Source organism: Takifugu flavidus, chromosome 5 (assembly GCF_003711565.1).
Source record: "Takifugu flavidus isolate HTHZ2018 chromosome 5, ASM371156v2, whole genome shotgun sequence".
NCBI lineage: Eukaryota > Metazoa > Chordata > Actinopteri > Tetraodontiformes > Tetraodontidae > Takifugu > Takifugu flavidus.
In genome coordinates, this window is record NC_079524.1 from 4555621 (window position 1) to 4677516 (window position 121896).

At 43.2% G+C, this 121896-nt stretch overlaps 5 protein-coding genes and 1 long non-coding RNA gene across 10 annotated transcripts; 4 read left to right on the top strand and 2 right to left on the bottom strand.

The window, feature by feature from the left end:
* Window positions 1-62275: 62275 nt before the first annotated feature.
* On the bottom strand, window positions 62276-66599 carry hscb (HscB mitochondrial iron-sulfur cluster cochaperone). The gene is made up of 6 exons (XM_057032266.1): window positions 66226-66599; window positions 66033-66129; window positions 63580-63669; window positions 63261-63405; window positions 62697-62744; window positions 62276-62537 (listed from the first exon to the last, which is right to left on the bottom strand). The coding sequence occupies exons 1-6, from the start codon at window positions 66597-66599 to the stop codon at window positions 62443-62445; spliced, it is 849 nt and encodes a 282-aa protein (XP_056888246.1). The 3' UTR covers window positions 62276-62442.
* Window positions 65211-66466, top strand: LOC130525461 (uncharacterized). The gene is made up of 2 exons (XR_008950494.1): window positions 65211-65465; window positions 65973-66466. It is a non-coding gene; the product is annotated as an uncharacterized LOC130525461 (long non-coding RNA).
* A 142-nt stretch (window positions 66600-66741) lies between the features above and the next one.
* lrrc8ab (leucine rich repeat containing 8 VRAC subunit Ab) lies at window positions 66742-74083 on the top strand. 2 transcript variants are annotated; one of them, XM_057032265.1, is made up of 5 exons: window positions 66742-66874; window positions 67389-67514; window positions 68065-68145; window positions 68846-70961; window positions 71066-74083. In XM_057032265.1, exons 4-5 carry the CDS (start codon window positions 68853-68855, stop codon window positions 71339-71341), a joined length of 2385 nt encoding a protein of 794 aa, XP_056888245.1. In that variant the 5' UTR covers window positions 66742-66874; window positions 67389-67514; window positions 68065-68145; window positions 68846-68852; the 3' UTR covers window positions 71342-74083. The 2 variants fall into 2 exon arrangements, with proteins under 2 accessions (XP_056888245.1, XP_056888244.1); XM_057032264.1 differs by lacking the exon at window positions 68065-68145.
* A 449-nt stretch (window positions 74084-74532) lies between these two features.
* Window positions 74533-75865, top strand: ppil3 (peptidylprolyl isomerase (cyclophilin)-like 3). The gene is made up of 6 exons (XM_057032268.1): window positions 74533-74615; window positions 74836-74910; window positions 75063-75156; window positions 75261-75328; window positions 75402-75520; window positions 75599-75865. The coding sequence occupies exons 1-6, from the start codon at window positions 74613-74615 to the stop codon at window positions 75723-75725; spliced, it is 486 nt and encodes a 161-aa protein (XP_056888248.1). The 5' UTR covers window positions 74533-74612; the 3' UTR covers window positions 75726-75865.
* Window positions 75866-76069: 204 nt separating this feature from the next.
* On the top strand, window positions 76070-78380 carry zgc:101858 (uncharacterized protein LOC449555 homolog). The gene is made up of 8 exons (XM_057032267.1): window positions 76070-76228; window positions 76298-76468; window positions 76829-77007; window positions 77496-77589; window positions 77684-77753; window positions 77843-77879; window positions 77973-78036; window positions 78187-78380. The coding sequence occupies exons 1-8, from the start codon at window positions 76193-76195 to the stop codon at window positions 78343-78345; spliced, it is 810 nt and encodes a 269-aa protein (XP_056888247.1). The 5' UTR covers window positions 76070-76192; the 3' UTR covers window positions 78346-78380.
* A 38-nt stretch (window positions 78381-78418) lies between these two features.
* Window positions 78419-121515, bottom strand: col27a1b (collagen, type XXVII, alpha 1b). 4 transcript variants are annotated; one of them, XM_057032261.1, is made up of 61 exons: window positions 120796-121515; window positions 119393-119472; window positions 115540-116803; window positions 112306-112357; window positions 109037-109090; window positions 107897-107950; window positions 107763-107816; window positions 103399-103443; window positions 101748-101801; window positions 101036-101080; window positions 100339-100392; window positions 99188-99232; window positions 97720-97773; window positions 96979-97023; window positions 96748-96801; window positions 96557-96601; window positions 96282-96374; window positions 96058-96111; window positions 95888-95941; window positions 95708-95761; window positions 95575-95628; window positions 95076-95120; window positions 94025-94078; window positions 93765-93809; window positions 93613-93666; window positions 93117-93170; window positions 92918-92971; window positions 92578-92631; window positions 91041-91094; window positions 90682-90726; window positions 90145-90189; window positions 89949-90002; window positions 89228-89281; window positions 89088-89141; window positions 88600-88653; window positions 88433-88486; window positions 86440-86547; window positions 86301-86354; window positions 86012-86119; window positions 85884-85937; window positions 85494-85547; window positions 84494-84550; window positions 84360-84413; window positions 84230-84283; window positions 84090-84143; window positions 83814-83867; window positions 83627-83734; window positions 83432-83539; window positions 82927-83034; window positions 82789-82842; window positions 81986-82048; window positions 81828-81881; window positions 81697-81732; window positions 81263-81280; window positions 81106-81141; window positions 80962-80988; window positions 80804-80869; window positions 80546-80705; window positions 80348-80457; window positions 80014-80232; window positions 78419-79778 (listed from the first exon to the last, which is right to left on the bottom strand). In XM_057032261.1, the coding sequence occupies exons 1-61, from the start codon at window positions 120846-120848 to the stop codon at window positions 79632-79634; spliced, it is 5100 nt and encodes a 1699-aa protein (XP_056888241.1). In that variant the 5' UTR covers window positions 120849-121515; the 3' UTR covers window positions 78419-79631. The 4 variants fall into 4 exon arrangements, with proteins under 4 accessions (XP_056888241.1, XP_056888239.1, XP_056888242.1 ...); XM_057032259.1 differs by having other exon boundaries at window positions 112306-112359; window positions 115533-116803; XM_057032262.1 differs by having other exon boundaries at window positions 96321-96374; window positions 112306-112359; window positions 115533-116803; window positions 120796-121514.
* Between the last annotated feature and the right edge of the window lie 381 nt (window positions 121516-121896).

Here is a 121896-nt window from a genome sequence, read left to right on the forward strand (position 1 = left end):
TTGAATTAATGTAACGCCCCGTTGATTAAATGCTAAAACAGTTTTGCTTCATGGAAAGTCTCCTAAAGTTTTTGAACTCTGAGGCCGCTGTGATGGAAATCTTGTCTTGTTTAATCAAACTGTTTCAGGAAGCGAGGTTCTGACCACACGGCTGCAGAGTGGATTCTATGGCGTCTCACTTCTACCGTCAGGATTTAGCAGCGTCAGATCTGACTTGGAGTCGAGATTAGCATTGGGTGATGTGATATCAAGACTAATTTCCATTGAAACAGGTATAAACCTTCCACCATCTGGCTGAAGCAAGCATTTAACCAGACTGAACCTAAAAGAAATGCAGGCAGAACTTTCTTTCCTCCATTAAACGGACAGTTATTTCCTGATCATTACACCATCGATGGGCTCCATTTGGGAGAGATTCACCCCAAAACGAAATGCCAAAATTACAGCTGCCTATTTGGATGATGAGCGCAAACATTTGCGAGGTCCATAGCATTTTCATTTCCACATATGGTCAAAAAATGACCATAAGGCGCTCTCTTGGAGAGGCCGGAAGATTCCTCTTGGGTTTCTGATAAAGCGTTTTTGAAAAGATTGACTCCTTCTTATTCTTGAAGCACAAAAGAAGTGACAAAAAGAGCAAAGCGGGACATAAAACCCCTAAGTCCCATCTATAATTCAGAGCAGATATTATAAAATAAGTATTCCCTATAGTCATTCGGTGAAACTGTGATGAAACCCAGCTCAAATTAAGGCAGCGCAATAATAAAGACATATTTTCCCTCATTAGGAGAAAAAGACTGGCTTCTTGATTAAATATTGACTCGCGAGTGTCTGTGTTCTTGTCTACACCTGATCAATAATTCATACAAGGTTAAAAAAAAGGAAAAAAGTTCCAATCGGCTCAGATTCTGGAGTTCAGCAAACACCTGCTGTATTGCACAAAATTAAATAGAACAGCCACCCACTTAATATCGTCTCTGTAAGCTGCAGAGGCAAAAGTTTTAACATCATTTGGCCAGTGTCAGGTGATTTATTTATACTTTTATACTTGACAACCACACTCAGCTCAGCCTCGGCGCTCCCCTACCGGCACTGGCGCTGACGCGCGGCTTCATTAAATTAACATGACAAAGTAATGTGCCTAACTTGCAGTCATCCGCTATTAAACTCAAAATTAACAGGTTTTCACCGCTGACGCTAACATAATAAATGATAAATCGCCCGGCTGAAGTTACAGGGGGGAATTTTATTTTGCGTCCACTGGTGGATGGACGCTGGTTGATAACTCGCCCTTGACCGTTGTAGACCCCTATAAATTGGGCTGTCCTGCATCTATGGCGATCTTAATTCAGCCCGTTTTATTTCCATAATTCAGACTTGCGCGTGTCTCCCCCGCTCACCTGCAGCTGGCTCCTGGAGCACCGCCACAGCGAAACATGGAGCGCCATGAATCTTTTATGAGGGTGTGGAAAGGTTGATGATGAGTACATTTCCTGAAGTCTGTATATCACAATGTGGTCTCTGTAGACTAAGAATAACCTCCGCTGCATGGCAATGGGCCCAGTGAAGGGGATTTATGGTGGATCCACTCATAAACTTTGGATAATATGATGTAACTTCAATTATGACGGCTCTACAAAGTGAACAAGAATGATACAGCGACTCTTAATGCAGAATGCAACCTCTCACTTCCTCCACGGGAGGCTTGGCTCCCTGCTGCCTTCATTATAGACTTCAGTATTAAGGCAGTCTGCTGCCTCATCGCACTCTAGGAGCAGTTTTCAGTCACACTCGAGCTTCAGCACTGAAACTTCGGGCTGAAGCTGCATTTCCACTCAGCACGGGGTGAGGGGCAGCATGTTGGTACGGTGGGTTACCGCAAAGCAGCATGCTTTATTCACTGGAGATCGGGCCTTTTTTTCAGTGATGCTCAGGTCCCTGGACCTGGTGTGCATGGACCCTGTGTTGGAGAGGACAGTAGGGACCGGACAGAGACCATCGCCGTGGACGGCTTTAGTCACATTTTGTGTCACCTTATGACTGAAACAGCTTGGATGTCTAGACCCAGTCCTCCAGGGCCACAGTCCAGCCAGTTTCAGCAGGGAAATTGGGATCCCAGCTGAGAGTCTTGTTTACCTGGTAGGACATTAGAACTCATGACCATGACCATAGGTGAGGGTAGGAACGAAGATTGACTGGTAAATCGAGAGCTTCACCTTTCGGCTCAGCTCTCTCTTCACCACTACGGACCGGTGCAGAGTCCGCATTACCTCTATTACCTACCATTACCTCTTCCCTCACTCGTGAACAAGACCCCGAGGTACTTGAACTCCTCCACTTGGGGCATCATCTCCTCCTTGACCCAGAGAGGGCACTCCACCTTTTTCCGGTTGAGAACCATGGCCTCGGATTTGGAGGTGCTGATTTTCATCCCAGCCGCTTCACATGCGGCGGCGAACCGATCTGGTGATCGTTGGAGGTCACGGGCCGATGACGCCAACAGGACCACATCATCTGCAAAAAGCAGAGACCCGATCCTGAGGTCACCAAACCGGACCCCCTCAACACCATGACTGCACCTATGGTCATGAGCTTTGGGTCATGACCGAAAGAACAAGATCACGGTACAAGCGGCCGAAATGAGCTTCCTCCGTAGGGTGGCTGGGCTCTCCCTTAGAGATAGGGTGAGAAGCTCTGCCATCCGGGAGGAGCTCGGAGTAGAGTCGCTGCTCCTCCGCGTTGAGAGGAGCCAGATGAGGTGGCCTGGGCACCTAGTTAGGATGCCCCCTGGGTGCCTCCCTGGTGAGGTGTTCAGGGCATGTCCCTCCGGTAGGAGACCCCCGGGAAGACCCAGGACACATTGGAGAGACTTTATCTCTCGACTGGCCTGGGAACGCCTGGGGATCCCTCCGGAGGAGCTGGAAGAAGTAGCTGGGGAGAGGGAAGTCTGGGCTTCTCTTCTTAGGCTGCTGCCCCCGCGACCCGACCCCGAATAAGCGGTAGAGGATGGATGGATGGATGGATGGATGGATGGATGGATGGATGGATGGATGGATGGATGGATGGAGGGACATTAGAACTGGAATGTTGGACTTTTAGATTGATTTCTGGCGGACTGGGTACAGATACAGGTTTTATTTGCACACGTTTCCAATTCAGACAGCTGAAATTGGCGGGGAATTATATTTTCTAAGATCCTGTCATAAAACTAAACAAATTGTAACCAGATAATTTATGTCTGTTTACTGCTTCTTTACCCCTCAAGCATCAAAGTTTTTCTATTATTCAGATACCGTAAAAACAAATTTGAATCAACAGGAATGCTCACAACACAACATGTCAAAATCTTTCTTGTCTTTCCAATTTAGAGGCGCATAAATTATAGAATCACTTGCCTGGTGGGGCGGCGGCCGCGTGGCAGCTTCATGAGTCGCGTTCCTCTGTCATGTGTGTTTAATCTACAGTTCGGGGCTGCTATATTTAGCATCGGCTCCCTTTACCTTTCCAGATGAACAGCAAAATCTACACTGAAACATTTATGAACAGTTTCAAATATGGGAAAGAAATTACATTGAAATAATGCCGTTGCATGATTGTGTAAGAAGCTCACCTATTACAGTTGAAATATATACATATGTTTATATATATACACACACGCACACACACACACACACGAGATCCAGGTCTGCTGTGGTGTGTGAAACCCCAACTGAGTTCAAGTTCCATTCTTTCATCCAAGACTGAGGCAAATTAACTTGTTTCATAAAAACTAAATAAATGAATTGACCAATAAAGAGATGGAATCTCACCAAGAGCTGCTCTTTCTTGCATTTCTAACAATCACCCACAAGGAAACATGAATCTTTAATTTTGCGAAGCTGCGTGAGGAATTCTTCGGACTCCACTTCCTGTTCATTTCCCTGCTGCTATAGCAACAATTTTAAAAAGAGCTATTGCTCCAATATCCCAGCCTCTGTGAGAACAATCAGGCTTTTGCTGCCTGCAGTATATTACTTGTAGCACCACAAAGGACACAAGGAAATGTACTATCAGTGTGGTTTCAAAAGGAAAACACTTATGGCCAAATGCAATCAAATAGCTAAGTCAAGTTATAAAAATCCTATTCAAATCCAAGGAAAAGTGAGCTTGGAGGCAGAACAAAAGCTTAGTATTATGCAAAAAGAAGCAGTTGTAACTTTTGAGTTGGCGTTCTTGAGGATTACTCCAATATGAAGCTTTTCTCAATCCTGAAAATGAAGCTTTGATACGATACTTTGCTTTTACAGGCTGCTGAATTTCCACGTGAACAGTCGAGGACAGTGGAAGATGTGGTATGTACAGAAGCTTGGTGTCTCTGTGACAAACTCCAACAATGGCTCACACTTATCACACCAAGCAAGATGTCCTCAGTGGCTGCAACCCATCTAGCTTCATTCTTGCCTGCCTCTTCTTATTTGGTTTAATTTGACAAGCCTCAGCGACACACTGGGCCTTTCATATCCTCCTTTTGAGCCTCTTTGATTCATCTCCAGCCCATACTCATGGCTGCATACTGGGTTGTTTTTTTTTTACTGCGGCTTTAATCAAATTTTCGACTTTCACAGCATATAATTACAACTATTAGAGAATAAAGGCATAATAAAAGCTATAAAGCAAAATAAATTTGACGAGCAGCCTGATCATATTATTTCAACATCAGTAATGACAACTTCAAAGCCGGAATGCGGCAGTTTACCATAATGACTTTTTAGCAACGGTTTGCGGGACAGAAGCAAGAATGGACGTGTGGTTTCCCAGGAGCATCAAAGCGGTGGGCTAACAAGCGAGTGGGGCTCAGTGTGGGGTGCGCTGGTCTGGTACTGTTGCCTGCTGAGTTTCAGCCATCTCCTGCTGATCTACAAATATAACCTTTACCTGAAGGAGGAGGAGCGCGAACAGGCTGCTGTCAGTAGGGAAACCATAAAATATTCTATAATTTCTATTTTTAAAAAAGCTTTTTTCCAGTTTCGGAAACTTGTGATGATGCAAGGAATTCTTTTCATTTTACCTTCATCACCGCCTGATCCATCCCAATCATGCTCTTGTTTGAGGAAGCAGCAATGCCAGTGATTGAAGCCTCTCCTCTGAATTGTGTTAGAACTTTGCCAGATGAATAAGTGCATTTTCTAGTCAGCGAAGCAGCAAATGTACTGGTAGCTAAGTCATCCAGAAAATACACAGATGTCAAATTCTTTCTGTTTCCACACATTTAGGGTACAATGAAACAGTATTGTCCTGCTGCTCAAAGGTTCAACCAGGACGGAGGTGCACTGCCAGGTCACGATAAAGGTAGACAAGTTAGATTTTGTCAGCTCAAGCTAATTAGCTGAGGATAGCAAACATGTAAGGTGGAGGCTAACATTGCTGCTCTGTCATCCTTAAATGTTCTGCTGATTAAAACAGCTGAAGACGACCCAGTTGGCCCCAATAAAGAGTGACGATGTTAGTATGGATGAGCAAACCTGACATATAGACCGTGAAAAATGTGGATTAATAGAATAAAGTTTCAGTCAGTGGATCTACTGATACCCCAAACAGCTGTATTAGCACATTCTTTGTCTACCACAGTTTGCTTTATTTCCGTCCTTTAAAAAAAACTATAATGGGGTTGCTGGAGTTTGAGTTTTAAAAAGTCAAAGTAAATTAGTGGATGGGGGGGGGCAAAACTGCAGGGCAAATGGGAGGAGGAACAGCTTTCTTACACAGATCCTCAGTTCTCTGAGGCATATTAAAAGCTACTCAAGGAAAGGGTCCATCTGTCAAACTCTGCCTTCATTTCCCTCAAATGACTTTTGAGAATATGAAGTGAAGGATCATTGCAGCTGGTCATTAACCACTTGATCCAGGCTCGGCTAATGTCAGCTGCACCGTGGGTGTTTAAAAACCAAACCGGATGTGCAAGAGTTAGCACACACTCGGATATTTTACTACATTTATTACAGAGGACACACTTCTGCACATAAAAGTGCTGGTTGGCATGAAATAGTGATTCTATAGCATAAGTAGTACTAGAACAGGAAACAATCTTCCTGTACAGAACCCTGTACCTTTGGTCCCTTTGGAACCAGCTGGTCCGAAACGGTTCTGTGGCAGATTGTAGGATCATTACCAGTTTCAGGTGGTTAAATAAATACACCTGCCATGTTCAAACCTTGCATGTACTTAAACTGTGTCACTGCCTAAAGAAGAGGATTTCAGGGGAAGATTCATTCATGCGGCTCATTTTACTGGTCTGACTGGTTCATATTTTCCACTCTTCCTGGCTTCCCTCTTTTGTAGACACACCGCAGGAGCGTGCACCTGAAGCCTCACTAATAACTGCGGGTTTCTGCGTCACATCCTACCAGTTGCATTCAGCCCCGCTGGATCTGTCTGTTCAGCTGTGCTGTGAGACTTAACACCGACTCTTGTCCTCACATCTGGCCCCTTTCACCGTCATCTCGCTCGTGCCTTTTTTCTCACCGGGCGCTCCTTTGTCACCTCAGCCAGCCTGGGGTGCTGTGTTCAGTGCAGTAGAACACAATTCCCGTGCTTTTAAGGTTGAGGGGGGGAAAAAATGTTTTAGACATCAAGTAGTTCAAGGTTAAGTGGAAAATCAATGCCGCGTCAAATAATCTTGTTACAACATGTAGCACCTTAATGCTCACGGGTGCTTGTCAACACCATCCAGCATGTTCGTAGGAATGTGGGCAGGCCAACCCCAGCAGAGCACCATGTACATCCCAGGCAAAGCCGTGTAATCCTGTGCACTGCAGCATATTGCCAAGATCCCCTAAGAGGCCGACGCTGCGCACTCTTTGCCAACGTTGTCCAGCTCAATATTAACACCACATTCCGTCAGCGTGGCCCGAGCTCAATCTGTTCCCATAGGAGCAGAACTGTCTGCTTGGTTTCTTTCCAACGTGTCTTATGGACCGTCTGCACACATGGAATATGAGACAGAGTGATGATTAGATTTTAGCTCCGGTATTACGAAAGCAAAGACAATGTCTCCAGCAACAAGCTGCTCAGAAATGTCGTCCATCCAAGGTTAACTAGTATCCCTCCAAATGTGGTCATTATGCACCCCCCCAGCTGCTGGTTTTATTGAAAAGCTACGCCAGTTGCCCGTATGAGGTGGATGTTCACGTGGAAAATGCTAATAAGTGAAGAAAAAGTCTCTTAAAAGATAAGAATGAACGATTGCGTATGTTCCTCGGATATTTGATGCACTGCAGCCGTGAGGAGGTTAACAGGTGGTGCTGTTACTCACCGCTGCCTTCCTGCTCATTTTGGAATTACTGTCGGAGCCCTGTTAATCACTTACAAGGCCCCTCAGTGGAAATCTGACATCAGTGACCTTCCTCCCTGGCGCTCAGCTGCAAGGTCCTTTACATCAAAATGCAGCTCCCCCGGCTGTAGGTCCATGTTCACGACAACGGCAGAAAAGTGACAGAGGAGTTGACATTAGAGGCTCCATCCTCCATCCACGTTCTCTCAGACGTTTATTACTTATCAGGGTCTCGGGGGTGCTGGAGTCTATGTGGGTCACTGGGGCAGAGGCTGGAACACCAGTCCAACACAGGAAACCCACCTCATGTTCTGGACAGTGGGAGGAACCTGGAGTAATGGGAGAACATGTGAATCCATACAGACAGCAGAAGTTGGACCTGGAACCTTCTCACTCTGAGGCCAGTGAGGTTAAAAATAAAATAAATGTAGGTTAAAACTACATATTTCACTGACTGCTAATGAACACGGTTGTGATTGTGCTCACACACAACATATGGTTGCATATGTACTGTAGTCCACATATTCTAATCATAAAGTTACCCCCTCGTGGGCTCATTATTTAGCAGCGGTGCACATGTGTCACATCTTTGGTGTTGCGACTTGACACACGTTTGTGTCCGCCATGAAATCTGGGTGACTTAGTGTACACGCCTGGATCACGCAACAGGCGCGACGCAGGATCCTGCATGGAACCACAGTCCACGTGTCCAGTCCGCAGCTCTTTTCTTAATCCCAATGAGATGTTTGGATCAAACTTGGGAGCACACGAACATCAGTTGCAGCAAGACTCTTCTCTGCTCTGAGTCCAGTTTGCTTGACCATTGCTGGGAGGGCCGCATACGGCCAACGTGAAGAGGCTGTAAGATAAGGCATATATCATTCTGTGAGAATCCAGCCGAGAACTGTCACTTAGGGATGCATTATGAAGCGAGCGCCATAAATAATTGGTGAGAGAAGCATTCCACGCGAGGCTCGGCGCGAACCCCGGCGCTAACATTGTGGTCTTTTCAAAAATGAACAAACCCAACAGGGTTTGTTTTACTGCTGCATCTATACGGGGACCACATAAACGAGTAATGGACAACATATATCTATACTATAGCAGTAGCTTTAGGTTATTCAGAGGAGTCTCTAACCATTTTTATTGGGTATTTTGTAAGCTGAGTAACCTCAGAAGTCAGAAACTTCTGCAACAAGGAAATTTTCATACGTACAGTGAACTACATGCATGTAAATATCGTCCCCCATAGAATATACAGCATTGAACAGTGATGTAGAACGGCCTTGACACACAATGCACTTTAATGAGAGCGGGGGTTTTTTGTTTGCTTTGGTTTTTAGTGTCCAGAGAAACGAGGGGCACAGGACGTCTGCAAACATCCTCTTCTGTCACAGTAATCCTTTTAGAGACAACTGAAAGACGTTTCTATATTTCAAAGGCCAGGCATTGAGATAAAGTGACACTATAAGGCATCGCTTGGCCAATACTGCCTGACATTGCAATCCCCCCCCCCCCAAATTCACACAGCAAAGTATTTCCAAATCAAAAAGTGGAGCGTTTCTCTATTAGACAGCATGTCTGCACTTTGATCCTGGAAACTTAGAAGGTTCAAAAGCTGCATAAAAAAAAAAAGGGGGGGGGGGTGCATTCTTTGAAGTGGCGTGTATTTTTTATGTCACATTTGACACGTCACATTTCAAACTGTGCTGTCTGGCTGCAGCGTTCCAGGCGTTCTTGCAGTTTTTGATGATCGGGTTTAATGCCCGTAAGCGGAGCGCCTTCTCTGAATTAAGATCCTCGTTAAGAGAACGGATCCTCCCGATCCCACTGGGGGGGCTTGAGGAAAACACAAGATGCTCATCAGGTTGTGACTTTGTTAAGTAAGCAAAATGGACTGATATAACGGAAATCTCAGGGGATGAGATATGAAAATGGTTCCAAGGTCCTTTCCCTCATCATTTTAAACATTTTAATGTAATGAATTATTCAACACTTTCCATACACTCCCAGCTCTTGACATAGCACGTTCACTCACCGGCCACTTTAATAGGCACGCCTCGCTACAAAAAGGTTGGACCCCACTTCTGTCTTGAGGACGGCCCTAATTCTTCGTGGCAAGATTTTGTTCCATATTGACACGATGGCATCACGCGGCTGCTGCAGATTTGTCAGCTGCCCGTCTTTGATGTGAATCTCCCGTTCCACCACGTCCCAAAGGTGCTTCATTGGATTGAGATCTGGTGACCGTGGAGGCCACTGGAGGAACAATCGTGACTCGTCAGGCTACAATGTTTTTCTTCTATTGTCTAATTGAGAATGTGCCAAGTGTAGCCTGACTTTCCTGTTCGTAGCTGACAGGAGTGGCCCCCCAGTGCGCTCTTCTGCTGCTGTAGCCCATCTTCTTCAAAGTCGGACGGATTGTTGTACGTCCAGAGATGGTTTTCTGCAGTCCTTGGCTGTAACAAGTCGTTTTTGGAGTGACTGTTGCCTGTCTCATCATCATCTAATCTACCCCATTCTCCTATGATTTCTCACATCAACATGGCATTGTCCACGCAAGTGCTGCTCACTAGATGTTTTCTCTGTTTAGCTCCATTCTCTATAATCCCTAGAGATGGTTGTGTGTAAATAATCCCAGTAGATCAGCAGTTTTTGAAAAACAACATCACTTAAATCCTCTCTCCTTTCTCATTCTGATGCTGGCTTCAGCGAGTCTTGAACACATTTGAACAGGTCTACCCAATAGAATGGCCAGTGAGTGTTCGGTATTTCCCCAGTCACTTTATGACTCAATGTCGTCTCAGTATAGGTAAATTTAAGGGTACTTCATTTTGGCTTGTGAAACTAGTACTTTCTTACTTCTGCATAAAATGTTTAACCTGAACTTAATACAGATGGCCATGAAGGTCTTTCTGCTCTACTAAAATGCCCTATTTCATAACCCATATTTAAATGAAGAGGTAAATTTAATGTTACAGAGTCTTCGCGCGGATACAGATGCTACTTTGGCATCCCATAGCGACCTGTGCATACACAATTACATCCTGTACCTTCATGGCAAGACCTCTCCAGACAGTTGGACCTGCCCTGAAGCAAAAAAGCTTCACCATACCAAACCTCATGTAATTTAGGAGTGGTCGGGGGGGCAAACGTCTTAGTCCTCAATCTACCTGAGCACTCAGAACGTCAGTAGAGATCTGGTCCTTTGATACAGCTATTTGCGGAATATGCAAACTAATAAATGAGTTTTAATAAATTAAAATTATAACATTGCCAATACCATAAATTAGATTAAAATGAAACAGAAGACAGCTGTTCCCTTGAGGATCAAATGTGATCCCTTTGTCAGTTTGAAGAGGGATTCCTTTTATTCAGCGGGGAGCATGTCCTTCACTGAGCACAAAGACTGTAATGATCTCTGAGAACAGCCCACAGTCACACTTCTCATTATGGAACGGTGGCGTCTATTCTCATGTACTTTACTTCCATGCATTAAAGGCAGGCCGCTGTGAACGCCACGCTTGGGTTTCCTGTTTATGAGCCATGCGTGCAAAACAAAAACATGCCTTCCTGAAGGGTGCACGCTGAAGAGGATGGAGTCAATTACAGCATTTCACTGCAGTAACAGTGTGTAATGACCTGTAATTGAATGATATCCTGAATAAAAAAAACCTGTAATCAGTGCGGTCGTAAAATTGATACGTCGGTAACTCCTAATTTCATTCCGCCTATTGTTTCGCTGCCAATAAAATTCAATTAAGAGACACTGCACCATATTAAGATTGTGGCACAGAAAAAAATATATATAACAAAATAATATATAACTAACAACTATATACAGTATATATATGTTAAGAAAACAACAAATTCGTGGCTGTAGCAGAAGACTCAGATCAGGGATCAAGTACTTTAACACCAAGTCCAAACGCTTTGGCTTTCGCCTGTTCCTGAAAAATATGCATGATGAAAGTAAATGTGTGCAGCTGAATGCACGCTCTTCGCGGCATTCATGGCGATGGCCTCACCTTGACATGCAGCTGAAACACCATGAAAGAGAGCGGAGCTGGAGGTTGGATGTGACACGCCATCCCCGAGCAAAACAGCATAACAGCCTATTTAAGAGCTGAGCTGTGACTTCTGTGTTTTCTGTTTCCTCAGAGGCTCTAAAATACATCACAAATTGCCCCTAAAAGCCAGAGTTGTTGCTTTTCCATTAAACATGGAGATGCTGGTTTTGTGTTGTGCACTGGCCTTTCTACAAACCGGTGCAAGGGTCCAGTGTGTTTCTCCAGCAGGTCATGAAATCGACATAAAACATATGTGTGGCTTCTTCTTAGAACCGCATTCACAACCACATGTTAAAAAGCTAAAGCTTGACTGGCTTACATTAAAAAAAAACACTCTCCACCTTTGTATATTTTACCAAAAGCATTTAAGTCACTCATCTGTCTGAGAGAAATGGCAGAATATTATCCTTGAACAGAATATTCAATTGTGTCAATGCGAAAAATAATGAATAAAACAAGCAATCACACCTTTATCCTGAGTGTTTTTGTCCTTGGATCCCTTTTTATTTTATTTTAACACTGAATCACGCAACAATAAACTATTTATCTATAGATTATTGTTCCCAGACGGTTATCGCCACACATAAAGTGTGATATATGTTACCCGCAATGCTGCTTCTGCTGTCAGCGCTAACCTAAAGAAGGGGAGAGTCAGAAGTTTTCAGGAACACGTTTGTCACAATAACAATGCAAACTTTTCAAACAAATGACTCGTCTGCAGTCCCCTCCCAAAATCTGGGCTGAAAATAGGCTGCCTGTCATAGCGGAAGACGTAATAATCAGTAACACAGCAGAAAGAACCCTTATCATAGTGAAGGACCGCTGAAGCTTCTGCAGCTTCTCGCTCCTACTCTCTCTCTCTCTCTCTGTCTCTCTCTCTCTGTCTCTCTGTGTCTATCACTCTCTCACTCACTTTCTTTCCTTTTTTGCCAGTCATAATAATACACCATAACAGCCTGTGAGTTAGCAGAACTTTACTGGACTCTCGGACTTGTCTCCCACTAACGTTCCAAGACACTGCTCAGCCATTAGGAACTCTGGGTCAATATCCCCGTGCCTCCCTCTTTTGTCTGGTTCACTGGGAGGAAGGAAAAAGAGGACAACATCTTGATCTCAAGGAGGATTAATAGGCTATAAAACCTGCACAAATCAGGCTCTGTTTCAGTAAGTAAGATATGGTCAACGGGTTTTAATTCAGTTAACCGCTGTTATCTGATTATTTTCTAATGAATTACTTTAGCACTGACCTGCTCATGAGGGAACACACCTCAATCATTAGCACCAATTTAGCAAATTACAGCTTTGACTCTTTGCACTGACATATTAAATTGAGTCCCAAGACCCTGACAGAGCATTTGAAAACATAAAAAAAGGACAGAAAAACATTCGGCCAACAAATTCCCCAAGACCCATGCCACCAGACGAAAGTCATTAGCGTTCCTCTACCTCAGACTGAGCTAAATTGCTAACTAGCTGCTGCATTTCAGGTTCCATCATGTCACCTCACAGCGGAAAAAATGCTGCTGTATTAAATTCTACCTCCAAGTGCAGTAAACCAATTACAGCAGTCCAATTAAAACCCAATTCCAGCTGAGAGCAGCATGCCTTGTCTCTAATGGTAACATTGTAATTACCAGCAGAAAGAGGCCAGAGAGGCCTTGAGGATACGCTTCGATAGACTGCATACACATACAAAAATGCATACATTCCATTTATTCCATTTCATTGTTTTGACTGTTGTCATAGAGCTATAGAAAACAACCCTTTCTTTTCTGTATAAAACCATTATTGAAACATCTGTTTTTGAGACCCAGAGGGTGCAATTTGGTGCTTTTCAGGTGAGCTGGCAGCAGTTCAACAGTATTTTAAATGGTGCCCCCTCACCTGGTTTGCCATTTCCATTGCAGTCTGCTGGGTGAGACTGGCTTTAGCCATGTAAGTAAAGCCACAACACACAGCAGCCACATGAAGAACACAATGAATTCTCTTCCCCTGTTAAATTCTCCGTGGGCACAAGAGAGGGCATTTTGTCTCTTTTGAGTCATGTCAGGTGTCGGCTCGCAATGCCAATGCCAGTGTAGACTGGAGCACTGGCACAATGTACAAGATGTGGTTGAGAAAGCTGTTTCCAAAGGGAACGCAGGTCTTCCAAAGGGAACGCGGGGCTGTTCTGCTGTCAGCTGCATCAGTGCCAGGTGATTAATAAACATGGCGAGGACCTATCATAGGTCATAACCTGGAGGAATATGAATTTTCACAGGGAAAAAAAATGTTTTCCAGCATGGATAATCCCTCTTGCTCCCCTTGTAACACTTTACAGAGGAGCTCATTCTGAAGGGGCACCGGTGTCGTATGGAAGCATACAAAAACTCATTCCTGCTTCGTGTTATTAAAACTGTACATCTGCTCACTGTTGTGTGGCTGGTAAACACACCATGTTATTACACATCTGCTCTATGTGCTGTTTATTGTAAGCCAAATGATCTCAGCACACGCCACATAAAAGGCACTGAGCTGCATGTGTCAGTGGAGCCAATTTGATTTTAAAAGCCACAATTTCACTGCCAAATGCCATGCGGAATCATGGTAATCAAAAATACTGTTGCATGGCCCTTTAGTGCCATGAGCCAAAACGCCAATGAGGAACAATGCCAACCAAACCCATGATGAATAAACTCTGCAACGGGAGTACTAAAGGGATACGATGACGTGCAAATACACAGTAGCATGATAGCGGGGAGAAGATCTTTTACGCTTGTTTTATTTAGTCGTGCATGGTGGTTATTTCTGAATATATTGGGATGACGAGGGTAATCTAAGAACTTCATATACCTGCAGAAAATACTGAAATTTAGACTGGTTTCCACACGCCTTGGCTCAGTTCCGATGAAAAATGAAGATGGATAAAAGGAAAGCTTTATATTAACACCATTCTCAAAGGGCCGTGACTTTCTATGAGGATGGATGACTTTAATGGTGTCTAGGTAAATGTACTGGCTGCAATCAAGGCAGCAGAGACCAAATGGAGGTGAAAATGACCTTCCTGCCTTTCACATATGTGTTCCACTAAATGATGAGTATTGATTTGATGGTTTTGTAGCACTGTCTGCACAATGTGGGTGATAATAAATACCCTTCAGGCCACAACCATAATATCACGCTCATATTTGCCCGTGGTCCGACATATGAGTCAGATCTAAATAAGACTGGGTCGTTACCGAGGTAATTACAAGCAAACACAGGCAAAAAAGGTGCTACTTATGTGAACTGTAATTGCAAAGATTCATTGCGCTGCAGCGCGTGCACTATCAGTTATGATTTATTGATTGTCCCCCTCATAACGCGTAATGCATTTGCTTCTTTATTGCTTTACATAGACGGGGGCTAATAAAACATCCTGACACTTGGCACAACGCAACACCCGGAAGGGCTTCGTGATAAGGAAGTGAAAATGAGTTTGTGGGAGCCAGACAGAGCACCAGCGTTTTTGTTTCCTTGTATTGATTAATGATTCAGATTCATGTTGAATAGGACATTTGGTCCCTAGATTCAGCATTATATTTTCCTATGTCAGGTGTTGAGCAGGTACAGAGATAAAAACGGAAACGCTGCGAGTTTCAATAAAAGGCTTTTTTTTTTTGCAGTCATTATTGGACTAGGTCAAATTGTTTTGTTGAAAGGCTAAAGAACGGCGGATGTTACACAGGCTAAATGATGATGATGATGATGATGATGATGAAAGTCATCTGACAGTATTGTATTAGTTCCACTTGTTGAGTGGGCACAAGCAGAGAGTCGAGCAGCACCACTCTTCACAAACTTGACATTAGTGAACCAGGAATTGGGAGGATGACGCAGCTGATTAGAGTGTGCTAGCAAAAGTGATGATGGGATACCAATGGTGCATTCAGTGGTTGAATGTGGAGGGGCAGCAGAGCCCCTGATCTGCTGTATCGCAGGGCAAAAAGGGTTCATTAGGGAGACTCTACGTATTGGGGACAGAATTATAATGATCAAGCTTGGATACAACCTCAAACGGGTCAGGTAAATAAGGAGAGCCTGTCAGAGGCACAGGAGTGTTGAATTCATGGCTTGTTGAGCCTGGTGTGGACTGGAGCATCGGTTGCACCAGTACTGGCAGCTTCAGAAGAAGAACCACCACTAGGAGGAAAGAACACCGGGATGATTGGATGCGTGTCGGCCACGCTGGCTGACTGAGGTAGGACGGGAAAGGAGAAGAGATAAGGGAAATGAAAAGTCAGGCGCAGGAGAAACGGAGATATGACTGACAACTGACTGTGGGCTGAAGCATTATCTGCTCCGCTGTGATGAGCTGCTTTGTGTAGGAATCTTTTCTATTGTTGATCTATATGGACCATAAATGATTAGAACCATAATCACGCAGGTTGGGAAAGGGGGGGGGGCAGTTTTATCGTGGCTGAACGGGCTAAAAATAAACAGATTGAATTTGAATGAATTTCCAGACGCGTTTGAAAGCGCTGTGGGACAAAGACAACAAAAAGAGATGCTTGTTGATTCGTGCCTCGCTGATCCCTCCGGTTTTCCTTGATGTTAGTGAACAAAATGTAAATGCATCTGTCTGGCTTTATGGAATATTAAGAAAACAATGAGGACGAGGAGGCTGTGGAGCAGAGGAGGAAAAGTATCCTTCGGCTATTTTCAATTCCCAGTCAGACGATCCAAGCGACACAGAGCCATCAGGCCTGGGACGATGAGCTTTGGAAATGCTTGACAAGAGCTGAGTGTGTCCTCTGCCACGGAGAACCGAGAAGAGAGGCACAAAAAGAGATAGCCAAGATGTCGGTAGGGGTTAAAATGAATAGCTCTTTTTTGTAGTAAGGGGCAGAAGGGAGAACCATAGATGGGGAACGGGAGGGTTTTTTCCTCTGGATTATGTTCTGTAGCCATCTACCCCACTCAGTGATCCAGAACATCAACACTGGCAGCTGAAGATAAGCAGAGGAAAGGGAGCGGACGAGTCCTCAGTTCTCTGTTTAAACAGAGGATTCCTCGTGTTTATGCCGTGCACGAGCCATCGCCTAAAGATATGCGAGTACATCCAGAGAAGTGACCCCCCTCACTCGCACTCAGAAAATAAAATATGTATGAAGGCGTGATGCCTCCAACCTATAGTTTTTGTGTGAATTTGAGTTAGATTTCTGTGCTGGACTGTGGGGAGACTGAATTATATATTGCAACCAGTGGATAAATGCATAGGTGCACGTGACGACAGCGCAAACAGGAGCGGCCGGAGCCACATTTGGCAACACGTGTGAAGGAGTTTAGAGGGATGAACCTGGGTCTGTGATAGAAAATGTTGAGTAGTAAGTTTGAAAGACTTTTCCTGTATTTTTGTGCTTTCTTTCATCACCCAACAACTTCACAAGTTTTAGAAGCTTTGAAACAGATCTGGACATTTTCAGAAACTTTAATGTGCTCTTTTATTCATTAATTGGCTTTTCTGTCTTTTAATTTCAAGACAGGCAGCGTGACTAACATCCCATAACCTCGCCTCTGTGTGATTTTTTTAACTCGTGGCCGTGGTTCCGGGGGCATTCTCATTAACAGGCTGTGGTTCTGCAAAAGATACCAATAACAAAAGATACCCGTCAACTCTTCTTTAGGTTTCTCCGGTCTTTCTTTTTTTCATTGTTGTTGCTGTAAAGCTCTTGAGGCTCCGCAGAAAGAGAATCTTAAAAATGTGGATTTAAAGTCTAGTAACTGTGAGTTAAAGTCAAAGGAGCCAATCTGCATGAAGATTTTTATTTTAGACATTAAAAAGATTCAGTCTCGCATGCGTGGGAGTCAACACTAATTAAACGTATCCATAATTTAGGGATGATTAAACTCCAGACAACCTGAGCGCTGCTGCGTTAATGTCAGTGAACGATGTGCGACCCACTCTGCTCCTCCGACCGGACCCACGCTGCTCCTCTGACCTTTCAGCTCTGGCGCCGTGCTGTACGACGGCGCTCTGCTTCCCCTTTCATTTCTCTCTCCTCTGCTCATGTGGGATCGGCCTGTCTTTGTGCTCGCGGGCTGGCAGCTCCCAGCCATGTTCACCACCCCTGAAGGAGAAACAAGCCTGTCCCGAAATCACTGAGGCGGATTAGCCCGTCCTGTCTCTCTTGTGGCTTGTGTTTTGGGCTCGGGTAGCACCGCGGAATGACAACAAGGTTAAAGGGTTGCCAAAAGTTTATTCAATAGCTGAGGTAACAGCTGCAGGAATCTTTTGTGGTACAATAGTATCGATACTGTAACTGAATGAAGCGCTCAGTATTAGGAGTGATGAAATCTTTACACAAATAAAGTTTCCAAAGATTCTTTGATACTATTCCTGACTGTGAAACCAACTAAAAAGAATTGCCTCTGATGATTAGCAATGCTCGCTAATTTATTCCAACAGTCAGATGACTAATTAGCAGCCTGGTCCCAGTGGCAGCATTGTGTGACACAACATAACACAATATGAGCATCCAGGAGATGCATGTCTTTCTCTCACACACACACACAGACACACTCGTGCGCGCACAGACAGGCTGAAGACGTGAATTATTAGCTTATCATGCCGCTAGGCTCTAGACTATGGTGTTTATTAAGATGTTTCCCGCCAACCAGTCATCAATACTCAGCAGTGTTGGTTGGGAGGGAAGTCTTGGGAGGACGTTACACGGGCAGGATTCTGAAAAGGGAGACACTATTTTGAGGCGTAGAACAAGAGAAACCCAGGATGTCGTTGCAGTGTGTTATAACCACCACCAGTGAGACGTTCAGAACCGGTCCAAAAGAAAAGTTTTGCTCCTTTCAGACCCTGCTGCCACAGTCAATCCCTAGTTTGAAGACAAATGTAGAAAGTGATTTTTATGAAACTGAAATGTCACCAGCATCCCCCAGGAGAGGAAGTACCATTTTAAAAAATATATAAATAAATAAATGTTGTTTTGTGCCTGACACAGCTCTTTCAGGCCACATCACACATATTAAGGCAAGTGCCTCAGGCTTTTTCAAACAGCTAAACTGAACAGAACTTAGAAATGGAAAAAAATGAATGAATAAAACGTTCCGGGTCAGCTTAAAAGTGGCATACAGAAGGTTAGCTGGTTGTCCATGATGTTTTGTTGCTGTGTCTAATATTATTTCCTCTTTAAATTGAGAATTTACAGAATGTTAACATTCAGTCTTTTTCTATATAATTTAAACAGAATAATATCTTAATAAAATGAGGACATGGATCAAAGAGGTCCAGCTTTTTATATATTTTCTATCCTTTGCAATGGCTGCCGGAGGAGCTTCTGGTTCGAGTCCCGGTGGCTCGGAACCCTTGTCGTGGGCAGGTTACTCACACAATAACTGCACGTGCATGTGTTCTTTGAGTGTACAGTCTCTTGGACTGAGAAAAGATTCTTCTCATTCTCCTACCACCACTTCACATCTCATCAGCTCGGTTGTCTGTCATATCGTCAACAATCGTTTGAGACGTTTTATAGGAAAGTTTTGATAAAAAATGATCACACTGACTCACACAGTTCTGGGGTCTAAGCACAGCGCGCTGCTGAAAGGTCTCGGTCCCGATTTCCTTACTTTTAGTCAATTAAAATCTGTTTTCCTGTTACAAAGACAATCACAAGTGGAACATAGCGGCGCTGCTGAGTTTACTGGATAAATATTGCAATGCCCCACAAATGTTGGTTAATCAAATGTTGGTTTAGACTCATTCCTGGGAGCCTGGCCTCAAGTACAGAGTGAGCAGAATACAAATACAGGCAGGTAAGGCTTGATTGTCTGACCTTGCTTGTCATCATCATCGACGCTCTGGTCATCCGGAGCTGCTGCAGCCTCACCAGTTAAATGTACGGTACCCATAATTGATTTAAGTGCTGCGAGAGCACACCGCCCCAATCTGCAGTGTTTTTCAGACGGCCCATCTAATGAAGCTACTAAGCGGAGCTGTCTGTGTACATGCCTGCTAACGTGTTAGCCGGTTATTCCTTTGCATGGCCTCATTTTGATTTAATTTACAAGCCTCATTTGAAGAGATAAGTGGCGTCCAGAGGCAATCTCTCCTTAGACAAATGAGCCGCTTTGCCACCAAACACGAGAATTAGTCAGCGCAAAGATCCATTTTTTCCTTCTGAAGTTAATCAAACCGTTGCTACCACCACAAACCAGGAAGCATGGCCATTTATTCTCTCCAGGGAGGGTTTGTTTGCTTCATCTGACCATAGCAAATGGGCAAAATTCCACATTAGTTGTTTATTCCCTGGTCACCTCCAGTTTTGCTGGGGGCTAAAGGCAGGAGTAATTTGAGAAGGAGGTGGTTCACTGGTGGTGCCACTGAGCTTTGGGACAAAAGTGCGGGTGTCAGGGGGCGACAGGTGGTGCCTGAATGTCAGTGCTGGAAGTGCAACCTGGATGGTAAATCCTCAGACTTGAGTTAGTCCCAAAGCAAACCTGGCAGCACCAACCGAACCAACTAATTTGATTAGTTGGGCTCCAACGCAGGATGGGACAGACTCACTGGACCACTCTCAGCGACATATTGGCCCTGTTGACGGTACGTGCAATTCCAAAAAAAAAAACAGTCAGAACAATCGACCAGCATAAAGTCATTTGCACTCTCTTCAGAGGGGAGTTATCGTTTGACTAAAGCAGTTCCTTCTTAAAGTACCAAATCAGGATAAGACCAACACTAGTCATGGAGCCCAGCTGGTGCCAAACCGCCCTCACCAAATGATGGGGGGGGGGGGGGGGGGGGGCTCGGTTAAACCAACTCCAGTTAAGAGTTCACTGTGTTTCATTTTGTCTTGACAAATCAGGAAATGGGATTTCTTCGTGAATAATCTAAATGAATCCATAGCTGCCCTGTGATTAGTCTGATTTTAAATTGTCTTAAGCAGTCTAAGCCGAAACATAATGGACTTTTACAGCTGAGGGCAACTAGAGCACGTCTGAGTCCTCATCAGCTGCCGTGCGGTAATGCTTTGGCTCCTCTCCCTAATTAAACTCTATTGTTTTTGCCTGTGTAAATTCTCCAGTGATGTTTGTTGCTCCCCTCATGTCATCGTCCAGCCTTTTTTATTTTTTTTAATTTAAAAACTTTTCCATTCCAGGGCTCCAGGCCAGCACGCTGGGCACGGGCAGCAGAGCGAGCTGTGAAGGTCTGAAGAGTTTTCACCATCCAATCTTTACTCACCACATGAGGCGCCTCCTTCGGTCAGCGGACTGTCTGAACCGTGATGGATCAACAGTTGGTGTTGTTGTCGTTCCAGCTGAAACCTCTGAGATTGGTCATTCTGATAACACCAAACCCTTTGAATCTGTTTCACTGCTCCGGGGTCCAATCCAACAACCTGGCAGGACCATAGTAAACGGCTGCTTTTTTTCTTTGCTTGCGTCACACAGAAGTCAAAGTAACCCTAAAGAAACGGTGACTCGCAACAGCTAACCGCATGAGATGGGGAGGGGGGCACTGATGTGGATGGTGCTGTGGAGTTATGTGTCCAGCGTCAGAACATTTTAGGTTTCTACAGAAAATACCTGGGGAACAAACTTTCCTTCAACCCTAACCTCCTGAGAATAGCACCCAGGAGGGGTTAGGTCTTCACAGATTCCCCAGGGGTGGGGCTGTCTGCCGAAGATGGCTGATCAATGGAACGTGAACGCTATGTGCATTTTCATTCACCCACTGTGTCACAGTCAGACTTCAATCATTCCTACAAGCCAGGAACGATTTTAATTAATAAAAGTGCCTGGAAATGATGCTGGAAAAGGGCTTCACTTTTTAACCTTTTTATAGTTTATAGAGAGAACACAAGTTTGTTTTTTCTGAGCTTGATGTTGGTCTTTTTCTATAAAATGAAAGGTTTTACAGAGTTTCTATTTTTAAGACTCCCTGGTTTGAGATGCACATTGCATCATTTTTGGTTTCTTTTAGCAATAACGGAAAGGAAAATTCTGATGCACCGTTGCAGACTTTGATGTTGACCTCTCTGTCCTTCAGCTCTTCCTCTCCACCGTCTACCTGAGCCGATTGCTCTGTGACAACAGCACTGATGTGGGTGGACACTTTTCTCTTCCCCAGAAGAGCAGTAAACACAGCAAGCTTTGATTCACTGGCCTTTAAAATGGCAACACTGTGACACAGAATTTTGTGCACATAAAGTCTCAAAAGAAAAATGTTTAAGCCGTGAGTCTGGGTGCAGAATAAACAGCCTTTAACATTTTAAGAAATCGTAGATGTAAATATAGTTCAGCTGGTTTTGACCATTTATTCTGTGGCTCATTACTGAGCTATCGTTATAAATAAGCAGCTAACTTAAAACTGCCGAGAGCCTTAACACACAGCATGTACACACACAAAAATTAAACAAATTTGCTCTTTGCATGTGTAAAATCAGCATTCTATAGGGTGCTGCAGGTGCTGCAGCCCAAAGGCCCCACCATCTGAATAAGTGATGTCATTTCGGGCTATGATGCGGAAAACCATATTTCCGAATGACGAATCGGGCGATATTACACCGTTAGCATGACGCGGCGACAGAGGGGTCAAACACAGGCCGCCCCGATGGGCCGTTTGTCACCCTGTGACCTGCGTTTAACCCGACGTTTGAGGGATTATCCATGAGACGGAGCACTTTTTACCTTTGTTCCCAGCGGGGAATCAATGACAGGTGAAAGCTTCTAACGCCGTACCGCTGCAGAGGAGGGGTGAAATAAACTTCTTTCTGCTTGGTGGAAGAAGAAATTGGTAACAGCCGGAGCGTTTTTACCCTCCTGTTTAAATGCTAAAAGGGAAGGGCTGAGGGCCCATTTAATGTTACTAACAACTTAACAGTAATGAGGGGATTGCTTTTCTCAGCAAAGTGTGGCAAATCAAGTGATCAGGGGTCAGTCTCTTTATTCGGCAGCCGTGCCTGGAATGGACAAAGGCTGCCACACGCCACATTCCAATGATTCGGAGGCCAATTAATCATCCTTCAAGCTCAAACGCTTCTACTTTATGCTGTGCTGCTCTTCAGAGTTTGTGGGTGGGGGGGAACGCTGTTTTAATCTACGGCGTCAACTGAGTGTGATACATTCAATTTTGTGCACTTTGTTCCTCAGATGCAATTAGATCCAATCAGCAATACAGATAAAACAGCAATTCAACAACATCTTAACAGCTTTTTAAGGAGCGAAGGGAGACATACCTGCGAACTTTCTCTGTCTTCTGGCAGGCTGGCTGTCTGCAGGGGGGGCGAGGCTGTTAATCACCCTGATCTTACTTTGGGGTCTGTGAGAGGAAAAAGAAACTCATAAGGATTTTTTTAAAAAAAGGCTGGAATGGTGCAGCAGAGTGGAAAGAGGCTGCTGGCAGTTCTCTGGAGGACTGTCGATATGGGTGACCCTGTTTGCAATATGAACTGCACTCACTTTAGCTGTCTTGACTGGGATTATTATTGTCTCAATGTTGAGCTAAAATAGGTTTTAAATAAAGAAAAATCAACAAATCAACCAAAACAGACCATAAAATAGGAAGGTTGTGCTGTAGGTTTCCCGCTAACACACGGAAAAACGAGCACACTCAGCGAGCTGCCATTTTCCTTCTCAGCCCTGTGTAGCTAGTAACATTTGAGTTTAATAATAATGAGCTCATTATCAACTGTCGTAGATTACCTTGTTTTATGTGCCTTTGCATTTATCCCCCAGTAGAATGATACAGTAAAACTGTCAGTCAGCTTGGGGTAGATTCATAGTTTCAATTACCAACGGTTCTCATATTTTTAAAGAACATGGCTTCATAGATTATTATTGAGGAAAAAAGCTCTTTAAAAAGGCCTGCAATGGTGGTTAATTTACATTTATATTGAAACAACAAGGCTACTCCACAGCTCCACTGTGAAGGCAGACAAAAGCCCCAAATCCTGACGAGAACTGGTATGAGCCAGTAATGAGAAACGCTTGAATGAATGTCTCTGGAAAGCCACTAATTCAAAGAGAGGTCAAGATATTGTCCTTAAGACTGTTGTAACCCGACTCTGCTCTGTTAAACTGGATCACGGGAGGTGCTGGGGTCTGTCCCAGCAGTCGCTGGGTGAGAGGCAGCCATATGAGTGGGCGAAACCGTTGCAGCCCTGGAATGGTTAAAAATGACTTTAGCAATGCAATATTCAGACTGATTCAGGAGGCACCTCGGTGAGGGCAGGTCATTTTTACTGCACAGTGTTTTGACAGTGTGGAACTGACTTAAGAACGGTAAAAGTTTGGCACAAAAGTGCTGGGTGATGTCACTTGGCCCCCTCCATTCAGTGAGATTAAAGTGCGTTGTGCTGTGAAAGCATCCAGCCCTGAATGGCGGATATGTCCCGAAGTTGGTGTAAGGCAGGATTCTCAGTAATAAGTCACGGCGCTCCTGAACCAACATGTCTTTGTGCTCCTCTGTTGCGTGTTACCCGCAGAGTCACTGCGAAAGACCTCCTCACATTCCCCACAGTTGCTGAATTAATGGGCTCTGATTCAAAAGTCTGAGCGGCGGAGAACACGGGTCAGGCCTCACAGTTTACTTGCTTCCTCCACCGTACGCTCCTTCCGGAGTTCGCCGGCATGACCCGTCAATTATTCACTGGTCAATTCCTTCACAAAAACTGATGCAAAGTCTCTTGTCTCCAAGTGCTGGATGAAATAGACCGAGACGAGCTCTGTGGCTTCAGCCGCAGCAGGACGGCAGCATGACAAGTTTTACATACATTTAAACATTTAGGCAATATACATTTTTAAAGATGTGGCCTCCATACACAACCCCAGTGGGTTTAAAATCTAGTTCTCTTGCCCAGAAAGTGTGTTAGCGATGTTTTTTATTCTAATACCATGCTTGGGATGTAGGAATTGCAGCTGATGTGTAATGAGTATGTCCATTTTCACCAACTGTATTTGGTCCATCAATGAAGTGTGATTAAACACCTGAATTATTAATATCAGATGCTGTAACAAAGCCGTTGGACCATTTAGCACAAGTTATATTGCGGGGCAGTTTGCCCACAGACGCACACAGCAATTACTTTAATTTATTTGATTTTGCTGTTGAGCAATATAGCCTGGAGGAAGATAATGCAGAAATGGGTAAGAATGAGGATGAAATATGTTCAGCAGGTAGGAATAAGACGTGAAAGACGCCCTCTGAATCTGACTGGCTTACGTGTTAAAAGAGTATCACAAATCTTTCTGTTTGTGAAAACAGCATCTGGCATAAAACTAAACACAATCACAGTGTTGGCACATTAAATGAGTGAAGCAATGTATTTATAAATGTCCTTGCTCCTGAAATAGACCCTCCTGCTGAAAAACTGACCCAAACCATTGTTTCTCATCGTGCCTGTTTATTGATATTTCACTCTGTTTGATTTGGGCGACACCATATTATTAATTTCACTGTCCATTCATGACTTAAATGGTTTGAGTGCTTTCTGTGAGTGGAGATAAAGCAAATACACCACAGAACAAGTGTTGAATAGTCACCACGTCGATGTTAGCATCAGCAGCAAAACCCTGCCATTTTTCATTCAAAAAGCTCATTTGTAGCTTCTCTCGTGATTAATTTAGGCAATAAGTCACAAAATTAGAAATTGCAGCTCAGTGTTCCGTATTAGTCTATTTACAGCTTGAGCTGATTGTAGAATAATACAGGAGGAAACGGCAAGTTCAGAAACAAAGAAGTGTAGCTAGCATGAGGATGCTAACAGCAGAATAGCATCAACACAGCAGGTTTAAGCTGCTGTTTGAGACCTGTGCCACAGAGAAGAGAACTGATTCATGCGCAAGGAGGTGATGAAGTGAAGTGATTACAGTTTTAAGCACCTTAGTTTGGTTTTTTTTTTTAAATGGCATCAACTGAGTGGGAAAGATGATTTACTGTGTGTTCAGGGTGAACCAGAGTGGACGGGTGATTCATGCTTGGTGCACTTGCTGCGACAAAACCTTTTCACCTTCTTCCCAATATTATCATCATTGCTGATCATCATTCAGACCCGATGATCTGTAGCTGGGAACATCTCCGGCTAGTTGAGGTTGAGGGTAGTTCTTGTGTGTCTTGGTTCTGTAACTTCTCCTGAAAATAAAAAGAGACGACAGAAGAAAGAAATGAAGTGGAAAGTAAAGAGGACACTTAATGAGGGGACGCGGGGAGAAATAAACGATGCATTTAATTTCCAATGACATTTTTTTTTTAAAAAGCCGTGCCCCCTTGCGTTCACCTCATCCGTCCTACTCAAACTGTGTTTACCCGCACTTCATACACGCGCGTTCAAACGGTCTGATTAACGGGGGTGACCTCTGGCCATCTGAAGTGAATTGCCGACTGATAAAAAAGAAACCGACTCATCACGCCTCCATCCATTCCTGACTCTGACTGGGCTTTGATTCCATGTGACTCATCCTGGTGGAGCTGGAAACAGCGGGGTGGCAACAAGAAGTCGATGTTTCCGCGCCGTCGCCGCACAGATTCGTGAGCGGATTAGCCACAAACTCCGTCTCCGTCGATGGAGGAGGACGGCTTGTTTTTTAGTGTTTGAGAAAAGTCAGTTAAAAGAGCCCTGAGGCAAAGTTTTGGACACCAAAGTGCTCCTTGATTTGTCCCTTGCTAAAGTGGCCTTCCACTGGAAACAATTACAAAACTGTCTAACGAGATAAACGCACAATCAATGAAAAGACAACAAATTATGATTGTAAGTGATTACCCTGCCTGCATAAATCATTTTAATTCTTCACATTTCACAGCTATTAATTCCTCATTTTCCCTTTTTCTCCTTTTGTATGTTGTTTCTCAGTTATTTTGCAACAATTAATTATTCCAGTATTGTGAATACTGAAAAAAAAGAAAAAGCCTGGAATATCAAACAGCTAAGCAACTATTTTTGTTAATTCCAGTGTAAATTTTAGAAGCTATACAGTCCTTTTACAGTCCTTTTCTGTACAAGACTGCAAAATGTAGTTTATGTGTACATGAGTTCACTCCTAGAAAGATAATTCTCTCCTAACAATTGTTGTGACTTTGTTCACTTTTATTCTCTCCAGTGAAATCATGCATGCAGCTGAACTGATTCCCCCAATTTCTACTGATTCTGAAGTTGAAGTTAGATAAAAGATGGCTCAATACGCGACTCCTCGGTGGGGGGTAGAGACTTCTCAGCTCTAGCGGCTGACATTTTCAACAGGTCCTTGCTTCTTTTCTTTTTTTTTCTTCTCCATGAAACACCGGTGGTGTCAAACACACACAGAACCTTTTTGTTCTCCAAACGCATCCCAAAACTTTCATTCTGACTGTTTTTCCTCATGTGACATGCTAACGTTTCTGCCCATGACACAACCAAAACACTCAGGTAAACTGAAATCTAAGAAAAAGTGTGAAAACTGGATGTGCTGGTTGTGATGGGAAGACAGGCTGATACAGCTTAGCAGGAGAATGTGATCAATAAAACTTTATTAAATACCAAGAGACGCCTCATTCACACACACACACACACACACACACACACACTACAGTAGCTTTCAGGGCCTATTTACAGCTCAGGGTGTAACAACAAAGTTCATTTGCAAAGCAGTCGTCTTAAATCTGGGCCGACAACACTCTTCTATAGAATTTGAAAGAAAACCTTGATCATATATTTCAAATATAGAATCGATCGGATGGTTGAGGGCCGTGTGTTTGTTTCAGGCCTGTTGTCATGAATGCGACGCCTTCTGGAAAGTTCTTGAGCGGTTCGCTTGCTGAATCGATGGTATTGATCATGGCTGGCGGTTTGTCGCCTCAACAAGAACTTTGATTCCTGTCTTTGTGAGCTTTCTACTCACTGTGAAGTCATAATTTCATGAACAATTTCTTGTGGTTTTCTCCTTTTAAAAAAGGACAAACGTGTTGAATGTGAGTCATCACAAGACGTTAGCTCGGTTGCTCAGTTCAACACAGTTGTGCTGTGGAGCAAACGCTGTCAGTTCCTTAATAATGAGAATAAGAACATAATTTATCAGGGTTTCTGCATAAACTACAGAGGCTGGTGATCTGACAGAAACAAACCAACATGAAAAAACAAGAGAAATGCTCTCGACAGTCTTTCCAACATGTTCAATGAATAAATAATGAAATACAACTCAAAGAACAAATAAATTCCCAATAATCACACTGATGAAACTGTCATGGGACTACATACCATAATAGGTGGCTTTATGATCAAAGGCCAAAAGTCCCTCCAGAATCAGGACCATCACCAAAATCGCTTCTTTCTTCAGCCGTTGTCAACATTTCATGAAAAATTCCTTAAAATCCATTAAAAAAAATTGAGTTGTTTTACTAACTAACAACGCTTGTCACAGAATTCCAGAATTCCCTCCCTAGTAGGTTATGGGACTACTGCACTGTAAATGCAAATAAAGAAAATAGTGTTAAAGAAGGGTGTCTGGTGTTTGGTCTGGAAAGGATCAGATGGTTCTCCTAAATGTGTTAATGAAAGAAGCTGAAGCTGAAGCCATCACACTGGTGTTTTTATCCACACACAGATTCCAGCAGTCTGAACAAGGAATATTAGTTCTTGGAAAATGTTTCCAGTGGTCACAGATAAGGTTTGGATGTCACATATGACTTATTTTGGCTGCTTATGTATTAAAGAACTTTCTTTTTACTTCCATTCTTCCGACCATCCGTATCCCAGAAAATGCATGAGAAACCAATAATGGTAATACAAATCAGAACAAAAAAGAGATAAATATGCAGCAAGAACCCAGAATTCATTGAAACGTAACCCTCCCCAAAAGAAAATTGTGTTAAACTGAACTCGCTAAACATTTTCAGAACCGCTTTCCATAGTTTGGAATAATTATTCAGCTCTAAACATCCAACCGTTCAAAAAAGGGGATAAAACCTACGTTGAATTCTAGAATTTTCATCGAGAATAATCAGTCCATTTGTTATCTATTGAAATAACTCAATGTTCCATTGACTCCTCAGTGGGTTTGTGGCTGTATGGAGGCTGATCTCCTGCCACAGACAATAATCTCAGGTCAATTGAGCTGACAGGTCATTGACTGAGGGCAGAGCTCTGCTCCAAAACCCCATGAGGGTCGCAGCACGTCCATCTTATGTATGTGACGAGGCACCTGCAGGGGGGGCTGGAGGAGCTGTGAGAAGTCCGCCGTGTTCTACGTCTCCCGTCTCCTGCCAGGGTCCGTGGGGTCACGGTGGAAAAACACCCGTCGATATGATGCGTTCATATGCGAACGCCATACCGAGCGACAAGTCTCCCTTTTGTAGTTTCCAACACAGCCTATTATTTCCCCTCATATATTCTGAGCGTGTATTAGCAGCTTATTGATCTTTGCCCACGAGCGACCCCCCCACTCTCCTGTGTCGCCTTTGCGGCAGGATTGTCTGTATATGATTGCGCCCGCCAATAGCGCCCCTCTTTGGAAGCATGGCGTGCAGACGCTGGTATCTCCATAGCCAAGAGGAAAGGTAGGAAGCTCTTGTGCTCTGTCGGAGGGGGTGTGTCAATTAAAAACAAGATTATTTTTCATGGCGTGGGAACGAGAGCGTCAATTCTTGGCTGTTTCATCGCATTTGTAAAATCTGAGCATTTTGAGTGACTCCTTCCACAGGAATACAAACAACCTCGTGGGGGGGGGATCAAACTAGGAGAAGGGATCAATCACCCTTCCTCCTCTTTGCCATCCCATATCATTTCAACCCACCCACCGCTGAAGTGGGAGGCAGTGTTGTAACAAAATATGACAAGGATAGTGATCCTCAAAGGAGCAGAGCCTCACATCCCATCTCTGACGGCGAGCTGAGGAGGCGGGCGTCCGAGGAGGGGGCTTTGTGAATACCTGATGAGAGGATCAATCGGGCCCAGGAGGCAAGGAGAGGTGGCAGTGGCGGTGCGTGGGGTAGGAGGCCATCGCTTTCTGAAAGGTTTACACCCTCGCTTCTGTTTTTTTTCCCATTTGTTTACCGTCTTTGCATCCCTGCTCGCTCCGCCCGCTCGTCGCTCCTTTGTCTTCCAGGTCCCCGGAGAAGCGCTTTGGCTAAGTGGGGATTGTCGAGTTGAAAAACGCAGGAGGATCCATTCTTGTGATGCAACCCAACAATAAACTGACCCCAAAGTTGTTGTGTTGATAAGCCATAAGTACCTGTGATAATAACCTGTAAATTACATGTACTAACCTTTTTACATTATCCGTAAAGTTCTGATTTTCTCAGAAAGCTGGTAAAGCTGCCATGTAGCAGAGGTTCAGACTGATTTAGCTTCGGGTGAGGCTGACAATAATGTCCTTTAATGAGCTGTGTCATTAAAGAATTACTTTGTTGATTTACAACAACAAAAAAGGCAGCAGTGTTTGATTCTTGTAAACTTAAACTGATTAAATGGAGCTGTGGGACAGTCATTAATATTATTGACCGCTGGGTCACCAAGGCATGTTGACTAAACAAAATCCTCAATGCGTAAGAAGCCGACCTTGCTTTACAAAGGCCTTAGTTCTTCTTTTGTAATAATTCACCCCCCCCCCCCCCCCCCCCCCCAATCCACTGAGGTGAGAGTACAGTGGGCAACCATCAGATGCTGGTGTTAATTGGACACATCTTTGTCGGGTTTTTTTCCACATGGGTGCTGAGGGGAAAGGAGGCTGTGGCAGACGGAGCGGCGGCAGCGTAGCCAACAGAGCAACATTGATTCAGTCCTGTCCTGCACGGGAGGGGGGCTGGGGCAGTGGAGGCCGTGTTTCAGGGCAGCCCATCTTCTTATCAGAGGCAAATGCACAAACCTACAACTGTCCTAAAATATTTATGGATATCCCTCAAAATCTGGAAAACTCCTTTCTGCATCCTCAGCATGGTCTCAGCCTACAGCTACTTGATTTGATCTGTTACCTGCACGAATCTCTATTCACTCCGGAAAACACGGAGCTGCACCCAGTAATGATCAAGAACAGCCAGAGAATCTCTGCTGCTGCAATTGTTATTCGGATGCAACAGCAGTGCGCTCTTCCAAGGCAGTCCTGGTATCATCTGCCATGTAAGTGAAAATAACCAAAGACCAAAATGACTGTAGGGGGGCTGTGTATCGTTTTTAATGGTTAGCATGCGATTGATGTGAGATTCAAACATGTCGTTTTCAGGTATACAGCTGGATTCTTTGCAGCCGGCAAGGCAAAAAGTAAAAACCTATTATTGGCTCCAGAGGCCACGTGTCATTGTTCAGGCAGCAGAAAATGGATGTGCTTCATTTTGCCACCCATAACATCTACAGGGGCATCCCCAGAGAGCCCATAGCACTGTATTAAACCTGTCCATCGTTGTGTTTTCCACCATCTCTACGAGAGGCCCGAGAGCAGCACGCGCCCCAGAGACGTTGGGGCGCGTGCTGCGGAGCCTTCATTCAACCCGAATGTTGCTCATCTGCACAGAAACTCTGGCAGGTCGACTCAGATGCCCAGCAGATAAAATGACAGGAAGCTGCGATACGACGATGATAAAGAAGATTGAGGGGAAAATGATGTCAGGAGAAGACACAGGAATTTGACCCTTTTTTTTTAATTCTTAAAGAGAAATGCTGCCGGGTTCTTTCCACTCCCACTGGATTTTGAATGCAGCACTTTATTAAAGTTTGTGTTTGAGCTTGAATATTACACCCGTACAGTCGCGCTGCCTCAATCCAGCGACGACAGATTTCCTGGAAGCAAGCGAGAACGTAACAGTTTGAGGAGCCAGGGATATCAAATATTCATTTCTGGAACTCACTCATATGCAACATTTTTTCAAGGAACTTTGTTTTTGTTCCCATTTTGTCCAGGAGCAGGTCACTCTTTCGCACCGATGCACATTCGTATGTGAAAGCGGGACTTAGATGCTGGCATTAGAAAATAGTAACACGCGTGGAAGCACATTAGTTGTTTACATGTTGCAGGGAGGCAAAACAGCAGAGGATGTTACGCACTGAAGAGTTCTGGGGGTGAAAGACCACGCGGCACACAAACATGACAGACTTTCTGGCTCTGCATTCGTTTAAAAAATTCAGTGTGATGAAAATGGTTGCCCGCTCACCTCTGTTCTTTATTAATGCGAGGGGGCATCCCTCGCAATCATTTAGGCCAGCAGGAAAACATGACAGAGAAAGGAAGGGAAACATGGCTCCGCGCCTTAATACGAAGTGAAATATTCAACGAGGGCCTAATTTTACTAACAAATGTATTTTAATTGCGAGCATATTTGCTAATAAGTCTCAAACCCCCACTAAAAGGCACGCCACAAGCAACTTTCACTCACTTCTGCAATCATTCTGCATTAAGATTACACGTTTTGATTTTCTCTTCTTCTATCTACATTTTCTTTTGTTGTTTCCCCTCTATTTTATCAACCTTTCCCTGGGTACAATGGATAACATCTGATACTCATCTATAACTCTCACAGCTGCCCTAAAAATGTCATTGCAGCACCAGCACATCTCCCTGAGGGCTGGTATTCTTCCCTCCACTGCACCAGCCAGAGCCTCATCTTTGCATCTCTCCCCTGCCTTCCTCACCCTTTTCAACTAGAGCTGAGAGCCGAAGCCCCCAACTCATTTATTTTGCGATAACGAGAAAAGCATGTGATCAAACTGTTTTTTTTTACCACTCTTTTCTTTAAAGGAGATGTTTAAAAACTGATGCAACTTAATGATCAGGATTTAATGGTAGATGAGGAATTTGGGGGCGCGATTTAGGGTCATCAAGATTGAAAGCAGCTTCTCTGTAGACCTGACATCTTTTTTATTAAAGGTCCGTCCATGGGGTCACTGTCTCTCAAAATGACCTGATGGTATCAGCCAGGCCTGAACTTTATTGTCAGGAATGTTTTCCATCCGATTGTTCCCTCGCAGCGCTCCCGTTTTTCTCTCCGGAACGCAGCGCCAGCATGTTTATCCATCCAATTCCTCGTGGAGTAATTCAGTCCAGATCTACTGCTGCGTCTTTCATCATCTTCAATCCTCAGACATATTTACACCATATTTAGATGCCACAAACACAATTCCCCGAAGTGATCATTTATAGTTTTAACTGAGCGCAGCCGTTGTTCCCGGAATAGTCCTCTGATGGACATACCATATAAGACCCTGATTCAGTCGCACTGTTGTGTGTTTTTCCAACAGTGTGTGAGCTGGTCTCCAGCAAGGACCCAGTAGGATTCCAATTTATCCAGCACAGCTGGATGTCATTGTTCGCTCGGCTCCAGGAGAAACCCACCAAGGCTTGCCTTTGTCAAGACATGCAGAAATACAGCTGCAGTGGCCTCCAGTGCTGAATATTAATTCTGTAAACTCCCATCCTGATGGGCGGTTGATTGGCATCTCCTGCACTAATTGGTAAGTGCAGCACAGTTTAGTGGAGGCCACCATAGGCGTGGGAGGGTGGAAGACCATCCCCGAGGTCCTGCTAGCACAAGCTGAAATCACTCCCCCGCCTTGTTGTTTCTCTTCTGTGAATTGTGTTTTTAGAGCTTTACCATTTATTGCACACAAACTGATTTATTTACAATTATAAAATGATCCATTAACCCTCTGATCTGCTCTTAATGCGTTCTAATAGCAGCATAAGCATAAACACATTTTCTTAGCACAATTACGAGTGCATAAAGGGTTCCAGCGCTTTCCATCTTATGGCTGCTTTATATTCCCTTCCTTGAGGACTAAAAACAGATAGAGCTTATTAAATTGACCCTGATAGAAGAAAGAGAAAAGTGTTCCAGAGGTTGGTCCTGTCTGATTTCTCTGAAACACTAATGTTAAAGAAAAATACATCAAAAAGAGAAAGCTGAGTCCCAGGGGACGGATAACTCGCAGAGAGGTGAGGAGAATCCTGGAAAAATCCCATCAAATTTCAGTTTCACCGAGCCTTGAGGAACGTGCTGCTCCAAAGTAAGAAACACCAGCCTCGACAACCTTTAAGGGTACGTGATCCGGTTGCAGTATAATGGCTTTCAATCTTAGGAGGATACAAAATAGTTTGACTGTGATGCTAACCTGTCTCAATAGATGTAGCTGTGAGGAAACCCATTCAAGCATGCCGCTGAGATGACTAGAGTTTAGTGCTGACTTTGCTCACGGGTAGTACTGCCATAGTAGTCCAACACTGCGCTGCTTTGTGTGTTTCCTGCTACATGAAGCGAGGAGAATGTTCTTTTGGGGGAAGAGCACATTTGAGTGTCTCAAGCAAATAACCCCTGACATTAATGTTGTTATTACAGAAACAACACGGAAGGAATGACGAGAGCACAGACTCCTCTAGGCTACCGGATTACAAGTTTGGCTTACACGATATGAACTGGCAACTAAATCCTGGAGAAAATTTAGGATACCAGCTGCAACTATCGCTGACAAACTCGAGTCTTAAACTATTTTGTAACACCAGGAATTCATGTTAACGTGAGCCGATTTACCTATTCTGCTTTCCACCACTAGGGGAGGATTAGATAGGGGAGAAGTAGGGCTTGCAAGATGCAAGGTTAAGAATAATATAACCCACAGACCTCCAGCTTCTCAGAGCATGAATATCCTAAAGACCCCATCAGGGGAGGGGACAGACAATGTGACATATCTGATTAAGTTAAACCAAACTCTACAGGAGGCAGTTAATTTTCAGCAGAGCTGCAGCCTGATCTCCGTATTCTGCACATTGATTTGAATAAGCCGGCGCCGCTGAGCAGCACACAGCACTCCCTCGTAAACAGCAGCAATGGAGGGGAGATAATGAAAGGAAAACAGTGGCGGATTATTGCAGTAAATTGTGCCTGATATGGTCCTATACCAAAGCTCCCCGCTAACTTCCTTCTGAAGGCCAGAGTAATGAACCCAAATGGGATGAACGCACAACCTGAGCTGCTCTTGATAGCAGGAGGCTGGAGAAACGGGAAGAAATGGTGGCAACTCAATGCAACATGATAGAGAGACGGTGTTTCTGCTGCAGTCTCAGTTACACTTTTCATTGTATATTGTGGTGGTTACATTCAAGATTGTGCCAATCAGATACAAAAAAGCCCAAACCCTAAAGAAGTCTATGGTAACAGCGGAAACCACGAGCGGGACCAGCCAAACTTTACTGTACATATGCGTCCAAATGTTCTTTGAATTATAGTTTGGCTTCATGTGTCAGTCAAGTAGCTTTTTAAGTAGGACTGTGTAAACCAATTAGCTTTCATAATATTTGTTACAATTTAGTTATGAAGCAAAGAAAAAGCTGTCCAGAAGCTTCTGAGAGCATAGTAGATGATTATAGGGAATTTAAGGAATTTAACCAAGATCTATATCCAAGAGGTAAACGTGCCTCAGTGTAAAAACTGCCAATCAGCCTCTTATCAACAGCAGGCGGCGGTGAAGGCAAAAATGACCCCAAAGAGTTCCAAAACTGAACAGAAGGGAAAAAACTTTGCATAGATGCAGGACTGCCCAAAGGTTTGCGCAGCTGGACAAATCATCCACCCTAAAATAAAGTTGAACTTGCATAAAGATGGAGACGGCATAATGAAAAAGTCATCCATAGAGGCAGTAAACACACGACTGGGAAGTGACCCTCCCAGGCATTCTAATTACTCTCGCCACGCTTTTACCAAATTGATGCTGGAATTGGATCCAGCCCCCTGTGACCTGCCTGAGTGGAGACTGAACATAAATGGATAGAAAAGTTTTCTTCTTTCAAATCTCATTTGTTTTTTTGGGTTTTTGTTTTTTTTTCCTGACAGCGGCAATGCAGGGGTCGTAATTTCTCTTTGTTTTGAATTTCATTGCTTCGTAAAAAAAAAAAGAAAAAAGGTGATAAATATGTTTTTAAAGACCACTATTTTGGGGGGAGAAATATGTTTTGGTCTGTTGACACGGGCTGATATTGTTTTATACTACTGTATAAGTCAAAGTAAGGCCCGCATTAGCTTTTAGCCTTAGCTCTTGTCCTTCACTGACCATTAGCAGGAAGGTTCACCCTCATCGCTCCGGTCCTGCTCAGGGTTTCTTTCTGATAAAAGGGAATCGTTTCTGCCACTGCTGCTTTAAAGGGGCCATCTTTGGGCTCAGGCTGGGTTTATGTAAAACTCCTTCGCAACCTTTCCGTTATGCACACTTAATCAAATTCAAACAGAATTAAAAATCAACTAAGAAAAAGAGGACTTGAAAGAGGAATAACTGGATGGCGTGATGGGAGTTTGCCAGAGCACAGCTCTGAAATGCATTTTTGAGCTTGGAGTTTGTGTGCGGAGTCTGGCTGATGAAGGATTTATCAGTTGCTGTTTCTTTCAAAATAAAGTGCTTCAAATTTTACAAAAGAGACAGGCGGATAAGCACTTGAATGAGCAAGCAGAAAAAGAGAAATCACAGATTTGGATGCACAGGATGTAAGGGATCTGTCTCATAATGGGCTGAAAATGACAACTAAACACACACGTCTAGCATGGCTCACTGCCGATATATGGAGCCTTGAGAGGAAGTAATTAAAGTGGCAATCAGCTTAATTACTAGGCATTTTACAGAATAGATATTTGGTCTGGGGCAGAAAATTCTGTAACAACTTTACTTCCGGGCCTCATATTGAAGGCGGTCCGCCTATTTTCAAACACAGACTTAGAAATTGCCAACAGCATGCACATAGTGAGAAGTCAACATGCAGTCAACAACATACTCTTGTTTCAATCATGGTTGCTTAAGCTGAAGTGTTTCACAAGCACGCACACACACAAAAAAACAGCCTTTAGCCCAAAACAACCTGCAATAAAACTACCAACACCCAGAGAAATCTTTCCTGCATTAGCAGCTGTAGAGTAGGAGCCAAAGTCTTCGTTGTTGGTTCGTTTCTGTTTCAAATTTGCTACTTTTTCACAAGTCTTTTTGGAAAGTCTTGAGCAGAAAAAGAAGAGTGATCCTCCACTTGTTAGAGGTGGTAATATTTGTGTCTGTTGCTTTAATTGCTTCACCTAAAATAGCCAGTCAACAATAGTTTAATTCGCCAGATACACATACAACAAATACACGATGTAATCCAGAATATTCATCAAGGCTCGAACATTCAGAAACAGCAGATCGTGCGTCAAGTGTCCCTGTAATTAAATTATCCAGTTTGATGGAATGTGACCAGAGGGACCGTTGCGTGATTACCAGACATGTCATAAAAATGAGCAGTCCACAGTCCTGTCCGTGTCTCTGCTCGACACAAATATAAGCTGCCTCTGCCCGCGGAGACTTTGCGTCGAATCCACAGCCAGTCAAGGACACGTTCACACCTGTCCATATCTTAATGTCACATTCTCAGAGAGCTCTTCCCCCTAATGAGTGGTGAAAGCTCCTCCAAGCTGGGAATGAGACTTCCTTGAGAAAGACTCCTCTTCAGGAACAGAAGTTAACGCAGGATCTTTTTTCCCTACTGCTAGAGCCCCACATTAAGGGAAGAACGTGTCCTACAGAGGGAACCTTCAGTGGACGCGATGAATGTGTCACATTGACCTTTTCTTTGAACAGAATGTGTACATAAAACACTTCTGTAAACATCTTTCAGGGAAAAGAATATTGATTCGATGGTGTGCCTCTTTGTGTTCGGCACCTTGAATGTATTTTGTTGTTGCCACTTATGGAAGCGCAGCAAAGTCACAAGCTGGACTTGGAGTAGTTTTCTTTTATTGGAGAAAACTGTAAAAGTACAACAAAAGATTCTTAGAATGGGCTCCATTCTCCTTGTGACCATGTGTAGGGATGGGTACTGTAAGAGGAGGTTGAGCGATGCTGTAGTTGTTTTGGGGGGTAAATGTCTTACATCTCAAATGTTTCTGGGCCTGCAAATAGAAATGGCAGCAGCGGCGATTGAGCAACAAACACCTTGCTGCTTTTAAACTTGAAATCCAACAGAACATAATTTTAACCCATGGACCTCAAAGCATGCATATGTGCTGCTGCAAACGCTCATAAACAAGCTGTGAAGCTCTCATTTCAGACCCTGTAGTTTTGGTTCTGAGTAGTGGTTCCAGAAGTAACCCTCGATTCTTTGGACAGCTTGTTTACTCCCTTTTTTTTTGTCGGTGGCTTCGGATTAGCATCAGCACCAGCCAGCCCCGTCTCCTCTCAGCATGAAGTAATTTTCACAAAAAAAAAAAAACAGCTTCTCGGCATCTGAACGCCTCCGCAGACGCATACATGAATGTTCAAACGCCTCCCCCAAAAGTGCCGGGAGTCGGCTCCGTTTCCTTGCACACCGGGGAAGGTCGAGGCGTCGCCTCGTGAGAGGGAATACATCTGAACTGGCTTTAAAGAAAAATTACAAGCCTATCAAGAAGTTTCTGAATTATTTATCAGCAGTGTTTTGCAGGCGATTTGCTTCTAGTCTCTGTTTTTGTGGTAAATGAACCCACTGATGCGATTCAGACAACTTTTTGGGATGAAGCCTTTCATCTGTTTGACTGAGATCTTTGCAACAAAGACAGGATTCTCAGCAAATACAGTTGTCTTAATTTGATCATAAATTATGTTGGCTTTACAAATTTAATCAGGCATAATTGTATGGGTTTCACGCTGGTCCCAGCATTCAGCCTGAGTTTTATTCTTCTCCGCACATTTAGATATTCTTTTTCATTCTTTTGATGATGATACAAAGAATGACAGACGAAAGGAGCTGGCACTTATATAAGAGGCTGCGGTTACTGTACCAAGGCAGTCCAAGCATGGCGAACGCACTGTTGATGCTGCTGTGTTTGATCACTCTCTGCCCTCGCTGATTCTGTATGATGCAACCACAAAGAAAGCACATGATGTTCCAGCCTGTGGCTGAAAGAGTGACATGCCGCCAACAAACAAAATGTCACAGCATCTGCCCTCTAGACTGTTATCTGCAAACCTGTCTCACAGCCTCTGCTTTCTGCATCCTCTGAGCCTGCCTGCAAATGATGTCCCCTCAGACCAAGCCCCATCCTGACCACAGGATTAGTTCCACCTCCTCTCACCCCCTGAAGTGTTCCCATAAAGGGCTCGAACTGCCTCGTCTCCCCCGAGTATAAACCAGCATCATATTTTTGATAATTGGCGGCCTGAGGAGCCATCAGCACTTTGCTTTAAATCCTTCAGGTTTGCAAGAATTTCCACACATCTCTAAACACCTGTGTGGTTTGTTTGGTAGGACTCTCATCTTAATTATTAATTCATAATTAAGTTAATTATTAAGTAGTTATTATTAAATAGTACCTGAACGAGTGTTCTGTATTTACCAAATAGCATTATTTACAGTGTAGTAATCATCACCGCAGTCTAAGAATCATGCAGATTCACACGCTGTTAATTGCAGAGCTGCATTATAGCGCACAGATGTTCATCACCACGGTGATTTGCAGGTGGTTGAATGTACAAACATGAGGTTTTTGGTACAGATGGTGCGTTTGAGCCACACTGTTGAAGCGTGGATGTAGTGTCAGAGCAATTTTGTTGGCAGCAAAAGCACCTGGACTACTTTCAGTTAAAGAAGACCATCAGAATGGCTCCAACAGCACCAATGTCGCTCGTTTACGTTGCATTTAATCTGCCATGCAATGATGCCATTTGGCCTCATTGTCCAGCACATTTAGTGAGCGTCGTCCACTCAGCCGTGCTGCCCATATAGAGGTACCTACACAACTACTAGAGGATGCTGTGTTCTAAACCATATCTAGGTCATCATAAGCTGCTTCTGCAAAGATCCTGTGGAGTATTTTGAGGTCATCAGACTCTGTGTAAGCATATGGAAATGAAGTTTACTTCTCCAGTTATTATTGTGTATCTTCTCCCATAATGCATGATAGGAGCACTAAAGGTCATGTGTAGATGTTAATACTCTTTTTTTATTGGTTGGACTGCATTATTCGACTCTATCTATGCTGTCACACACATTTATAAAAAATATCCTATATTTCCTCTATTTGCAAAGACAGCTGAGCATCAGAAGACAACGCACGTCCATCACTGTTATATAGGAGAAAATGACAGCGAGCATCATTTTTGGAAAGGTTACCTCTATATGTCACCCCATACCTTGCTTAGTGATTATTTTCCAAAGATTTATAGAAGTGTAAAGGGGGTCGGCAATAACAAACGCACTGACAAGTAACCAGGCAGCGTGCCATTTGGAATTCATTCAGCCAGCCAGGGTGGAGATAAGGTGCCACCCTGACTGGCTGTACGCAACACTTAGTAAATCAGGTAAACAGCATGGATGAATTACGGTGGTGAGAGGTTCTCTCTTCTGGAGGACAACAGCAGCGTGTCTATTTACTGAAGAGGTCACTCCTTACTACTCCCCTCTGAGTCCTTCATCAAATGATACACAGGCCCAGATGCAGAGCACCTAGACATTGATACAGTGCCATTAATGGTGCACCTCCCTTAATTTTAATACACTAATGGGAGAAAGTAAAGAAGTAATCACATTTAGCAAATAAAGTATAAAGGGGGGAAATAAACAGCTTGCTTTCTGCTGGCCAAATAAATAAAGTGATTATAAAAGTCTTTTATGAAATTCTTTGCTGTGAATAACACCAGCTACTTTATGCAAATTGAAATGTACCAACATGCATTCCAAATCTCATCTATTGAAGTGTATTGCATATGATTAGAGCGAGGCCTCAGACGCCTCCGAGTAATTTGGATTGGGACTGAAGGGAAATGCACAACGAGGCTTGCATTCCCCATGTTCTCTGCTTTGGACAGATGTGTCGGGACTCTGTCCTGAACGGCTGGTTTATTTTGACTAAAAGCGAAGTCTAATGCCTGAATTTGACCAAACATTTTCTTAATAATGTCCCAGTAAACTGCTTCACACAGCAGAAATCATGCCTGCCTCGTTCTGTATTTATATCATTAGCTCACACGCTAACCGCTAATACCAGACCAGTTAGCCATCTCTGGTACTGTTCTGGCCTGCATTGGACCACAATGACCTCCTTGTCCATTCAGACACCACCTCTGATCTGTGAACTATCCATGAACAACCAGGGGCCAAAGTCCGGCTGGTGTTGTGGATCATGCCACCATATGTCTAAAAGTTTTGGGTCGCCTTTCCTGATCAATCCTTGTGAGGAAGATGGGGGACCGGCCCAGGTGGCTGCTGGGAATGGAGGTGATTGTCTCACAAAAGCCTTTACATGGTTACATGTTGTCACAGGAACGGCACCACACGCCCGACTGTAGATTATTGGAAGGCCCGATCCCAGAGTCAAGTTGTTCTCTTAATTGTTCTCAGCAGCTGAAATGGGAAGTTGGGTCAGTGACTGGAGGGAGCAGGGCAGCCTGCCACGAGGGTGCGTTCAGGAGCCCTCTCCTACTGCACAGCTCAGGAAATCTTGTTGTTGCGCTGGCTGTGTGGAGATTATTCCAGGATGAGAGGACCATCTGATTAAGCTCCATTGAGGATAAATATGACAGCTTGCATGCAGCACACAAGAAAATATCAATAACTACAAAATTGTGTATCATCCGATCCGTCGCACCGTCATTTTAATAAAAACGGACGCTTTGAAGGTCACAGCGTGCTTCCTGTAGGGCAGAGTTGGTGCCCGGCTTTATTTCCTGAGGTGAGTGGTAGACACAGCACAATGCTTCATTGAGCTCAGAGCACTTTACTGGGGGCCTAAACATGTGGCCTTGATTTAGGTGAATGAGCACATGCTATTTAGATTCCAGCAATCTGCAACTGCTCGCAGACAAGTGCATGCACAACTGCACCCACTCCCCCCCACGCTACCTCGCTCCCCCTCCTCTGCTCTCGCAGCCAACGGTGCTCATTATGTCACTGAGACCAGCCAGCCAAGGTAAAGCAGCCAGGGAGTCGTCAGGCACGGGGGGATCTACTCCCACAACAAGCATGCTCACTACAAGACAGTCGCAGAGCCGCTGATCCTGGTTCTGGCTCCGTGATTGGCGGGGGGGGGGGGATTTGGGAGAGGTGGGGAGTGGGAGATCCAGGCAGAGGAGGCTACAGAGCTCCACAACACCTCATGCAGGAAATCTAAAGAAGCCAGCAACAGATCCTGTAACACACTGGCAGAGTTCGGTGTGGAGGGAGGGAGATGGAGTACAATGATACACAAACTGCTCTGGGCTTATTTACCATTTTTCTTTCTTTCTCTAATTCACAAATGCAACTCTTTTTTGCAGGGAGGGTGGTATAAACCCATCTTTCACTTAATGCCAAGCAGTATTTTAATCATGGATATCTCAATTAAGATGCTCACACAACAGTGGTTAATTAGTTTGATCAGATCGAGATCAGATTCAGTACCTGGATCCTTGTCTGCGAAAAGGATTCTCGATCGTCCAGCAGGAGATGCACAACAGGTTAAAACTAAAGTAAACTGACTCTCTCTCTCTCTCTCTCTCTCTCTCTCTCTCTCTCTCTCTCTCTCTCTCTCTCTCTCTCTCTCTCTCATTTTTATCTTTGTGTAAAGATCCTGGTTTGTTTGCGGCCTCCATGGTGGGAAGTTTGATGTATTTGCCTTCCATTCCCGCTTCATTACACAACTGCTTCATTTGTGGCATTCAAGGTCATTAAATGAAAAAAATACTTTATACTATACTTTAAAATACACTTTTCCTGAGGAATGTAATTCCGTTTATCACCAAATGTAGCAGCTTTGATGCAGCCAGATTAGACTGTTAAACAGGAATCGGTAGAGATCCCATATCTGTACGTTTAGTTGTCCATTACATGCCGGCGTCTCTGTTCCAGAAGCAGAAAGGCAGCAGCTCAACATGCCTCAGACTTAATGTTCAAGTCCAAATAAAGTCTAACTAACACTGATCAATGCAGTTCTATGTGGTATGTGGTTTGCTGTTCTGCCCTACACCTGCAGCTGGAGCTTACTTACTCTTGTGGAAGTTCTAAACTCCCCAGCTAAGTTTTGGAGTAATACCATCCACCTTCTACTGCTTTTTTTTAGGCATTTATACAGAAATCTTACAGCCAGACAGGCATCTCCCAGATTAAACAGGAATAAGTCAGTTATGCAGGCCTGTGTGCCAACTGTTGCATCAGATTTCAAAGTATCACTCAAGTTTTTGGTGATGTTCATTTCCATGCACACGAGTGGCCGAGACTGGCTTCTCTGGGATTCTACCCAATCGCTCTTTGGCTGTTTGACCTCAGATTTTGGAGAGTTGCAGAACATACAAATGCTCCCCCGTGATGCTAAATGCTTTCGCTCATGTTTTGCTCGTGTTTTTCTACTTGAGAAAATGCCAAATGGATGTTAACAAGTTTTTGTTTGGGTTTTTTTTTTTAAAAAAAGAGGGAAATTCTAATGGCCGGGGATTTAAAGATAGAGCTTCAAAGAGGTTTGCCTGTTAGAAGAAGTGCAAATTTCCAGGCTGGGCTGGGACTCTGAATTCATCCTGTAGCTCTGGGACCTCATCCTGCTGTTGAACTCCAGTCCTCTCAGACTCACCTCCATCAGCCTCTGTTGTGATTCAAAAAAGCTTGATTCACTTCCTCCCCTCACTGAAGCACTCCTGGGAATTTTTGCTTTCTTTGATTTAAATCTTTTTAAATATTTGTACCCTAAAATAGTTACCTTTAATTTCCATCCCCCCTCTGAACAAATTCAATTCGACATAGTTTCTCTGGCCATTCAGCTGTGCTTCCACTGGTAACGGAGCTGTTATCTGTGCGAGGTTTGTGGATCAATTAATAGAGTGAGAGACTGACGCTGCTGATCAAATGTAGGTGTCAGCAGGATTCGTTCATTACCAACACATCAAATAATAAAACTTGGCCAGGGGATTACTGAGGCCTCAGCCAGTGATGTAATAATGGATGGATGGATGGATGGATGGATGGATGGATGGATGGATGGATGGATGGATGGATGGATGGATGGATGGATGGATGGATGGATGGATGGATGGATGGATGGAGGGATGGATGGATGGATGGATGGAGGGATGGAGGGATGGAGGGAAGGAGAAGGTTAGTCAGTCATGAAAGAGGGGCAGTTGGAACAATGAGGTAAAGAATGAGACAGGAAGCAGAGCTGGAGGCTGCAGAGATGAAGATGTCCAGGTTCTCGTTGGGAGTGAGACAGTTGGAATCAGGAAGGTGAACGTCGGAGCCAGACTGAGACGCTTCGAACACGTCCAAAGGATTGATGATGAACACATCTGGAGAAGGATGCTGAGGTTCGACCTGCCAGGCAGGAGGTTTCAAGGAAGACAAAAGAGGTGAAGTTTGTTGGTGCATGCCCTATTATCTCAGCTACAAACTAGTTTTTACATGAGTCTGTGGGCTATTCAGTCCAAAATAAGCCATATATAGCACAAATAACAGATAACTATGCACTATTTACAGTTTATTTATGCCTCTTTCACAGCCAAAGATCATAGAGAATCACACACTCTCCTTGGAATGCCGCAGTAAAGAGCACTAATGTTCATCACCAAGGTGATTTGCATGTGGCTGCATGTAAAAGTTGCGAGTAATTTTTGGTTTTGTTCTTTGGGGAGGATGGAATTTCAGCGATATTAGTCCCAATGATTTAAATGTCTCTTTCTCCAAAACTCTCGAATTCCCACAGCTGTTTCTTAAAATATGCCTTTCCCTCACACACGCGGGATTATCACAAGGAGCGGTTGACATGGGGGATTATCGCTGTAATTAATTAGACGTTGCTTCACTCGCACGAGTGACAATAATACTCATTATTGTGAATACGTCACGTTAGCCAGTAATCGGTTCAGCCATCTATTGTTAAACTGAAGGCTCGGCGCTCCTTCCTGCAACAAACGCTGCAAGTGGCACCACATCTGATTTATTTATGGCGTCCAATCACTTGAATTTGCCACGATATCCCAGTAACGATGACAGATGATTGATAGCCAGGCGGGGACCTCAAAGCGGGCCCAGCTGACAAGCCCATCACTGAGGTTTGCATCCAAAGGCGCCCGGTTGCCTCGGGGATTTATCAAGCCCTAAATCTATAAATCCATGCTTCCCCGCACTGATCATTGCTAAAACCACAACGGCACAATATCTCGCAAACATTGTCGACATATTAAATGAGCCATAGTTCAGTTTTATGAGGTTTTTTTCCGTCTCTCCAAACAACACATTTGTTGTTGCTTGCAGTGGCAATTGTGTTGCCTGCACTTATGTGGCCGATAAAACATCAGGCTGTCCTAATGTGTCTCCGGGAGACGAGCGGAGGATGACAGCCGCTAACGCCGAGATTCACCCGTTTCATCGGAGCGCTCTGACTGGAAATGGGAAACTTATTTGTGGTAAGGAAGATTGAATTCACCCACACAAAACAGAAATCTTTTTCAATTACCTGACCTGATTACACTTTGTAGATTAACCAATTATAGTCAGATATTGCCTGAGGCCGAGCAACAAAATTAGGAAGGACTGGAAAAGCTTTTGTTCCAGGAATCGCTCAAAATTCCATTTTCCACTCAAGTCCTAAAAACCCCACCAGACGGGGAAAGATTTGATCACTTTAGCTGTTATTTTGCTACTTTAACTGTATATTGTCCCAAATGAACTGTTGTTTTTTCATCTTTATCTGACATTTTGCCACTTAAACTGTAGATTTTCCCAATATTTTACATTTAAACAGTATATTCTGCCCCTGCAACTTTTCATTAGCCATTCCTGTTGTATTTGTTTAATGTAACTTTCCACCCTGCACAATAATTTCCTCCAGGAATAATAAAGTTTATTCTATTCTATTCGATCGCCTAAAAAGATATAAAAGAGCATATTTCTTCCGCACTTCATAGTCTCCGAAGCCATCCTGCCGAGCCGTGCATAAAGCTGTGCGGACCCCCACGTGGAAGATAGCTGGGAACAAATGTAATTTTCCATTAACACAACGACGCTCATCCTTCTGTAGGGACAAGGTGTCAACACACGATTCTCCAGTTTCACGCTAGAAACTGTGAGCTACTGTCGAGGGGTCCCTCCCTCACGCTGCACGCCTTAACAACCAGCAGCACGGCTGCTATGCACACCCAGATAGCAAAACTAGAAAGCGAGTTTTCCTCCCCACCACCACGCGGGGGGCTTCTTAAATGGAAATAAGACTCATTCGGAGACTCATTCTTTTGGTCCTGGGAAGTTCATGTGGGGTTTCGGAAAAACATTCCACCCAGGCTTCAGAACCGGAGTGCTGAATCTGTAATCAGCCCAGAGCTGCTCCATTAACTATGATAACAGCCAGGCTGCAACTTAACTGGTGGCTAATATGAGTGAACCCTCCAAAGGCGACCAGATGACAAACCTCTGTAAAGTTCTCCCCTTTGTTTTCAGTCACATCTGAAGATTTTTACATTCAGTGTTGAAGTTTCTTTGTTTTTGTTGAAGCCGAAGACCGAATCTCCGGCAGGGAGTCTCTGCAGCCCAACACCTGCGCATTCATTTGAAATTTCCCTCTCGGTGGGTCCCCGGGAGAGAGCGAACGCAGGAGCTCTACCTCCGTTCTCTCCCCATTTATTCTATTTACTCTCATTCTACGGACCGGAGCCACTAGTGCTTCAACCTTTGCCACGACACGAGGAATCTTTGTGACTTTTCCCACTGCACCGTGTCCGAAACAATAAGCACCTGCATGAGTTTTCCAGCAGGAAGGAGCCTAAAAAAACTAAAAACAGACTTAGGACGGCTGAAGTACGATTCAAGTTTAAGTAAAAAAAACTGAATGCACGTGGCCGTTTCAGAACCTCGGCTCTTCCTCTTTCCTCCAAATCTTTGTCTCCCAGCTGGTGCCCCTCCTCTGAGTCCCTTTCTTCCCTCTTCTGCCTCCGTCTCCTCCTCTTTTCCTGTGATTTTGCCTCTTCAGTCGGTCTCTCGACTCACGCCTCCCTTCAGATTTCAGCAACTTTCTCACCTGCAGCCTTATCTCCAGCTTCCATGTAGTGACACCAACCAGAGGGAAGGAAACTGGGGGGACAGGCATTTCCATGGCTGGCTGCCATGTTCTGGCTGGTTACCATCCAGCAAGCTCAGAGTCACAGGAGAAATATGGAGAAAGAAACAGGCATAGATTCAGGTTTACATTGCCTCAAGTCTGCAGATTGCTGGCTTCATTTCAACACATTATCGCTCCATAAGTCGATGCAAAGGACTCATGACGTGTTGTGAGTGACATCAAAGTGCTTAAAAAGTTTTTACAAAATATTCCAAATTCATAGAAAGAACAGATTTCCAGGCTCTCCTTCATTTGGATCAATGTCACACCCCAAAGGTGAAGGTAAAGCCTCTCAGTTGCTCTCTGGTCTCTCGTCCTCCCCCTCCGTTAATAGGGTTGGGCTCAAATGTGCTGTTTATTTAGAAAGTAAGGATCTTCAAATCAGAGGAGCGTGCCTAATAATTAGTCGTGCAATGTGAATTACCAGCAGAACAAAAGCTTTCAGCCAGTTGCCACGGTGACCAGCAGGAGGCTGAGTCTGCAGCAGTGCCTTATGGTGCTTTATTTGATTTCATGAACCATTTTTCACAGTTCCACATTTGTTAGCCCGTTAGCATAAACATGCACACGCTGGCTTAGCATTGAGATGGTGCTACGGGGAAATGAAGACTCCTTCCTCCAGTGTGAGCAGGACACTACTTTCAAGTTCTCTTTATTTTTCTTATATTGAACCAATATGTGGACCTACAGGTTCTTCTGCTTGTTTGTTTTTGGCATGGTTTTCTTCCCTACATGACAAAGTGGTTTTGTGTCTGATAGCATTTCAAGGCTATATTGCTAATAGCTTCCTGGCTCTTCTGAGTCTCACAGGTTGCAGCTTTCTGAGCCAGACTGGAAAGAGTTGGACGTTTCCCTTTTCATTCAGTCTATGACATCCTAATTGACACACACACCCGTATAGCATAGAAAAGATTGCAGTATTAATGAGGACATTTGAGTTCCCAGGTTACCTCTTGGTTTTGGTGAACTGTTGCAGGACGCAGACACATTAAAACTGTTTTGTAGCTTAAATAAATAATGAAGTGTGTTTATCCAAATTCTAAGTAATTTGATTTTGTTAATGATTACCATTAATAGGTTTCATCGGCCTTCCTGTGGTCTAGGATAGATCCCCCCCCCCCCAGCACCCTCCCCATCATCACCTCCGCTATAGATGGCCTTGTTGCTAAGCAACACAATATTCTCACCTGTCTGTATGTGTCAGTCTTGTTCCCCATGAAGTCTCAAATCTTCTTTTGCTTTAAACCCTTCCCGCTGTCCACTGTGACCGGTCCTGTCAGCCTCTGTCCAACTCCGCTTCTCAAAGATTCAGACGAGTCTCCGCAGTCGCCATTTTGACAAAAATAGTCCGAAATGGCAGAAAGACCTCGCGCGCGGCTGGGAAACGTAAAAACACCAACACGAAAATACAACACGTTGCACCAATGAAGGAGGAAGATGCCGTTCGTGCTGGCGCAACTTATTACAGCTTTAAAAGTTGTTTTCAAAAATATATGAGAAATATGAGAAATATGAGCCATGATGAGCGATGTCATGTGACTGTTGCTATTATTCCTGGATCAGGATTTATTAATGCTGACTCGGTTTGACCAATACTACTACTACTACAAATGATATAATAATAGTAATAATAATAGTAATAGTAATCCTCATATGCATTAAAGAGGGTTGGATCACAGTGGAAACATTTATGTTGACAAATTCACAATGTATTTAATGTAAAAACCATGTAAAACCAAACACTAGTCACATCAGCATCACGTAGCGCTACTGTACAGAAGTATCTCTTTCTTTAACTTTTGGCCACTTGAGAAATTAGATAATTACCTTCAGAGCCAAAAAGTACCCGACTTAACATTAGAGCCAGCTTCATTTCTTCCCGCCAGACGTGAAAGTAAGAGCCTTGAAGAGTTCACCCTTAAAGTAAGACTAAATCCTTGCAAGAGTGAATGCTAACACAAAGCCTCTTACCGCCGTCGATGGTTGCTATGGTGAAAAAAAAAAAAGGGTGGTGAATATTCCGAAGCGTTTCTGAAGTTAATGGCTATTGAAGCCCTCACTCAGACACTGAACAGACACTCAGAGCAAAGTAGTCCGCATTTTCCGACTGCGAGGGAGTTTGCTTTGTCACTGTTCTAATCCCGTCTCATCACGAACGCTTAATTTCCCCGATGCTGCAAGACAACTAATGTGTCTTAATGGAACCGGGTGCTACAGCCGGGTTCACCAGCGGGACACGGTTGCGTTTGCTGCTCTTTATGGAGCCTTTTCCCCTGTTGTTGACAGCTGTGATCACAACATTTGAAATATTTAATCAAGCTAAATATTAGACCAAGATCGGGAAGCCCGACCGGCACAAAGCCAACCGTGTTCACCGGATGGGTTCATGTGGGTGTTTATTAGCGTCTGGTGGAGAGAGACGGAGCAAAACAAGGCCCAAAACTCTCCTGGGCGTCGAGTGGCGACGTGCCCGAGGACCCGGGTCGGGCTGAGATGATTGATCAACTTATTTACTCGGGTTTGCCGAGTGACTCATGAATTTAACATGGAGGGACCTTGGGGCCCAAATCCCCCCTCCCTTCCCAAAAAATGGGAAGAAAGCACGCTGGGAGGAGGAGCGGGAACCCACCGGATGGTTTTTCCGGCACGCGCTGCCGGCGTTCCAGGACCAGAGTTAGATATGGTGTTTTTTATTGTGCCTGTCATTTATTGGAGGAATAATTCAGTCTATCAGTTTGACGGTGTCGCGCCACACATGGCAAATACCTCCCTTCCTGTGTCGGAACATAATTATGACACCCACGCAGTGACATGATTGCCACAAGCTTTGTGTTCTACCCAAACACCGCCAGCCGCAGCATAATAAATAATAAACAAAGCTAGAAACTGGTGGGGAAATTTAAAAAAAACAAAAACCCAGAAACAAGGAGAAGCCAAACTATATTTGCACTGGAAATGATGAATAATTAAATCTGGGAGGCAAACACTGAGGCAGACAAGCACACACACACAGTTTTACACACACAGAAGAGTCCGCTGTGATCCAGTGTCTGGAGCGGGTCTGCAGCCATGTGAATACAGCTTTTTCTCTCTGTCTTTTTTTGCCGGGACGTTATTGGAGGTTATTATATAGTTATATTTAAATCTTTTTTAAAAGAATAGTTATGAAATTGGTGTGATGTTCTTTCTGTGTCAAACACTGTTAAAACTTCAGTTTCAGGTCTTTTTGTTTCTGGAATTAGATTTAGATGCTTTACTTTACTTTAGTCCACAGCTGTAATGGTAAATCATGTCTGGTAACCAGTGACCCTAACATGTATGCTACCGCTAATGCTAACATTGGCCCCTCAGGCCAAACCAAGCATCTAGTACAATAAGGTGTTACTTTTTAATCCACCACTAGATACTTAATAAACCAGCATGTTTCCATTAATGAGAGAATAGAAAAGCTCCAACAGCTCTTTTTCCATGACCTGAGACTGTAATTAATCAAGTTATTCAACCAGTGTTGCCTTGTGTCCACTGAATCACTGAGTAGATCATGAATTTTCCATGCATTGTTAGATCTTTATGTATTGTGAAAAGCACACGTTGCAGCGGTTCCTCGTGCACGTTTTTACACTCTCTCCCGGCGCTCTTCAGGCGGTTATGGATGCAAAACAGTCGTCGAGATGCGAGAGCAGGCGCAAGCGCATTCGGAGCGACTCATGGCATCTGACAGCCCCCCCCCCCCCCCCCCCCCACCCCCCCACCTCACCTTCGAGCGCTGGCACAGATAGACACAATATAAGCAGCTGTTGTTGTTTCCGGGGCTGCAGACGCCGATGTCGAGCTTCCCTTTGGCAGCACTTCAGATGCCACCGGCAGAACCTTCGCTCTGAACGCGGCACCGCTCCAGAGGGTTCCCACCCCTGGGCGTTCAGCATCGCCGCACAGGTTTCCAGAGCGGCTCGCCTTCAAACCTATACTGGGTGACATTTAAAGGGAAAAAGAAAACAGTCATTGGCCGTCCCTACCTTGTGTTCTTTCATTTCCTGTCCCGCTGAAAAGCAGCCAATGCTGAGAAGTGGGGAGGGGGGCCAACGTTCAATCGGTCGCACGGACCACAGCTGCGTTCCGTTGCTGTACCCAACTTCCGCGTGTTAGCGGTGGCGAGCGGAGAGGCAGCATCTGGAACTAACCCTTGGCGTAAACACCGGCGCCATGATCTGCCGAGGGCCGCTGCCCTTCCCGAGCCGTCCAGTTGGCTGGAAAGAGCAGAGTCACTGAATTTGGAACTTTGGCGCCTTTGTGAACGGGACAGGCGACCAGAAACGTGGGCCGGGTTCGATAGTAACGAGAGCAGAGAGGTGGGGGCAGCCTCGGGAAGCAAGCCAGGATCTAACCTTTGTCTTAATTCATTGATCATTTCTCATTTATAATTGATTTGCCTCCTCATGCCTGGTTCTGGAGGTCCACTGCAGCTCACTTAATCAGAGGATTTATGTCAGTGTCCCCCCCCACCAGACTCTGAATTGCAGCTGAACGGTCCCAGAAATCCGAACAATGGGCTCATGAATACTGAAGCAGTGTTTTATTTTTCTCTGCCTGCCTCCATTCTACTCACTGTCATAAAGGAAATGAAATCCACTCAAAAAGGGCACCGTTTTGGATCCCTTTCATGCAGGCTCGGCTGGGTAATGGAATGAAATATGACACACCAATTTAATTACCGCCTCACAATTGTCTCGCCTCTGTATAAATATTGATTCCAGTTTCTCTCCACTCAGATTTCTTCCCAGCATTTGTTCGCATCCTCTTCCTCGCCTGCCGCCGCAGGAGACGCACCTGTGTCGGCCGACGACGCACCTGTGTCGGCCGACGACGCACCTGTCCGAGCTCTGGTTGTTTAGCCTACGAAGGGCTCCGGCCATCGGGTTCATGTTTATTAGCAAGTGAATCATTGTTGGTGTCATTTATTATTGATTCAGAAGGTTTGGAGCTGTGGGAATTGCACTAAAAGGAGTTTTACGGCTATTTACTACAACATTTAGATTTATTGCCAATGCAATATGTGTTTTTAATGTCCTTATTAAGATAAAGCATCGCTAAGTGCTCATGCTGCTGCTAATAACTAGAGCAGTGCTACTGAACATTCTTTTACTTTTCCGGTCAGCATTTAGCATCTAACAGAATGTTAATAGAACTTTATCATAATGATAAAATGTTAACTAAACAGTGTGATTTGGCACGCAGGGCAGCAGCTAGCAAGTTAGCATGGAAGATAAAGACCATGATGCACACATTTCCTGCTGGGAATGGGTCCATCGCTTTGATTTTATGAGGAGGAAGGATGCAGGAACGCCGTTGTCGTGTTTTAAATTATTTATGGGCACCGAGGCACTTTTAACAGCAAAAGGAAAACCCACAGATGCTCCTGTAAAAGCTGCTAAAACAACATAGCAGCACTGCGCTGGCTGACGCACCACAGCAGCAAGACGTCTGCGCCAAAGAGGACAAATGCAGCAGAACTAAATTGAGAAAGTCGGATTCTCATCATCCGCTGATGATGAGCTGAGAATGAACGAAGCTCCGGGCTGAATATGTAACGATAAAATGGTTTGCCATCTTTTAGATGGATAATGTAATCAATTTATACTCGGCAACAGACATTACCAGGTATGCTAATGGATACTATAGCCAAGACTGCTACAGAAGGATGATATCAAGACGTTTAATGGAAAAAAAGGAGCAAAAATGTTCCACTTTATTTCAGTAAAGTTCAGCAGTGAGAACAGCTACAGGCCAAGGGTTTCTACATTTCATCTCTTTTTTTAACGGGCCACCCGATCCCTCGACTGTCCATCCCACATTCTGCAGGTGATGCATGTCATGTTGGAGGCACAACGACAGGAGAAGGAACAAGAATATGAGATTCCGCCCTGGGCATTCCTCTGCTCCACAGTGATGATAGCGCTGCTCTATATGCATGCCTGCACTCTCACCGTTAACCAGCCCTGAAATTACACACAATCTCTATAGCTGGGGCTTTTATAAATGGTAAACGGGTCCCTGAGGGGTCCCCGACCACACCTTTACAGAGCGTGTACATTGGAGGAGCAGGAGGGGTGATTTCCCTGCAGGCATCTCCCATGTGGACTTCTATAAAGTCTTCAGCTCCTCCATTGTGTGATGGGTCGGCCTCTTGGCAGACCTCGGTGGGGGGTGGGGGTGGGGGGGTGTCATGGCGCAGAGATGTGGACCTGACTGTAAATTTGTCTGCTTTGTTGTGGCTGCTTTGTGATACTCCAGTAGGCAAAACATTGGCAAATTTACACATAATGGGTGGCCCTTGACGAATGTAAGGGGACAGAGACATCTTTAATGCTTAAAAAGGGTCTCTGTCCCCACCAGGCTTTACAGTGAAAAGGAAGAAAAACACGTCACATCCTCAAAAGCAAAGCCATCTTTGTGACCATTGCTCTCTTCCTCTTAAGGATTAAGTTTTCCTCGCGTTTCCACGGGGGCTCTTAACCGCGTTTGAGAGCGAGAGACGGAGGCGCCTCGTTGGAAGGTTTATCCGAGCCCGCGTTTGTCGTCTGAAATTAAATGGATGCCTTAACTGTTCACACAGACGAAGTTTTAACAGCAAATTAAGACGCTGGAGCTTTGTTAGAGCTGAGGATGCGGCGAGGGTGTGTGTGTGTGGGGGGGGGGGCACGGGCAATTAGAGCTTCCAGAGAGCTTGTATTTTCCGGCCCACTCTCGTCTCCTACGGGGTCAAGAAAACATCCATTTCCTAATGGTTCCGTCATGTGAGTCACCACTGAAGAAGGTGTGACAGAGCCGTCTAAAAGGATGCATTGGTAATGAGGAGCAGGGGGAAGGCAGGGACGTGACCTGTCGGGAGATTAAACCAACAAACGCTGGAATTAGGGCCACACACACACACACACGCGCACGCACACTCCCTGACACCAGCGCCGCGCAGCCACATAGCAGATGCCGACAGGCAAAGAAAAATAACTTCATCAAACTTTTCCCGAGACAGAAAGCAGCATCGAGCGGAGAGGAAACGAGGGTGGGGGGGGGAGGCGGTGGGGGAGGCAGATGTTTGGCGCCTGTGATTAAACACTCTGATTCCTGCCTCCATTTCAGCTTCAGTCACGCTTTCGTTTAATATTTCAATTAGTCTCCTCTGATCTGATTGTTTCATGCTTTGCACGAAAGGCGTGAAATGAATCGAGGGATTGTTTAAGGATCCAAATATTAATCTCCATTAATGCTGGAAGGAGGGCGGATTTTTGGGGTGGATGGCGAGAAAAAGAAATTCATTAAACAACTGTTTAAGGTGACAAAGGAATGTTTGTTACATGTATTTCCACTATATCTTAGGCTCTAACGCGGTTGACAACGCAGCACTGCTCCTGTGGCGTCTGTAGATTCATTACACCTCCTGCATCTTTCACAGGAAGAGACGAGGCGGGGGAGGTCCCCGCAGTGTTGTGAAGTCTTCAAACGCTCCTTCAAGGTTTTGACGGAGCATCGTACAATCGGCCACGGCGACGGCAGTTTAGCGCATGAAAGCACGGGCGCTACCATCAGCCTGCGTGCGTTGGTGCGTGGAAACGTCCGGGAAAATGGAGGCAGGAAGAGGTTTGTCCAGAGGCCATTAGAGATGTTTAGGTGTCTTATCACGCTCTGCACGTTTCATGTCGCAGAAATGTAAATGAATCAGAGAAGCATCTGAGTTGAGTGTGTAACTGCTGCACCTGTTGCAGGAATTGCAAATTCCTGTGCCTTCCCTGCGTCTTGGGGATGGGGGGGGATTATGATATGAGCAATGATTTAAATTTTAATAGAGCGAAGGTGTGGAGGGCGCCTGGTTTTGTTCGCAGTCCCAGAAGAGCCGTGAGAGGAGGGAGCAAACGTTTTCACTCCATAAACTGTTATAAATTCCTCCCGAGTTCTTTTGCGGGGCCCATTACGTTGATGAATATTTCATTTCCTTCCCTCTCAATAATCCAGCGTTTGCTCACACGTGCTTACAGAATTCCAAAAACACCTCGACATCTTGAATGACCAATTTGTCCGTTTCTGTTGCGCACGGAATATCGCAATTTATTCCTCATCTAATTGGCGTATATTACAAACCCGATCCTCTCGGGCCTGCCAGGAAATTCAGAACCAGACACGCCGAAACCCCATCCTGGGTGACGGCACATGCCAGTCACGCCCGATGGTGAGCATTAAATAGTTCATTAAATGATCCGGTGTTGACATTGTAGCTTTCCCTTGGGAAGCATGTAAGTATTTCCTTCCCAAAGTTCCATGAAGCATCCTAACATGCAGTGTTTGACATTTGGAGGGGGGCAAAGGTCAAACCAGGAGGTCGCTTCTGCGACGCCACGGCTGCGTCCTTCGGTCTCACCGTCAGTGGAGCACAGCAGAATGGATTCTCTGAGCAGCATGTTCACACGCAGAGATGGAGACCCAGCTGGCAGCCCTGCAGCCATTCAAGAGTTCATTATAGATTATAATTATTATTACTATTATTAGGGAAAAACCCTTCTGTAAATCCTGTTCTTGTTTCAGCGCCATAATGCACTGCAGGTCGCAATCAGTGACATGATTGACTGTCTCGCCAAGATTGTGCAAATTATATGCTCAATAGCACTTGTATTAGCTGCACCAGGGGAATAACCCACGCTGGAAAGTGTATCAGCGAGTGGAACAACAGAGATTTCAGGGAGGGCTGGAAAGATAAGTGTAATGGCTGCCGTGCTGGATTAATCCAATTACAGCTATTCTATTATGCTAAATTACAAAAATTCACTTTAATGAGAAATTATCCTGGGAGGGGTCACAGTGCTGCTAGGTTTCCATGGCTACTGTCAGATCCCTACATTTAAATTAAATATAGAGTGGAACTCAACGCCCCCGCACACAACCAAGCTTCAAAATGTTTCTCTTATCAACTGGCAGCATTTGTTGGCCAAAGAAAACAGATGGTGCCGCACAAGTTGAAGCCCAGAGAGTTCACGTAATCGATGGGTGTTTGTAAGGGCTGGTGCTGAATGAAAATGGAGGATAAAAGAGAGGAGCGCATGTTTTCCTGAGTGTCAGGAGAGCTGCAGGGTGAAGACGAGCCTGGGGAAGATGGTATGCAGCACATGTGGGTGTCTAACACTCTGGGACCCATGATGCCAGGCAGCTCGTTTATTCCTTCTGACATGTGTGCTTCAGAGTTAAAGATTCATATTTTTTTATACATTTTCCAAGCCAGGGCGGCATCACGAAACACCAACACCGACTATTTTTATGGTTATTTTTCATCTTGGAACATGTTCGAATCAGAAAAAACAGCGTCAAATGTTTTCAGCCATGCGGAAGACAAGGGTCATTCATTTTCATTTAGCATGGGCCAAACGTACATTCTACAAGAGACAGAGGGATGGAATGATGGTGTCTAAGGTAGGTTCTCCAAGTAACCAGCAAGGAAACCAGAGGAGGAAGTGTGCGACACCTGTGGAAGGAGCAAAACCAGCATGAAACTGGCATTATAAGATTATGTTGATGCCTCAGACGACAGATGTGATCCCAAACTCTTATTTATTTGTTTCATTTAACAACCCACCATTATCAATGTAGGCTTTCCTTGCACAGGCCTAATCACTGCAAGCATCAGGGGCCACGGAATTACAGGATACGAGCCCCATCAATCCCTCACTGTCTGCGAAGCGCTGCTCTCCTGGCGGAGACGCAGACAGTGAATTAATCAAAGGAGCCATTATTGCCAAATTACTGACATGGGTTCAAAGATAAACGTTTCCTGCCTGTCACCGGCTGACAGCGGTGAGAGCGATTCATTTCGCTCCACTTCGGTGATTGGCAGGAGACCCAAACTGAGGGTGTCGCCATCGCGCCACGCGTCGACACGCACGGTAGTTTTTTTTATTCCTGCTGGAGTCAAATGACTTTATTTTAAATGAGTTCAATTACAAAGCTGGAGCAGCCCCTCCTATAGGTAACGCTGGCTTCATTAATGATGACAACCCTTTATTCCCCCCCCCCCCCCCCCCTTTTTTTTAGAGAATTTCATCAAATATAAAAGTTTTTGGAAAATTTGATTTCCAAAACCTTTCCAAAGCATTATCACCTTTTGATCTGGGCCTGTTTCCCTAAACGCCACGCTCAGCCTTCAGGTGGGTCCTGTGGGGAGATCCAAGATCAATCAAATCCATTTTCTGTCTTTTGTGTTTATCATGCTTTAAAGTTGCGGTCGGGGCCCTGCGTTGTCATGGAAACAGCAGCAGCAGGGGGAGGGGGAAAAAAAAGGTTAGATTGCTGTTGAACTTAGAGGGATGCATGGGTGTAATGAGAGTCATCATTATGGGAGAAATCAACAGCGCAGGCACACGAGAGCCTGTAGCTTCTTTTGTTTGCTTTAAAAAGCAAGGTCTCATGAATTAATGCTCGCTGGTGACTGCGAATCCTCCTGCTCCTATATGAAAATGCAGAAGAGCACGAATAATACAGTCTGCCACAGGTGCAGAGATTTGGCTGAATTCCTGCAAAGCAATAAAGATGAATTTTAGCATTCTGTTGTCAGAACTCATATGTGGTTTGAGCTCGAACCATAAAGCAATTATCTGGTCCTGCCCAACACCCAGGAATAGATCCCGTCTGGCTCACCTGCAGTAAAACTGTGACTCGAGGTGATTTCTTTTTCCCTTCTGAAGGTTGCAGCCCCCAATGCCGCATGTTTAGAGCGTTTCACTCCAGTGGAATATTTACAGAAAGTGGTATTTATTAAGAGGGGGCACCTTCTCACCTCATTCATTAGCATTTAGCAACACAAAAAGGACCCATTCCTTATGTGCCAGGGCTACGATCAATACATTTTAATTTAAAAATGACAGCGTTAAAGACTAACATGTACGCATTTGCAGCACAACATGATGCAGATGCATCAAAATCGTGTCGATGCCAAACTCAACGCCAGAAAGCTGACATGAGCTGTGTTGTGTGCTGCCCAGCAACAGAGCAGCAGACGCGCTTGTACACAATAGTTCCTCGATGGGTTCTCTTCCAGCTTTTCCATTCTCCTCTTGTTGAAACAGGAGGGTTTTTTTCTCCCTGACTTTCTGAGCCTGTTTGTAGCGAGTTGCATTGGCAAAGAAAGAGAGCGTGCAGGGATGTTCCAGATCCAGAGAGGGTGAGAGAAGAAAGAGACACTCTGGGATATGAAGGGGGAGATACCTAAGCAAGTGGTCAGAGTCTGTCAGTGAATGTGTACTTGTCTTTCCTGAGAGGAATCTACTGGATATCACAGGTGTGGACCTTTGCATGCATGATGACTGTCCTCTGTTGCTTCCATGTTCTTCTAGTTTGGTCTGCTCATGTTCTCTGTTTTCCTTTAGTCTGGTCTGGCACTTCCTGCCCTTGTTTTCCTCCTTTGTGATTACTGTTTGCTTGCACCTGTGTCTCATTGACTCCACCCCTGTCCTCTAACGAAGCCCCGGCCTTTGTCTTGGTCCTCTTGTCTCAGTGGACAAAGCGTCCAAGCTTTGTTTCGCTGGCCTGATCGAGCGCATGTGACTATTTTAACCGTAGCCATTGTTGCTGGACCTCCTGTGAACCAAGCCGGTTGGAGTCCAGCTGAGTTGAGCCTGATGGATGGGAGGCCAACCAAGCGAGGGCTCTAGTTGGTGGTGACGTCTCAGTTTATCACACGGATGAGCCTCTTCTGCATGAGCAGAAGCTTCTTTCTCCACAGCGATAAGGATGGCAGGTGTACGAGGTAGAACAGAGAGCGCATGATGCTGCTCACATCAGGGTCTGGGGATTATCTGGGATGGACCAGATTTCTGGGCATAGATACCACTGCTGAGTTCCATTTCAGTCAATGCAAAAGCGTTGGACGAGTTCGGAAAGTTAGCCACTCACGACAGCACCGTCTACATAAACGTGTCCGACCTGCGCGGGTCACGCGTGGGTGGCGGGATAAGATGGAGAGTTCGGGCGAGGAGTGCAGGCTCTCCAGGGGCAGCGCAGCTTTTCACATCACTCTGCTGAAAGTGAATGGCTGATCGGTGTTTCTGCACATATACACCTTGTTTAAAACCCTGGGTTCTCTCCTTCAAAGGCTCTCCAGGCTCAGAAAATACAAAGGGGGGCTTTTGAAGCGATATCTCCAGGTGTTTCAATGGGACAGTGGAGTAGAAGAAAAACTCCTTTAAAGTTGCAGATTCACAAGGAACCTCACAGCTTCACAGGTGTTTGACTAAAACTGGACCCCAGTTCCTGCTGCAAACATTTCCACTGTTTCTTTTCTTTCTTTTGGGACCATTTGTCTTAGATATAATGTAAATGCAAATTTAACATTGCCGCGCCTCTTAATTTTGCACATGCACACACCGAAGATGGAAGAACGGCAGCCGCGGAACGCCATTATCTCACTCCGTTTGACAAACATTTCATGTGCAGGTACTGGAACAGAAATGGATTTGAATGAACGCCTCCATCCTTAAAACCAGTTGAGAAAATTGAGTTCTTTTTTACCTTTTTTGCCCTGTACTTGCCTGGGGTTCACATCTCATTCCCACTTGAACATCCACAGATATGAGAGGGTTTGATGTCGCAACATAAACCCGAACTCGGCACAGATGTTCTGAGACCACCACGTCCAGGCAGCTGATCGGCGACTTCTCATCATACGCAGTAGAAATTTCCCGTATGTTTCACTTCTTATACAGATGTGAACATACAGAGGAGAAAACCTTTTATAAATGTGCATCATATATTAATATGTGACACCTGGAACACAACCAGAAGCTGAATATTATATAATCTTGTATTCATTCAGCTAATAAACTATTATTCATCACGTCTGACAGTTTTAAATTATGTAATGAGACGTCTAAAAGTCTTGTGTGAATACTGAATTATAGAGTAACATAAGGCTCACAATGGAATATTATTTCCTCACAACAGCACAGGCATTTTGTCGGCATGACGGATAAATACAATAACATTGAGAGAAACATGTGCGGCAGGTTCGGGGAAAAGGCGATTGACAGGGGGATTACTTGGAAACTGCTTTTTCAGTGGGCTGCTTATCCATTCTGAGCAGGATATCCTGATGTGTCGTCCTTTGAATTAAATCCAAAACATGCAAAACTGCACGCGCACAGGCAGACTGTAACAGGGTGCACGGGGCCTTTTAAGGAGAGGCCGAAATCCCGCTGCAGGGGCGCGACCCCCAAAGCTTAGAAGAGCAGCTGAACTGCTGCACTCAGCAAACACTTGGGGAATCAAATCCAGAGACACGTGGATGAGGATAATGTGCTTCATAACGTACTGCTAAAGCTTTTCCAAAAGGTAAAATGTGAAGCCCCAAAAAAACCTAAAAGTTGTGTTCCTGATATTCACACATGCCACTTATGCCGAGCGTCCCTGTGCATCCAAATCCCAGGTGTTGTGGCTGCGGCTATGGGGACAGTATGGATGGAGGAAAGACACATAAACCAGGTAACGGGCTACTGAACCACTTCCGCATGCATCCTCTAGACTACAGATTCCTTGGCAACTTGGAACACAACAGCTAGCATTAGCTCCAGAAAAAGATGCTGATGCCAAGTAGCATCAAAGCAGCCTGGATTTTTAACAATCACAGCGCCAAGAATCTAAAATAGAAGTTAAATCTTCAACATTTATTTCAATGAACAAGACTGCAGCCTTAGCAGAACAAAAAAAAAATACAGACAGCAAAAGGTGGATTACCAGGTGGGAATAAAGCCTAATGGGAGCAGATTATGATGGCATTACAACCTGGTGAGACGCACACAAAAAAAGCCCACTAAGACAAGACAGCAGCTTTGGGTGCATGTGGGACGGCGGGATTGACACTCTGACTCATGCAGCAGCTGAGCAGCGGGGGAAAGATCAGAGGGAAGGTTGCTCACCTCCAACGCGTCATCCAGCCAGCCTCGCAGACTTTTGTCACTCAGCCCTTTAATTTGCTGCTGTCGTATCAAACCCGCCTCCCTGAGTCTCGTTAATCTACAAAGGCCAGGCTGCAACTTTCCTGCTGGAATTGTATCCCCGGCTCCAGCATTTCAATCTTAATGTGATTTGAAAAAGAAATAACATAATTACGGCACAGGATCACAGTAGCAAAATAATCGTGTTACCATGTTTGTGTTAAGGTCACGCTAATGATTAATACCGTAATTAGGACACAGGCTCTTAGCCACACAGTTGAAGGCTTATTAAGATACTTTAAATGAAGTACAATAGTTCTGAAGTGATCTGTCTGCTGCATCTGTGCAGCATGTTCAAATTAGAATCAGATCTTTAATAGTTCTTGAGCTGGATTAGTAAATAATGTCTGGAACACAATCGGGAGATTCCAGACGGTGTGAAAATAGGCTACATACTGTATATTACACAACAAGGGCTGTGAGAGGGGGGGGGGGGGTGTTCAGACAGAGCGATTGCTGGTTCGAAATTTTGGGAAACTCGCCTAATTGCTTTTTTTATTTGGAGTCAGACAAGAAGATCAATACCACTCAAGCTAACCTGCAGCGGCGGAAAGTAGCTTAGCGCAAAGTCCTAGAAGCCAAATATCGAACAGTCAGAGGAAGATGGGGTATTTTTACAAATTTAGAATGGGGATGTCCTCCATTACCAACCCACACTACTGACTAGACTATTTGAATTTATTCAGTGAACAGGAGAAACCAGTAGCCACTGGGACAGCGACTCATCTCAGTCACAAATGCTTAGCCGAGTTTTGCCATTCCTGTCAAGCTCATCGCCTGGCTCTACAAAAACATCCCCTTCTGAGCCTTCAAACTCCATTACAAAGAGCTCAGAGAGACAGCGGAGCCTCCTGATGATTGATCCCATTTTGTTTTCATTAATTTACTGGTGCCGTAGATGCCTCCCGATTAGGACATGAATAATAAACAGGCCTGTTGAGTTCCTCAGTGGCAGGAAGTTCTGTTCCAGTCACCATCTACCCGCGTTTATTGAGGAGCCGCTCGTCCACAGAAACCAGAACAGTTTCAGATGGTGTCCCAGACTTAATAAGCAATCAGGAAGTCAGGATGTGTTATGGAGGTGAAGTGAAACACAAATACAAGTGAACATCGCTGACCTGAGGTTACTCTCACATGGGGCTCAGCATGTGTCTCATATAACACAGTTCATATGACATGTGATACGCCTGTTCGCTCTCTGCTGTCAGATCATACAACACCCATCATATCTCTGCCTGATTGGACCTGGATCAGATTCTAACATCAAAAGCATCTGTGCGACTGGAGCTCCTATTGGCAGGTAATTACAGATTATGGCTTTCTTTTCCCCTCTCCCGCTCTGTGGTTTAAAAAGTTTATCAAGAATTAAACGAAGAAAAATGGATGATTTCGCATTCAGTGGTCGGAGAAGTGAGCGTCAATTTAAGGGATAAAAAAAAAGACACATATCGCAGGTTTTTGCCTCATGGAGCGATCGTCATTCAGTCGGCTCTTCCTGATTATCGTAGCATTAATGCTACATGTGACGGCCTCATGAATGATTCAACAGGCTGTTGGCCTCAATAAAGGGCTCACTTCTGCTCTCATCTCCTCTTTGTGTAACAATTGGGCTCCTCTGGCTGCAGAGGTGTGATGTCTCCCCCTAAAGGGAGCCGGAGGAACTAAAGCCGGAGCCTGTCAGAGGAGCACACGACAAATGCTGAACTGATGGGCAGGATAATTGTACAAATACCCGGGGCAGCGTTTTAATCACAGACCTCTGTCATATTTAATGGTGCATTACATACAAGTGGATTTGATTAGGATTGTGAATATAGTGCCATTCGAGGGGGATGACACATGCACCTAATTGCACCTCCATGTCTCATCGTGTCGAAATCGCAACAGCACAGCATTTCCGCTCTTTTGTGTGTTATATTTTTTATTATTCAATAGTCAATTTGCATAATCCTCCAAAAACTGTACAATCATTCCGGCGCAGCTGTTAAAAAAAATAAAATAAAAACTTTTTAAAAGTGCCTCAACCACATCACACAGAGCGACGCGCAATTGGACGGACGGCGGCGCGATTCACATGAACTCAGAAAGTTTCTGCTTCACTTTCTCCTCGATGTTTGCGTAGTACTTCATTTGGGCGAGCAGCGCTTTGGCGGCGGCGAGATCTCCTGGTGAGGAAGAGAACTCGGCGTTAAAAACTGGTGACTCACCGCGCGGCTCAGAAGAACAGTTTCATCACAGATCACAAAAACACACAGGAGGGAGCGAGGAGGGAGGAGGAGGAGGAGGATGAGAGAGCGCTTCCACGCGCTGTCTGGGTAGGATACCTTTGAGCAGGGCAGCGTCGATCCGCTTTGTCAAGTCTGTCAGCTTCCCTGCAAGTGAGAGGCAGACAAGTCTCAGTTCAACAAACCACAAAAACTAAAAGCAAATCAAAGCGGCTCGCTGTGTTAACGCCAGTGGAAACAGAGCGGGAGCCCACAGACTGTATAGAGACGCTTCGATGTGTCACACCTATTGTTCATTCTGGGATGTCTACCTCCGAGCGCCAGGGTGGAGATTAACCCCGAGTTAATAGAAGCCCGGTGATTTTTATTAACATTTTCTGTATAAAAGCGTCGATTCTGCGCAAACTGCTGACAAACGCGTCCGTCTGTTGCTCAAGGTTTGCATCCGAGTGCTGCTGAGATGTCTACCGTAGAGGGGGGGGGGGGGTTACCATGGTAACTCAGGGCTATGCCACCCACAGCTGAAACCCTATAGGAATCCATATTTAACCTTTTAAACAACATGTGATACCGTGAATTAAAGCTCCCCTCAGCCTGGAATCATTCGGGATTGACGACGAGCCGCTCTGTCGCTCGATAAGCCCAGCGTACGTATTTATCTACCTTTCACATCCCCGCCAATCTGCTCGGCTTCCCTCGCCGTCTGCGCCTCGTTGAGAAATTCATTGATCTCCATCAGCTCCATCAGGAATTGCGAGTCGGCCTCGGAGTCGGTGCCTTCTTCTATCCTCATCCCCTGCAGCTCCAGCTGGAACACAGGACGGGAGGCTCATCAGAGGGGGCTGCCTCTTGACGTGCCCGTCAGCGCGCTCCGGCAGTCAGGTGCCGAAGACGTTCGCGTGAAGGAGGCCAGCAGACAGACACTGCGCTCACTCAAGAAAATGAACCGACTGTGTGAAGTCAAGTTGGGGGCTTCGCTCACCATGTAAAGACCACGACTCAAAGGCTTCAGCAGAGTCTTGTAGGCTTTGTTCACGAGAGCAGACTGGATTTCGGAATACTTCTGTTCTTCCTGCAAGAGAGAGCTGGGATTGGCTTATGTTGATGACGCGCGTTGGCATTCAGGAACTAGAGGAAATAGGAATCTGTGTACACAAAATGTGTATTTTCATGTGATTCATGTGAAGAACAGACATGTATCCCCCTCCTGCCATTATCTAGAGCCGCTCATCTGAATCCGATGATGACAACTGTATTCAGTGAGGCTGAGCTTCATGGTTGAACGGTCTCGGAACGTTCTGGGGGTGAAGGTATAAGGTCGACGTGACCAATGCGTGAAAACAAAACCGGGGCGGGAAATCTGCTGGAAGTGCTCGGCAGATCCGAGAACAGTTTGCAGCGATGGGGTCTGTCAGCTCTTGAGAAAATCAATAGTCTGAAGCTGTAGCCGTGGGCCCGCGGTGTGGAACCGCTCCTGTCATAACAACCAGGGCAGTAGGTGGCTGCCTCGTAGCCTTGTATAACTAATGAGTTTTCTATACGTGATGAGGACACCCAGGGGCCAGAAGATGTCTAATTAAGAAAAAAATGGCCAGAGTTTCTGATAAATAAAACATATTTACCCATAACAACGTTGGACAGGTTGTGTGTGAGTCAACCATTTAAGCTGCTGAGGACAGGTTTACCTTTCATATCAAATCACACCCCCGCCCCGCGCTCCTCCACCGGGGCGTGCAGAATAAATTAGGTGCGAAAGCAACACACCTCATCTCCTCCTTGTCCTCGTTATGCTTATTCTTCTAAATTGCCACGCCGCGTTTTAAACGGAGCACAGAGGGGGAGCGTGATAATGTGGAAATTTAGTCGACACCCGTCAACACGGCAAAATAACCTATAAGCTCATTCCACCTTCAATTGCTCAGAAGCGCTGAGGCATGTCTTATTTCTTCTTGTGACATTTTAAAAGCTACTCAACTCCGGATTTTTATGTAACATAAAGGGCTACTGGTCTTGTCAGTTTAATAATGCTTTGCCCAGTGTGATTTTAGAAAGTGCCTAAAACCTTTTCCTTCCGCCGCCACACGTATCTGATGTCAGAAAGGTACGTCTGATGTCCTATTAAAAGCTCCAAATTAAAAGTAAAGAAAGGGAGACCAAATACATTTCTTTCACAGCAGTGAACAGGGGCTTCATCCAAGTGGACAAAATTAGATCTCGGCCCATCTGGTGTCTTATTCAGTTATCTCTGCGTTCACTAGAAGCACTATTTGATCATTCAAAGGTGAAATAAAATGTTCCAGGCCACGGTATAGCTGAGAAATGATACTTGATGAACTGGAACAAATATTCCATTAACAGAGCTACTGGATGGTGGAAAAGTGACACGCAGGGAAACAGAAAACTGTTATTTATATGAAAACAATATAATTGGGATGTGGGAAGATTACAGATGGGCACCGGTCTGAATGTCAACACATTACATCATCTTCAAAAATATTGTGTAATGTAACCCGTTTCAATTCACCCTCACTTAATTATTTTGCATGTAATTTAACATTAAGCCCACATGTTAAATGTAGGTGATGATTATTCATTTGTTGTTTAGTCCCAACAAGGAAAACCAAATAACATCACATGCTGGAGTCTATCCCAGTGGTCACTAGGCCAGGGATGGGAATTCAATCCTGGACAGGTGGTCAGTCCACCATGGGACATGCACACAAAACTCAAATCCGCATCCTGTTTTTCACCCTCCGTCGTATCTGATCTCCTGTTGGCTTTCTGTCGTAACAGCGCGGCGTGGCATAAAATGAAGACTTATAATTAATATTCATAAAACAACAACCTTGGTTTAAGCAGTGTCTTAAGGTCAGTATCCCTGCAACTGATCATCATGACTGAAGTTGACTGTCAGACTCTGAATATTTCGAATACATGCATGTAAAACTTGGTCTTTTCACTGGCAAAAAAATAATTAAAGGTGAGATGCATTATTTTTAAAAAACTGTTTTTGTCAGGGGAAGTGACAGCCAAAGTAAAACCTAAGCAACACGTTCAGAAATTTTCACTTTAACAGTCTCGATTCATAAATTTTCTTTAGTTTTGAACCAAAGGGAACTCAATTACCCAGAATGCATCCTAATCATACCTTCCGTTATACAATTCCTCCCAAGTATTCCATTTTTTTTTTTTTAAATCTTTTGATTTGAGAGAGACTCAGTGTTAGACTACTCCATGCAAGTGCCCATTCTCTCTATAAAAAGACATTTACTTTATTTTGCTGACTAATTATTCGTAAACATGACACTCAATCCTGACGAAATCTAGGGAGCATAAGAGCATATAAACTGCAACGCAGCTTTCTACAATTTACAGATGATTCAGCACTGAATCAGCATCTATTATGGGATGGTTTGAGCCCCCCTCCCTCCCTACCACAGACTTCTGGCTGAAGTTGTCTGGATGGAGCGAACGCTGCAGCTGCACGTATCTTCTCTGGAGCTTTAGTGTATCCAGAGAGAACGAATAATCACTGGAAAGAGACGGTATTGTGAGATCCTGTGTTGCTCAGAGACCGAGGGGTCAAAATATTCACGGGTAGGAAAATGACTGATGGCGGGGAACTCACCAGTCCATGATTTTAAAGTACGAGGTCCCCTCTTCTGGAGGCTGGACCACTTTGCATGCTAGACAGAAGAAGGCAGGGTCGTTTTCAAGAGGCTGTTTGCATTTCCAACAGTTCAGCTTAATGTGGCTTGTGCTGTAATTCCTCAGGAAAACAACATGAGCAGAGAATATCCTCTTTTTTTCGTTTCCCAAAGCTTTGCGGATCGTGTTGTTTCGCCATGAGTCCTGTTTGGCAAAGCTTACATCATTCAGTGACTTGGTATTTACTGAAAACCTAACAGTCGCTTGACCGGCTTTGCGGTTCATCAGCAGCCGGTTTGGACTTAGTAAAGCCCGGCGTGAGCACAAAGTCCGCCAGGTGTTGGATGACAACATTCCCGAAATGAACTATTTGGTTCTGCTGTGGACACAAATCAAAATATAAGCCTTTCTCTTTGCTGTCAAAACATCCTCCGGTGGCCGAGGGAGTTCGCTCTTCTTCTACGGCGTAAATGTAACCCAACACTGCCCCCTTTCGTCCCGGTGGTATAGCGGCGGCGCTGTTCCAGAAAAACAACTGCTAGCAAACTAAGATAATAGCGACAATGGACACAATTTTTAAACATATACTGATGAGCAGAACTGGAGTCGACCACAGAACATCAACTCTAGTAAGCTAAAAATCCCCCATAAATACGCGTTAGCTACGTGTCACCGGCAGAATTAGGTTATGGTTTGCTCGGATGTAAACTTTCCCGGTAGATTCAGTGCAGTCAGCTAGCTTAGCTCCGGAGGTTACAGCATCCCAGCTTTGTCTGTTCAGACCTTACTAGAATCACTTCTATCAATTTCTGCAATATTCCGATTGTAAGAAGTGATGTTAGATGTCGGTTTACATCCTCACACTGGGCATGTCATACGCCAAAAACGCCAGGGGAGCGACCTGAATCAATACCAATGGCATACAAGTATCGATTTTCAACATATATCGATGTTACCCGCATATTTGTTCCAATATAACACCGCATCCCAGTTTATGAAAAGCACAGTGTAAAATCCAATATTGTTTAATAAACCAGTTAAGCCATGCAGCTAACTTTCTTGACTGATTTGATAATCAAATGTGTCACTCCAATATGAAACGTTGAAACCACATTTTCATTTTCCTGCCTCTTTCTTTATCAGGACTGCACTTCAATCCCTTTGCAATAAATGAGGAAATGGTCCAAAAAGAGATCTGGAAACACAGAAAGTGGCTTGTCCACCAGGGACATCGTCAGGCACTGGAATACAGATAACACCATCGAACTGGTGAGCGTAGCAACACAACCTCACCGCTGCAGATAAGAACTGGGGAAATGCTGTTTAGTGTACCAGTGTTTCTCTGAACCCTGGCCAGTCTGAATATGCTTCCTTGGCTTAGAACCACACCAGCCAAATTGACTCCATGCTTTTACAATTTCCTAAGCACAAACTGTGATTAATGCCAGCCCCTGACTTTTGTAATGTAGGTGTGGGTTTTGGTGGATGGCCAAGGTCCAAAAGGTGACAGCCAAGTATTCCAGAGAGACACTGGTTGGAGACAGCAGCCTCCATAAGATAAACAGGATCTCCTCCTCAAGGTCAAGGTGCTTTTCAAGGCCCCCACAGACAATACTCTGGTTATTATTAAAGGAAATGGCTAAGAATAGTGAACGGCGGAGCGAGGTGGCTCCTCCAGCAGTCATGTTGTTTGGGTTTAACAAGCCAAAACGGAACATCATCTTTAGAAAAGTGGCTTTCAAGCCTACACGCTGGGTGTGCCACTCACACACACGGCCAGACATTGATTTTAATGGCTTTATCTGCCTCTGATGTACAGCAGCAGCAGCGGCAGCGGCAATCCAGTGGTTGCAAATGGCTGTTTTACATGTGGATTCGGAATGACATGCAGTTGGGATTTGTAAGTGATGACCATTTTCATCTTTGACTAAGCCTTCTTCAATTTGTTGTAATTGATGCAAATCGTTTGGATAATCGACTTAAGTGTGACTTTCTGATGGTGGATGCTGAGTTTGGAGCTGCGTGGATGCAAAATTGATTTACTGCTGATTATGAGTGGGTGATTAAAATCCTCTGCCACAGTTAGTTTCCTCATAGATTGAATTCAAATATTAGTGGACAAAATAAGTGAGTCTAAATTGATGATGTCGCTTATGAATTTAGTGCTGCTCAGTTTAGCCACAGATGCAACTGAGATGTTCTTACAAAATGTGTAAGGGTGGAATATCTACGCTAACGTTTGCTGTTATATCACTGATCTCTAGCCTGGATAGTGGTGACGCATCTATATTTGAGTTTACATAATGGCTTGAAACGCTGTTTCCAGTGTGAAAGGGAAATTAAATGTGTCTGCTGAGATGAGAGGAATCAGTAGCATCACAACCTGTGTGGTGAAGGCTGTTACTCACAAGTGAGGATCTATCACGCTTCTCTGTGCTCATCAACGTAACTAAAGATGTGATATGTTATTTACAATATCCTGGGATTGATTTGTGTACGTTGTTGCGGCTCAAGGGGGAATTTTAATCACAGATTTTGCAGGGACCGTCCCATTTTTGTGATCCCGTTCATTTTTTATTGCATTTTTATGTCTCCTGCAGCTGAACCATGATCCCCATCACCGAACTGCGGTACTTTGTGGACACGCAGCCAGCGTACCGCATCCTGAAACCGTGGTGGGACGTGTTCACTGATTACATCTCCATCGTCATGCTCATGATTTCCGTGTTTGGCGGTACCCTGCAGGTCACCCAGGACAAGATGATCTGCCTGCCTTGTAAATGGGTGGACAATCAGACCTGCAAGAAGAATAATTCTACCCTCTCCAGCCCCTTTTTCATGGAGCCCAAAGGCATCCAGTATGATTTGGACCGGCACCAGTACAACTACGTGGATGCGGTTTGCTATGAGAACCGATTGCACTGGTTTGCTAAGTATTTTCCCTATCTAGTGTTACTTCATACCCTTATATTCTTAGCCTGCAGCAACTTCTGGTTTAAGTTCCCACGGACGAGCTCCAAACTAGAGCATTTTGTATCCATTTTGCTGAAATGCTTCGACTCTCCGTGGACAACCAGGGCGCTGTCGGAGACGGTGGTTGAAGAGAGCGACCCTAAACCGATGAAAATGAACGGCTCCATGGACCACAAGGAGTCCGTCATCAGCGAGGACGTGGAAGCGAGCGTTCCCATGCTCCAGAAGACAAAGACGCGCTTCGAGCAGGGCATTGTAGACAGAACGGAGACGGGCGTTCTGGACAAGAAAGAGGGCGAACAGGCGAAGGCCCTCTTTGAAAAGGTCAAGAAGTTCCGCATCCACGTGGAAGAGGGCGACATCGTCTACAGGCTGTACATCCGTCAGACTATCATCAAAGTCATCAAGTTCATTTTGATCATCTGCTACACAGGGTATTACGTGCACGATATTAAATTCAGTGTTGACTGTTCTGTAAATATCGAGAGCCTGACGGGCTACAGCGTGTACCGCTGCGCTCACCCGCTGGCGACGCTGTTTAAAATCTTAGCCTGTTTTTACATCAGCTTGGTGGTCGTTTACGGCCTGATCTGCATGTACACGCTCTGCTGGATGCTGCGCCGCTCCTTAAAGAAGTATTCCTTCGAGTCGATACGGGAGGAGAGTAGCTACAGCGACATCCCCGACGTGAAAAACGACTTTGCCTTCATGATGCACATGATCGACCAGTACGATCCTCTGTACTCCAAGCGCTTCGCCGTGTTCCTTTCAGAAGTTAGCGAGAATAAGCTGAGGCAGCTGAACCTCAATAACGAGTGGACGCTGGACAAGCTGAGGCAGAGGATCACCAAGAACTCGCAGGAGAAGCTGGAGCTGCATCTTTTCATGCTTAGCGGCATCCCGGACACAGTGTTCGACCTGATGGAGCTCGAGGTCCTCAAACTGGAGCTCATCCCCGACGTCACCATCCCCCCGATCATCGCCCAGCTGGACAACCTCCGGGAAATGTGGCTCTATCACACCCCAGCCAAAATCGAAGCCCCCGCCTTGGCTTTCCTGCGGGAGAACCTGAAGTCGCTCCACATCAAGTTCACCGACATCAAAGAGATTCCGCTATGGATCTACAGTCTGAAGAATCTCAGCGAGCTTCATCTGACGGGGAACCTCAGCGCGGACAACAACCGCTACATCGTCATCGACGGGCTCAGGGAGCTCAAGAGGCTCAAAGTCCTCCGTCTGAAGAGCAACCTCACCAAGCTACCTCAGGTGGTCACCGACGTGGGCTTGCACCTCCAGAAGCTCTCCATCAACAACGAGGGCACCAAGCTGATGGTGCTCAACAGCCTGAAGAAGATGGTGAACCTGACGGAGCTGGAACTGATCCGCTGCGACCTGGAGCGCATCCCGCACTCCATCTTCAGCTTGCACAACGTGCAGGAGATCGACCTGAAGGACAACAACCTGAAGACCATCGAGGAGATCATCAGCTTCCAGCACCTCCATCGGCTGGTTTGCCTTAAGCTCTGGTACAACCAGATCGCCTATATTCCGATCCAGATCGGCGCTCTCATTAACCTGGAGAAGCTGTATTTGAACAGGAACAAGATCGAGAAGATCCCCAGCCAGTTGTTTTACTGCAGGAAGCTGCGGTTCTTGGACCTGAGCCATAATAACTTAACGTTTATACCCACAGATGTAGGCTTTCTGCAGAATCTTCATTACCTCGCAGTGACGGCCAACAGGGTGAGTTAATCTCACGATTGATTCCATTTAACTGAACTGCCTCTTAAAGCATCTTAAAATAAATGCCTTCATGTTGGTTTCCATCCTCTCACCCGCCACAAAAGATCGAGAGCCTGCCAAACGAGCTGTTCCAGTGCAAGAAGCTCCGCACTTTGAACTTGGGAAACAATTGCCTGCAGTCCCTGCCGTCCCGCTTTGGGGAGCTGACGGGGCTGACGCAGCTGGAGCTGAGAGGGAACCGCCTGGAATGCCTGCCGGTGGAGCTGGGCGAGTGCAGGCAGCTGAAGAGGACGGGCCTGGTGGTGGAGGAGGACCTGTTCAACACCCTGCCCACCGAGGTCAAGGAGCAGCTGTGGAAAGTCGACAAAGAACCGGCCTGAAGGCAGCGCTGCGGCGGCGAGTGAAGCCAGGCCTGCTGTCCCAGAAGGCACCGCTGCAGCGCGAGGGCGAGCACCGAAGGGCGGAGCCGCCCTCACCTGAACAGCCGGAGTATCAGGTTGACCTCTGATTTCCGTGTTTTTAACCCTCCTTTACATATTTGCTCCAAGCACAAGTAACAGTTCAGTTCCGACATCGACTATAAATTTATATATCAGGTATTTATTACATTTAGCTTTGTGTTCATGTACTCTAGGTGTATTAATTTATTTAGGTGTGTTGTGCTGACCAAACTTTACTGACTGATGCTTTTCAGTGGGAAGGTCTTTATGCATTGTAGTTTTAGTTCATTTTTTTAATTAATATTATAATTATTGCACAAAACATACATGAAGGCTTCTCTTTCCAGAGTAATAAAAAGTCTTTTCTGCATCAAAACAACAGAAGGTTTAGCAGGATAACACATTTGTTTGGGGGAAGGATATGAAATGTCTGAATTACCAATGTAAAGGTTTATCTTTACTTCATGTTTTGGGCTCTTGTATCAAGCAATGAGCTCAGAATCACAAAAGCATTGGTGGTCTAAGGTTCTGTTCTGGGAAGCCTGATAAATTCTCAGTAAATTACTTGTTAATATTATCAATAATACAATTTCAGCTGACGTCTCTACATATTGCAGCACTGTTGCCGGTGCAGTAACATTCAGCATTAAGCATAAATCCATGAGCTTACAGTTTCTTTTCCTTCCAAAAATTTGAACAAATCATTACTTGTAATCTTAGCAATATAAGCCACCAAGTAATTATTGATTATTGGTATCGGCTCACAAAATTCCTTACTCGATATATGTTCAGACTCCTACACTCCCGTTGTTTTGTCTGTTAGAAACGCCGTGCAATATTAAACTGAACATTGAACCAAAATACAGTTGCACTCAAATTCAAGAGAAATTGGGCATTTCTGCCTTTCAAGGCTTTGGAATTGAATTAGCTGTTAGGTAATGTGTTATTTAACCTGTCGAATGAGATGAACTCGGTGCTTTGATGCAGATTAATGTCTATAAAGCTACACTAGACTGCTAATTAGTCTAACATGACGTTTGTTGTGTATTTCAGATTTTGTCACAGTGTTTTGGCAGCATTGGGGCTAGTACGGGATAGATTTTGTTGCCTCAAATGTGAGTTATGAGGTGTGAGCGGTTTTGTTTTGCTGCATCATTGCATGACAATGGCTGTGCCATTTAACCTCAGGCAGCTGTAGCTCAACCAGTGTTACTCTGCACAGCTGCCATTCTCTGCAGTGTGAAAGCTAGAACAAAAAAATCAGGGTTTCCTGGTAAGAATATGTAGAAAAAGAGCAGATTTTGGCTTGATTTCATATTGCAAAGCATATTCTTTTGAGCATTGTGAAAGAAAATGGTGATTTTCACCTTTTTTTATGGAAACAGTTTGGCTTTTTTGCAGTTCAATATATTTAACTGAGCGTGACAATAGTCTTGGGTTCTCTTACAAGAGAGGAAATTATGTTTTGTCCCATCAAAAATAGGATTCTTAAAGGATCACGTTATTGTTTGGATTTGTTTCTGTGTACCTCTGACAGCTCAGAAGAATAAGAAAAATGTCACTAAGCCAACAAATAAAGTTGGGGAGCAACAGTATGCAGTACAATGCTTACATTGTGAAACAGTGAGGCAATTTAAATTTGCAGAATTTTATGACTTGTATTATGCACCATTGCCTTTATTAAAATATGGGCATCCAACTTTATTTGGAGTATTGTATTTGCACTATAGCACCTCTCCCATATGTTACATTGAAGTAAATGTAAATAATGATAACTTGACCTGTACAGCACATTTTGGCTGTTTTCTCACGTGGGAAGGCTCAATTAACTGACAGCTAGTAATGAGAATAAGTGACTTTTACTCACTTAAAGTACTCACAGTGAAACTTTGGTCAGTCCCAGCTGCGTTTTGTAACTGACCCATGAGCAATACTACACTGATCGAGACAATCACGTATTATGATGAGCTGTGACCTTAGACCTTAGCGTTCACATTAGTTGACGTTTGGAGTTTTGTTGCTTGAGACGTGGCGCCAGTAAATTGTTTAACTGTCTTGTTTTCTGCAAATCTCTCAACAATGACCAATTTTTCTCTGAGTTTTCACTGGTATTTGTAGTGAAATGTTACTGAAATTCTCAGGAAGTAAGCTAGAACTCATTTTTGTCTTATTTGCCTAGTTTTTTTTATAACACCTGGTATTTTTTTTTTAATTTGAAGTGTTGTTTTGTATATGCAAGGTTTTATATGCATTGCTATATATTCTTTGCTATTTTTGGTGTATTTGATATTGACTGATTTTAAATACTGTATGTAAAGTGTGTGCGTGTGTGTATGAGTTTGTTTTTAAGGAAAGCACTTGATTTAATTCTGGTGATTTTAAATTCTCCACATTGTGTCAGTGAATATTTGTACTAGAACTGTATAGTTATTTTGTGTCATCATTGTTATCATGTGTTGTTGGGAAACAGAGTTTTGGAACCATGACATTTTGTTCTTCCTCCTTTAAATTTATTCCATTTTTTTTAAACTTATGGTGAACTCAGTTTGGCTTTCTGCAGTGTTTTTGCCAAAATTTGCATTGGTGTGAACACGACTGATGTGATAATGAGTAGTATGTTTGTGCCCTGTTTTCTCGACACCACACAGTTAACATGAAATAAAAAAACAATTTATCAAAACAGATCTGTCTTTGTTGTATGTATTTTCTAAAGTAATAGTATTCAGGTTATAAGATTTGGTATTAAAATGTATTTTTTAAAGACATCCTATGTATTGCATTTAGTTACAGAACTTGTGAGTTGTACATTTTTAACATCAAGATTCCATTATATTAAATGTATGCATGTGTCCATATTTACACATTTTTCATACCAATTTTAAAAAGGAACTTTATGTAATAGGTGGCATATAACCGTACTTATAAACACACATGTCCAAAAAAAAGAGGCTTCTTGGCTGAAGGTAGATTAAAATATTAGGAATGACTACCTGGGAAATAAATGTGGACAAATAAATTTGTAACTCGTTTAGCAAACGGACAATATTTTTTACAAAAAAGTTACAATACTAATAAAGTAACAAAGATGAGTACCGGTATACTGTATTGCGTTTGTCTGTTCATTTTTCTTCTGCGGAACCATTCAGCTTGATGATTGTTTCTAGACGGAAATGATTCTCAAACACACAGTCGCAGAGACGCAGCGTTTAAAATGGTAATTTTCCTGTGACTAAAATTTCATTTTGTTAAATGGTGTGTTGTGGTAAATTGTTTTATTTTCATGAAATTCCTAAAGATTTAAAGCTCGTATGACGTTTGTTCTGCTCGAATGTGTTGAAACGCCTTTGCAACAAAATCGTATATAGTTGCAGACCGATTGCTTGTATGGTGTTTTAGTTACTGATCAGTGGTATTATGTTGCTTTTATTTTACAGGCGGTTACCCTTCATACAGATCTAGGAGAAATTAAAATCGAATTATTCTGTGAACGCACGCCGAAAAGTTGTGAGGTGAGTGGTTACCTATGTGTTAATGTAACATTTTATAACTGGTACAAAGCAGTAATTTCTTCTCTTTTTAATACAATTTGCTGTAATATGCTGTGATAGCACTTATTTCTATCTCCAAGCCTTGTAATACATATTCTAATATACAACTACAGAACTTTCTGGCCTTGTGTGCCAGCGGATTTTACAATGACTGCACTTTCCATCGAAATATTAAAGGTTTCATGGTTCAAACAGGAGATCCTACGGGTATGGAACAGTTAAAGCACTTAGCATTTTACAAAATAGAATGTTGACAAAAATGATATTGTTTTGTTGTGCTTTTTTTTTTTTTTTTTTTTAAATCTGCTCAGGCTCTGGTAAAGGTGGAACAAGTATATGGGGTCGCAAATTTGAAGATGAATTCAGTGAACATCTAAAAGTAAGGATCAACGTCGTTTAAGTCTCAAAATTGGTGGCCCACATTAATAGTTATTATTCATTCATTCATTCAGCATAATGTCAGAGGAGTGGTCTCAATGGCAAATAATGGACCCAACACAAATGGCTCCCAGTTTTTCATCACTTATGCCAAACAGCCCCACCTGGACATGAAGTACACGGCGTTTGGAAAGTAAGTTCTGTCTTTATTGTAAAATAGTAGAAATAAAGGCTCACATGTATCTGAGTGACAGTTTGATCTCTTCAACAGGGTCATTGATGGCCTGGAAACATTGGATGAAATAGAGAAACTTCCTGTCAATGAGAAGACATTCCGCCCTCTGACTGAAACACGCATAAAGGATGTGACCATCCACGCCAACCCGTTTGCTGGATAAATTCTAAAGAATGTTGGTTAGAACTGTAAAAAGAATTCCACTGTTTTCAAAACTGCAGTGTGCGGAAGCATATTTTACTTTTTATGTTGTGTGTATGTTAATTCTCAATGTTTTGTATTAAATATTTTTTCTGCAAAGCATTATTATGTTATCAACATTGCTTTAGGACTGTAGTTGGAAAATCAGTGAATTCTAACTTGCTCCTGTGTGCTTCCACTTATATCAGACCAATCAGTACTAAATGAGCCAACCTGAATAGTTATTAACCATTAAAAGATTCATCTTTAATCTAAAATGTGACTCGTTGTCGCACAAATATGACGTTTCGTGGTTCAGACGTTGGCTCTTAAATATGACGTACGTGCAAGGCAAACAGGTTCGCAGACCCCGGGCCGGCTCGGCTGTAGATATTTGTTAGTTTCTCTTACTTCATTTCATCCGAATTTGGGGGAGGTTCGCTGTTCCCCATGTCGAACCCCATGACTTCAGGCGATGCTTTTAAAGTGAGTTGACATTGCAGCGGAATTATGCTTGTGCAGCTGGCAACATCGACTTTTAAACGTGTGTTTTAGGTGTCTTCCCTCAAGGGGAAAGTAGCCCTGATAACCGGTGCGAGCTCGGGGATCGGTGCAGGTACCGGCGTCCTGTTCGCCAAACTGGGCGCTCTGTTGGCTCTTAACGGCCGGGACGAGGAAAACCTCCGAAAAGTGGCCCGAGAGTGCGTCGAATGTGGCGCTGCAGAGGTAACTCGGGGCTTTGCTGCCATTGCTGCTGTGCACACACGCTGACCTCTTTATTTCGTGGGAATTCAGGTGCGACGAGATGCACATTACTGCACCACGGTGGTTAGTTGACATTCGTTTAATCTGATTAGAAAGAACAGTCCATTCAAATCCAAAATTTCTTCTCCAGTAAACACAGTTTGTTGCAGCTTTGCAACTAAACGGCTTCAAAACATTCTAATCAATACTCTAAGCAGAGACCCCCCAAACTCACATCCAGTCATCTGCATTAATAGGTGCGAAACCAAAGAACAAATCATGTTTCCAGCTGTTGCAATCGTGTCACCTCTTTCTCAAACTGCACATGTGGCAAATGTGCAGCCACTGCTTGTTCCTGGAGACCTCACCGATGAGGAGACGGTAAAGAAGACAGTAGAGCGAACTGTGGCTCACTTTGGCCGGCTGGACGTCCTGGTCAACAGTGCTGGGATCCTCGCCATGGGCGGCATCGAGAGCGCAGACCTGGCTCAGTACGACAGGGTGATGAACATTAATGTCAGGTGAGTTTCCGCTCAGTCTCACAAGCAAGACTTTTAGTGATGATACATCTGGGAATAAATGTAACCTTAGAAATCAGAATAATAAGAACTAATGTTCAAATTCCACCAAATAGAATTGGAATATGTAGTCTTTTGGACATTTTGAATATTATGTGTTGACTCGCACAGCAGGTGATCAGAAAACTAATTAAATTTTTCAAATTAGTTTTAAAATGGGGGAGAAAAAGAAAATAGCCACAGCAGTGAACATGAAACATTCAGCCTACTCATAAATACTTCCTATACTTGAACATCTCACAGTGATGAATAGAGCATAAGAATAATACTGAGAGGTCTGGTCCTGTTTTAGAAGGTTAGGCTGACATCGGCTGTGACACAGACACGCGTAAACTGGCCGACTGTCTGCACAGGGCTGCTCTCCTCACATGATAATTGTACAGTCCAGACAGACGGCTCCTAAAGGAGGTGCCTTTTGTTCAACGTTGCAGGTCAGTCTTCCATCTGACTCAGCTCTGTGTGCCGCACCTGATCAAGACCAAAGGCTCCGTCGTCAACGTGTCCAGTGTGAATGGACAGAGATCTGTGGGTATTAAGCATCTGGCCGCTGGCTTTTTGGAGTTTTCTTTAAAAGTCTGTGTTGTTGTTGAACTTTTATGCCTTGTTTTTCTTCCTGTAGTTCCCCGGTGTGCTGGCTTACTGCATGTCCAAGTCTGCCATCGATCAGTTCACACGCTGTACAGCCCTCGGTGAGCAAGTTGTTTTTCCTCCTGCTGCTGCATGTTCGGCATCATAAACATTGACAAATGCAATTAAAATGGAAATGAATCCGTTTCAGAGCTGGCGAGTAAGCAAGTGAGGGTGAACTCTGTGTGGTGAGTGGCAACCTGCCGGTTGTGTTCACATACTGTTTTGAATTGAGTGTTTGGGACCTAACAAGCGTTGCGGCCTTTGCTTCCCCTCCTCAGCCCCGGCGTCATCATCACAGATGTCCACAAGAGAGCAGGACTAGATGAGCAGCAGTACAAACAGGTAACGCATCAAGTCAATGCCGTTCTCACGTGATTCCCATCGCAGTGGTTCTTCATCTGCTCAGAGCAGGCAGTGATCAAAGTAAAGCTGTAGCGGTACTGAAGCAGCTCAGCCCGGCAGCACTGATCTCTCCGTCTTCTCCGCCACCAGTTCCTGGAGAGGTGTCAGCAAACGCACGCCCTGGGCCGACCAGGGGAGGTGGAGGAAGTGGCACACAGCATCGCCTTCCTGGCATCCGATGCTGCCAGCTTCATTACCGGAGTCAACCTTCCCATCGATGGGGGCCGCCACGCGATGTGCCCGAGATGAAACCGGGAATGTGAAAATAAAGCAGTGTAACGGGATGGCGCCGATTCCTTTATGTTTTAAAAAGGAAGTCTGCTTGTCAAAAAAACATTTAATTTATTGAATTACCATTAAATGTCTTTCATCTAGCACAGGACATTTGCACAGACTAAAAAACTAAGCTCTGGTACGATGTGTAGTTCAACCTTGGATATTTCAAAAAGTCCTCTGAGTTTTCTGATTGGGGAAACCAACCGTTTCTGCTGCAGCTCTGAGTAAAAAAACAAAATGCCGATATAAAATAAATCCTAAAATACATTTCACCACCTGACAGACATACAGAATGTAGAATCTTAAAAGCTCCAAATGACAAATGTGATAAAACATGACTGGTTCTGAACTAGAAAACTCAGAATTTAAATAAAATTTTAAATAGAATCCCCTGTAGATCGAAAAGTCTGCATAATTAAAAGAAACTCAGTGTCACATAGTACAAAGTATATGAAAATGTTAAAATAGCTTGAAAATATAATTTAACGAATGCCTTCCTGCGTGTATATTTTGCAATCTTCCCGTGTTGAGAGAGATCTCAGCTGATTGTGTCAGTGTTGGAGCACCAGCTGTCATCTCCGATTACAAAGGGTAACGTCTCGGCGGCGGTGAGATGAAAGGCGCGATACGAGGTAGCATCTTGACACACTTTTCTCAGGTCACTGCCGAAATCTCTTCTCTCCATGGAAAGCATCACACAGCAGTTGGTGGACGGCAGCTGGATAAATGTGGGGGCGTCAGCGCTGGGTGACGGACCCCAACCAGCGGGCTGGATCGTACGCCGCTGTCTGGCTGAGACCTAGTTTATCTGAATGAATGATATGATGTTGAAAATGTGGGTTGTGGAGCAATAATGATTGCACCTTATATATACAGTACGTATAAATAGTCAACCAAAATTAAAGTCGCAGGCGCAGCTGTTTCTGCGCACCTTAGGGAAAATGTCAGTGTTTTGGGGGGGGGTTGCAACATTGGATATCAGACCATGTAGGAAGTGTGGCGCAGCATGGTCCGAGAGATAATGCTCATACCCTCTTTTTCCCAAACGTGTATTCAGACAAGTCTCTGAAAACAAAGCTTGGGAGGATCTGCAGTTTTCAACCGGCCTTCATTCTTGTGCCTCCACCGTCCTCCAGTTCAAGCGTTCAAGGAAATTAGGAGAGGGTAGGGGGGGCTATTGTTCTGAAAAATCCCAAGTTTTTACCCCCCTCCTTATCAGCACTGGCCTTCATCCTCCATGCAGTCACTCTGAACACGGTCTATAGGAAGCACACAGGTCCAACCTCCAGGTGGTAGCGTGCGCCTTGCTCTGTTGTCGGGAGGTTGTAAACCTCCACTATGGGGAGTAAGTTCGGGTCCTGGGTCTGGAAGATGAAGTGGGTCCGGTGCCAGTGGCCATCTCTCATCTGAAAGTGAGGAAGACAAACAGAAAGTGTCAGTGGAAGTAGCCATTTTGTGGACCAAAGTCTGGGGTGCCGTAAACACCCTGACATGAAGATGGATCAAACCTTTCAGTTCCTCCCTCTGACAGTTTACATCCAAAATCTAAATAAAAGCAAGGCTTTTGGGAAACAGATAGAATGGACGGAGAAGTGGTAGCTTCACTATATCTATACGCCATCAGCAGATAAGAGCCCATACCCAGCAGTCATCCCTTGGTATCAGCGGCTCCAGGAGGTCTCCCGCCTGAATCCTCTCCCCTGTCCAGGCTCTGAAGCTCACAGCTTTGTCAGAAGGTTGCAGAGAGGCTCCTTCTGCCCACACAGGTGTGTTGAGGCAGTGAATTGTGATGTGCTGCACAGCCTCGGTGCTCAAAAGATGGATGAAGTTCATCTGGATTCGACCCACATCGATCTCCATCTAAAAAAAGGATTTCATTGGGACTGATACAGTGAAGTTGTTTCTCCGTGCAGCCGTGGAGCAAGTCATGAAATGATCAAGACTGAACTGGAAGCCGTGATCTTTTCTGACAAACCTTGGACACAGTGACAGGTTTCAGGCAAGTCTGTCCCCCACCAGTGAAGTTGCACATCACCTCAATGGTGTCAGCGCCACAGCCGAGGTTTGGGTCGATCCAGTAAGCGCCTGTAAGCGTCAGAAAAGGAAATGAACCTGGGCTAACGAAGGTCCTTACATCTGCATAGGAATCACAAAAGGTCAGCCGTCGAATCACCATCGTTCATCTTCTCTTCACAGTTGTAGAGGTCCCTGCAGATCCGTGCAGGGTTCTCTCGGGTTCCCACCGGGTTCTTCAGACTCTGGATCATAGTGCTGATGTGCTGCAGGGTCTGGAAAATTGCTGTACCCTGGTCCAAAAGATGCAGGTCCATAATCTGGAAGTTGATTACAGAACAAGTTAATCTCCAAATAGGAACACAACCAGAAACAATCAACCAAGTTATGGTAACGTGGTTAAGGTAACCTCACTGACCTGTGGTCTCAGTGCAGGATCAGAATCATCCAGGACCTGAAACGTGGAGCCAAGAGCCTCATTTCTCTGCCAGGGAAAACAGGAAGTATTAATACTTCTATTATTTCTTCAGGTTTATACAGACGACCATGAACTCATTTAAATGCAAAGATGCTTACAAATAAAATGGGGGAACTGGGGAGACCCTGAAAAAGAAAAGAGAGGCTGTGCTTTTAATGATGTTTGGTGATTTTCTATATCTAGTTTGTGTTCTTATGAAGCTATTTAAAGAGCAAAGGAGAATTTCAAATGAGTTGACGTACTGGTGGTCCTGCTGGTCCACGGGGGCCAGGAGAGCCCTGAAAGATTGTGTTGCTGTATTACCATTATTAGTATTAAGAAGCTTTATCAGAAGATGATGAAATACTGCAGTTCTTTCCCTCATGCTGACCAGGCCACGGGTAAAGTGCAATCACTCACCCTTTGTCCTTGCAGCCCCTGTTGCAGATGAAAAACAAAAGAAAGCCATAGTCATAAATGTACTCTTTCACAATTAAATGATGCTTTTAAGAGTAGAGCTAAAGTGGAAACCCACACCTTCTTCATTCTTTGCAAGAACTCACTCGGAAATCCTATTTCTACACATGAAATCTTATTTTCACGCAGTGAAATATGCCTGTGTGAGCACTCAACAACCTCTTAAAAGGCTAAAGTTGAGCACACAGTACGTATTTATCACCCTGACAGAAATTCCACGCCAGCCAAGTCACAGGCAATGTTACAACAGCGAGTGAAGCACAAAAGGAAATGAAAGGTCTTGAGGGCAAAGCCAACTATGTAGCTGGCTACATATTAATTGTCCTAATCTAAGCTCACAGAAGACAGAAGGATTTATCAAAAGTGGCGCCACGCACCATCTCCCCCTGACTTCCTCTGTCACCCTGGGCTCCCTGATGGAGAGAAAATAGACAAACAATTGCTCCATCGTTGCCTGACAGCAGAATGTGCATAACGCTTGGCACAAGAAAGGATAGGAGATACATACAGGATGACCGCTGGGGCCGATGATGCCGGTGGGTCCCAGCGCTCCTTCTACACCCTGGAGAAAGACGGCTAGTCAGACTACAGTATATGATGGAAGCTCTGATAATATTTCACCATCAACATGCAAAGATTCCACTCTGCCTTTCGTTCTCCACTCACCATCAGTCCACGAGGTCCTTTTGGTCCCTGTATACCCGCTGGGCCTGTGTCGCCTGGCGGCCCCTAAAAACACACAGGGAATATTTGCTTTACTAAAAATATGCTGACTAAAAATCTCATTATACCTGATGCGAAAGCACATTAGTGAAACCTAAATAAACCATGATAAATAAATTCTTCCTTGTTAGAAGATTGTTGTTACTGAAATACTGTAGAGGCATGGTTATTTAAGGAAAGTACTTAATATTTAATGCAGTTCCTATTGAACTGAATGCATCATAGTCATCTAACGACTCAACTAAAGTGTTACCAGTTTTTTGTACAATTTAATTTAACAGAGCATCTATTAAATCTGTGTATCGGTGTTATCTAAATGTATTAATTACGGGCATTTGATTAAAGGAATTCAATTAAAATGAAGCAGAAGACTAAAAAGGGACTTTTATTTTAAATTGATGACATAAATTTATTTTTTGTAACTTTCTCTTAGTTCTGCCTCACACACGCCCTCTACCCGACATTATGATTAACGCTGTGCCGTACGTCGTATCAAGATGGGGGAATTCTATTCTAACTTCTATTCTAACACATTTTTACTGCAGGAAAATGTCACCAAAGTTATTTTGGTTGTAAGTTTAAAAAAGAAGGTTTCCTGCATGTTTTTATTCAGTATTATAAATGTATATGATTGCAATAAGAGTGTAAAGTCCTGTAATCCACCTCTGGACACTTTATGCATTGAGTCTTTAGTTAGCAGGGACCGATATGCTATTTTTGGGTCATTCACTTATAACAGCCCGTACCTTTGGTCCAAACAGACCCCACACCCCTGGAAGCCCTTTTTCTCCAGGATCTCCCTATTAAACACACAGAAATTAAGCTTTATTCACTGCAAAGACAAGGGAAATAAATTCAACTTTGAATTTGTTGTCAGTGCTGACTGGTTGTCCTTTAGATCCAGCATCTCCTTGATTTCCTGGTAACCCAATTGAGCCGATGGAGCCTCTTTTCCCTGATGCACCGTGGTGACCTGGCAGACCCTTCTCACCCTGGAGAAGGAAGCACATGCATTTCCCTCACATTCTACATGGTTAACAGTAGTCACTACTAGTGCAAGTATTTCTCTGAGCCTTAAGGCAGATAACACCACTAGTGCTGTTTAAAAGTTTTGGACTCACAATAAACCGAGATTAGAATTTATGACAATCTGGCCTACATATGTCATAATAAATTATTTTGATACAGTCATGCTAAAGTCAAAGTTATATAATATTGGCAAGACCACAAGAATCAAGGCTTCCTGCTAATAAACATTAGCTCATGAGCTCTTTTGGGGAAATGAACACTGTTTTGCACCGTCTGCCCTTTGAGATTATGAAATAGATGTCACAGCACAGTTCCAGATGAGTCAGACTAAAGCTGAGTTGCACTATTCAGTTCAGTCACCTTTGGTCCTGAGAAGCCTTGAATTCCAGGATGTCCTGCTGTACCGGTTTTACCCTGGTTTCCTGGTTTGCCAGGTAAGCCCACTTCCCCATCATCTCCTTGCTCTCCCTGAGAAAACAATATAAAATAATGTTGCTTATTAATTTAAAAAAACCTTTTTTCATTCACTCTCAGGGTCTGTTTTAGATTTCCCACCTTAAGGCCTTTACTTCCATCTTTGCCTTGCAGTCCATCCTGACCAGGTGGGCCCTCAAATCCTTCCCTGCCCACTACCCCCCTTGGGCCAGATGGACCCTCTGGACCCTTAGAGAAGAGCAGAGAGTTGCAGAGGAGTTCAAACCAATGCTGAAACAGAAGCTATCAAGAAATGCATCCAACTCACTGGTGGTCCTTTGTAACCAGAAGCACCTCTTGCCCCCGATTTTCCTTTCTGACCCTGAAGAAATAAATGTTTCAGCTGCATGACTGAAATTACAAACCAATAACAACAACAACGATAACATATTTTATTTATAGGAGCCTTTTTAAGTGCACTCAAGGTCACCTCATAATAAATAAAAAATGTAAAAAAATAGAATTACACACAGTAAAAGCACAAAACCAAAAGAAATAAGAGCGCTCCTCTCCCAGATACAACATAGGTTCTTAAAGTCCTTACTTGGTCACCTTTGGATCCTTTCGGCCCTGATTGTCCTTTTGGACCTAGAACTCCCTAAAACAATCAATAATATTTTATTTGAATTATATCGGAGTATCTGTCATCATCAATCTTCATTTGAGACAGAATTTGATACTTACAGGAATCCCAGGGGCCCCTGCCTCTCCTCTCTTTCCTTCAACACCCTTTTGTCCCTGAAAAAACATTTTCTACAGATTAAAGAAAGTGACATCAAAGAAGGTGTCAATAGCGATTGATTGTTTGACTTACAATGTGTCCAGGATCACCTGGCTCTCCTCTCTGTCCTTGGACTCCGGGAGGACCCTGAATTCATATGGAAATTAATTAGACAGATCGTCAGTTTAAAAAAAAGCAAGAAAAACAAAGAACATGTATGTACTCACTCTGTCACCTTGAGGGCCTGGAGGACCTTTGACCTTGTTGCCATCTCCTTCTTCACCCTGTGTGTGTGTGTGTGTGTGTGTGTGAACAGTGTAGTAAGAAAGTGTGTGCAAAAATCAATAGTTGCTTTGTTTAAAAGAGTTCAGTGATGGAAACACTCTGCCTGTTCTCTTCATAGAAATGGCAAATCATCCCATGCACTATTATTCACAATGGGGCCATTTCACTGACATTGAGCCAATGTTTAGTCCAGGAACTTAATGGGACTCATCAGACAATAAACACAGGTGTGTGCACGTGTCATTTCTATGCATGTGTCAAATAAATATGTCAACTGCTGTCAGCGTCATTTTGACGTAAAAAGGCAGCTCGCTATCGGTATCCGCAGTGTTTACGTGCTGAAATGATCTGGCTTGACCAGTTCTCAACTGATAATCATGCATTTTGCAATGTGACAGAGACCTAATTAGAATGAACCAGCATAGTGATTATTCTGGGAATATTGGCGAGGAGAAAATACCTAACCTAACAGCCTGCCACATCCAGATGGATCCTGCCTTGGGACTAAAATAAAGCAAATGAGCTCCAGACTAAACTATTGCTCGCTCTGTTCTCTTTTGTGCTGCTCATGTCACAATGAGTATAAATTACAGCACTAATTTCCCCAAATTCATAACCAGAGGAATCCAGGTGTTTGGCTAATCATATACATTTGACAGCGCAAATTAACTGGCGTCCCCAATTTATATCACTGATAAGATTGTGGATGACTGTAGATGTGCTGCACAGATGACAGCAGGCAGGAGACGCAGTAATTAGGGACACAGCTAAAGTTTTTCCTTGTATAAAAACAAAAATGGACACTGCATTCTCAGACAATGAGCTGCTTGACAGTTTCTGGTTGTTAAAGTAATGTGACCGTTACAGCCCTTTCAGAGCTCATTAGACACAATCAAATGCGCAGACGGTGATTAGAAACACCAATTAAGCATGGGACTATACCTTTTCGCCTTTTGGCCCTGGAGGTCCTTGGGGGCCCTGTGGTCCCATGTGACCCTGTGACAAGAAAAGAAATTATGTGGCTCATTTCACAAGTCCCTGCCTTCACTTTAATTAACTGTATGAGATATTACATTCATAATGTTGACAATGTTAAATGAAGTAGAAGCAGAGGGAGATAAAACTTCTGCAAACTCAGGAGGGAAACTGTATGTACTCATTTTAAGTCTCACCACCATAGAAAAGTCCTATATAATATGTTTGGATGTCAATAATTGTACTGTGTTCCCAATGGTGCAACACTTTTAGCTTCCTGCTTGTTTTATACAACAAAAAGAGAAAATTCAAAACTATATGAGATGGATGAGGTGCTGCAACCAAGAAAGTTCTAACCTGATAACCTGATATGCCTGGATCTCCTTGCTGGCCCATTCTACCTGGAGTACCCTAGAAAAAAAGGCTTAACTTACATCGTATCTGTCTGTGAGAGAACGCAACCCCACAATGTTTGGATATATTACCACTGGTCCGATGGTCCCTCTGGTCCCTTTTTTCCCGATAAACCCCACCTCTCCCTGCTCTCCAACTGGCCCGGTTTCCCCCAGGTCACCCTGTTGACCTTTGCTACCCTGGAGAACAGCCAAAAATGTGCAGGACTGATCACAGACTTATAGTTTGGCAAAGCAAAACTGATATTGGTGGTCTTTTTGGTGAGCAGTGTCCTGCATGCGAAGCTCCATCCTGTTTACTTTTAACCTACTAAGAAACCAAACTCCCATGGACGACTTTAGAGAAATAGAAATGACTGACCTTTGGCCCTGGTATTCCTCTTTCACCAATTCTGCCAGGCATGCCCTCGCGACCCTAATAAAAGAAAATCGAAACCAGCTTTAAAGCTGTCTTATTGCTGGACTGAATGAAATCTGGAGTTACCAGCTGGGGCACTCACCCTTACACCTGTTAGTCCGGGAGGCCCTAAGGGTCCTTCATTTCCTTTTAGACCAATTTCACCAACATCTCCGTTGGCGCCATCTGGACCAGTGTCTCCCTTTTCACCCTGAAAGAAAGTCACAAAAGAAAAGAAAACGTAGGCACCCTTGATAAATGACTCGATATATAAATGCAAGGCTGTCTCTTTAGTTGTAACTAATAATATACCAATCCAGAACATGTAGATTAGCCTCTTGGCTGGCCCAGGATTAAGGTTTCTACAGCGACGGCTTTGAGATGTAAACTGAGTTTTGGCTGGAATTCCAAAACATTTTGAGATGAAAAGTCAGAGTAACTTGATGATCCTCAGACATGGTGATGGCTGAAAGTAGGTCAGGACTCAGCTGCACATTTGCTGCTGCATCATCACAAGAGTTGGGGATTTGAATTCTCTTTCTTTTATGGCGAGCGATGGTTGGGCGGCCAAACTCTCACATCAGGCGAGCACATGTATCGAGGGAATGAAACAAAAGAAAAAAGAAAAAAGGCCAGCGCTCCGTCCGAGGGGGAATTTTGAATTTTCTTTGCAGTTATCGGGCATTTAGTAGAAACAGGCTTGCTTCAGAGAGAGGCATCCATTATTACACTCTGATAAAAACTTTATTTTTACTTCTTGAACCTCATAATCCATTTTTGTTGTTGCCGTGGTGTTTTTCTTTAAATATTAATATTTGATGTAGCTTATTGTGGCACGGCTTAGTGTAATGCATGGCAACGCAACACAGTGGAGGATGAGCATTGAAACCCGGCGGAGACAGTTATTCCTCCTCCACCCTCCTGTTTAATGGTTTGTAAAGTTTGTGCCTTATAAACCACTTTTCAGGTCAATGTCAGGTCACCAGCAGTGAGGAACGAGGAAATATGCAGTGCCAACTAATTTTTTTCTTTTATATCTGATTCTGATTTACAGGAAATTAAAAGATAAAAATGAAACAGAGGTGATTTTGTGAGTGTTTAGGGTTTCTAAGATTAGTTCGAAAAACAACTCAGCTTCTCTTATTTTGTGAAACAGACAGAAAGTTGATTTCAGGGGGCACAGGTTTATGCTAAATAACATGGATCCTTTTGTAATAACATCAAATGATGAGTTAAATGGTTATTTTACTACTAAACACTGTACATTAAAAATGTCACATCAACATTCAATGGTGATTTAATCTATAAATCCTATTTATTGGATACATATTGAAATAAGTGAAGCAGCCCTGCACTATAGACATTTAATAATCACTCCATAAGGCTCTAACAGTGGAAAATAGGAATGAGGCATTCCCTTTTTCTACAACATATTGTAATAAGGTAGTCAAAAATAGATTTATCATTTTCTGAAGGTCTATTGGAATCTATCTTGACAAATTAGTTCATGTACATGAATCATACACAATACAGTGATTTTTATTTCTGTAACAGTTGAGTTGCAAATTCCCGTTGGACTGTCACTTATCAGTCACATCGAGGCCAAAAACAATCAAAGTGGTTTTCTAAAACATCCTGTACTGGACATACAGTAGATGAACATGCTCTCGGGCCGACTTTGGTCTAATCCTCAGTGTTCTCTGCGATCACATTGTGACTTTTTCGAAGCCAAAACTCACTCGTCAGCTTCCAGCAGGTTGGCTCCGTTTACTCAGCAGCCTTTTTTTTTCTTGGTTTTCAGTCTTTTTCAGTAATAAAATTTGCCAAACACAACAGCTCCAAAAATAGTATCACTATCTGTTTTCCACTAAGTTTGAACAGAGTGCACAAAGGCCAGTGACTTACACAGGAGGCTCCAACTGTTCACACGACAATACGCTGTTTGCTGGGTCAACAGCACGACACTTAGGACAGAATTAATATGTTTAACCCCAAAATTTTGAATCCTTTTTTTCGTCTATTATGCATACAGGTGAAATTATTGAAGCTTAGTAAATCAAACTTCAAGTGACAGCATGTCTGGTGTTTCAACTTGCCTTGGCTCCATCGGGTCCATTTGGTCCAGCCTCCCCTTCCATGCCTGGCTCACCCTGATTGACAGATCGCAAAAAAACATGCATGAGCCAAACACATGCCTGCTGCAGTCCAAGAATTTCTAAAACAATGTCATTATTTGTATGTTTACGATATTTGGGACACTCACTCTCTGGCCAATCAGACCAGGCTCACCCACATTGCCAGGCAGACCCAGGGTACCCTGCCAGGAGAGGACACGTGACAGTGAAGGTAGCAGTGATAGAAGAGCCCCCAGGTTGTTTTAAACGGCATCTCCACACCCTCCACTTTGAATGAACATTGAATTTCATTGTGTGAATTCATCTTCATTATTTTATGCTACCTTTCCGAGCTTTTCATTACTCTCTGTAAACATTATTGTCGTAACATTATGAGTTGACAAGAGTTTGGAATTTAAGTTCCGATATTTGGATATTCAAATTGTGCTGTGAGCTGTGACCATATCTCTAGATGTATTTCGGATGCATGGGGGCCATAGTTTACCCTTGACCTCGCCTAGACTGACCAGTGATGGGGTCACTGGCCACTGAGACACATGGGGAGATGCATTCAAAACAGGCCAAACATTGACAGAGCAGACTTTGTGCTATAGTAAGAGTCTAATGTCATCCTTACCCTCATTCCAGGTTCACCAGGCAGTCCTCTTTCTCCAGCTTTTCCTGGGAGTCCCTATCAAAAACATTCACAGCCTTTATTATTCATTTCTAACATTAAAGTCAGTTGAAGTTCTTACACCAGCCAAGCATCAAACTCACACTCAGTCCCATCTCCCCCAGTGGTCCGATTGTCCCCGCTGGGCCTGCCGGTCCCTGTGGAGAGGCGCAGAAGTCCATAAAAAGGTTAAAAGTTCTCACCAGCCTTTGACAAATACTTTAGGAAGTAACAGTAAAGGAGAAAGAAGTTTCAAAGTGTGGATTTGTGTCAAAGAGTTAATCTGAAGTCCTAAGGGCCTTCAAAACACTGAGCCAACACTTTTGCAAGTGATGGACACAGGCCTGTTTTTAGTGAGATGCAGGCAGATTACCAATGACTGCCTCTTCAGGAAGAGCATGGTATAAATCAATTTGTCTCAGACTTACTACTTTTTACTCGTGTCTGTGAGAAATGGGCAGAAAGAGAGAAATGGGATTAGGTCTTTTTGAAAAAAATATGGATTTTGGCGATGGAATGTGAAAAGAATGTCAAAATGGAAATCCAGATTTTCCTCAAAGAGAAAAGGCCACATGGAGTTCATTTGGAATACTGAACCAAAAAAGCAACCCAACTTATTTTGCCAGAAATTTAAACCTTTGTAGACTATAATTTTAATGATTCACAGGATTGTATAAAATACTGCATGTTTAGATCAGTCAATAAAAAGTTAACCAGCACATGCAGATGATACATTTGGGAGTTTACTCACTTCTGTATATTTGCATTGTATACCTTGACTCAACTATAAAACAACTGTGCAGGTGAGTAACAAGTAAAACTTACTGGCTCTCCCGCAACTCCTTTGGCTCCTCGTGGTCCAGAAGGTCCTGGAACTCCCTGAAAAAAAATGACCTTTTTAAAATAAATACATAACATTACAGTATTTAAACATTTACATGACACTCTCGTCACTCCCATCCTGAACTATTGCAGCTCTAATAATTAAGACTGATCTAAGCTGTTAGCCCTAATCACTTACTGGAAATCCTTGTGGCCCAGGTTCCCCCAGCTCTCCAAGCTTTCCCTGCAGGAGATCGAGAAAACATAAAAGAATTCAGTTTTTTTTAACCCCAAGCTAAACTAAGACTAGAACAGCTGAATTCAGCCAATTTTTTAGTGCGTTTTATGTTGTTATATACCTTAAAAACCGAGATATTAGGTCAGGTTACTCATCAATAATAACATTGTAATATTTTGCAAGCGCAACACATAAAAATGAGACTGTTCCATATTCCAATCAACTCAATTCATCTTTATTAATATAGCATTTGTTCCAATCAAAATTGTCTCTAGGCACTTAACAGAAACCCAGGCCCTGACCCCCAGCAAGCAACAGTGGCAATTATGTTAAACTGGCAGTGACTGTCAATTTAATGCTTTTTGTAAGTAGCTGCATTTGCAAGAATCATTTTGTGGACTTATTCTTATGTCCTTCATTATACTTCTGTTTACAGAATATCCCAGAGATGACTAGACGACTCTAAATACGTATATTTCATAACCTATTTTTTCTTACCATAGCACCAAGGAGACCGAGTTTTCCCGGTGGACCCTCGGGCCCCTGTAAAAAATAAATATCCGGCTGCATTAATTCAGCTTTAATAAACCCACAAAGTTTGAAAATGTTCCTGACTCCAAAGCAACACCAGCTTATCTTTGCATACTTTTTTTCCCTGTATTTTTATCTATGTATATTTTTATTTAGACAATAATCTCACACACGTTGATAAGTCTGGTAAGAACGAGCCAAGTATACCACTGACAGAAAAATATCTTATCTCGTCGTTATCACGGTAACAGTTTCTTCTTCTCCTTGTGGCAGAATGTAAATACCTGATAAAATATCCATTCTGAAGTCTCTACCTGTGTCCTTACCTTGACGCCAGACGACCCTTTGTCCCCCATGGGGCCATCCGGACCTGCTGGCCCCTACACAAAGAGTTAACACTGATGAATTACTCTGAAGGAAATGACCATTAACAGACCTGCAGCCTGTGTTATCTGAGTCCATGTATTAGGGCACTTAATCTTCATTGTAGTCTTTACTATTAAGTGTAGCCTATAGGAGGCAGGTCTTTTTGGTTTTTATTTCTCTCTGTGGTTCAGCCTCCAAACCGTAGAAGCACAAAGGATACTGAATGTCAAATCTGCCCATAGCTGGCAATCAAAGATAAAACTGGTCCCAACTACACAACGAGGTAGAAAATGGTTTAAAAATGCTGTGGCCGACTCTCGGCTATTTATTTAACACAGAAGCCCATTTTTTTCCCTATTTTTAAGAAAAAATTGTGACTCTATTTAAAGGTAATACAGAACAAAATATCAAACAGTGAAAGGAAACATGTGTTCTTTGAACTGAACTCCAAAGATTACAATAATACTTGTGTTTTGCAGTTATTTTTGGCTTTCAAGAATGTGGTCAGTTTCTTCTTAAGTTAAAAAAGGACATTTAAACACTTAGTCAATTGATTCTTGAGACTGCATTACGAAATATGAGGTGTTAGTTCTCTTCAATACAGCGTCAAACTCAAGTGCACCGATTTTGCACTCAACTTGGTAAAAAAGTCACTCCTGAGCAACCACATTTACTGACAGAGGACATGAGGCTCTAGTAATGCAGACAATGGACCTCCAAAACCGAATCCATTTGCCTTCAGGTTAAAGCAGATGTGCAGAGACAAAAGAAAACCTTTTGATGTTTGGGTGTCACACTCAAAATGAATGGGTGCCAGGCTGGGCCCTTATTTCCTCCAAAATCAAAGCATTCCACATTCCCACGCCTGGATGAACAATTAGCTTGGACTTACATGTTAACCATGTTTACTCCATCTCTCCTTTGAAAAATCATTTTTTAGAAATGTTCAGTATCATTTTGGGTTGCCACATTGGTTGACTGGGAATTGCTTTTAACAGTTTAACTGGTGTTTAATCACACTGGCCTTTATTCGATAATCCAAACCTTGATTCGATTTTTAAGATGTCAACAGTTCAATTAAATATTACTTTTATGACTGCTGTGAAGCCAAGTGGGCTGTGCAACACCAATTCATGGTGGAAAAAAGGCTTTAATTATAACACTGTTTCATGTGAGTTCAATTACCGGTACTCATTCCAGTCCAGTCAACCAAGGGCTATTTTCTAAATTTAGTAAAAACAGGGTTTTTACCAAGCAGGGTTCAAGCAGTACCTGTGTTTCCTCTTCTCATTCTAGCAAAAATGTCCTTTTTCTGTTTAAAATTTAAAAAGTAAACTATAACAGAATGAAGTCACTTGAACTTCCATCTGTCTTCTGTGCTATGAAAATGACCAGACGTGGGAATATGTTAAAACACACATGTTCACATGTCTGTAAGGCTTATGGACACAAGGAAAATGTGTGGTAATCTCTTCTTCCATGAAGAGATTCACTCACCCTAAAGCCTTTGGGTCCCCTGATTCCAATGGATCCGCACAGACCAGGAGGCCCCTGAAGGTGTGAAAACATTTCTTTAGTTTATTTCATTGATGAGTGCTTGATGAGGGTGTGCTGCTATATTGTTAGATTGTGTCTGTTAGATGTGCTTGTGCAACATTTGCATTCCAGCAAATATTTGCTTTTTATGGTTTTTTTTGTTTGTTTTTTAATCTAAGACCATGATGCAATTACTAGTGGGCAGCATTCCAATCCCATTTCTTCTCCAAATAGGAGATAAAATGACTCAGAAAATACAGTGTATTCTTGATTCAAATTGATCCAGTGATATTATACGTACTGGAATGCCTTGATGTCCAGGTACCCCAGTCTCACCAGGCAGCCCAAGATGACCCTGGTGGAGACGACATGCTCTAAATCTCATCTTAAAATTCTATGAAATCATTTGCTATCAGAGGCACAAATACTGTCAATCTCATAACACTGTATTAAACAAACACTTCCTGGTACAAGAGACAGGGTCCAGACTTACTCCTTACCATCGGCCCTTTTTCTCCAGGCAGCCCAGGAGCACCAGTTTGCCCCCGATCCCCCTGGAGAAATAGTCACAACTGAAAACTATTCTAAAAAGTTTTTGGGGTTTTTTTTGCATTTTTTGTTGCGCTTCAGGCAGTTTTGTACATCCTTTTAATCTGTTTTTTTTCTGGTAATATATTTTCACATAAAACAGCACAGTCACTTCTTCACATCTCCAGAAGATTTTTAAAAAAAAGGCTGCTCATATTCTCAAGCAAAGCGTGCTGGGATAAATAATTTACAGAGTAATTAGGCTGACAAAATTACACATTTGCTTATTTAAGACAACAGCACCAGCTTTGATAAATGACTGCAATAACAAATCTAAATTACAAATCAAATTGTACTTTGTGCAGCATCTCTTCTCTAAGAAGAACAGTTTAAATAATCAAAAAGGCTTAACAGAACAGCAGCTAATTATGATTCTTGCAAAATATGACAAATTGAAAACGTTCTAACCTTTTCTCCAGTGATGCCCATCGGTCCAGCAGGTCCAACAAAACCAGGTAATCCCTGAGGACAAAAAGAAGAAAAAGAAAATGTCGCCTTTCGTTGTTGGTTGCACAATTATGGATAACAGACACGGGACAGAAGAAGAAAAAAGTCTTTACCCTCTCACCAAGCTTCCCGACCTCACCACTTATCCCGGGCTCGCCCTACAGCAAAGCAGAAAATTAACATATCACAAGCTTATTCATGCACTCAGTTTTTAACCAAAATCAGTTAAGGCCTGTTTCCCTATGGTGAAGGAGAATTAGCATCTAATTTACACACAGAGAAGAGACATTATCATAAAAAAAAAGGTGCGGGGAAAGTGTTCACTTAAGGATAACACTGTTCCAGTTGTCCAGGCTTGCTAATTTGGGCTGACCTTGAGTCCGTCCAGGCCCGTCAGTCCAGGGAATCCCTGCCTCCCAGGCCTGCCCTGAACAAAAGAAGAATAGATGACACAAAGATGTGTGTTAGGATACCGCAGAAACAAATGGTGTATCGCCGCCAAAAGTCACAGTCTGTGAGTCTGCTGTCCCCCACGAGGAAGAAATAAAAAAAAAACAGCAACTAATGCCAAAAACACACAACGCCGATTTAAGAAACTTAATGATCTATGAAACAAAGAGCCGCCTGCCGCATCAAAGGTTTCACAATACCCACAAAAGTCAGCGGGGTCATTTGTGTTTGTTGTCACTTGTGAGTTACACTTCTGGGAGATGGTCGAAAGACTCTGAATCTTCGCTGCAAAAGTCTGTTCTATTGTTTACCTTGGAATGACTCCAAACAAACAACAGAACAGTTATTGTCAACTTCTATAAATACTGAAAAGCAGTTCAAAGCCACCCTATTCGTCTCGTTTGAAGTCTATCCTGCAGGACTGCCTAATGCTCTGCGTGTATGTTGGGATGCAGAATATTGAGAGTTCTATAAAAAGTGAAGGTATGTGAGCATTGAGGGATCTCAGTTACTTTGTGTGCACATTTGAGCCTGACATACTGATATAATGCATCACTGTATGTAAAATAACGTTTTCTTATTCTCAGCACCATCATCCTGAAGTAATGGAACAGTACATTTAAATTTGAAATTGAGGGCAGCTCTTTTTGTTCTGAAAGTATGAAACACTTTGTGAATCCTTTCTGTGAGAAGTGCAATATAAATAAACTTAAATTATTACTATTATTAGTAGCAGGAGTGGTAAAAATGGCAAGCATGTGAACAGAATGCTAGGTTTTGCTTCTTTAAAACAAACTGGGAAATTAATCAGCCAACTATACTGGTCATAAATTCCAGTTATTCATAAATTAAAAGTTCCCAACAACAATATAAGTGGTTTATCTTGATATCTTGTCTGTGTAGTCTTAATTAATGTTATTTCTTATTGTTTTTTCTTTATTTTTAAAACTAGATTCCAATCAGCATGCACTCACCTCAAGGCCAGCAGGTCCGGGTGGGCCGGTAGGACCCTCGTCACCCTGAGAGGAATGAAATCAAAATTACATGACTGAATGTTTAATCTTTTAGGTTTATATAAAATATCACACATCAACACGTCAAACCAATGCTTTTCTGTCAGCTGCTGAAAAATGAGTGGGAAACTTATATGTATGCACAGATGAGCTACAGTTTCCAAATTCAACTTGAACTACGCTGCTACGTGTTTAAAATACACAGTTTAGAGTGTTTTTCAGGAAAACAAATATTTTATGCTGCCATCTGGTTGTCCAGCAAAGGTGAGGAGAATGCTGCTATTCAGTGGTCTATAATGGCAGATTAAACCAGATTTAGGGATGTTTAGGTCGCGTACCAGATGTAGGGATCAAAATTCTTGTTTGCTTCACAGAAAAGTTATGGCAATTCAGGACTGTCAAGAAATGACACATGATCTTCCTGAAAAGCAATTAAAAAAATAATTATTTAAAAGCTCACTTGAACTCCAGACATCCCTCTTAGACCTGGAAAGCCTCTTGTTCCTTCTTTTCCCTGTGGATAAAGCACAGAATAATTGAGCTTATATTCATACTTAATTCCAGTATACTAACCTAGATATACCTCTACTAACCTTGGGTCCTTCTGGGCCATTTTTTCCAGGAGGGCCCATGTTGCCTGGAAAACCCTTCAAAGAAAGTTAGAGAATAAAGATTTATCACTGATTACAACATAATTTCATACTTATACAAGAATGTAATTTTAGAAACGTTAGAAGATATAAAACATAAACAATGAATAAATTAGTCCCTACCTCTGGGCCAGGAGGACCGGGCAAACCAACAGGACCTTTTTCACCAGGTTTGCCCTGATAAACAGAAAAAAGGAACTCAACATAGCAGGTCACCAGAATTATCTAATTCAATCACAAAAGACCTCCTCAAACGAGGCACTTAGTAATACTGATTGCTGTGGAGAATTTACCTCTGGTCCAGAATTTCCACGAGGTCCTGGCAACCCAGGTGAGCCAACAGCACCCTGCAACATCAAACAATTCAAGTCATCTTTACAGGATGTAAAGAAATAACATCTCCAAGCGATCACCTGTATGAGCGTGCTAGTGAGATACAGAAGCCATTTTAAGGTCTTAATACTTTGGGTTCTTATTTGAAGACACACAAAACAAACAGTACATCAAACCACCCAACTGAATTATTCATGAATGTCCTGGAGTCCCACCAGTTTACCTTGTCCCCCTGAAATCCAAGCTCTCCCGGCTCTCCTGTTAAACCAACATCACCCTATAAAAACATGAAAAAAAAGGTTCAACAACATGCAGTGTGGAGCAGCCAGGTAGCACAAGTCATTTAACGTAGCTGTGTTCTCCACCATTTTATTCAGAGATGCAATTTTCTGATTTGTTACATCGAGCACGCTCTGAAGTAGAAATGTAGCATCCTGAGAAAAGGTATATGCAGATCACCTTATCACCTGTCAGTCCTGGCTCCCCTGGGTTTCCAGCTACGCCCTACAATATAATAAAATAAAAACCGATGATTGAAGTTTTGGCACGTCCATATTTTCATGGAATTAATATCCTCCTGCATCTGGAACGATTGCACTCAAGCTTGTAGCTAAACTGAAGACCTAAAAAGATACATTTTAGTTAGTCACCTTGATTCCTGGTAATCCTGGTAAGCCCATGTGGCTAACAGGGCCCATGTCTCCCTGCAAAAACAGCATATACAAAAGGATTACATCATTTCCAGAAACATATTCCAACAAACTACATTGTGGGCACAGCAATTAAATGCCTCAACCAAAAATGGCACTCTTATTCAATTTAAAAAAAACAGACGTTTGTACAAGCAGTTTAACGTGCGATGTGTGAGATGGAGCACTCACAATCACTCCAGGTACTCCAAATGGGCCGGGAGCTCCAAGTTCACCCTAAGAGGAGAGAGAAAATCCACTCAAGAAAAGACACTGCCCATTCTGACAGGTGCTAAAGGAAGATGCACATCAAAACACAGCAGTTTGCTATTTTGATTACAAGTGTTTGGCCTCAGTGATCAGTTATGGTGGATACTTGGAAGTCAACACACATAGATGTTTATTTTGCAGCCTCCTGCTGAGCCTACATTGTCACCGAGATACACGTCCAATGTAAAATCGGATAGCACAGAGCTCAGTGTGGACTTCCTGTCCCTTCCTCTGTTTCTCCATGAATGAAGGCAGACAAATTTATCCAAATGGAATGTCCCATCTTGGCTCTGGCAGCATAGGAAATGAGGCCTGGAGGCGGTTCTCAGAGGTCAGCCATTCTTATCTTATACTGATCCCATTTGAGGGACAGTAAGTGAACATGCCGATGTTGTAGTCATATCAGTATGGTTGGTGGCTACAGAAGATGATTCTGGATCACCAAAGTTAGTTCTGAGCACGAACTGAAGTATTTTTGCAGTAAAGCAACAAACAAGCTTAAAGTCAGAACAGTCTAAATGTCTATTTGTGCTCTCTGTTTTTATGATGAATATTCTGCCCTGAGGCTGAAATGGCCAAATCTCGATTTGCTGTAATGAGTCGGGGTCTAAATTTACTGCACCACTGGAACAAATATCTATTATTCTACATCATTTCACTTACTGGGTTTCCATCAGGGCCAGGGGGTCCCATCTCTCCAAAGTCACCCGGAAACCCCTGAGCACACAGTGAAACCGTGTGAGCGGAGGGAAAGTAGGTTCGTTTAAAATGGCCTATTTTTAATGTTAAGTGGCAAAATGTGACATTACCGTCCACCCCCCCACCATTAACCTCTTTGGTGAAGACAACAAATCTGATCAAATGCTCTCCCAGCATTTTATGCCTGGGAGACCAGCAAGAAATTCCATGGTCAAGTGTTTCCTAGCAACAAAGTGGCTGAGAACTCTCAGCAAACCATGAACAGCAACCCCCCAGGACGAGCCTAAATGGCTGAGTAAAGCGGCGCGCTCCAGGAACTGCTGAGTAGGGCTTTTTTTGTGCTTGGTGCTCGTACTTTTGTTATTATAGGGGTGAGACGGACACAAAGCCACACGCCAGATGCATGTTTGTCAGTTTGCCAAGGTCAACATGACGCTGACATCACAGCTCAGCATTTACCTATAGAGGAACCATCAACAGGGCGGCAAAGGGAAGGACTCGTTTTCTGACACTGGACAGTGAAAAACTGTAATTGCAATAAATCACTGGAAACTCTTTGTTAGTTAATTTGCTGTTACTGTGTACACAGTGTAAACAAACTGCAACTTTCCATCTGTAGGGAAAACAAAGAGTACAGCTGACCTGTTTAATCAGCACATACTGTCAGAATTTGCATTTTTGTGGTCCAGCCTGTTACAAGCGTATGAATCACAGCCATCACCGTGAGATCCAAGATGACACCTCCTGCTCTTGTATGTTTTTCCAGACTTGCTTTAGTGCTGACTCAGGGCAGGGGAAAAAAATCAAATTGCAGAAAGCGACTGGTCTCCCTTTTTACCACAGAAAAAGATGAATGTTTTTTCTCTTATGTGAGGATGCATGTTCTGCTCCTGGCACATATCAGGTACCACAAAATAGACCCAGGAAACAACCTCAGACTCACACAAATGGTTCTGGGCAGTTTCAGAAGTTTCCATGTAATCTTGCAGAGGTGGTAAATTTACAGTGCTCTGAGGCGCCAGTGGCTAAAAGACTTGCTTGAGCTGCAGCTCCAAGCTCTCATAGCCAAACCCACAACTGACATCGACATTATCACATCAGTACAATGATAAACAAGCCCACTGTCTTATATACAAAGTTCCATAATCAACCTCAGCCATTGATTCTCACATTTTATGACTTCATCACAGCACATTCATCATGCTGGATTTATGGAGGAAGAAGGCATGTCCTGGGGGTTTGCTTAAGAAAGGCCAATACTGCCAGATTTTAAAAATACAGACGGGTTAGGACCGTGAACACAGCTTTACTGGTAGACATATTTCTCTTCGTGCCTTTGCTTTAGCCAATAGACCAGGACTGAACACCTTCACTGTCACATAATTTCATTAAAAATATTAAAATTATGAAGTATGTTGAGAGAAAACTTTACCGGCCTACCCATCTCGCCCTTCTTCCCACGACCACCTGGAATTCCCTGAAAAAGAAATATAGCATTAAGGAGGTAAAAGAAAACATTCTGATGACACCTGCATTCTTTTCTGTCCCCAGTGATGGTATATTTGGCAGGAAGTAATTATTATTGTCCTCTCAAACTTTTAAAAAGGATAACACATACACAATTAAGCCTTAAAATGGTTAAATGGCTCAAAATAAGACACCTGCTGATAAAAATTTACATGTGAGCAGACCTACTACACAGACCTTGGTGAGAATTACCAGTAAACTGCTGTAATTTATTAAATCTGCTGTAGAGTGGCTACATGGGACAAGCTTCAGTAATATCTCAGCAGATACAGCTGAAACTGCTTTAATGAAGTAGTGCAGTAGACAGTCCAACTGAGTATAAAATATGGTCCTTAAATGTGAGGTATGGTGATGAGCTACCAACATGCTAAAATTTAAGCTAATTTTCTAGTGCTAAAATAAGTGACAGTTTTGAGGGAAATAAGAGTGTGGCATTGAGAGTAACACCAATTATGACATCTGCCCTCTAGTGAATTCTATTGGTATTACTCTCCTCTGGCCATAATCACTAATTTAGCAATCGAAATATCGACATCTTAATCCGATATACCTCCAAATTCCTGTACAGGGCTTTGTCTATGATTGCAAAAAAGTGGTTAGGATAAGTGACATTTTGAAGTATCCAGTTCAACTATTCCAACTGTTTCTTGGTATAAGATTACAAACTAAGGAACATGCAAAGACAAAAATATATCCTTTCCCACAGCTAACCTGTGAAGCACTGGACCAAATTATTTGGAAATACCATTACTTACTAGAACAAAAGGTGCCATTTTTTGGATGCACTGCGTATAAGGTTCATTGGAACTTGAGCCCAGAGTGGGTTAAACAATTTTAAATCCATCTCCTTCCCTTAATCATATCATGACAGCACAGACGTTTGGGATATTAGCTGTCTTTGCCTCTGGCATGATCTAATATAACATAAGAGAATATGTTCTAGTTTGGGCTTAAAGTACTGCTGTGATGTAGTGTGCTGTCGGAGCTTCAGGAAAGAAATACATTTCTATTTCATCATCCCATAATGCATTTGCTCCCACAGCCACAAATACTCACTCTCTCACCATCAGGACCTGGATAGCCAAAAAGCCCAGGAAAACCAATGTGACCCTAGTGAGAACAGACGGGTCAAAGACACATGAAAAGAACAAAAAATGCACGATGAGGCTGATGGATGAAGTACCAACACTACAAACACATTTACTGAAAATCAATTAAGCTAAGATGCTTTTAAATAACTGAAGTAATGGAATGGAGTGGTTCTGAAGAGGCATGCCTTGAGGAAAGTGTATATGCCCATGGACTGCATGGTGCTGGCTTCCACGATGTAGTCCAAGGGCACATACTCTCACATCAGGGATCTCTGAAGGTCAGGTCAAACCTGCTCAATGGGAGACGCAGTGAAAAAAAGAGCAACCAAACTTGTAATGAATATGGCTCCTAATGTGAGGCAAACATCTGAATGTGTTGTGCAGCAGCCATTTATGTATCTGACTACTATTAACTAGAACTGCAGGCAGCATCGGTGCTTTAAATGTATTAACACAAGCTGTCATTATTATTATGGAGTGTAGAAGTCCGGTCAAGTGGGACTAAGTAGGTCATTGTTTTCACAGGCATTTCATAACTTGTCTTCCACAGCAAAAGGTCAAATGCAAGACAATAAGGAGGGAAGTTGAGGTTTTCTCCTCTACGGCTTTTTAATGGAAGTTGTGAGAATGCAAATGAAATACAAGATAAATGTCTTTCTTACCCTGATGCCTTTGGGTCCCATTTTTCCTACAGGACCAGGTAAACCCTACATACGAAAGGTGGGAAAAAACACTGGGTCAAAAATAATGGCAACATTATCAAATAAAAAAAAGGTTTTTCTGTGTTTGACTTTATTAGATATTCCTGCAGCACAGTAGCACATTCTTGAAGCTGTTGGCACTGGTTGGCATTTGCAGCGTTAATGCTTAAGCAATAATTACATTAATTTTACAGAGATGCTGCCTGCAAATCCATCAGGAGAGATTATTTCCCCCTCAGCTAAGGAGAACTCCCCACAGCATCATGCGTCTCCGTGGCTTTACAGTCAGTCACAGCCAGCAGATGGTAGGGGGAGCTAAAAGCTAATCCATCATCATCAGTAAACGTGTAGGGATCAGAGTTCACTCTGAAAGGCACTGAGGCCATCACTTTTTTGAATTTGCTTGGAACTAAGAGTAAACAAACTTTATATTAATTACATATAAGACCCAATGCTGCTCTCCTTCAACTTGAGTTGAACAGCATTCCCATAAGTAGAGGGAGAAATGACACATGCAGCATGGATGGACACTCAGATCCTCTGGGAAGCCTCTACATTACTCACACTTCTCTTTCTAAGTACGTGTGGGTGTGTGCGCGCGTGTGTGTGTTTGTGTGTGTGTCCGTGTCCGTGTCCCTGCTCAACCAGCACTGCAATACTGGATTTACTGCACCTGCCTGCCAGGATAGCCTTTGGCCCCGGAGCTGCCATCATCACCCCGTTTACCCTTTAGGGAAGGAGAGAACTTATTAGAGTAAAAGAGGAATAAATCGGGGGGGGGGGGGGGGGCAAAGAGATTGACTACAGTAATAACAAGCAAAGACAGATAAGAAAAGCTAAAAAACACACACATTTTATTTATGGAGTAATAAACAAGTGTATTGGTAGGAACAAGAATGTAAATGTTTAGTCGAGTCCGAGCAGCGCGGGTAAAGAGGGACCACTGCAGATGTTGCTACTCTTCACCGTCAGGCTACTAGCAGAAAATGCTTCACCAAACCTTCCGCTGATCAACATCTGGAGGCAGTATCATGTAATAAACACTTTTTCAACTTTTTGAACACGAACAGTTTATGAAACAATATGCGTGCATATAAATCGTTTAAATATGACAGTGCTTTCTTCCAAACTCTGTTGTCTGTTACACACATTTTTCATCAAGTCCAAGCCTTGTATTTATTTCATAATGAATCAAAGAAATGATCCAAACGTTTTTCTAAAAATTATTAATCGTGCCATGAAGTCTAACTTTATTTAAATGGCAACATTTTGCAAATAAGTTTTCTTTAATTGAACGTAAATCAAACATTCCCAACAGCATTTACTGACAACTGAGAAAAAGGAGGAAATCATAATGTCAATAAAATGAAATAAAGCTACAAGAATCTAAGTGAAATTGCTAAACTGAAAAACTCAGAATATGCAGCTGCTGAATGTGTCTTTGCATAAATAACAGTGAAAAAATAATTCCATCAGCTACAATGATGTATAGACAATTAGTAACATAAATGCATCATTGGAAAATGTGATAAGAAAACCCCCAAAACAGCTTTATATTGCACAATATGACACCAAAAAGATGTGATGTCAGTTATCTTGACAACGATCACACTGATTAAAATAACAAAATAACAGGCCAGAGCCTGCAATAAAAGGCCCATTGATTCCTGTAAATAATACTGTACAAGAGGAGGATGCAGGAAGGATCTGTGTTGTGACACAGCGCATTCCTCTCAAAGATAGTACACAGGATTTTGGCTCAAGAAGAACTGAGAGGAGGAGGAGCACGAAGAGGAGGAGGAGGAGGAGGAGGAGGATAGGGAGGAAGGGGAGGGGGAATGAACTGGGGCTGTCCAAACTATTTAGCCCACTTGTCTCCCAGCCAAATATTCTCCTCCATTCCCGCCAAGATTCCAGAACAGCTCATGTCTAATGTCTTGTATCTCTGCAAATCCTACAACACCCCCTTTCACATGCAGATAAGTCTATGGTAATGTTTTCTCTGCTTTTACACACTCCTTGTTCTTTTGACTAGAATGAAAATACATGCTGGGGTTTTAAGAACCACAAGGTATTGACTTGAATGCTATCTGAAGAGTAAACATGAAGTCATCAGGCCAATAACATGCAGTGGAGAAACCATGTTCTCATTAACTGACACTCTTAAAGGTCAGAAAAACCATAAAGAGGACGTTATCACTGCGGCACTCGAAATATCGATGCGTTCGGTGCCTCAGAAGGTGAGGAACACTGATGCATGATTTAAAAGTGATGACACCAATAAACTCTACATGTAGTACATGGAATGGCTGCAAAATACTCACCGGTTCACCTGGAAAGCCGGAAAACCCCCGGTGACCTTTCTGTCCCTGTGAATAGAAAAGCATTGCTCAGATAAGCGCACACATGACAGAAAAGGAGCCTGTCCAAGATCATGCACAGTGGAGAAGAACTGTTGATTAAGTCAACAGTTGAATTCTAATCTCAGCGTACCAAATAACATACCACCAGCGTACCACAACTAGTTATGTTAATGTGACAGCCTTCAGGAAAATAACACAAGATTTTATCAATAAAAGCCCTGCGGTGCAAAGAAACACGGAAATTTATGCACATTTTAAAAGCTCAGTCACTTAGCTGAATGACAAAACAACTCAGCCAGTCAGCATCAATTTAACCCGAACTGCAATTAGATGGGAACAAGCGAAACACAATGAGGTAATTAAAGATCGCCTTAATGCTCTGCGGTCCCAAACGAGCTCATCAGCCTTGAAGAAACTGTATATACCTTTTCACAATCAAGGTCTACAGTACTGCAGACAGTCATGAGAGGCAGACACGCTGAATCCTTTCAAGCGTGAAGCCATTTGCCACCAACTGTGCTGGCAGACACAAGGAAAAACACAAGTATGCATCAGCGTAAACAAACAAGCCAGCAAGAGACTCATGAGCCCTCTCAAGCCTGCAGCCGGAGTGCATGAAATCTTTCTCACACCCTGTGACATACTGGTATAGATTTAGAGAAAGGAAAGTCACCTGTATTGAGCATATATTTTCTGTTAGCTTCTGTTAGCTGATTAAAAGCATGCTGCAGGATTTTACCAAAGATTAATGGGACTTTTATACCTTTACTAGAGGTCTAAAAACCAATGCTCATGCCCATTCATTTGTACAGGACCCACCCTGTGGTAACGTCCGCAAATGTGTAAAAAAGAAGCATTTAAATAACATAAACCTGCTGACTATAAGTAACAGTTTGGTCTGATTGTAGCAACAGATAACTCTACATAAACAGCCATGTGTCGCTGGACAAAACGGCAATTTAATGAGACAGGTGTGCTTAGTTTAACTAATAAATAAATGAAAAATTGCAAAAAGGATTTGATCTGAAGTTAAAATGAGGGTGTCTGTTGGTTTTAAATGAAGCTGTAAAATAAAATGATGCCTGCAGGTGGACGTCCAATGTAGATAAACAGGTGAACATCGGTGCTGTGCAGCCCAGAAAGGCAGATTAATGACGTGCCACTGAAGCTTTTTTAGAAAACACATCACAAATGTCAGGAAGATTCATGCCTCTTATGCATCATGATTTAGAAGTTGATCGCTGCAAGTGCAGGGCATTGCACATGCACATTCGGAGACATGAAAAACCTGGCTTGTTCTTAGTCATTTTCTGTTAAATCAGGAAGACCTGGATTAGTAGAGTGACCTCAAGCCTTTATGGGAACTTCATTTAAGTGATTCTATTGAGCATTAGTCAGTCTCAGTGTAGCTGGAAAAGCGCGATGGGACTTTTGAGGGTTGATCACATTCTCCTGCTGGAGCCAAATGCTCCAATGCAGGAGAATGTGTCTGGCTCTTCCAGCGAGGATTGTAGAGCTGAATACTGTAAAAGCATGGACAGCGAGTCTGGCACTGAAGCGCCTCTTTAGTAAGTGTGCGTGTGTGTGTGTGTGTGTGTGTGTGTGTGTGTGTGTGTGTGTGTGTGTGTGTGTGTGTGTGTGTGTGTGTGTGTGTGTGTGTGTGTGTGTGTGTGCAAATGCATCATGTGACAAAAAGATGGCTGTGGAACACATTCTTGATTTGTTCTCCCTCCTTTTGAAGAACAAACAGTTTTAATTAGCATAACTCACACCAGATCAACTAACAGACAGTGTGACCACACAAAAACTGTGTCACCATTGCTGACATTGAGTGACTGAAAAACGAGGTTACGTTTTATGTTGCGCACACGAGCAGATGCCAGAGGCACAGCGGTCAGTACATGTTGATGTTCATACTTACTGCAATGTTTCACACATTCACACAAACATGTACCGGTATGTGCCTCTGCTTACGTCCCATTGCTGCCTCAGTCTCATGCAGGCAGCCTCCCTGTATATATCTTCACATATGTTCTACACTGACTGTATCTGGCAGTCAGACTAGGGCACAAGAACAAAAGTCAGCAAAAAAAAAGTTTCGTAACGCAGCAGCGAGTTTCATTTGTGGGAGATGATGGAATTTCAGAGTCATTTGAATACAATAGTGCCCTGTAAGGACTTTTTGGCTTCCTTTGCTTAAATATCTTTAAAAAGGAAAATAATTTAAAACAGCTGTTAGGGTTAGGGTTAGCTGTACATTTAGCTGTACAGTGGTCTTCAGAAAGCCCTCTCTATACTAGCCGCATAAAGAGTGCATTTCGATGGTTTACGTGGCCGTCAGCTGTTCCCCAAAGTCTGAGTTGGTTCAAATGCTGGCACACGGTTAAAAATAGGGACTAGAACTGTATCCCCCCCGATTATAGGGGGATTGTGGTCCTTTTCTATACCTTATTTAAAAACAGAATATGCCACGATTATATATGTTTTCTATGAATTCCACAAATCAAACGGTGTAAAGGAATTCCATTTTGCTGATCTGGAATCCTCCTGACTTCTACTGACATTAGGAACCCTGAATGCAACAGCTGGTTTTACAGTCAGGGCTGTCCAATTGTACAAAAGGATCTCCGCCAAGAAATTATTGCACTAGAATTGTGTCCCATGGGAGAACGTGTATGTGTGTGAGAGAGATAGAAACTGAGGGAAAAAAGTTTCTTAGAAATGGTTTCATCAACTGTGTAATGTTTTTTTTTTCCTCTGTGGAACAAACCTTACTTTTTATTACACCGCGGTGTAATTCTTACCCGGGAACGCAAATGGACAAATGTGATGATAAATGGCAGAGTATAATCAAAAAAAGACATGTCTGAGGATTTTTCCCACAAGCTGTTATGGCTTTGTTTATCTTAACAGATGTTGCAGCAACCTTCAGATGGTCAGGTAACGGGGCAGTGGTTCATATGCAAACCGCTCTTTGATTAAAAACATCTGCCTTCTGAGTTTATTCAAATAAACTTCTTTTAAATCCTTGTTGGGATGATAGACGAGTATCGATGTGAGTGAGTTTCCCGTGTATCCTCAAAGTTTCCCCTCACTGATAACTGCACAGCTGTTGTGGAAAAATCTGGGACGCCTGATGTTTATCGGAATCAGAAATCTCAACATACAGAGAGCAAACATTTAACCTCGGGGACCAATGGTGGGGATTACAGGAGCATTTAACATTCCTCAGAAGCAGAGTAAAGCCTGTTAACTGACACATTAAGAAAGATTTTCCTGACTATTATGTACATATGACCCTGTGTCCAAAGTATGCGGCAGATTTACGGTCATGTTACCCAAGTTGAGCTTCTCTAAATTCTTTTCCCACGTCAAAATTGAAACGGCAAATTTGGAGCCTAATGACAACTCTTGTAAAGCCTGTCAGTGCTGCTGAAAGGCTTGCAAATGTTCTTGTACTGCCAGGTGTGCACGTTAACCTCTGATATAATTCACTCTAAAGTGGTTCAGCCGGAGCGAAAAAGGCTTAGCGTTAAAGAGAGAGCTTCACGTGTAGTCGAAGCGAGCGTACTGGGTTTTATGAAACAATATCTAAAACACAGGCATGGCACATGATGAAATAGTTTTTTACACTAAAACGAAAGCAGCGTCTTATCACAAGACAGTATTGGGAGAAATCCACCAAGCTCTGGCCTAGTTGAAGTGTGTAATTACAGCACCGCTAGCGGGATAACAGATTTTGAGGAAAAGCCAAGTGTGAACTGTAACAGGCTATGAAAAAGAAACACTGCTAACCCTCAGCTGCATGGACAGAAGATAAATAACACAGACTAAAAATACTTGGCGGGGCCAGATAGTGAAAAAGAACTCTGCATAACTTGTCCTACTTTTCAGACAAACTGTTCTCTGGGGAGTCAATGACATAACATGTATTCAGGGGAAGCATGACAAACTGCTTCACTCAGTAAACTGCAGATCTTCCCAACTGCCTTCCTCATTTAAGAGGCCGGTGACGTAACAGCCCAGCTATTCCAAACTCTGATGTTTCAAGCTGCAGGAGAGCCACAACACAGATGTGCTGATGTCTTATACCTCCATTATGTGGGATGCCTCACAACGCTCAAACACCCATGTTTGACTGGACCGTGTAAACATGCAATTTCACACAGATTCTCCCCTCAAATGTGCATCCAAATGCACCAGAGGATGATAGTTTCCTGCACATTTTCATTGCCTTTCATACATTTACTTATTGTCGAACCTTGATTCTTTATTTCTTACTGTAAAAGGAAGAAAACGTCTCATTACAGAAGGCGGTGTTCTACCTTTTGTCCAATATGGCCAGGTAGTCCCGCTGGACCCACAACACCAGGTTCTCCCTACAAAAATAAATAAAACTTGGATGAGTAAATAAAGTAATATAATAAATGCTGTTGCTAAACAAGTAGTTCTACAATACTTTCTGTCCTTTGGGGGCTTGTCCTGGGGACAGTCCAGGGTTTCCTTTTTGTCCCTAGGTGACAAGAAACATATGGAAATAGTAATCCACCATCAGCACAGCCTTCTAACAAGCACACGGAGGAGTCTGCTTCTTGTTTAAGAAAGAGAGTAATGAGTTCATACTAGTCTTCCTTTTGTATTTATACAAACATGCAGTCCATTTCTGCTTCCCTCCGACTTGGTTTACACCAAACAGGAGAGAGGTAACGGGGAGTGATCACATACATTTTTCTGCCTTTTCAGGCAGTGGGAATCAGGGGTTTCTGGGACAGTATCCAATCATGATAGCAAATCACCTTGCACCAATAAATAATAATGTCAGAGGTCCAAATCAATGTTTTCCTGTGGTTATCAGATATCTGCAGGGGTTTCGACACACACAGAAACCGTGGGTTTGTGCCACAGCTCCATCTGCTTTATATAAAATGATTTTGATGAACATAAACGGTTGAAAAAATAGAATAAAATCAAACTGTAATCTGTCCGTGCCCCCTCATCACAAGTTTTCTTTTTAATGATTTCCACAGCACAGACACTATGATGCAGCAATATTATCTAGAAGTTGTTTCATGTTAAAAAGTTTATTGCTTTTTCCAAAGGTTAAGATCCTCACAAATACCTGTTTTATACTTTCATTACGGTATTTTGTCAAGTGATCCTCTTCCAACTCACTAAAATTACGCCCAGATGAAGTGACATCTTCAGCAGAAAAGGCCATCTAGCCTACACATGTTTCAGTTTGTGCTTTTATTTATTTATTTTGAACCTTTTTAAAGGAAAACTCTCCAGGCCCAGCATCTGCTGTTTGTGTAGGTCAGACCAGGTTTGGTTAGCTTCTCAAGTCTTGTTTTTTTTCTTTATTTGAAGCAGGTAAAAAAAAATGTCTCATTGAGATTGTTTACTCATTAAAGACAGCATGGAGAATGCTGAAAGTGAACAAGTTTGAGTAGTTTACATATCTAAATATACATATCTAAAAATACAACAAATTTTTGAATAGTTTTTGTGTATTTGCTTTAATATGCCACCGCGCTGTATAAAAATAACAATCCATGAAACAAGTATTTGGCATAGAAACATAAAAACGTTAATGTCATACCTTCTTTCCAACTTGTCCAGATAAACCTGGGTTTCCGTGAGGACCAGGGAGACCCTGGAAACAGAAACACAAATCTCAGGAGGAGCTGCTGGGGTGGAGGACATTTTAGGAGCCATGATCGTTTGGGTTACTGTGAGTTCTGTCTTCACAGCTGCGTTCCACTGCATGTTTGACCTATGGAACAGGTCAGTGGCACCAGGAGGTCCATGTTTATGTGGAGGCACTCTGTGAGCCATACGTCCCCCTGCCTGTCTGTGTGCCCATCCTAGTTATGGCATATGGATGTGATTTTCATCATCCCTTCACTTTTAAACTGGTTTCTGGGTTCTTACATATTCAAGAACGCTCGTGCGTCCCATCGTCTGCGCCGACATTGAGACGTTTACTGCTGGTCAGCTTTTTCAGGGGCAAGTGCATGAAAAGGAATAAAAGGATGAACCCAAAACCTCAGCACCTCCTGAGGCGTCTGTGAAGACAACTGCACATTTTCGCTTGGGCCAAAATGTTCGGCGTGGAAAAATTCTGTGATTTTCTGTGAAAAAAGGAGGTTATTCTTTATTATTCTGTGAGCTGCTCAGACACTCTGCAACTCAAAACTAATGCCGAAGGTCAGGGCTCAGATGAAAGTTCTCTTAGCCCAGAGTGTGTACGTTCTTCTATGAGGAAGAATCAAAGCACAGTCAGCTTCCCTTCTCTCGAACTGGCCAGAGCTCTTGCCCTGCAGGCACTCACTGACGGGCATCTGGAGACACTTTACAGAAGCTCATCTGCAGATTTCCTACTTCTCTATTCAGTGCATTCCCTTGCTCAATATTAGGACGTATGGGAGTCATTATCTCCACATAGGGTGCAAAGGGTGAAGTGGACAGATGAAAAAAAGTCAGGTCATATTACAAATTTAATTTTCAGGAAAGAGAATCAGACATTTTGCCATTGCAAAGAGAGGTGAGGAGCCATTGATGTCGACCTAGTGGAGATGAGCATAATTGGGAGTCTCTGTCATTTATGTTCGCATGGGTGAGAAGACTGAACGCCTTTTTGGCTGATTAGTTCCCGACAAAGACTCAATTAGAGGGCACGAGCTGCTAAATGAAAGAAAAAAACCCAGCGAAAATGCAAACGTAAACCACATACGCACAACTTCTGCTGATGAATGGCACCTATATGCCAGAGCCATTACCAGATTTACGATGGGCCGATTCTGACTTTAACAGGAGTAAAAATATGGAGTGCTACTGTTTTTATTTGCCATTAACCTTGACCAGACCTACTAACACCTTCACAGGACCTTACAAAAGGAAACACTGTCTTTACTTTAAAAACATGTGATGTATGTTGATTAGACCTTTGTATTTAATTCACTGTTCCATTACGTAATTGAAAATATTTGTACCCTAAGGTTTAGACTGGTTACAGGATAAAATGAAGCTCAGAGCTCAGGAGAATCTGTTGTAATAAATCAAATTTGGGCTATGGCCATAAATGGCAATTTTCCTAAAAATTGATTGCAAGATGGACAATGAAAAACTGAAAATAATGAAAATATGAAGAAAAATAAATAAGCCAGTGCATGTGGGAATTTTCATTTTCATTCTTGTGTAATGATAAAAGAATTAGCTCAACACATTCACATGGTCCTTTGTTTTATTATGTGAGAGAATCATGACATCATCATTATCTTGAAATCAAAGTATTATTTGTATTAAGCTACAGAATTTCCCTGAGGTATAACCCATAACACAGAGTAGATAGAAAACAAAACCAGCAGTGACATTTAAGTCAAAAAATGTTGAAAAAACTTCTAACATCCAAAAATCTAATTAGGTTTTTTAACAAAGGTGGATTTTTCTAGTCTTTTAAGGTCTTCAGTTTGTGTAGTAGTCTCAAGAATTATGCAAATATTCTCAAGTTCATAGGAAGCCAGCTTCATACTGACAGCAAACGGCATCTTATTTTCACTATGCAAAAGCCTCTTTGATCAGCTTTGCTCTAGCCTTCATGGTTGAGTGAGTTCATTCAGACATGGAGAGTGTGGAGGAGCAAGGATCCTCTCACATGTAGGAGATGTTGTTCTGCTGCGCAGGCAGACTGTCTCAGGCACCCTTCTGACCCAGGAGCCAGAGCTGCTCGCGACTGACACTTGCCAGGTTTGAGGAGCCGCAAAAGTTTGTGTCATCAACTTTGTAAAACATCATCAGCAGACACTGTAAAACTGCCTCTTGCAGCATCAGTTTTACTGTGCTTCTTAGTGTTAGTAGATTATTAGCAGTAGCAGTGACGCATTCTTTCAAATAAATCAAAAGAAACCTGCGTTTATCTGGAAACTCACCCTCTGCCCACTTTATTTGTGTTGTTTTTATCTGATTGTGTGGTTTGTAGGTGGTTTTCAAAAGCTTGATAAGGAATGAACTCTGCAGGTTGGAGTATTACTGGATAGAGTTTCTGAGCTGCAGACACGGTCTTAAATGTCTTTAATAAGACGGGGACAAAGCCTTCTTTCTTCCCCGTTTAAAGAGATTGGGTTCCCATGCAGCCTGCCCGCAGGATGCAAACTCGAAGGCTGTGGCAGGAAACTCATATGCATACTGTTTTGTGGCGCTTCAACAGATGCCAAAGAGCAGCGGAAATCAGGAGCTCCATTTACTTTTACTTGTTCTTGTGTTTCAAAGTACCAATTTCGCCTTCCTGAATTTCATTTATTTTGAAATGGAAATGTTGAGACCAGAGTAGAGGTTAGCAGCCATAGGCAAGCATTACGCTCATGTCTTAGTAATAAATCAAAATTACAAACCATCGCTCCATGTGTTGTCGCCTTAATAGAAAAAACACTGACACTAGAAGTATTTGCCAACCTTTACATAGAGGACCTGTGCATTTTTCTTGTGTGCTGTTTAAGACTGAAATTCAAGTCTAATTGTTCTTAGAATCCACATACGTACACAGGTTGCCTTATGTTTCAGGCGCAATTAATTGTATATTGGCAGCCCGCAGATTTGTAGCTTATGGCTGTTTGCCTTCCAGCTTAACAAAGGGAACTTAGCAGCGGAGACGTTCAGCTTGATCAAAGCTGGAGCCAAAGCAAACTAAGGCCTGGCTAAATGCTCCATAATCCAAAAATGTCACTGAGCGCGTGGTCATAGGTCTTCAGCGCGAACGAGTGTAATCACCATGTCAGCAATAAGGTATCGTTGGGCTGACTTCAAAAGTGATGATGGAAAAGACAGAAAAGATAGGACCAATGAGAAGGTGACTACAAAACAAAGACTTACCCTCGGGCCTCTCTTTCCTGGCTTTCCTGGCAACCCGGGGAGCCCTTGAGGACCCTAAAAGTAAAAGATAAAAAAGTCAAGGATGGAGTGAAGCAAGTTTTATAAATACATGGCAGAAATAAGAGTAAGTTCCAAATTCTGAAGAGTAAAAGCCACTCAGGATTGGCACCCATTCATTAAATTCAATTATTACACATACATTATCTGATTTCAGTCCAAAAGCAACACATAAATCTGACTCATTGTATTGGCACAGAGGTCAGCTCTGATCCAACCACAGCCAATCAGATTAATCAGGGACATCAGTTAGCTTTAAGTCAATTTCATACATGAATTAACAAAGCTCTGAAAGGTCAGACCTAATAGAAGGTCAATTTGTTTGGTTATTTTCCCGTGGCGCTACAACACTGAAGCAAAAAATGCATCTTAGAGCAGCTTAAGAGTCAAGCTGAAACTGGGGTATCATAACAATGTCACATGTATAGAGAGCACTGTAATCCAGTTTATCCTCCACTCGTTAAGTCTATGCTGCATTCCCTTTGTGACACTTTTCCCCACTGTGACCCGTTCCCTGTAAATCTTTTGGGGGGGGCTTCGGTAACACTATGCAGATGTCTCGGGATGGAAATCAAAACCTAATAATCATCTTGTTACAATTCAGGAAGATGTTACTATGAGAAATATCCCACATCAAAACATCACAGGAGAACCTGGACCCCCTCAAACACCAGTTTTCAATGGCAGGACCACTGGACCTGCAGGACCCCTCAAAAGGTTCTGCTGCTTTAATTGCTCCTCTTGGCGTGTGGAGAGGAAACGTGGGTGCATTAGCATCCAGGGCATTTTCCAATAAATGTCCATGTGCTGGCAAAAGATGAAAATAAAAAGGCTTTTCTCCCTCTTAAGTAAACCAGCATTTTCAGAAATACACTCCGTGCACTACAGTGACATTTGGCATCATGATGGTTTGCCTTATTCTCCAATTCTGTTTTTTCTCACAAAATAATTCCCCAGAGCACCAGAAAATGGTAATATGACATGAAAACACCAAAATCAGGCACTGACATGACAAAATAGTCAACAATCAGCATAAGTACATGTTTCAACAAGATTCATGCTTACTCTGGTTACTTTGTGCATGTGAATTTAGTCTGCAATGCAAGTGATTACAGTGTACACAGTAATCGTTATAAAGCCTTTTACCAACTTTAACACACTGCCATCACGCTGTCCACTCTTTACTGGCTGCAGTTTGTCTAACTTGATGTGGCTGAATTCAAAGATTAGTGGTAGTATCAATGAAATTATTTCATATCATCAAAATGTCTTAAATCTGCAATTTCCCTTGCTGATGACTTTCCAAAGTCTCAAACTGTAGCCCTGTGATGTTTATCTGCGCTGCACAATCCAGTGAGCTTTTTTTTATTGAGACCTCTGAATGAAAACAATTCCAAGAAATGTCATAATGGATTTGGGAAATATGTTTTGATTTTTTACTGGAACGTTAGAAAACGGCACACAGAGCTGTGGCAACCTTCACCGACAACGCTGGAAACTTTATTTAAAACAGCCCTCACCATTAAACATGAGCTAATGCAGCGGAGAGAGGAGCTCTTAATAATGGAAAAAGTGGGTAATCGCTTTGTGCTAAACAAAAGAACAGTGTCTGATATGAGCGCATGGTAAATGTGACTGTAAAGTCTTTCTCATAGTTGTCGGTGAATTTATTATTATTGTTGTTGCTGTTGTTTACATTTTTCTGCCAGAATCCATTAAAAGCTTATTACGGTTTAACATGGTGAGAAGGGTCTTGGGAATGGGTACTTTTAATTACACTAGAGGTTACACTGTACCTGCTTTAGATGTGTGTTTTCTCTAACTCTACTTCTATCAGCATAGAAAGGAGCTGTATCATAGCCACCACAGCTAATCTGCCTCGTTGTATTCAATAAGATGGATTCTAGTGACAGCAATGTGGCGCTTGCTGGGAGCGTGCCAGACGCAGGACACCCTTTGACAAGGCCATGTTTGACAAAAGTCACGTCAATCCTCGCTGAGCCGATGGTGCAAGACTTTCCTGTATAGATCAAACAGAAGATCCATTTAAATATTAAAAGCAAGATGTTGCGATTTTCAATGTAATTCAGTCAAAAGATGACTACAGAAATGAAAGACTACGGACTAAAAAGGCCAAATTGTAAAAAACAGAAGCTGTGACAGAACAAATGCACTGACATATCTAGAAGGTGTGTGAGGATCCAAATCTTTCAAAGCTGGTGGTGGATAGATAATAAAATTGTGTTACTGCAGTTCATTTAGCAAGCAGGAATGCTTTGTCAGGAGATGCCAGGCATATAATGACGGTGATGTCATTTATGTTTAATAAACCACAATAACTGTTTTGTTAAGGATTTCCTGATGAAGATTGATGCCATTGCTCCAGAAGCACTAGCAGCATATTTAGAGGGGTTATTATATCAAAGCCAACACTAATAACATCTGTTTGTCACTGTGTCCAGTGAGGCTGCACTGATCATTAGCAGCTCTGATTAGGAGTGATGAAAGCGTGACACCGAGGGGTCACATTTTTCACCAGCCTAACGTTAACAGACACCTTTAAATTGAGTGTCCTGGTGCAACATTTGCTGCCGTCTGTCTCTGTAAAAAGTAGCCGAGACATAATGTTCACTGGGCTTGGAGTTTAAAATCTGACACAAGAAACTGAAACAAAAAAATCTCTTGTCAAACTCGCAGTAGTATTATTTGATGCTGCTGTATCTGCTCCTGCCTTGGACTTGACTTTCAAGGTATCTTTTTTCTGAAGAGACTCATTCCTTTTGAGAGGAATCTATCATCACAATGCCAGGCCCTTCCATCACACAAACGCTAACTGGCCCAGCCCAGCTATGAACCCGACCATTTTCTACCACTCCTGCGAAAAAGAAAGCTCCCCATTTATAATCACAATAATCTCTGACATGGCACCGTGTACAAGTTTTTCATATTTTCTTTTGAGATCCTGCTAAGGAATCCCTAACAGAGGTGAAAGAGGTGAAAATTAATGTCTCGCAAATTTGTAATCCCAATTTAGGATTTGGAATTCAACTGAAACGTTGCATTGCACCGAACCCATGAAACAAATAAAATGGTTCAAAGCACAGAAAAGAGTGCTTTAAGAATGACAAAACATGCACAAGTTTCTGGGGACAGGTCTGCCGCACACTCACCAGTGGTCCCGGTGGTCCCGGTGCTCCTTTAAGACCAGGTGGACCAGGCAGCAGTGAGAACCTCGTTGGTTCCAGGTCAAATGTTTGGAATCCGTCCGTTGCAGCAAGAGTGACTGGAACAAGTGAGGTGGGACCAACATCCTGTGTCCTGGTCCCTTTTGGCTGGAACAACTTTGAATCTATTGTAGTGATCTGCTCTGCGTGGGGAAGGTAGGCGTTTGTGGAGGACCCCTGAGTGAAAGCAGCTGTGTTTTGGCGCTTTGGCTTCATGAAAGTAGGTAAATCCAAGCTTTTGACAGACGCATTAGCATCTCCATGCCTTGTGTTCTGTCTGGCAGATTTAAATGAAGCTGGCTTTTGGGTTGGAGGTGTCATGTTGATCCAAAATGATGGAGTAAAAGTCTGGGTCGGAAACATAAAGGGACTCTCCAGCTCTGGATGAGCCGTCGGAGAAACAGACACGGCATCGGGTTTTGGACTGGTCACAGTGTGATACGCAGATGTTGTCTTCAGCATCAGCGAGCTGTAATCTGGAACAGGAAGTGTAGTCCTGCCCAACGCAGGTTTCCTTGTGCTTCTGAAAATGTCCTTAATTGGCGGAGTGACAGTAATGTTTGAATCTGTGGAAAATAGAGGTAGCAGGGCTGGAAAGGCTGGCCGATACGTGTCAGCTTCTCTGCACTGTTTTTTAATGTAATCACAATAGTTCTGAGCTGCCTTAGCAGAAGGATAAATGTCAAACTGACAAATAGCTCCTTCGAATGAAACCGAGCTGTGATTCGCTTTGCCCAGCAGAAAAGTTCCATTCGCATCAAATGCCTCTTCTTTTTTAACATGCAAGTCTGCATGTACACTGTTCTTTCCACAGGAAGTATACAGGAGCACCTGGCGCCCTTGGACATCCAAGGCCAGATTGTGCCACTGTCCATCGTGGACGTCATAGTCAAACTTTACCAGGCTCCTCTGCCCAACGTGCACCACAACTTTCCCGGGTGCGAACTGCACTCCGAGCTGCACTTTCTTTTTCTTCGAGAGAACTGAGAAAAGAAAAGCGCTGTTGATGCGATGAACAGACAGACTGAGGACCAGGGACAGGTTGGTGGGGGCGTAGGTGGCAGGAATAACTGCGTGCACAGGCACCTGGACACGAGCCCTCGGGGTGAGGATGACTCCCCTCTTAGATGGGATGATGCCATTTGGCATGGATCGACTGCCAAAATGTGCTGAAGTGCTTCGGCCAAAGAGACCGAGCTGCTGAAGAACATCCACATCTACACAGACAGACAAAAATGAGTAGTCAGTGACATTTTAACCTTTACAAAGCTATTTTAGTTCTATTAACCTGTATTATAACACCTTAATAGCACAGAATACATAGATTTTACAGATAGACAATCAAGAACACTGCCAAATTATTTAGTTTGACCAGTATGAAGTACGGTAGACAGAAATGAGGCTGCAAAAATTAGTTTCCTAGTTCTAATACTATTGTGAGTCGATTATAACCACCGTACCCCAAACCTTGTTGCCCTCAGTCGATAAATAAAGGCCATCGTACAAAACTGAAGTGCTTGAAAACCCAGCATCCATCCAGGGATTCAGTAGGTGGGCAAATGTACAGCAGACACATGAGGTCATCACACATGAGACTTACTGTGAAAGTGCAGCTTTTCTAAAGAGTATTGGTCCTTTTAAGCAGGAAATGAATCAGTATTGTATCAACAGTAAACTATAGATCTCAATGACTATAGAATAACTTTTGAAAGCTCAGAACCATGAATAGCAGGGTTAATGGCAGTATTAAGGTTATCTTTAATCTGTGGTATTCAGTTCTAAGGAAGTAAAAATCGAATCTGGTAAAATCTGGTTTTGATTTTATCAACATTACACGCTGGCAATGGTCCCACTGTATTTCTGATGTCTTTTGTTAGACACTGAAGCATTTCCGGTAAAGTCAAACAAAAGCTTTTTGTGAATAAATGAAAAATAAAAGAGCTGATCATCCAACTGCATGTGGTGTCAAAAACAAAAAAAAAAGCCTCCATGCAGATTTTAAACATTGTCTTAAGCGACAGTAATGCCAAAAATGGTGCAGAGCATAAACAAGAATGGTTTCATTTAAAGGTGGAAAGGCACCGAGTGGTCAGCTCAATATAAACCCCCGTACGCAAAAAACCAGCTGACAAAGAAAGACCATTTTCACTGGAATCTCCCACATGATTTAATAATTACAAGGGTATTACGGGCATTATGAGCAGAGAAATATAAAATAGAGAGAGATGTGGATGAAATGAGGGCACTATTAGCCCAGATGCTTCCTTCTGTTTGACATTATCCATGTCCAAATAACACACGAAAACAATTGTGCGAAGGTCACACTTGCCGATGTGTATTTAACCATTACTCACATGGTTCCAATCCGGAAACAATACCAACCATTTCTGAGTGGAAGTGAACAGAGCTGCACTGAAAATAAACCGCAAAGTTTGCACCACAGGCAACCGCGAACAGTGCCTTCCACCTGACATTAGCTTTGTTTGGTGATGGTAACACCCCGGGAACAGAGACCCCTGGGCACTTTAGAGACGTGAACCTCACAGCCCAGATGGTAGATGGATCCAATATTGTCTCAGAGGGTTTAATCTGTTGCAGAGCTTGCTCTACAATAAAAAAGCACATGGCATATGACAGAACTTAAATCTGGCATCAATCAATAAGTCCATTCTATAACAAAAGCCAGATATTGCCCAAAGACCAACAGAAGAGAGCTAATGTAGCTTTCAGAGTAGGTGCACTGCTTGCTGAGATTTGTGCATGAAAATTACCATTGACATGAACATGCTGTTGGCACGCAGAGCGCTTTGGAGCCAGAACATTAGCTGCAAGTGTTTTCATTCACACATCTTCATCACCTACTTACTGTATATGGACTGACATATGCTCACAGGCAGCTAATGACTATTAGCCTATCATTTTCGTTCAAATGTTGAGACTTCCAGGACCACATGTAAAGAACAATGGCCGTTTATAAAAACCCTTAATTGTATTTTAATTTTGAAAGTAAGTCTTTTCTTAAGAAGCCTGTTTTGTTGACTCATTTGCCATGAAAGAATGTCATTCAGCAGTTTATATGCGCACACTAACATTACAAAGGTGTTTTCCTTTTAGCATTTATGGTTCAGTGGCGGAACAGGAGGCAGGTCCATGCACATGCGTCCAAGTTTTGTTTTTTTGTTTTTTTAGAAGTATTAAAGGAAATTTGAAACGTCTGTGCTTGAGCATGATTTTATAAGTTAGACTTTTCGTTTGTGGGAGCACATGTCATTTTTTTTTGTAGCTTTTGTGCATGGAAACTTCTAATCTGGAGCCTGTGTTTCATAAATAAGAGCCTTGGATTTAGATTCTGCATCCATGTCTATGAATGTATTCTTTATTTTTATAGAAAGAAACAGTAGAAACAGTTACCTCAGAAACATCTGAGACAACAGGGGTTGCAACATTAATGTACTCCTGGAAACCTGGAAAGAGGTCTGGGTAAAAGATCCCCATATTAGTAAGTGGAAAACCAGTCAGCATAAATCTGAAATGCTGTTATAACCTAGCTTTTGTTTTTTATACCAAGAATGCCCAAGACCAAGCAAATGTGAGATACCACGGTGTTTCAAGAAGAAAGAGAAAGTATAACATCTAGAGAAACATCCTCAGAAAACAGACTTTGCTGTGAAATGCTTGAAATAACAAAGTTCTGTTCGACTTGCTCCTCGTCTTTGGAAGGCGGACTTGAAATTTCTAGTGAGACAGGGATGAATTTAAGGGAAGAAAAGCAAGCAGGCACCATCCTTGTCTTAAAAATTGCTTACCTTGCGCTTGTGTCAGCCTTAGAGAGCAGGTACAACAAAGTACAGTCCAAAGAATCAGAACTCTCCTAAAGAAAAAGACACTGACAGAAGAAAATATAGTTATTAGCCAGTAATTCATAAAGTTAAACTCCTGAAAATGTGGTACAACAATCCAGCACTTGAAAGGGCCCTTTATTGATGATTCCTTTTGCTGCGTTCCAATTTTTCCACTTTTTTTCAAAGAACAGTAGGTAAATCTATGTTTATGGGTCTGATTAACATTGTAAGCGGGGAAACTTCTGAAAATGGACCTACCGCAGTGATCAGACCTGCTGCAGGAGATCAGTAGCAGATGTACGCGCTTCAACAGGTCTGAACATCTGATTCAACTCATGAAACTTTGTGTTCTGCTGCTGTCGGACAAGTTGCACTGGTGTTCAGCAAAGCCAGGTGAGTCCTCTCTCTGCTCCTTTTTAACAAGCGTGGTGAAAACTGTGACTTTATTTTGTGACGCGAGCTCTCTACAGTCCGTAATCTCTAAACGACCCGAACGTTGACTCTTCGCGTTTAGATAATGCAAGGTTTCCTGAGTTTTGTTAATGTGCCGTAAATGAAGTCGCAGGCCTGCTGATCAAAGGCGAGCTTGAAAGAAACCATGAACAGTGACCAGCGCTATATAATGAAAGCAGTCACAGGAAGTCTTTTATATTTGTGGTTTCCCAGTGGGCTGCAGAAAACCGCTGCTTAACCACTGACCCACTGACTGCTGGTGGGAGCTTCTAAAAACCTCTCTACTCCACTCTAATGCTCTCTCTCTCTGACATTAAGTAACACACAAGTGGGGAAACAGCTGGGTGTGCATTTTGAGAACATGTTACTCACATTTCCTGCAGATATATGAGATTTTCTTAATTCCCTATGTGGCTGTGGGATGCACAGCGGGGAGGGGAGGGGGGTAAAGGGGGAGGAGAAGGAGGTGATCACTGTCTCCTCCTCCCATACATCTTGTTCAAATGAATCCCAGATCACTTGGCAGCCCATTGTGATACAAGCTGCAAAGACGCAACTCCAATAGCAGTTCAGCCGACTACATTCTGTCTATGCTGAACTACTTTTCAAAAGTGCAGAGAAAATTGTTCCCATAAGCTCTCCTGCAAGCTGTTCAATTATACCACCTGTCAAGGACAGGCTTTCTTTCAAATATGAACTTCAGATATGTCTTTTTCCTCTGAATACAGCCTTACAAATGCTACAATGTACTGTATTGCTAAATTAGCATGTAACACTCATGCTAACGGGAACGTAGCACAAATATGTCAAAGGCGCGCGACGCACGCGTTTAAACGCAGGAACCCGGTGACCCATAAACGAAAGACTGTACGAAAAAATCTCAGAAAACCGGCTGCCAAACTGTATCGACTCACCCCCCGACTCCAGCCGTCTTCAGTGTGGAGTACGGGGCATTGTCCGGCTCCATAGCGGTTACTTCATTCTTTTGGGGGAGTTTTTACAACAGTCCCGACCAGCCTGATCAATTTTTTCCATTCCAGGTGTTGCTTGGGGGTCGCGCGAGGACCGAACGGACCAGGAAGCAACAATAAAAAACATACTCTGAACAAGGGGGGAAAAAACAAAAAAAGCAAAAAATAAAATGCTCCAGCAATCCTACTGTCCCCACATTGTTCTCCTTCAGCTTTATTTCCAGAAGTTGGTAATGTTAAAAAGTCGCTCCACCTGTGCGCTTCTGATGTTCTCTCCTTCTTCCTGCCCGGCTTTCTTTCCCGGGTAACGGTTGGAGGAGAAGATGACGATGTGTGTGTGTGTGTGTATGTGTGTATGTGTGCGTGCGTGTGTGTGTGTGTGTGTGTGTGATTTGCCAAAATGAAAGTTTATTGAGAACTGAAGAGAACCCTGAGAACTGGGAAGGGGGAACACCTCCCTCTGTCGCCCACAGCTGACATCAGGAGAAACTTGTCCGCTGCAGAGACATGGAGCTCCATGTGCAGAAGGTCGGCGTGTCAGCGGAGGAGGCAGGAGCCTGTGAGATTTGCACATGTTGCAGATCCAGCAGGAAAAGTCCATCTGTGTTGCTGGTAGTCATGTGCTGCCATTAATGTATGAACACATTGCGAATGTTCCGTGCATCTGTCAGCCATAAGCTGCTTTTTTAAGACTTGCCAGTGCAGCAGAAAGACGTATGTATGCATGTACTAACCCCAGCGTAACTTTACATCCATCCAGGAGAATGCCTTTTTTTAGGATGTATTTCAACCTATTTTTTTTTCTGTGTTAAAATAACCTTTTGATGCATGTCAATTCTGATTTCTGTCACTGCACCCACAACCAAACAAGAAATGATGTCGCTGAACATACAAATGCAAGAATTCTTTTAAAGACAGAAAGACATGGTCATTAAATGCAGCAGCACAAACAGAAGACAGATCTCCACCTTCTACAACTCATCCAGTGCCCTGGCGGAGCCTTTTTGACTTTTGCACATTATCTACCAAGCTTGTTGTAGTTAC

Excerpts from the sequence above, each read along its gene's own strand:
- hscb (XM_057032266.1), bottom strand. The coding sequence starts at position 66,599 with ATGTTGTCATCCAACACCTGGCGGACTTTGTGCTCACGCCGGGCTTTA. Across the intron at positions 63,670-66,032 it reads ACTTCAGCCAGAAGTCTGTG|GAAGAACAGAAGTATTCCGA; the intron begins GTAGGGAGGGAG and ends TCTCTCTTGCAG. Across the intron at positions 62,745-63,260 it reads GATTGGCGGGGATGTGAAAG|GGAAGCTGACAGACTTGACA; the intron begins GTAGATAAATAC and ends TCTCACTTGCAG.
- lrrc8ab (XM_057032265.1), top strand. The coding sequence starts at position 68,853 with ATGATCCCCATCACCGAACTGCGGTACTTTGTGGACACGCAGCCAGCG. Across the intron at positions 70,962-71,065 it reads TCGCAGTGACGGCCAACAGG|ATCGAGAGCCTGCCAAACGA; the intron begins GTGAGTTAATCT and ends CCGCCACAAAAG.
- ppil3 (XM_057032268.1), top strand. Across the intron at positions 75,157-75,260 it reads TCAAACAGGAGATCCTACGG|GCTCTGGTAAAGGTGGAACA; the intron begins GTATGGAACAGT and ends AAATCTGCTCAG. Across the intron at positions 75,521-75,598 it reads AAGTACACGGCGTTTGGAAA|GGTCATTGATGGCCTGGAAA; the intron begins GTAAGTTCTGTC and ends TCTCTTCAACAG.
- zgc:101858 (XM_057032267.1), top strand. The coding sequence starts at position 76,193 with ATGTCGAACCCCATGACTTCAGGCGATGCTTTTAAA. Across the intron at positions 77,754-77,842 it reads CACACGCTGTACAGCCCTCG|AGCTGGCGAGTAAGCAAGTG; the intron begins GTGAGCAAGTTG and ends AATCCGTTTCAG. Across the intron at positions 78,037-78,186 it reads ATGAGCAGCAGTACAAACAG|TTCCTGGAGAGGTGTCAGCA; the intron begins GTAACGCATCAA and ends CTCCGCCACCAG.
- col27a1b (XM_057032259.1), bottom strand. The coding sequence starts at position 120,848 with ATGGAGCCGGACAATGCCCCGTACTCCACACTGAAGACGGCTGGAGTC. Across the intron at positions 81,882-81,985 it reads AAGGACCTCGTGGACTGATG|GGTGTAGAAGGAGCGCTGGG; the intron begins GTGAGTGGAGAA and ends GTCTTTCTCCAG. Across the intron at positions 80,870-80,961 it reads CCAGTTCCCCCATTTTATTT|AGAAATGAGGCTCTTGGCTC; the intron begins GTAAGCATCTTT and ends TTTCCCTGGCAG.